Here is a 144,179-nt window from a genome sequence, read left to right as displayed (position 1 = left end):
GCTCATATAGGTTTTGCCGAGCGCCTCAAGGCTACACGGAAAGCCCTAGCATTTACAGCCAGGCCCTCAAAAGACAACTAGACCAAGTCCAGTTACCCGACGGAGTGGTGTTGGTACAATATGTCGATGACATCCTTTTGGCAGCCGACACCACCCCTCTAGCGGTTACCGCCACCATTCAACTCTTGCACTTCCTTGCGGAAAATGGCCACAAGGTCTCCAAGAAGAAGTTGCAATTCTGCCTACCCCAGGTCACTTACCTAGGCCACCTTTTGTCCAAAGTTGGAAGAAAACTCACCCCTGATCGAATCCAAACCATTCTAGATACCCCTGTCCCTAAGACCCAGAAGCAGGTTCGCTCCCTATTAGGCCTCACCTCCTTCTGCCGACAATGGTTACCAAACTTCAGCCTCGTTGTAAAACCACTGCTTTCTCTGCTAAACAAAGACGTCCCTTTCCCACTCCCTTGGACCCCTGAGTGTCAAACTTCCTTCACGGAACTGCGAGATGCCCTTTGCTCAGCCCCTGTCCTAGGTACCCCTGATTACAAAAAGCCCTTCTCCCTTTACACTCACGAAAGGGAGGGGTGCGCTTTATCTGTCCTGACCCAGGCCATCGGCCCTAAGCAACGACCGTGCGCTTACTTCTCTGCCACTCTTGACCCTGTCGCCAGAGCCTTGCCTGCCTGCCTTCGAGCTGTAGCTGCTGCTGCAATCTCTATCCGACAGAGTGAGGGGATTGTACTCTCGAATTCCCTCACGGTACTGGTACCCCATGCAGTCGACACCCTCCTGAACCAAACCAAGACGCAACATCTGACGAGTGCACGACTGACTGGATACGAACTGACCTTGCTTGCCCCCCATATCACCCTGAAAAGATGCACCACACTGAACCCAGCAACTCTGTTACCCTTGCCAGAGAACGATCCCAATGTGCACCCCGTACATGACTGCGTGACTCTTACGGACGAACAGACCAGGAGTAGGGTCGATCTCAGAGACACGGCTTTCCCTGACCCCGACGGGGAGCTGTGGGTGGACGGTTCTTGCATCAAACTCTCCGATGGTACCACTTCCGCTGCCTATGCAGTCACCACGGCTCGAACTGTAGTAGAAACAGCCCGCATCACCCAGCGATCTGCCCAGGCAGCGGAACTGATTGCTTTGACGCGAGCCTGCATCCTGGCAACAGGAACCAAAGCGAACATTTACACCGACAGCCAGTATGCCTTCGGGGTGATTCACCATTTTGGGCTCCTCTGGAGGGAGAGAGGATTCTTGACCTCACACGGCACACCCATTTTGCACGGGGATTTAGTCTCCGCCTTAATCGAAGCTGTCCTCCTCCCCAACAAACTTGCCGTTATCAAATGCCAGGCACACAAGAAAGTGACAGACATTATTGGACAGGGAAATGCACTAGCCGACATCACCGCCCGAACGACAGCTGAAAATAGAACGACAACACGTATGTACGTGACCAGGTCACAAGCAGAAAACTGGACTGACGCCAAGGACACAATTAGAGACATACAAACGGCTAGCACACAACACGAATTGACTGAATGGACACGGGTGGGATTGAAAGACGATGAAGGCTGCTGGCGGACAAAAGACACGAACAGATGGTTGCTACCTGATTCATACTTGATTCCCATATTAACCATGGCAGACTCCCCTGCCCACATAGGATCAGCCCCCATGATCGAACTTGTCTCCAGGGTTTGGCACAATGACAAGATCCCAGATTCCGCCAAACGCCTGGTCCAACAATGCTTAATATGCCTGCAACACAACCCCGGGAAAGGAACTGTAGTACCCCGGGGGGGATTTGGGGTCCCAAACCACCCATTTGAAGTCCTGCAGATGGACTACATCCAGCTAGACAGATGCCAAGGCTTGAAATATGTGCTCGTCGTGGTGTGCGCATTTAGCAAGTGGGTGGAAGCATATCCAACCCGTGACAACACCGCTATGGCCACTGCAAAGGTTCTGTTAAAGGAGTTTTTCCCCCGTTATGGCCTCTGTCGTGTTTTATGGAGTGATAATGGCCCCCACTTCGTAGCCAAAGTTATCCAGCTCATCCTAAATGGGCTGGGTATTGAACAGAAATTCCACGCAGTCTTCCACCCTCAATCTGCTGGGCTTGTCGAACGACACAATGCCACACTAAAGCTTAAACTGGCCAAAATAGTGGCTACCACGGGCCTGAAATGGCCAGACGCCCTCCCATTGGCATTGCTATCGATGCGCTCTACCCCCACCCGACATCACTTAACCCCTTATGAAGTTGTCTTCGGTCGACCCATGAGCGTCTGGTCTGCCCCGAAACCAACTTCCATTCATGACGTTCCGGACGTCCTAATGTCTGATTATCTGTACAAATTGACTGAAACTTTGTCTGTCCTTCATCAGCAGGTGCAGCAGGCCATCCCCGATGCTTCCAGGGGTCCGGGTCACGCCATCCAGCCGGGGGACTTCGTGCTGATCCGAAATTTTCAGCGATCAAAGAGTTTGGAACCCCGGTGGACGGGCCCCTGGCAAGTGCTGATCACCACTCGGACCGCACTTCGAGTGGAGGGGAAGAAACACTGGCTGCACGCTCATCACTGCAAAAAGGTCTCTCCAGCCCTGGCCACGACAGACACCGTCAACACCCAAGAAGAGCTCCTGAACCAGGACCGACCACCGTTGAACTGCTATCCTGATACTGAGACACTTGAACTTTCAAAACATCCTGACCCCACTGTGCCATCTCGAGAAGGGTATTTCCTGCGTCGAAAGGAGGGAGCTTCGGCTAAGTAGGCCACGGACTAGGTTAAAGGATCTCAGAACGGTGACCCAAACTACCAAGGGTTACCTGGAGAGAAGCTAAAACTAAGTCTGTGGTCCTGCCCACTACCGAGCACCTTGAAAACGAAGATGATGGAAGCGCCAGATAAGAAGATGATGGAAGCGCCAAACAAGAAGCCGACGGGGACAGCAGGAAATACCCACTACAGAAATCCGAGAACAGACAGACTCCATAGCTCAAAGACAATTGCACTCTTCATCACAATCCTCTTCTGTTTTCTCCTCATGACCACGCTCTGGATTTTGGAAGAACATGCACCTGCTCACGAAACATTCCTAACCACTGCTCAGCCTACCACCATGAAGGACCATTATCTAATTTCGCTCTCTCCTCAATTAAGAGAGAGGCGAAAGGAGTTTTGGAACAACTCTTTCGTGCAGCTACTTCACCAGCACAATCTTGCCACCAATACCACCAACTGCTGGATCTGTGGGTTGCTACCCCATGCCACTGGACATTCAATACCATTCATCCCTTCACCCTTCTCTGTCCACGGCTCCTGCCTTGCTTGGCTGATCCTCCTGCAAGAAAGCTATACAGGCAATGCCACCTCCAGCAGAACTGCAACACATTCTTCTCACGGGGCCGGGCGAAACAAGACAAAGACACACTTCTGCCCGCTGACCCCCAGCGACTCGATCCAAATGGACATCCCGGCTAAAGAACGAATCGAAATGCAGGTGTTCAACAATCCAACCAGACCCAACTTCTCCTATCTGCGGAAACGAACGGCTGCCACTCTGACTGTGGCCCTGTCGGTCATCAACGTCACAGGCCACATGTGTGTAGAAGGACTTGGGACACAGCTGGTGGGTCGCAGCGCTTGCCGCTTTACCAGAACTTTGGATTCCACGGATCCACCTTCCTTTGTGTCATCCCCAAACATGTATTTCATCTGCGGCACGAAGGCCTATACCTGGCTCCCCAAAGGCTGGGGGGGCACTTGCTACATCTCCTTCGTCCTTCCTCCGACTTATGTAGCCCCAGCGAATCACCACAGGCAAAAACGAGCCAAAGACATTGAACAAGCCGACTCAACAGGGGCGCAGTTCCTCGATGCTATGAAAGGACTCGTCCCCCTCTGGGGCCCGATGGCAAACAGCCGTGCCATCCGACATTTGACTCAGGCAGTCGAGACGACCATGAACATCACAGCGGGCATCTTTGCCAACAACACTGCCGAGCTCCAAGCGGTCCGTTTGGTGGCTCTTCAGAACCGCCTCGTTCTAGATGTGGTTCTGGCGGACCGTGGAGGAGCATGCCGCATAATTGGGTCCAGCTGTTGCACATACATACCGGACAACTCACCCTCAGTGTACAAAGCCATCGAACATCTTCACAGACTCTCTTCGGAAGTTCACCAAGAGCAAGAAGAATGGTCGCTTGGTGGTTGGTTCTGGGACACCGTCAAAAGCTGGGGCTGGAGACTGCTCACCATTATCATGATTCCCGTAGTTGTAATATGTGGCCTGTGCTTGGGAATTCAATGTCTGCCACCTATGTGTTCTTTATGTGCGAGTTGTATTTTTCCCAAAACTGTGGACTTTGGAAGCGAACACATGAGAGCATTGTATGATACCGAAGTTAGGAATTTGATGAAAATTGACATTGAGTAAAGCAAGTTGGCTAGATATGTTGAAAAGGGGGGACTGTTGAAAGTTGGGCTGAGACCGTCAACATTATCGGCGCCCTCTTGCTCTCCTTAAACCTTTTTGTGCGCGTAAAACAGCCGCCATTTTGAACACCATGGTTTCCCTGCTCTCGCCGAGAGCCAGCGCGCCTCTCTCCCCCTCCTAGCTTCGCCGGCATCCCCCGCATACTGACAACCCCCCTGCCTGCACCTGCCGCGAATCATAAAACCCCTCTTCAGCGCTGCTCTGCCCCGGGCCCTCGTCCTGTTCTCAGCGCTACACCTCCCCTCTTCCCATTTATGATCCCCGGCCCTTTGATGCAAACCCCTTTTTCCCGTGTGCCCGTTCGTCCTCCTCGTTCCCAGGCCGACACCCAGCTCTGCCGATACCATTCCTTGCCCCTCCCCGTACAATAGAAAGCTTCCCCCACCAAAGGATCCCCGGGTTGATCAAAGCCCCCACTCCATGAGATCCGATCAAACCCCCCACATTCCGTGAATCGGCGGAATATCCAGCTGCGCGATACTCATCACCTGTTGTGACTAGGGTGGGGACTTCAACTGTAAATGTGTGTGGGAACGGGCCCAAAGGGGAGTTCCGGGAATCTCTTTTCCATACATCAAAGCTTTAACATGAATATGTAATCTGCAATAAAGTCATAAAACAGTGTATAAGAGACCAGGCCTCAGAAATGTAGCTAGAGCACCTCAGAACGATACCTTCTGTCCGTTTCGTTGTGTTCTCCTCCGGAGAGAATAAAAATCTTGTTTCCTGCCTTCCAGTCTCCAGCGCCTGCCTCTTCAATAGTTTAACTTCTTTGTGGGTTCAAAAGGCGACACCGCCGGGCAATACTTAAGGATCGTATATTCTGGTTGGTAGTGCCACCCTTTTTTTTCAACAACCTGATTGGGAGACCCCAGCAATACCTTTCAGTCTCCATGAACAGCAGGGTGTGCAGTGACATTATGTGACATTATGTATATGCATTTGCTCAGCCTACCAACAGTAGATTTCAACGTAGCATGGGCCAACCTAGACAAAGAAGGTCCCTGTAGATTATGCAACTTCAAGCGGGAATCACAGCTTCACCTCCGGTGCTGCTGCCTTGCCCTCAACATAGAAATAGAAAAGTAGGGCCCTATTAAAACCAATATTTCTGATGAAGGACGTTGGTAAATTTGTGGAGGCATCCTTCATATGCTTTTCTTAGTCGGATGCAACTTCCCTATCAAGCTGCAGGATCTTTGTCAAAGCTCTCAGAGATTCTCTTCAACGCCGTGATGGTAGCACCCAATCTTTGCATAGTGTTAAAAAAATGATAACTGACTATTACTCCAAGAAACCCTAAAACACTTAGCTTGACTCAATGGGGGCTCCCTAAATGCAAATCACTTATTCAGACTTCATTTAGCTCCCATATATCACAACAGCACTTACTCGCCGTGTTCGAGTTTACATTAGAACATTATTCGACCCGGACTCATAACTGCTACACGTGATAAATCTATATAGCTCTATTAACCTAACAAGCACAAAGTGCATTTAATTAACTGATTTAATGACTTCACGCACAAGCACTTTTCAATTATAATTACTTGAAAAAGCAGGCGTTTTGATGAAGTGTATTATTGCTTTATTTCTGTATTAGAACACTTGGGGCCAGATGTAGGTAATTCATATTTACCGACTCTTAAATACCGAATTTTACCGATTCGGTATTTAAGAGTCGGTAAATATGAAGGGGGGAGATGTAGGTATTACAGATTCTGTAAATACCGAATCGTTAAGATTCGGTATTTACCGAATCTGTAAATACCGAATCGGTATTGCCCATTGATTCCTATGGGCCTTGAAGCCCATAGGAATCAATGGGCAATACCGATTCTGTAATTACAGAATCGGTAAATACCGAATTTGGCAAGGGTGCAGGGGGTGTCACTTTGACACCCTCTGGCACCCCAAAAATAGGCATGTGCGCCATGTGGCACACAGACATGCCCTAAGGGCATGTCTGTCTGTCACATGGCTAGGTGTGCATGCACACATGTGCATGCACACCTGAATTCGGTATTTTAACACCCAATTGGATTGGGTGGTAAAATACCGAATTTGTAGGGCCTTTGGGACTCAGAAGAGTCCCACCTACATCTGGAAGGTACCGAATCGGTAAAAATACCGATTCGGTATTTTACAGATTCTGTAAATTTACCGATTCGGTAAATTTACCGAATCTGTAAAATCTGGCCCCCTACATCTCAAGATGCCAAATACCGGTCGGAAACGGCCGAATTCGGCCGTTTTCCGACCGGTATTTGCCACCTACATCGGGCCCTTGGAGAGTTCAGGCATTTGCACTTTAAATATTTACAACTAGGATATTTATTGAATTGGTTTTAGGTTCAGAAATCTTCTCTTTTCTTTTTTTAAATTAAGTGTGCACAAGATAAACATCATCATGTAATGGTTTTAATTAACTAATTCATGACTAATAAACATTGACATTGATACTGTACTTATAAGACCCTAGTAAATTTTCATACCTCTGCCTATGGCCTGTAAATTAACTGATACTAGTGAACCTGCAGCATCGATTGTACCACCCACTTAAGTTCCACTTTACAACCTGTCTCTGGCCTGTCATGTCAACTTGGCATTTAAACCCCCCTGCCAAGTCTTGAACATTGCTTTTATAACATATAAGTCACCCCTAAGGTAGGCCCTATGTAGCCCACAGGGCAGGGTGCTGTGTATTTAAAAGTTAGGATATGTAGTTTTCAATTGTACATGTCCTGGTAGTCAAAAACTCCCAAATGTGTTTTTTCACTACTGCAAGGCATACCCCTCCCCTAGGTTAAAATTGGAGATTCCTTGTTGCATATAATAAACTATAACTCCCAATTGGAATGAGTTAGATCTGTCATACTTAGTACCTTTGGAATTGCAATGATAAATCCTCTTCAATGGCAAATTCAAAGTATCATTACAATTTTTTAAATGCCACTTTTAGAAAGGTGACGTTTTTCTGGTATTAGCCCTCTGTGCATGCAGTCTGTCTCTGATACACATCTGGGGAGGGTGACAGCTGAACATTGGGTACACCCCCTAGACAGCCACATATAAAGGGAGTTTAGGAGGCCTGAGAGAATGGGAGGGAGGAGCTGTGCACACTTACACCTGAATAGGCTATGTCCTGTCCCCACACCAAGGGCTGTATACCCCTCTTTAGTGAGTCTTGGGCCAGGGCAGGAAGGGAGGACCTCTGTGCACTTCTAAGCCCTTCTTTGAAGTCTCCCCCACTTCAAAGGCTACACTGCATATAAGAACTGGACTGCAGACCACTTGAGTGCACTTTTGGACCTGGGGATACTCTGCCAGGAAGAAGGGATGTTGTGCTGTTGAAAGACTGTCACTCTGCTGTACTGCTATTAGGCAGTGAGCACAGGTTACTAAAATTCAAAATGTCTAAATTTGGTGATCAGCCATGAGGATAAGATGTGTGTGTACAGTGCCATACAGTGCCTTGGTGTACATTACAAATTAAAGTAAATTCTCCATGATTGGCATTTTCTTTTCAAATTCATGCTCTATAACAGCTGGCTAACTTGGAAAGCTACACTGTGACACAGCTCAATATGTTTTGTCAGGAGAAGGTGTTGCCTGCCAAGAGGCACAGATTCAAAAGGCGTTACGACCATGGGGCAGAGGCCCAACAGACCCCCACAGATGACTAGGAGGAAGAGTTGGATGATGAGCAGCAATTGGAGCAAATCCACAGGAGGGTCTAGCACTGTGACTGGTTGAGAAGGGGGGTAACATACTTCCAGGATTGAAGATCTCTTCCAGGGCAGGGTGCAGTGTGCCTTCCAGGAGTCTGTCCCCAGAGGAGTTGGAGGACAGGAGGGTGGAGAGAAAGCTTAAGATAGAGCTTATCAAACTAATGTTGGAGAAGCAACAAGCTCCGGAAGAAAAGAGGCTGGCCATGGGGGAAAAGGGAATTGCTCATGAGCTAAACCTCTGGCAGCTGGACATAAAAGCTCTGCAGTTGGAGTCAAGCAGTAATGGTGGCAGCATACCTGCAGTGTCTGCTGGAGAAGAGATGTTCTGCATCCCAAAGGATTAGGTACCCGATTATGTGGTGATGATGTCATTGATAAGTGGTTCGCCGCACAAGGGTGCACAAGGTTTCAGAGGAGTACTGGGGGGGTGGCTTGTGGAGATTCATCCCCACAGTGGGTAGGGGCACACTCCTAGCACTCTAGGTAGAGAACCAGACACACTACACTCCCATTAAGGCCTTACTTATCAATAAGCTTGGGTTCAACCCTGAGAGTTATAGACAAATACTATGGGACAGCCACAAACGTCCCACAAAAACCTGGGTGGACTTTCTAAATTATACCAGAAAGGCACTGAAGGGCTGGGTGAAGGTAGAAGATTATTCTAGGCTGTATAATCTGATTCTGTTGGAGCACATGCTTGATATTTGTTTTACAGAGCTGCACCAACATCTGGTTTATAGCAAGCTGACTGCCCATCAAGGCATCTGGGGGGAGTTCCAAACAGGGTGGCCAGTGTTCCCACCAGATAAAGGACATGGGCTATGAAAAGAGAGTTCTCTTAAAGCACCCCAAACAGTTCTCATGGGAAGGGGTCCCATTCCCAACCTAGCCACCAGAAAAAAGATCTTGCGAGATAAGAATCAAAACAAAACTCCCAAGTACTATAAGTGCTATGAGTATGGGCATTACAAGAGGGATTCCAAATATCCTAACAGGGCACAGCCTCCCACTGGAGCCTTAGTGTCCCTGGGTGATGTGGAGATGATGCCTAAAGCCCATAGGCCTTCCAATTTTGCAAAGTATAGGCAGTGGGTCACCATCAATTGGCAAGGAGTTGAGGCTCTGAGGGACAAAGGAGCCAGGATGACTACAGTAAGGAGTCAGCTGGTGGCCCCAGAGCTGATTTTACTCAATACATTGCATCAGTCAATCAATCAATCAAAAGGTTGGTAAAGCGCAACTACTCACCCAAATGGTCTCAAGGCACTGGGGGGCGCAGCTCCTGGAGGTTTACGGAGTTTTGTTAAAGAGCCAGGTCTTGAGGTCCTTCAAGAACTTGGAGAAAGTAGGTGTCTATCGGAGGTGGAGAGAGAGGGTGTTCCATACTTTGGCTGTGAGGTAGGAGAAGGAACAACCTCCTGTTCTGGTCTTCTTAATGTGGAGCACCATTGCAAGGGAGAGCTGCACTGAGCAGAGGGATCTTTTGGGTGCGTGGAACGAGAGACAGTGGTTCATGTAGGCGGGTCTGGTGTGTGGAGGGCTTTGTGAGCGTGGGTGAGGTGCTTGAAGGTGATTCTCTTCTCGATGGGGAGCGAGTATAGTGTCCGCAGGTGTTGGATGATGTGGCAGTGGCATGGTAGGTTGAGGACTAGTCTGGCGGAGACATTCTAGATGTATTGGAGTTTGCGGGTAAGGTTCTTGCTGGTTCCAGCGTAGAGTGCGTTGCCGGAGTCAAATCTTCTGCTGATGAGGGGATGGGTGACGTTTTTCCTGTATTCGAGAGAAATCCAGTTGAAGATCTTTCGTAGTAGTTGGAGGGTGTGGCAACAAGAGAAGGTGACATTTAGAGTTTCGGAGACCAGGATGATTCTGAGATTGCGAGCATGGTCTGTGGGGGAGGGTGGGTTCCCGAGGGCGGGGGACCACCAGGTGTTGTTCCAGGCATCGGGGTGTGCCCATCATGAGTACTTCGGTTTTGTCTGTGTTAACTTGTAGGCAGATGTTCTTCATCCACCTGGCAACTGCTCCCATTCCTTCTTGAAAATTTTGTTTGGAGATATTGGTTTCGTTGGATAGGGAGAGGATGAGTTTCGTGTCATCTGCATACAAAACAATGTTTAGTCCGTGTAATCTGACGATGGATGCGAGCAGGGCCACGTAGACGATGAACAGGGTGGGGCGAAGATCCTTGGAGGACTCAGCAGGTGGTCAGTGAGGGGTTCGATAGGAAGGGACAGAGTCTGACTCGCTGTGTTCTGCCAGAGAGGAATGAGCGGATCCAGTCAAGGGCTTTGTTCTGAATTCCTGCGTCTTGGAGCCTGCGGACTTGGGTGCAGTGTGAGACTGTGTGAAGGCTGCAAAGAGGTCTAGGAGGATGAGGACCACAGTCTCTACTCTGTCCTGGAGGGAGCGAATGTCGTCTTTCGCGGCGAGGAGGGCTGTTTCAGTGCTTTGATTCTTCCTGAAGCCTGATTGGGAGGGGTCGAAATGTTGTTTTCTTCTATCAAGGAGGTGAGTTGACTCTTCACAGCTTTTTCAATGACTTTCGTGGGGCACAGGAGTAAGGAGATTGATCTGACGTTCTTGAGGTCGGTGGAGTCCACCAAGGGTTTCTTCAGGAGGGGGGTGATCTTGGCATATTTCCAGTTGTCAGGAAAGGAGGCGGTCTCAAAGGAGCGGTTGACGATACGTTGGAGCTCGGGCGCCCTTGTGTTTTGTCCTCCTGGCCTTCTTAAGGATTTTACTTTAAAATTGATGGAAGGAATTGCTTTTCATTCTTTTTCTTCCAAACAATGTTTTGTATTGGGAGATTTTAATACGCATAGTGAACATAGTGCAAATCCAGATTCTGTTCATATTCTTGCAGATTTTGCCTCCTTAGGATTGGAAAAGATCAATGTAGGGACCCACCCAGTCTGCTGGGCATATCTTGGATTTTATTGTAACTAACTCACCCTGTATACTATCTGAACCTCCTTGCCTAGTGATCTGGTCGGATCATTCTTTGATTCTTTTTCAGATTACTGGCACTAAGGCAGCCCGCACTCCTATTTAATCCATCCGTAATTCTAGGAGACAATGGTACAAAATCAATCAAGATTCCTTTGCGAAAGAATTTTTGCCCCCCATATTGGGAGAACTTGGAGATATTAACTGAAGGTTAAATGAATTTCATGAGGCTTTAAAATCAGTCACGGTTACCCTTGCGCCTCTAGAACAACAGCATCCAAATACCTAGCGAAGGCACATGGCCCGGTATTCTTCTGAACTACGTAGGGATTAGGCTAATTGTTAAAAATTGGAGCAGTCATTGTTAAAAATGCACAATCTGAAGGAGAAAGAAACCTCAGCACTTTATTACAAGAATATCAAAAAAGCGTACATTATCCTAGATTAAGTCAAGCAGGCAACTCTACCAAAGAATTGTATAAAGTTCTTTACCAACCAAACCGCCTCTATTACTCAGATCTCTCCCTCCCAGGTACTATGTGACGATATCACCAACAATCTTGAAGAAAAAATTAACAAAATATTTTATACATTTCCCAGAGATTATGACGCAGTGGATATTACTACCTCACATTCTACATCCCTCGGGGAGAATGTTACTTGTTTAGAGAGTTGTTTCCCTCTGCAGATATCTGTAGTGGAAGAAATGCTGAAAGCAGTTAAATCAGGGTCTCCCCTTAATATTATGCCAGCTAAGCGCTCTGATTTATTAGCCGCGCAACTAGCCCCCTCCGTTTGTGCTATATTAAATATATCCTTGAGTGAAGGTCAACTTCCAGGTGAATGGAAGTCGGCACAAGTGCTTCCGATTTGCAAGGAGGCGAATGCACCTGCATCGGATTTGGCTAACTATCGTCCATTTTCTCTTCTTCCGCTTATGAGTAAACTCCTGGAAGGATACATTAATACAAAGCTTATGGAGTATGTAGAATTACAAGGCTGCCCAGATTCATCATAGCACTAAATCTACTCTTGAAGGTGTTACGGACTATATCAAACTTTCCCTTGACAAAAATAAAGCTGTGCTATGGGTGCCGTTGTATTTGTTGGCAGTCTTTGACACAGAATCACACCATAAGTTACTCCAAAGATTGAAAGCGATTGGAATCTGCAGACTCGCTCTAAAATATTTTTCTAGTTTTTTAAACCAGCGTACTTAAACCCTTAACCTGGGTCCTTTCCGTTCCTGCATCAAGGAGCTCATGACAGGGCTACCACAGGGCTCCTGTCTTAGCCCTACCCTGTTTAATGTGTATGTGGCCCCTCTTGTAAAGATTATCAGAGATTTTGGGTTCACTCCTTTCTCTTATGCGGACGACATCCAACTTCTTTTATCATTTGATAATAGTACGGCCTCTACCAAAATTCTCTCTTCAGATGGTATGCGAACAATTTCCGGCTGGATGACAATAAACTTTATCCAGATAAATGCAGATAAAACTTAAATTGACTATTTGGCAACGCACAAATATTGTGTTCTTCAGAAAGGTGGCCTCGATCGTTTGGTATAGCCCCAATTCCTAAACCGGTGGCTAAAAACGTGGGTGTCTGTTTGGACCACTCTCTTACTATGAGAGATCAAGTAGTGGCTACCTCTGGTACTTGTTTCCATATGTTGAGTCTTCTACGTAGAGCTTTCCATCTTCTTCCTCTATCTGTGCGAAGGACCCTTATTCAGGCCTTGGTAATTAGTCATCTTGACTATTGCAATGCCCTTCTGGGGGCCGTAAATGAATCCTGACTGAAAAAGGTTCAGGTAGTTCAGAACACTGCAGCCAGTTCGACTCTTAATATGCCCCCAGAACAGCCTCTCTTCCTCTGTTGCGACACCTTTACTGATTACCTATACGCCAAAGAATTAGGTTCAAGATCTGATGTTTTGTACATAAAGAACTCAATGGCAGAGGTCCTAGCTACTTAACTGAAAAACGTAATTGCTATCAGCCGTGCAGACGTCTACACTCATGGGAGAAAAAACCCTTCTTGTTAGCCCCCCGCTTTAGGAAATACAACATGGGGGGAAAGGTTTTTCCTACCGTGCTCCATGTTATTGGAATCTAATACCTTTCCACCTACGAAAGTGCTTGGGTTTCCTCCTTTTCAGTAAACTACTGAAAACAGGACTATTCAGTAATTGATTTTCCTGGACTCGGTTATCTGCACCTTTAGCACGGAGATACCACTTAGGGGGTGATTCTGGCGCTTTACACATTTTTTCATTCATTTATTCATTCATTCACTAGTAGCATTTAATTTGAAGGCACTGGGTAAATGGTATATCACTTTACATGGGACTTAAAAGTAAATGAAATATATCAAACAGGTGTAAACCAACTATACCATGTTTTACAGGCGAGAGCACATGCACTTTTGCAGCACCGGCACTTCAGCACTGGTTAGCAGTGATAAAGTGCTCAGAGACTCAAAGGCAGCAAAATTAGGTCAGTAAAGTGGAGGAAGACAGGCAAAGGTTTGGGGGACAACCACCCTAAGGCTCGTAGGTCTAACAGGACCCCAAGATTTTCTGAGAGAGGGAGGGGCACTCATCACAGGAGGCCAGAATGGTGCATTCCAAAAGTCAAGCTTGCTTCTATCAACGACAATCTCTGTTTTATCTGAGTTTAATTTTAGATGGTTGCTGTTCATCCAGTCACCGATGAACAGCATTGTGTTTTAGAAAACCTCCTTTGATTCAGGGGAGTTGTCATTATTAAAGAGTTGCTTCATATCATCTGTGTAAATATAGACTTTGACGGGGTGTAGACTACGGGGCATATATTCAGATTAAAGAGGTGTGGAGAGAGGGAAGATCCCTGGGGTACTCTACAATGTAGATGAACTTTGTGTGAATTGAAAGGGGTGAGGCGGACAGATTCTGATCGATACTTTAAAAAGCACAAGTAAAGGCCCACACTCCAAAGTGATAGTCCCCACAACTTTATTCAATCTGCTGACCCGTTTTGTCCTGCAAGTCTTTGCCAAAGCCACCAGTACAGTTTAAAGTGCCCCATTTCCTTATAAAAGCAAATTACAAACATGCGCAAACACAGTAAAAAGACTGAAAGAACCTTGCAACATGACTTCACATTACTGATAATATCATATTGCAGTTGCCAATACACTAATAAATTTGAAGTGTTAAAGAACTATACATTCACAAGAGTGGCAAATAAAATAAAACAAGCTAGTAAATTAATATTTACAGTACATAAGTTCCCATGGTTCATACACATTTAAACATCAATGTGTGTCCTGTAGTAGCTCATACATAGGAATGCCTTGTACAGACAGCGTCGTCCCACGCGGTGGCATACAAGAACCATGTCATGGCATACCCACAGGTAGACAGTAAATAAAATCCCCATTCAAGGCATTCATGTAATTTCAAATTTGCTATAAACAGCCTTGTCCGGCCTAGTGGCACAAAAGAAACATATCATTTCAGAACCACGGATAGCTAATACGTAAAACAATAAATAAACAACATAAATCAATCAAAGCATACAGGTTGATACAATCAGACAACAATCAATAATATTTCTTCCGAGTGGCTTATTACTCCACAAGTTGCAGTTCCACAAACAAAAAGGTGTGCATGTAAAAGAAAGAACATGTTAGAGATACCCTTGTGTTGGTTACAGTCCAGTAAATGAAAGAAAGAAAGGAAGAGAAGAAAACAGGACAAAATACTGTTTGTGTAAACTATCTGGATCTCAGAACTAACCATACATAATGTATATCTTTTACCCGAGAGGCCCTTTTAAGGAGGTTGATCCTATAGGGAAATGAATCAATGAAAACCTACCTAAAGGCAACATGAATATTCTCTATGAATATAGTATAATCCCAAATTAAGCTAAAAATCAATCTAAAGAAGAAAAATCTAAAGAAAAAGCCAAAGGACAACACTTTGCAAAAGACTGCATGGGCGATGTATGACCCAAACAGTCTCCGAACCTTAAGAGTAAAAGGAAACCATATCAAGTTGGCACTAAGAAGTGAATGGAAACTAACCAATGTGTACATAACGTTCCTCATCCTGGTTGAGGCCGCCATGGTGTTTGCTGTTCAGTCGAATTATGTATTTTGGTTCCAATTTCATCAGTACATGTTCCTTGTTGCCTCCTATCTATATATTTAAAGTTGTTTCCCTTACCCGATATATACTTACATTTTTGTTGTAAACGCATGCATGGTAAAGGCATATCTGTGGTAAAGACTTGGTGGTAAAGGTAATGCCTTGTAAAAGCGTTATGTGGTAAAGGATGCGTGGTAAATGCATGCGATGCAATGACATACAACTGCACATATTTAGTCTCTGAGTTTCACTCACTGTTCTCTGTGGTGTGGACAAAATGCATTGCCTTGTCCAGCTTTGCTTACATCTGTCATTTGATACCTCTGCAGAACACAACTCTGAATACAAGGCATCAGCAAACTTCAGAACAGGACGCGGTCTGCTGTTCTGTGGCAGCCTTATGTAGATCATATTGTGGGAGCCTTTATCCTGTGCTTGGGCAGACTGGAAACCCCAGAATTTATTTGAAAGCATTTTTTGAGGGTGCAGAGCTGGAAAAAGGAAGAAAGATGGAATTTGTGAATTCAAAAGCAAATGGTGGGCTCTTGAAATAGAAAACAAATTTAATGTAATCCGATGTAGTGTAATAGAAAAATGTAAGTCATTTAAACCCTGTGGTGGTCATCAAGAAACTAGTCCAAGGGTCCTCAAAGTTAACAAAAATCAATGTGTGCAAACCTCCAGCTGAATAAGAAGACCAGGTTGTTGTAGGAGGAAAGTCCAGCATCTAAGGTGAAAAGTGAAGAATCTTACTGAGGCTGGAATTGAGAATACAGTGAACACATTGCGACATTGTTTCAGACTTAGAATTTGAATTATATTTGTGCTTTACACGAAGTATCAAAACAAATATTTCCCTTAGGTATTGGCATTTGATAGACTCAGTGCTTTCCAAACTGTGCGTCGCGACACATTTGTGGGTGTGTCGCGTGAATGCTCTCTTGGGCCGAATGGATTCAGTGATGCAGTGCAGCTGAGTACCCGGAGGAGGAAGGAGAAGTGAAAGGAGAGCGTGCTGCCTTGTTCATTTTGCGACGCAGTGACGAGAAACTGCCTCTGCACCCCATCCCAGGCGCTCGGTAAGGGAAATTTCGAAAATTGTTAAAATATTGTTGGCATCCATCTCTACTTCTCTTTCGCTTCACCCGCTCGCTCTCTCCCATCGTCTCTGTTTCCCTCTTCTCATTCTGTTGTCTAAACAACTGACAAAGTTCATGGAGTGATCGCTGCTGGCCCGAGGCAGTCATTACAAGGGCCATTTGGGCAGCTTGTGGTTCAGGAAGGCACCGAACACCGGGCCTCAGCGGGGGGCAAGATTCAGTGTGTGAAGCGGGGCATACGACCATCAAAGCAGCCCCCCCTTGTGTGCAGTGATAGCTCCACAAAGGACAGCAGGACAGGCGGTGCTGGGGGTGGGGGGACATGCTTTGAAAGTCCAGTGGTGTTTAAATAACAATAGAGGCATTTCAGCTTTTAATTCAAAATGCCCCCCAGTCCCCAGGGGTATTTAGCTACTAATTGGCCAATGTCATTTGTGGCATCTTCCAGGCAAATCTGGTTTAGTTACCAAGAGCACTTTGCAAGCTGGTATTTTCAAACCCTTGCCACTGCAATGCATTTACATTGAGGCTTTTGTAAAGTGCTACAGATCATAACTTTGCAGCCTCAGAGCGCTAATAGAACGATAGAAACAAAATATTCTAGAATGCAAAGTCCCATGTAAAAAAACTTCAACCCATAGTCATGATGGTTTTGCATCGCCCTTGCGTCACGCAAGGTAGCACAAGGGCGACGCAATACCTAAATACCTAAAATGACATTTACCAAACAACACAAGGCCAACTTGCATGGGGGCCCTGCGTGACTTTGGAAATGTGGAGTAACCCAAGGCAGCGCAGGTCGCTGCTTTGCGTTACCCTGCCCTAGGGAGGTATTTCATGGGTGGATGCATGGGTGTTCCTGTGCATCCACCCATGGATTTTGGTGCATTTCCAGATTTACCTTTAGTGGTAGACCTGGGAATTTGTCAAAATGCTGCACCTCCCAGGGGAGATGTAACCAGGAGAAATATGTTTATTTCTCCTTTTTTTTCTTTTTATGTAGAACCACCTGCCCAGTGTGAAAATAGGCTGCTGGAGTCCCTTCTGCGATGTTAGAGAGTTGACAGCAAGTCTTTCACTTCCTGTCATGTCTGCTACCCTCATAATTCCTGATCCATAATTTCAGATGTAAAATGTCTGATTTTCTACATCTATTGATCCTTTAATTTCGGTGACATGAGTATAATATGTGTCGATGTGGAGTATGATACAGGGCTAATCAAGAAAAACTGAAATATAATAGGTACTGAGAACGCCTGAAGTAGCAGGATAAGGTCCATACCCCCTGTCACATCAGTAGAGTATGTTCATTATGTCATGCACAAGTGAGAAACTATTTAGATATCATGCTCTCCAGAGGCGTAACTAAATTTGAAGAGGCCCTCCTGCAAAGTACATGGAGGGTCCCCCTCCACACTCCACCAGAAGATATCAGGCCACGGAACCGTGCACTGTAGAAGGCTGCGGGGGCCTTTGTTATGCCACCGATGCTATTTTTTTTTAAGCCAAGAATGGTTTTATTTTAGCTGTCTCCCGCCTGAAATTGCATTTTTAACAATAGAAGTCAACGGGGAATTTTCACTCTCCCGATTTTTTTTATTCTAAGTCTCCCACGTCTCTGTCCTAAAATGTTGGCATGTATGCTATTATACATATAAATGTGAAGGGCTGACTGAGCGGACCACACTGGGGCAGGGGTCCTGAACCAGTGAACCACAGGGTCCGCAGTCTTAAGTTGAACCCTATCTATAACCATATATAATCTGTACCCTAGCATGCACTTTTAGTTAGCAGGCCAGACTGAGAACCAAAAAGAGCACTGGTAAATATGTTCCAAACAGCCCTGTTTCCATCCATCCATTTTCTGTCTCTCCTTTTTTCCTCTTTCGCTTCTCCCTCTCGCTCTCTCTCTGATCTTTCCCATCCCCTCTTTTTCCCTCTTCTCTCTTTCTGTTTATGCCCACGCTGTGCCTGCTATAATAAAGTGACAGAGGTGTTAGTTAGTAAACTAGTATGGCGCCACTCTCGGAGGTGTAGTTGTACACTTCCCAGATTAGCGCCACATAGCTGCCAAGGTTTCAGATTGTTGTCCATAATTTAAGTGACACCGCTGTCAGTGGATGTACTCACAATGTGGCAGGATATCGCAAAGTCGGGCTTCTGGGCGCCCCACCCTGCCTGTAGTGCATGTACAGGCCTGTCTGCACAGACACAACCACCTTCAAGGTCCTCTATGTTTGTTATTCATATACTTTATATTTCTTTTGTACAAATTGACACATTTGAATGTGTGTACACCACCTCAACCATTTATGTTCTGATACTGTATCCTGCTTTCTCAAAATTGCTTAGAAATGCACAATTTGCCCACTATTTAAAAAAAAAAAAAACGAACGCCCCTTAGGTGGTTAGGATGCGCACGCTGCGCGCGCTCGCGTTACCGTGTCCCTAAAAGAAGATTGCCAAAAAAGGTGTGTCACCAACATGAAAAGTTTGGAAAGCTGTATGATAGAGTGTAAATTGGGTACAAAGTCTCCGTAAACAGACGCGCCCTATATTCCTGTCCTGAGAGCAGTTCCTTCTGATACTATACCTGGACCTGAAGCAAATGTAAATCGCTCCAGAAAATCAAATGTCCCATGACTCTTTGAATTTTGAATTTAAACTTTATTGTTTAGTTAATTAAAACCATAACAATTTGATGTATTTCGCACACACATTATAAAAGTTTATAACTTATCATTTAAAAAGGATTAAAAAACATTTTATAAGAACAGGAATTAATGATTTTTCCAGATTATTAACAGTTGGGGTCTTCGTGTTGTTTAAGATATTTCTCAAATGCTTGCAAGAACTTCACCAGCTTGCAATGCATTTGAGGGGCAGTTATATCCAGGCTTCCAATTATAGCAGATCTACATGTTCGTAGCTTCTTGATCCGAAAACTTTGCTTTAAAAGGTATGAACGTTCCTTAGACAACATCCTACAGTGGCAGATTATGTGTATTAAATCTTCTTTGAGGTTACCACACAATCGACATTTTACAGCTACGTGCTGATTCCAAGCTGGTTCCTCTGCCAAGGTCGGGAATTTGCCAAATCGCAGTAACATCAGCTTTCTTTTAATAAAAATGGAATATGTTGTTTCCAGATACACTGCTGGGGTTAGTGTTTTATAGCCGTTTATCACAGCCCAGGAGTGCGAGCGATGGGAAAAAATCTCTTTGTCCAATACCAATGAATGGAATTTGGCCGCTTTATTTAATGCTTATTTTAGTGCTGCAAATGACAGATTTTTGTCCCATGGGGTTTTTGAACAAGTCACCTCCAAAGCGTGTGTGAGGAATTGATTCGCATTGGATTTTTTGGGGGGATTCAAGCTCTTGCCATAGGTGTGTATTAAGGTTATTATTAGTTGTTTTTTGCTTGATCTGATACCATACTTTGATATATGAGTATAATCTGCCCACAGTTTAATTTTTTATGCCAAATTCTAGTCGCATTTGAGCTGGCGACGCCATCCTGGGTAATCGTAAGACCTTCTTGTAGATTATTGTTGTTAAACTGTTAAGTAGGTCCATATCCTTTCCATGCAATGCCTCACTTGCATAGGACAGTGTTGGAAGAACTTTGTTGGCCATTACAATTATTAAAGGTTTAAGTGATGGACCTTCAAGTTTTTTTGTCAATGTACTTAGTCCGAATATCAGGGCACCCGCTCTTTGCGTCAGATATTTCTTCTGTTCTTTAAAATTAAGCTTATCATCCAGATAGAAACCCCAATACTTGTATGCTGAGACTCTCTCTAATGGTTTTCCTTTTAGCCAGATGTTGCAGTTAGATCCACGGCGATTGGTTATCAACATGGATTTGGTTTTTGAAACATTTAAAACCAACTTATTTGCCAAAAGAAATGTAGAGAGTTCAGTAACTAATCTGGTTAAACCAACTTTCGTTAGGCTCATGAGTACTATATCATCGGCGTAAACCAAGTGGGTCAGCTGTAGGTCTCCTAATTTAGGTGGGTGAGCATTACAATTGTTCAGTTTCCCAGTAAGATCAGAGATGAAAAGATTAAATATATGAGGGGCAAGAACACACCCCTGTTTGAGTCCAATTGATGTAAAGACTTTTCTCGACAACCGTGTGCCATCCCCTATTTTTACTTGCGACCAAGTACTAGAATAAAATAACAGCAAACCCCTTAAAATGTTCTCCGGTATTGCCCATGCTCTCAATTTCGACCACAATAAGTTACGGTCCACACTGTCAAATGCAGCCTGAAGATCAATAAAACACAGGTTAAGGTCCCGTTTGCTGGTAATACACTTCTCCGCGATCATAGTGATGGATAGGATATTTGCTATTGTACCTATCCCCTTCCTGAACCCTGTCTGATTGATGGGTATCAGCTCTTTTTCACTTGACCAAGTGACCAAATAATTTAAGAGAAGGGTTGCAAAATATTTTGCCTCAACGTCCTGCAATGCTATTAGGCGATAGTTATTTGGATTTGATCTTTCACCACCTTTGTAGATTGGCGTAAATATGGATCCTTGGCAGCTTTCGGGTACTCTGTTCCAGTTTTGCTCGTCCAAAAACAGTTGCGCCAGACAGGGTCCCCAAAATTCTGGAGCGTGTTTGTAAGCTGCTTGCGGGATGCCGTTCGGGCCTGGCGCCCCATTGGGTTTAGCTTTTTTGATCAGTTTAGTGATCTCTTCCGCCGTATATTGTTTATTCTGAGGAACAGTGCTGGATACGTTACAGGGTTCACTAGTCATAGGTTGTTCCCCTTGTTCTTCTGCGGGGCACATTTTGTTTTGACTGTTTAGACCAAGAGCGTTACTCTGAATTTTTGTCGAGATATCTGTAAATTTAATTGCAAGAAACGATGCCCACTCCGATTCCTGCACATTTGATATGAGGGAGTTACAGGGTCTTGTTAACTGGTTTATGGTTTGCCAAAATATATTGGTATTCTGGAGTTTTGAACTGAAGATTAATTTGGACCAAAAACTCTCGTTAGTTGACCTTTTATGTTCCCAAACCTTATTTTTATATTCTTTTCTTTGTATACGGAAACTGGCCCATTGACTGGTACCACGGTCAGACAACTTTATCTTCCTTTGATTTTTTTGAAGTTGTCTACGCAGGTCTTGTAGCTCTTTCGGATGTTTTTGCTGTGGTCCATCTATACTGGATTTCATAACTGGCAACTTCATTCTTTGTTTTAGTTTTAACAGAAAATGGGACCATACTTGAATCGCATCCGTTGATGCATTCCCAATCTCACTCAATGTATCCTTCATTATAGTGAACCACTTGTGATCATTGGTGTTGGACCAATTTATGCGTTTCAGGTTAACAGAACTTAGCTGACCTTCTAACATGTATGACGGTTGCAATCTTTCCTTATTGAGGTTGATTATAGTGTGTTGCATTGCATGGTCACTCAACAGGGTAAACTCAATTTGAAAGCTGATCACCAAGGGGATTATTGAAAGACTGACCATTGTAAAGTCCAAGGTGGATTGAGAGTGTGGACCATAATACGTTTTACTGGAGGGCTGATCTTCAGGAAACCTCCCTTTTAATGCACGCAACCCAAGAAACTCCAGTTCAGTCACTAGTTCGATTGCTAGTCGATCCTTCCGTATTCCAAGACCACCTTGCATCTGTTGGGGAACACCCCAATGGATGTTATCAGCTGATAATTTATCGTCCTCTTCAGGTGTTAGGATCAGGTTGGAATTAAAGTCACCAGTGAATATTATATTGGATAGTGGGTCTGAGGATCGAAGGTCAGTAATGACGTTGCACAATATCGCATTCTTTAACTTTTTCTCCTTAATTTTGGGTTGCGTGTAGTAATTAACCAAGATTGTTGGCTTAGAATTCTTTGTGTGTTGATCTGATAGTTTAATTAGCTGAATACTAGGATCTGGTGATTGTAGTTGAACTGAATTAATTTTTAAAGATGAGGACACATATACTGCAAGGCCACCCATGGCACGTCCATGGCTCTTACATTTTTCAGCAACTACGTTATGGTGTATAAACCCCACTAGTGCAATTTCTTCTTGTAGCCAAGTTTCCTGTAGCGCAATTATGTCACAACCGCGCCATTCTTCAAATGGTAGGCCTCCTTCTAATAGTCTTTTTGCACCAGCAATGTTCCAAGATAACACGTGTATGACCTTGTTTGTATCTTGTTTCAGTTTACCTTTACACGGTCAGACCTTCCGTTTTGCATTTAACATTCCAGGGAGCCATTTCCAGTTATCCATGGTGTTTTGTGACTCCCCGTTATGCCGTACTATTTGATCACATGTTTGTAAAGGTTCACTTCTACCCTTTGCGTTGAATAACATTGAGTATACAGATTTTTGTTGGTTTTTATATGCATCATCAATTTTCCTAATAAGTTGAGCTCCGCCCGACCTCTTCAATGGAGGGGGGTAGCGTGGGGAAATTTGGTAGGATATTTGAATGCCCCAAGATTGGAAAATGTCCGCTTTTCCCATAATTGCTTCTGCTGTTTCTGTTGATTTCCAGATTGTCAGGGACTGATCTGTTGATGTATCATTATGGCCTTTAAGAAATTGGACCTGCTCAAGATCCGTTGTTTTGATATCTTTTAGGTCTTCAAATTCAGCTAGAAACTTCAGAATGTTGGACCTATTCAGTATGTCATGGGCCCCCTGTGTCTTATACTCTGGTGCCCATATTATTTTATGCAATTCTATTCCAAGTTCTTGGTTGATTGGCGGTTTCGGAATGCCAGGTTCCGTCTTTACTTGAGCGACTTCTGAGTTCCTTACACAAAATTTTTAACTTTTCTGCGTCGGGGAGTTTAGCTCCATGTTCAATCTTTGGTGCTCACGATATTGTAAATCCTTTCTGGTTGGATTAGCCAGATCTGTTATTGTTTGTGTCGAGGAGTTTGGTATAACCTTTGGACTATACACTGACATTTGGGCAAGGCTGATTAAACAATCTGAGGCAGTATTTTTATCTGCCGATTGATCAATTACCTGTGGTTTAGGTGGTATTAACTTCACTGTACAGATACTAGATTGCAGTCGCCCCTCCTTGTCATCCGTTTCCCCACTTTGATCACTGTCTTCAATAGGCTTGGTCTTGACTTTTACTGCTGGCTCCATGCTCAGATCGCCTGTATTCTTACACTTATTGTCTGGATTTGAAATGATCAGAAGATTAGTGCAGCCCATCTCAGTTTGCAGTGTTTTGATAATGTGTAAGGATTTATTTGCTGTCCCTGTTTGCTGAAGGCTTTTTGAGGCTGTTGTAGACAATGTTTTACCAACTTTAGATGTGTCATAACTTGCTGATGTGACTGGATGGCAGCCGCGGTTGTCAGTATTTTTTGATGTTCCTTGTTCCAGGACAGAAAAAATGGGATATAAGCCATTACCCATTTTTGAAAGTACCTCACTTTTCTTGTTTCGGGCTTTCCTGTTCTTTTTTCCTTTGTCTCTTGGTTAACATTCGTTTTGCGGACTCATTATTACTGGAGTCTTTCTCAGCAGTTGTGTTGGTTCCTTCACCAGTATTGACATTGACCTTGAGCGTAATTGCCTCATTTGTTCTTAACGCAGTTAGGGTTGTTTCGTCGTGCTGTACAATTACTTCGGAATTAGGACTGATCAAACCGTCCAACTTCTGATCTGCGTTGATCTGTCTTTGATTTAATTTTAGAATCTGTTCAAGAATGATAGGAAGAGAGTTCAGTTTATCCAGGACAGGGCCACAGGAGCAAGGGGATTGTAACTGATAAGTATGTGCTTGAGCTCTAATTATTAGGCTGTTCAGATTGTCCAACTTTGTGTTTATCCCAGCAATATTAGACGCCATAATGTTCATTAAGTCGATTTGAATGTCCAACTTGTCAGATTGCATTATCGAAGTTTTAGTGGACGTTTGCAAGGCTTTTAAAAGTGGGGAAACCAGGTTCACAAACGCCATGTCCATTTGTGTTTTAGTCATGGGTTCCTCCTTTAACGGATCATTATAGTTTGTATTCACTACTGGTAGTTGGACCGCCCTGAGACCCGTTGGCCTCAATGAGTGGTCTATGAGGCGCTCACTATCCAGGCGTCTGTTCTCCTTGTCACTCTTAATGTTAATCTCAATTGCTCCTAACCCCACTAACTCCCTATTGCCTGGGAAAAACTCAACAGACTCAACCATATGTTCACCTCTCTCTATCGATAGGCTTGTATTGGGGCTGTGGCAGGCTAACACATCTGGCGCTAATTCCTTCAGGACCGTGCCTTTGTCTTTCAGAGTAACTGTAGATTCTATGAAAGCTGGACTTAGATTGGTGGTTGTTTGCATTTTTGGGGGCTAGAGTTTTATTGAAGATGTCATTGGTTTAACCACTGGGGTAGTGTGTACTAGTGCTACTGTTGTACCTTCACTATATTTCCCCCGAAGACCTGTTGATTTTTCTGTGTTATCAAAAGCCTCCGACTGTTCAATATGTTTGCTGGGCCCACAAGTATCACAAGTGTCACTTGATTGAATACTAAGCCTCCCAGGGGCAGTTATCATTGGTAATGATGAAAAAGCATTGTATGGCATAGCCGCCATGTGCTCCGCCGGGGAAGTCCTTGTTGTTAAAGGAGCAATTTGAGATGATAGGCCCAAGACTCCCTCCGTTGAGGAAAATAATACATCTCCCGGGTCTTTCAGAAACTGAAATCTTAAACATGAAGAGTTTTTATTTTGAATTGACTTCTCAAAGAGAGTTGCAATTGGTGAGATGAGTGGATTCCGTTTTGGACTGTTTGCCTTATTAGCATTCAGTTTCTCCAGTCTTTTCCGTTTGAGAGAACCTCGTGAGGCTGATGTCTTATCCCCTGGTAGTTTTCTCACTTTACCAGACCTCATGGTGTGACTTAAGTATGTCTTTCTTTGTCTTTATCTTTGGTCAGTAAATAAACAGTTGAGCAATACACCTCCCTGTACCTTATTCTCTGATTCGCCTTGCCTTGCCACAGAACTCTTTACACAATCCGCAGGACTACACAGGACTCCGATTATTATCCTGCCTCCACGGCCAGGGGCACCGGCTCCGGCCCCTTCTGACCCCCTTTGGCACAGCAGAGCAAGGAGAGGTGTGGCAGATACGTGGCAGATACGTGTGAGATGCAATGGAGGTGCGAGGAATGAGAGATGAGGCACAAACTTAAACACCTCCACTGATGCTTGAAAATTCGTGGGGCTCTGATAGCAGCACTTTGATGGCAGCGCCAGAAACTAGTGCACTGCACTTCACTGAGGCTCCGTGGCACTCTGCAATGCTGTGGCTCGGGGGAAACAGGGAAAAAACTGCAAACCCCGCATAGAGGAGAGGGAAGCATTGAGGACAGAACTGGCCAGCCAGCAAACAAAGGCGTAAAGCGTAGTCTGATTACACACTTAGCTCTCTCTCTCGGCTCACCGCACGCAGCCTGCTCACCGGGGCTCACTGGAACCGTGCTCACCTGCCTTCTCACTCGGCACAATGCGTGAAGCCACAGGAGTGCAGCGCGGTGCAGCACGGTCTGCTGGGTCAGCTCCGAGACCGCGTGGTTCGCACAACTGCCCTCAGCTCACCTCCGTTCACCAGCAAAATGCAGATGGCAGCTGACTCGTCAGTCTCAACCCAAAACACAGCCGGCTGCTGTCGCTGCCACGGACCCCCACAGGGGCCCCGGAGTACGGAGTCGCAAAGTGCCTCGCAAAGTGCCTCGAAACCGCCTCACTCCTCTCCGCAGCACGCTGACCCGCTGACCCGCTGGCCCAGAGTAACGGCTACAATCTCGATACTCTCGTCTACCGCTCTCGACTGCACTCTAGTGGCCCAAATGTCCCATGACTCGACAAGTTTCCCATGATCATTTTAAAACTCCCAGTTCAAAGAATGTTTATGTTTGGGCATAATTCCAAGAACGCAGAAATTAAATATGTTGCTACCTCTGTGAAACAAGCAGTGGCAAACCCAATAGAAGCAGGACTTTGGCCGCATGTCTGTTGGTTCAATATTCAGTATTGCTAGCATATGAAACAAAAACAAAAGGAAAAACATGCCACCTCTAAATTGTGATGACCATATTCTTGTATTAAGCAGTCCATTACAAAAAAAATACATAATATTGCAAGCATATGCCAGAAAATCAAAAAGGAAATGCCATAAAGATATTGCAAGTCATGTTCCATGTTCCATGATTAATGAGGTGATGAAACTCTGAGGTGACTTTCAATATCCTTACCACGTACTGCAATGGGGTACTTTTTTATGCAGTAATACAGGGTCACACCAATATGTTTTCCACAAGAATTTGTTCAATACAAGTCAGCTTTTTTAAGAAAAAAAGCTGCAGAAGCTGGGGATGTGTAGAAATATTCATAACGATTCCAACTTTCCTATAATTACCTAAGTAGCGCAGAAAATAAACATCTTGCCATAAATATCTCTATTTTGTTTGTTACTATATGCTAGAAAACAAAGTTTGAAGAATGAATATCAACATTTCATGTTTTTTATACACCTGCTTTAACTATGTTCTGTGACCTGACCTGCCTTTCTCCTTGGCTGCTGGCAGCAGGCAATGTGATGTCAGAATTCAACTGTAATAATTTATTACTGTTGAGTTATGTTGTCAACCAATAAATCAATATGCTTTATTTGGTTTCCAACAAAAAAAAACACAAAAGTATAAAGTACAGAGAAATATCTAAACATGCAAAATGTCTTTTCAATCAATAACTCACTCATATTAGCCTTTCACAAAAATTTGGACACAGCTGAGCAAATTTCAAGAGAGTGCAATTGTTGTAACAAAAGAAGAGCAGGTCTGCATTGCATGAATTTGAACCGTTGGAATATCAGCTTTAAAAGTTGTGTCGGGATACCTTATAAAATTTGCCAAAAAAGTAAATTGCAATGTGCATTGTCCACTAACACCATCACACAGATATGGGCACTTAGCAAGAGCTATGATGTAATGTCTTTATAATAAGTGAATGGGTACCTTACAAGTCATGGATTGTATAGAAATAAGAGAAAGTTTTTTCATACATGGTTTGCAGAATCTGATGTGATATATATGGACTACAGTATACCCTACCATACATTTTTAGGATACTTCAAGTTAACAAGGAGTTCTATGACATAAAAAGGCACAAGGCAGCATACGAGAGCCTTTATAAGATAATTGAACTCATATTTAACTTGCATTATCCTTATATTGTATGGTAGGGGGTACCTTATCCCTTATAGGTATATATGATTCTATATTATTCTATACACTTCTAAAGAGGAGCAATATGCTTCTTTCCTATAGTTAAGGCCAGGCTGACCATAAAATCCACTGAGTTTGAAAGACCTGTTCTTGCTTTTACAAGACAAGGGGACCACGTAGCACACGAGAATCAATTTCCACTGTGTGGGATTTCCTTTGAAGACCGGAGGCTACCATTATGCATACAACTTGTAATATGCCACTCTGCAGCCTTTCATTCAACATTAACAATCTAGACCTAGAACACCGTAGTCCATAAGTAAGCCCAGCTTAGAACACTTGTCCTCTTTTAAAGGCTGCTATATTATATAATATTGTGCTGTTAGTAAGTGATTGCAGCTCTGATAGGCTTGAATGTTCATAATGTAATTGGAATTTAACTGTTTTATTGAATATATGAACGTGTAAGTAAAACTCAGAAGTGCTTCTCACTTACAGAAACTTGTTAAAATGTTAGTGAATCGAAACTTTGGAAATCATGTTTTATAGAGTAGTGCTGCCATTATGGTTTTTTGTTTAAATAGAAAAATAGGATATGCGGAAAAGGTTTTGGGCCGTTTGGAATGCAGTAGGGGGAGTAGGCCTCAATGGGTATTTGAATAAGGCGTTCCGGTCCTGTCGGGCCTAGGGGCGCGACCGTGCTGCGCTTGCTGGCAGACTTCCGCTTCCGGCTTGCAGTTAAGCTGAAGCTTCTCGGGCTCATATGAGCGCTGATGATGTAATGCGCAAGTGGATCTTGCGGAATCAGGCACTGGAAACTTGCTGCCAGTGGCAGTTAAGAAAAAACTGGAAAAGGAGCATTTCGATAGTTTTGCCTCAGGAGGAAATGGTATTTATGATATCATAGGCCATTTATAATGCGTGCAGCTACTCCCGGGAGTGTCCCGGCGCAGACATACAGAGGTCGGGTGGGTGACATTAGACTTGCACAAAGTGACAGGTTTTCAGTTTCTTCCTGAACAGTAATGAGGTACTAACAAGCGTAGCTCGATCGGGTGCTAGTTCCATGCTGAGGCACCCAGAAATGTTAGTGATCTGCCTCCAGATCTTTGATGCTGGTACTTTGGGATCACAACTAGGAGCTTGTTGGTAGAGTGTAACTGTCTAGGTTAAAGAAGCTAAATCTAGCTGTAAGGTATTCAGGGAATGTCTGATACAAAGCATAATGTACCAATGTCAGAGCCTTGAATGTAACCCTCTCCCTAATGGGCGATCGGTGAAGTCCCTGCAAATGTGGGCTAATGTATTGTCTTTTGTCCTATTTAGCAGAAGGCAAACCGCTGCCTTCTGGATCAGCTGCAATTTGTCCATAAGATATTGAGGTATGCCCAGATAAAGAGCACTACCATAATCAAGTCTAGATGTGACTAATTCCGGAATTACTGTTTTCCTGGGAGAAAAGGAGAGTTCGAGCAGAAATTTCCTAAGAGAACGCAAAATTCCAAAGCATGTACCCACAAGCTTTTTTACATGAGGACAAAAGTATAGTTTATTATCAAAGTTTATTCCCAGATTTTTTAGTGAGTCCATTTGAGGGCCCGGCGGGGAAATATCATTTGGCCAAATAGTTGGCACAAATTCTGGTGGGAAAGTCCCAAAGAAGAACATTTCTACCTTATCTTCATTACATTTAAGTTGAGCTTTGGCTATCCAGCAGAAAACTGCAGTAAGGCAGATTTTAATTTACATTTAATTTGAGTGCTTTAGTCTTGGATCCCTTACTCCAGGAGAAAAGTCATTGAGTGTGGTCTGCATAACACCTTCGCTCCCAATTCTTCTGCGAGAAATGCTAAGGGTGTAGGGTAAAAGTTGAAACGTGTTGGACTTAGAGCTGAACCTTGGGGAACACCATGTGTCTACTTTAATTGGGGTAGTCGTGCAGGGTGGAATCCAAACTTGCTGGCTTCAGTCTGCTACAAATGATGTTAGCCTGTCCAAAGCATGTCCTGTCACTCCAATATTCTGGAGGCGGCCTAGCAGCAGTATATGGGGCACAGTATCGAAGGCTGGCTGGCAGGTCCAACATGACCAATGCGGCCGCTCCCCTCCATCTAGGGTTCCTTTGATGTATCTCGATACCTTAACCAGTGTAATTTCCGTACTGAAGCGGGCTCTAAAGCCTGACTGGCTAGGATGTAGCAGCTTATTAGCTTCCAGGAAGTTTGGCAGTTGCATATTTACTTGCTTCTTCAAGGATGTATGACGTTACAACGCATACTTTTACTCCGCAGACCATTACAACGCGACTTTTACTCCGCATACCGTTACAACGCATAGCGCCTTGGGGCGCTGGATAGTGGTAAGTATAATTTACTATTCTAACTCCAGTCCCCGTGGACCCTAGGGAAGGTGTTGGATAGTAAATTATACTTATTACCTATCCTAGAGCGCCCCCCAGCGCAATGCGTTGTAATGGTATGCGGAGTAATGGTCGCGTTGTAATGGTAGTGCGGAGTAAAAAATGCGTTGTAACAGGTGTATACCTTCTTCAATAATTTGGAAAGGGCTGACAGCAAGGAAATCGGTCTATAATTGGCCGGGATGGCTGGATCCGCTGGTGACTTTTTAATAAGTTGAAGGATCTTTGCCTGCTTCCAATCATTAGAGACTGAGACTGTACTTTTTGAGGTATTTACAATCCTGTTTACCACTGGATTGATAGTCTCTGCGCCAATGCCAGCAATTTCGGAGGGCATGGATCATTGGGAGAGCCAGATTTGATGGCTTTAAGAGCGCTCATTGTGCAGTCCAACAGAATTAAATCAAAACAAATGTTTGTCCTAGCTGTTGGAATCTTCTTAGCCAGCCATAGCATCTCGGCGTCCCTCTCGGGTAGCCATCCTGTAACTAGGGTAGCTTGAATGCTAACAATCTTGTTGGTGAAAAAGCTTGCTAACATTTCACACCAGACTTTTGAGGCTGCCTTAGTATAAGTGTAAGCCGCTGGGGACATAAAGCTCTTGGCAATAGAAAAGATCTCTTTAGATTTATTTCCTACCTTTCCTATGCGCTCCTCAAAGTAGGCCAGCTTCACTTTGGTTGTAGCTGCATAGTATGCCTTTTGAGCCAGCTGGAAGATCTCTTTGTCTGCTGAATTATAATCCTTCCTACATTTACACTCCAGTGACTTACAATGTTTTACTCTATAATACAGGCAGCTGGAAACCACTGTGTCGCCTGGTCCGGAAAACTGGGGTTCAAATCTTCTACAGCATTTCTAATCCAACTATCATATTTAATGATATCGTCATTCAGAATGCTGGATAATTCCGTGAGATGTTGCTTTAACACCTTTGAGAATTCCTGCAGATCAACTCCATTAAAAGCTTTACCACTGCAGGTCAGCACGTTCGGGAAAGGGTCCTGTATTACTTGTTGTTGCGATGAAAATCTAATTAAAAATCGAGCGGACCAGGACAGTGGTTGTTGATAATTCTTCTGAATTGGCACATTGGAACAAACTTGATCTAGCGTGTGTCCTCCTTGATGTTTCGGTTTCACCACGTACATGCCAAAGTTAAGCATATCCATTGTTCTGAAGGTCAGAGCGTCCGCGCTGTCTATTTCGTCTAAATGTATGTTAAAATCACCTAAAATCATGAAATGTGCATATTAAAGGGCTAAAGGAGCAATTGCTTGTCCAGAGACTTCAGAAAAGCGCCAGCAGGACCCGTTGGCCTGTAGACTAGCACTCCGGCTACTGATTGTTGGTGACATAGAGGGATACAAAAGCCCATGCCTTCTGAGCCCAACAGGTCCTTTGCCCCTGTGTCTTGGAAACCCCAATCTTCCCTAGGGACGATTGCTAATCCTCCTCCCCTGCCTTCTGGTCTGCTTTTTTATATATTTTTACTGTGGCAGAGTAGTATTACTAGGACATTAATACAGATTAGATAGTATTTAAAGGAGTTTCAGTAGACATATATAGATTGGTGTGTTCATGATTAACAGGAGCAAACTGAATTTAAGATATAGAGCCAGATCAATGTAGAAGTGTAGGGAATGTTGGTTGTTTGATGGAAGAAGAGTTTGTCAGTAAAGGTATTCAGCAAGAGATGAAAAATAAAGTGCAGAAATCTGTGGCTAACATCATGCGTAATAAAAAAAGAAAGGATTGGGAATCAGGGAAGAGTTGTATTCCATGTCTGAGGAGGATGATAATTTGGTTGGAAAGTGAGGGAAAAAGTTAAATAAGATCAAACATGTGAAATACATTTATTTGTCAAAAAGAGGGAAAGATGGCCAGAATTCCATCAGGAATAGAGTTGTCCATCGCGGCACACGGAGATCTGGTGTCCTCTGTGGCACACAAAGAAACTGTGTCCTTCATGACACAAAAGATGATGAGAACAGTAGGGCAAATGGGAGCCCAACACCAGAAAATAAAAAAGAGTGGGATGAGTATATATTAGACTTCCAAGACGAAGAGTTAGGCAATGAATTTATGAGGAAGTCTCTTCAGCTGAGGTGTTAATGGATCCACTAGGTGGGGAGATGTTTTCGACCTTCGACATAAGAATTCCCATGAAGTGGTGACTGGTGGCCCATGGAGCATGTGGGTAGGTTTATTAAGGAGAGCATACGTAAACCATTGGACAGAAAGATGAGATGGGTGTTAGCAGCAGAGTGCTCAAGGCCTGTGATTGAGGAGAAAGTGTGCAATACGCCCAATTTGGATCCAGAATTAATCAGTGTCCTATTCAGACTGGGTAGGGATCCAAGAAAAGGGTTAGAACGATCACTTAAGATCTGTTAAGATAAAGTACTAGATGTGATGGGTCCTATGGCTAGCATTAAGGATATAGTGGAAGAGGCCCATATAAATGGCACACCGCTGGATGTTGTGCAGCTCAAGGGTTGGACCCAGGGAGTTGTGGTGTTGTTGGAGAATGTAAATGCAGGTTTGCTGACAGAAAGAAAAAACTCCACACTGATGAAAATAAGCCTCAAGTTGGGGGAAATGGCTCAGAAGGAGCCCAGAGTTGCTGCAAAGGGTTTACTCTTTGACAAAGGGCTTGTAAAAAGTGCAGGCAAATTTGTAGCAACATTCACGGCCCTGGATAAAGCACAGACAAATATGAGGAAGGTGATTGGGGGTGATATTTTTGGAAGGGCTAGTAGAAAGGGACCCTCTGCTAGCCAGGGTACGCAGAGGTCCCAGTATTACACTCAAAGCAGAGAAAGAGTATTTCCGTCCTCTTCTACCTTCTACCCAAGTTGTGGAAAGATCAGGAAGAGGAAGGTTTTTCCATGCCCGGGGTAAAAGTTCAGGAAATCAAACTACTTTTGGTTCTTTCAAAAAAAAAGTAAGTGGTTGTTTGAGAGAGTTCATAAGAGAGTGGGAAAAATTTACTCAGAACCCCTGGATTCTAGAAACAATACACGGTTATGGAATAGAGTTCCTAAGTATACCAATACAGAAAAAGGAGCCAAGAGAGTTGGCGGTAAACAAGGAATTAAGAAAATGAGTGGACTTAGAGACAGAGTCTATGTTGCACAAGGAAGCAGTAGTATGCAAGGACGAAAAAGAAAAGTGCTTTGTTAGCACTACATTTTTGGTCAAAAAGAAAGACAAGGGATGGAAACCAGTGATTAATCTCAGGGAGCTAAACAAGTATTTGGTGTACAGGCACTCATCCAAAATGGAGGGAATCCATTGTCAGAGATTTTTACAATTCCATTGGAGAGACAAATTATACCAATTTCAATGCCCCCATTTTGGGCTTTCGTCTGGACCATGCTGTTTTACGAAAGTCACAAGGGTAGTGATGGCATACATTCGGGAGAGAGGAGTATGACTCATTGTGTGTTTGGACAACATTCTGATGATGTCTCATGATATGGATGACTTAAAGAGCTATTTGACGCAGGTAATGAGCATTTTGGAAGGTTTGGGTTTCATAGTAATCAGAGAGAAGTCCATTTTGGAACCTACCCAGGAATTGGAGTTTTTTTTTTTTGTGGACAACAGGATGTTAATTCTTCACCTTCCCGAAAGGAAGGTGAAGTTATTCAGGATGAAGATTACACTGGTATTGAAAAGTGTGTTTCTATCTAAAAGGGATCTGGCTCAAATGTTAGGATTGTAATCTTCTTCTATGCAGGCAATTTTTCCAGGACCTCTTCATTATCGAACTTTGCAAAGGTTAAAAAGGGAGGCACTGAGGAAAGGTCTTTGGTATGGAGACAGAATAAGTCTAATTTCAGAGGTAAAAGAGGAGTTGTTATGGTGGTTGGAAAATATGAAAGCATAAAATGGTTGTGCCATTTTCGGATGTGTCCCAAGTTTTTTGCTGGAAACAGCTGCAAGCCTAAGAGGCTTGGGAGCTGGATTGGGAGCTCAAGAGACAGAAGAAGTATGGTTACAGGAAAAGAGGAGAAGGCATATACATTGACTAGAGTTAACAGCAGGGTTTTATGCTTTGAATAGTTTCAAAAAGGTTTTGAAGGGACAGACATTATTGATGAAAATGGACAATGTGCCTGCGGTGGCATATATCAACAGGTTACGAGGGAGCACATCTCGTAGGCAGAGAAGGCAAAGGATTTTTTGGAATTGCTGCTCGGAGCACAGCATAACTGTAAGAGCAGATCATTTGCCAGAAGAGATAAATATGTCAGCAAACTTGAATTATAGGCATTTGAGAGATTTCAGCGACTGGCGGTTGGATTGCAGAATTCTTTGCAAGATAATCAACTTATGGGGTGCTTTAGAAGTGGATCTGTTTTCAATCAGGTTTGCCTGACAGTTAGCAACTTATTACAGTTGGATGACGGGACGGGTCGGGAGGCGAGGAGCATTCCTTCAGGTCTGGAAAAGGAATCAAGTTTATGCGTTTCTTCCATTTGTGATCTTGCACAGAGTAATATTGAAAGTGAGGGAAGAGAAATGTCAGATAGTCTTAGTAACACCTTTTTGGGAATCTCAAGTATGGTTTCCTTTTGAGAAATGTAGATGGTCAGGAGCATCCTTTGCTTCAGGAAGGAGTGTTGAACCTTCATGTTTGTAAGGTGTCAGGTGTACTAGAAGTCTGCAGGGACTCTTGAGTAGTGCTGCAGAGCTATTGGAGGTATCATGGGCTCCAGGAACAAGGAGTAGGTATGGAGGAATTTGGAGAATATAGGCATGTTGGTGCATGGAAAGGGATTTGGGCCCTGTGGCGGCTCCTATTGTAGAGGTGATACATTTTTTGGTGGAACAGTTTGATAAAGGCTTAAGATATAGAACTTTAAATTGTTACAGATCGGCGGTTTCTGCAGTCATGTGAAGGTAGATCGAAGATCAGTTGGTAGGAGCATGATGGTTTGTAGGATTTTAAATAGCATGAGGTTGTGAAGACCTCCCTGGGCACGTTACGATGTGCTTTGGGACGTGAATATGGGTTTGAGGCTTTTTTGGAAATGGCCACTAAATAGGTATTTGGGTTGAAAAAAGGGAACAGAGAATTTGGCAACTCATTTTTGCCTGGTTTCACGCAGGAGGTGTTCTGACGTTAAAGGTTGCAGGTAAGTAGTTGGATTTATGGTCCTGAAGGAGTGCATTTTGAAATATGTAAACAGACTAAAATCATGTCAGAATCAGCCTTTTATCCTAGATTTCAAGAGAAGACTAAATTGTGTACAGTGGATTGTCTACATGCATATGAGGACAGGATAATAGAGCACAGGGCTCATGGAGAGAAGCAATTTTTGATTTCATTTTTAACCAAGGCGATGGGTTTGGCAACAATTGCAAGATGGGTGAAAGACATTATGAAGGAATCAGGAATTGATATTGATAAATGTAAACCACACTCTCTGATGGGTGCGATGGCGAGTTAGCATTTGAAAGAGATTCTAAATCGGCCGATTGTTGACATGTAGGAACATTTGCAAAGCAATATTTTTGGTTAGTAAAGTATGTGTCAAATGTGGTCTTGTACGGCTTTCAACATGCATGATGGAAGCCTCCGGTCTTGAAATGAAATGCTGATTCTCCAAATGAAATGCAGAGAATCACGATTTCATTAAAGACACAGAGGGTAACATTATCCCAACCTCTTAGACCTAGCATGTTTAAAAAAATATAGATGGAAAGGTCAAGGAACAAAAATAACAGGGAGTACATATCTGGTATGGAATAAGGAAATAACCAGGAGTACAGAGGAGTGTGACGTTATTGATTTAATTAGAGTAAAATATTAGGGAAAGGAATTAAGAAAGCTTAAATAAAGAAGTGCTAGTTAGGATTTGACCAAAGGCACACTTTGATATTCTCCATAGAGACTTTGTGGAGAAGAAGGAAAGAGGTCAGGAGAAGGCGGATGAAAAAAGGGAAGAAGAGATGTAAAGAGGAAGTTACATGCTGCATTTAAAGAGGAAGAGTGTTGTAAACTGGGGTTTCTTATGGACTACGGTGTTCTAGGTCTTGATTGTTAATGTTGAATGTTCTTTAAAGGTGCTGCAGAGTGGCATATTAAAAGTTGTATGGATAATGCTAGCCTCTGTGTCTTTAATGAAAGCTTGATTCTCTTTGCTTTTCATTTGGAGAACCGCTATCCCCTGCCACAGAGAGCGGCATATAGTGTAAACGGATTCCAAACACTGAAATCTTGTGATAATCCAAGGGAGCTGCAGGGAAATCTGTGCCAAGTGCACATTTGCATACAGATTCCAATAGGAACGCGCAAATTCCAAAAAGCAGCAAAACTACAATTGAGAATAGATTAAAAAATGTGAATGAAGTTTTACTATTTATGACGTACAGTAGCTCCCACCTGCTGATTATGTACTATGCTATTGGTTGAAATCAGTAACATCATTTGTGAGCAGTCAGGGTTCACAGCTGTAATCTCTAGTTTGCTTCATGCTACTCCTGGCACTTCTTTTGCGACCCTTGGCCTCAGAGGTGACACATGTTTTGCCCTCTCTGAGGCCAAGGGTTGCAAAGGAAGTGCCAGGAATAGCAATCCCCGCCTACTCCTAATTGACCTTACTGGCTTAAATTATTGTTTATTGTTGATTTCAATTTGATTTATGTTCATTATAAATTGTGTGAAGCGAAGCATAAAAGTGTTGTTCAAACGTATATCATGTCATGTAATTACGATAATGAAAGATGGCAACGTCTCTAAAAATGTGCATGTCTTTTATTTCATTAATTTATTGAATCACAGGAGTGTTCATTGCACTGCTGCAGGTATTCATTTCTAAAGAACCTGGGGGCATATTACCTAGAAATAGCAATATTTATCGCTAAGCAGGGTTAGCAGGAATAATTTTATCGCCGCGCTACGACGATTTTTATCGCAGAGATACCTTGCTATCATCAAGGTTTATCTCAGAAACGATAAAAATCATTTGAAATGCGTGAATATCACTGGAAATACAGCGATATTCACACATTATCGTGACAATGCTCTTAGCCATGTTATCCACCTCCCATTGGATAACATGGCTAAGAACTGCTCTGGGCAGGTACTAGATTTTTGGAGATATTCGCGCTTAGCGCGAATATTTCCAAAACTACGCCTTTGTAGGTAATAGGAGATAGCGATGTTAGCGACTGTTTTCAGTCGCTAACATCTTGGCACGCCCACTTTCCATGTCATTAGCGATAAACATCGGTGACATGCAAAGCGGGCCCCCAAATGCTCGCTATCGCCTATGAGCTGTCGCTAACTGGTGTTAGCGACAGCTTGGTAATAGGGCGATCAAATTATCGCCGCTTTAGCGGGAAAAAGTCCTGCTAAAGCGGCGATTAGGGGCCCTTGGTAATATGCCCCCTAAAGCTCCAGTCCTGTCTCTACTGGAAGCTATAGAAAGTAAATAGCTTTCATTTACATACTGCTTTGTGGTTGATGGTTACTTATTCACTAGTCATGGGCTGTCCTGATCATCATTTCAACAGTTCCTACTGCCTCATTATGTAGTCCTACAGAGGAGTTCCGGATACTGATGGAGTACTCTTTCCAGGAACAGCACATAGATCTTATCGTCAGTGTTTATTTCACATTCAAATCCCTTGAGGCAGTTCTAAAGTTACATACTGTCGTCAAACATCTATTTTGCCTCTAACCAAGGGGGGGGGAGAATGAAGAACACCAGTTTGGCTGGGAGAGCTTATAATGCTGCAGCATGTGATAGGTATCATTTTGAAACAACATTGGCCGGTGTCCAGTCTGTCTTTGCCAGCGGCAGCCTTACCGCCTTCTCATCCTGCGTGATGCTATAAATCCCAGAGACCAGCACAGAAGGGATTCAGAGACTGCTGTTGACGTCATGATGAGGAGTCTGGTTGCCATCTTGCTCTTTGCCGTCCTCCTTGGGCTCTGGGAGGCCTTTCCAGTAGAGGGCTATGCTGGAGGTGAGTACACAGGCCCTCAGCATCCGACTGCACAATTCATGTGCCAGGTAGAGGTTGTGTCTCTTTCTGGAGATTCACAGCAGAAATAACTGAATAGTCTTGTATTGTGTGAGAAACACACTACCGTGACAGTCAAGGCTGTATAAAATTGATCTGGGTTATGTGTGAGTTTTTAATCATTGTGAAGAGTTTGAGTTGGGAGAGTGTGCATATACTGCAAGTGAGTGTAAAATATATCCATTTGTCTCAGGGGCATTAAGTCCTGTGGTACTGGGGGAAGAGTATCCCAAACTAAGGTATTTGTATGTCGATTAGTTGCCAGATCTCAGGGATCCTCTTCAGATTTTGTAGTGGGGGAAGTGGAGCCACTTCTTTCCTTTATGCCATGTACATGTGTGTTACAACTTAAAGCATTGAAATGGAGGAGCAACACACAGAAGGTGACTCTGTTAGAGTCTTGTGACATTCAGGAACTGAGATCACTCATGCAGGAAATGGAATAGACTCTACTGAAACATATCAGCTGAGACTAAGAGGTTATTCATGCCTAGCTGTTCTACTCCAGGGTTTTTCATTGCATTCTGGGAGTTGTAGTCTTAGTTTTTTATAGGAATGGACAAGACTATAAGTCCCAGAGTTCAAAGGAAAAGCCTGGAGTGGAGCAGATAGTAAAATATTGACTTGGTAAAATTAGAATGTGTGTGAAAGTAAGTTATACTCCCTGTATAAGTAGGATTATCGCTTACTCCATGCCAAGAGGGTCCATGTAAACCAATCCTGTATTTACAGTTAGAAATCAGTGTTGTCAAATGTTTTTGTCCCACTGAAGTGAACCACGACTACCACTCCCAGACTGCATTATGTTGGTAAACACAGACCCAGGACTTGGATAAGTGTCTCCTGATAGTTCCATGTGCAAGGCACAGTGTCAATGTTCAGAAACTGCTGATGAACTTAAAATGAGTAGTTTATCTATAACTCCTAAAAGGCAGCGAGACACAGGGTTCGGGAGGTCAGGGCGGCAAAATGGTATCTCTCTGTTTCAAACAGGCCTGTCAAGTTTTCCAGATCTTTGCCCAAGTCGCCTACCCAGACCTGTACCAAGGGAGCACAAATACTTTCATGAGAGTGGCACTTACTGTGAGAAAATTCCTTCATGACTTGCAAGTTAACAAATGGGGCTACAAGGTGCATGTTACAACAATGCATTGCAAATGTATTTAGTCTGAAAGCCATTCGATGTTGTGGCTGTTCTGAAAAGAATGTCCTGAGAATATTCTTAATGCTTCAGGTTTTGACACATCATTTCTCCCCAGAACCACATCATGTTTCAGAAAGTCCATTAGAAATACTAGATCCAAAGCCTTTTACATGATTGAAAATTGCTGTTGTAATGGGTTGTATGCTGTTACAATGCATACTTTTACAACGGATGCCTGTACAACGCATTTTTTACAACACAACATCCTTTACAATGCATGCCATTACAACGAATTGTCTAAAAACTACCTTTACAACGCATTCCATTACAACACATACTACGTTTACCACGCATACCATTACAACGCATTACATTACATTACATTGCAGGGGGTGCAACAGTAGGGTAAGTGTTGAATAGTGTAGGGGTAAAAATTACTATTCTAACTCCAGGGGGTGCAATAGTAGGGTAAGGTTTGGATAGTGTAAGAGTACTATGCGTTGTAATGGTATGCGTTGTAATGGTATGCGTTATAATGACTGCATTGTAATGACATGCGTTGTAATTGTATGCGTTGTAGTGGTTGCGTTGTAATGGCATGCAATGTAAGGAATGTTGCGTTGTAATGGTAGTGCGTTGTAAAAGTTGCGTTGTAAAGTTTGTTTCCCATTGTAATGCTATGTAATGTCTTGTTTGCCTTATGTTGCAGGTTAGAAAGAGCCTCATAAAATGTGACCTGCCATTGCTAGCTATAATGATGGAACATGATATTGTGAACACAGTGATAGCCAACTGTTTCACACCTGTGCTGTGCTGCCTGCAAGGTGCTCTGTCTAACATGCCCTGATGGGAGTTTTGCAGGTGAAACAAATTGCCCCATCAGAATACGAGGCAGCCAGAGATTGGCCACCGTTCATTCAGTCAGTTCTAATAGGCATGTAAAAACACATCACATGTTTAGTCTCTGAGGTCGACCGTGTAGTTACAGTTGCCCATTCACTGTCTCCTCTGACACACTTCTAGGTGTGGAGGAAAGGTGCTACAGTATCTAGCTTTGATCACATCTGCAGTTTGATACCAATGCAGGAACCAACACTGACATGAGTTGTTAGCACACTGAAGAAGACTTGTCTGCCTTTCTGAGGCAACACACACAGAGCATATTGTGAGAGTGTTTCTACTGTCCTGTGCAGGCTGAAAATCACAGAATTTAAAGGGAAGCATCTTCTGCAGATGCTGAGCTAGGAAGGGGTAAAAAGAAGGGATCTGTGAAGGTGAAAGCAAAGGTGTCATATTTTGCAAGTGGTGGTGTCAGGAAATTGAACTGAAATGAAGGTTGATCCAATTCAGTATTATGTCATTCTAATACATATGATTATTTAAGTGATTTAAACCCTGTTGTGACCAACAATAAACTAGTCTATGAAGGAAGCAGGAACTAATTTTGATCAGTGCTTAATTTGTAAAATATTAAGTGCAGGTGCTCACATTTTGGGGAGGAGGCGACACCCATTTCCACCTCTGGCTCATCCACTTACTCTATTGTCTCCTCAACGCAACCTCTCACAAGCATTTCTACATGCAGCTCTTGGTGACAGGTAGACGTAGTAGCTCAATATTCTATATTAGTGTTTTAACTTATAGACTGCAAATAATAAAAGGATCTCCCCCACAAAAACAGTATCCCACTGAACTATTTATGTTACACGCGCATTGTGATCTGCATGGTGCACATGCTTTGAAGCATAAACCCTCTGCGCTACCTCATGAGTCAAAAGTAAACTTCCTCTAGACAAAGCGCGATTCTCTGTCCATCAGCTCCATTAATCACCAGTTATATTATTTATATTTTTGCCCGAAAATTTCTGGAGGCAAGGAACACTGTAGCAGGTGCTTTTAACTCCATCATATATTTGAGAAAATGGCGCCCCCGCCCCTTGCCCCCAAAGTCAATGCCCAGTGCTGTAGCACTGGTCACTCTACCATAGAGCTGGCCCTGTGCAGGCATGTGTAAGGTGCCTGCTGCAAATATTCACTGAGCCAGGTGCACACCGTGCGGAGAAAAAGAGAGGAATCCCGAACCTGCCACCGTCCTCTGGCTCATCGCAGATGAAAATTGCAGATTCAAGATATTTTCATAAGATACAGGGATACAGTAACATAAGGAAGGGGAACGGAACATCCAAACTCTCTCTTAGGTTACTACCGCCTTCTGTGGTGCAATTTGACAGTCTTGCGGCTCCTTCACACAAAATGGAATATCACATCAGGGAATGAAACAGCTTCCTAAGAATTGTCCAAGGGTGCCTCACTGCCTCTAATTAAATTCCAGCTAGTAGTGAGGTAGTGGTACATATAATTGTGGGCACTGCCTTACAATGCAGTGCCATTTCTTGTTGCATAATTTAATTAACGCTGTGCGGCATAAATTGGCTGTACGGCAGCCTACAAGATGCTCTTTGGCACACAATGTCACACTTTTTGGACAGGGTTAAAACCTCAAAGGACTGTGTTGCTTCAAGCAGCTTGGTGTCAAATCTGTGTGCACCACTGTCCCGCCGCAGCAATGCCCCCACCCCCCAACCACCCCCGGCTTCACATGACGCTGTTGAATGCGGATTCCTTTCCCTTCTGCTCCTCTGGCCCTGGTCCCACGAAGTGCCCACTGGGCGTGTGGGGGAGGGAGTTAGTGTGTCTTCTTCGCCATGCTTGCCCCAGGAAGGACAGATTGCTACAGATAGGCCCAGTCGCCTCCCATGACAAGGGTTGTTTTCACAGGTGCCCCACAAGGCAGCTCCCGCCCCTCATTAACCCATCTCCTTCAAGCTGTGGAAGCCAGCAGCCCTCGCCAGCAGTGCCATATATACAGATGAATATCCTGCTTCATTCTTGAACCTGGCTGCCACTGCACCTGTTGCACTAATGAGCAGTAGCGTGGCCAGTGTGCCATGGACCCTTGTGCGAGGATGGAAATGGGGCCCTGGCTGCCTTTTGAATGATACAATGCAGCAATAAACATGGCCCAGGTAGGCCCTTCAGGCCTCTGTCCTAGTGCCACTGCACTTGTTGCCCCTGCTAAATAGAGTTACGTCTCTGCTCTCCGGACTCTCTGTTCTCAGGTGGGGGTGAACAGAGCCCAACATCAGAAATAGGGATGACCTGGCGGCTGATTGAGGACAGAGGTGGCCCATGACAAGGCCCGGACGGCTATGTGCGAACCTAGTTACCGAGTGGCTATGTGAGACCAGAGTCCGGACTGCAGTCACTGGCATGGGGTGACGCCTCCGCTGGAATGGAGGTCGAAGCCCAGCCTCTAAGCCGGGAGGTTATGAAAGGGCAGAGCCTTGACCTCAAACAACTGCCAGGTGTCTACCACAGCCCGGGCATTAGACGCCTGGCTGTGCGATTATGAAGGAAAAGAGCCCAGGCTCCCTGACAGGGGGCCTGGCGCCTATGAGAGAATAAAGACTGAACTCCTCTAGGCCAGGCGGTTATGCAAAGTGCACGCACACTGTCACTTCTTTTTTCTCACACAAATGAGAATGTCCCCCATTTGTGTGGAAAATTGCCCAAACGATGCAGTTCTAAGATGAGAGATGATCCGCATGCGAAGTGCAAAGCAATATCTGTGAAATTCGGTTTTGCTTTCTTTTTTCCAACCCGGATTGCAGTTTCTCAATATGGCAGATAACATTCACGGTGGGGCCACGCTTCTTTATTCCCTTCAGCATGCCAGAGCTCCGATCAAGGGAGAGGTAGACATTAATGGCATATGACGGGCTCTTTGGGAATCACACTACTCAAAACACAACATTTTAACGAGCTTTATACAGTGAGCATGACCACGTAGTCACCGTGTGATCTCACAGAAAATACTTATGGTACATTTTACGCTCCATTACTTTACACTATTAGCAGTGTGTTCCAAAATCAATACTTACTGGCATAACATTGGTTGCCTTTAATTAATCCGAAGAGTGAGGCCTGCTGCAGCTTCAAGAGTTCCCAGTCTGTACCACTTCTTGCTTTGATCAACTGAGCTGCAGCTACGCACGCAGTATGCTGGGGGGGAGGGTAAACACAGTCTGTATTGGTCCAAGTCAGGACAACTGACTTGACGATTCAGCGCCAACGAGGGACGGGCTAATTTTGTTTTGCAAGCGTGAGTGGTCATTTGTAACGCACTAGCGTTGCACTAGTATGTTTGCGGGACCTGTCACCAGGCTGTTACGCTGCCTGAGGCACAGCCCCACGCAGTTTCTGGTGATGTGTCTGTGCCTCATGACTGTTATATGCTGCTTGCGTGCGCCCCAGCACGCGAGCTTCTGGAATTCAGAATGTTCCGCTCAGCTCCGGTCAGTTGGAGCTGGACTGCCGGTGTGGGCAGTTGGTGGTTGTCAAGCTGTTCTTCTTCTTTGGAAATAAATCCTATTTGAAGACTACGCTGTGTGTGGACCCTTTCATCATTTTATAATAATGACAAAAAGGCAGCCTTGAATATTTAAAAGTTCACGCACAGGTGAGCAATATTAGGGTGTTTATTGTCACGATTATGAAGGTCTAATAGGCAGGTATTCCATAGACCCAGCCTTAAGTAATAAGTGCCGGTGCTAAGCATCGGAAAGCTCCGGCACAAATTAAGCACTGATTTTGATACATTTAAACCGCATTCTCTGAGGAGTGCGACGGGGAGTTGGGATTTGGAAGAGATTCTAAAAGCGGGTGTTTGGTCAAATTCAGGAAAATTTGCAAAGCATCATTTCTGGCCAATAAGCATGTGTCAAATGTGGTGTTGAAGGGCTTTCAACTTGCATAATGGTAGCCTCCTGTCTTGAAATGACATGCTGATTCTCCAAATGTAATGCAAAGAAAATCAAGATTTCATTAAAGACACAGAGGCTAAGATTATCCTGCCCTCCTCGACCCAGTATGTTTTAAAAAAAGAAAAAGATAAGATGGAAAGGAGGAGCAACAGAAATAACAGGGAGTACATATCAGGTTTGGAGTAAGGAAATAACAGGGAGAATCAAAATGAACAAAAATCAATGTGTGCAAAATTAGGAAGAGCAGATTGTGGTATGAAAATCCAGCAACATGAAAGAATGTTACTGAGGCTAAAATTTAGAATACACTGGCTACATTGTTTCAGAGTTTGAAGAAAATTAAATATTACTTCAACTGGAATATCCAAACCAAAACGTTTCAAAGGTATTTGCATTTGATACCATGTCAATTGGGTACAAAGGGCCTCATTTATGAGGCCGTGCGTCACTTTTACGCCGCTGGTGCGTCACTTTTTGTGACGCACCAGTGGCGTACAAAATGCACCTTGTTGCGCCATATTTACAAAGTGACGCATCTAGGTAGATGCGTCACTTTGTAAACCCCATGCGCCACATTATACCTGCGCCAGGTATAATGTATGCAAGGGGGGCGTATTGACGCAAGAAAGGGTCGTAGAAGTGACGCAGTGAAATCTATAAGATTTCACTGCGCCACTTCTAGGACACAAATGCGTCAATTTCTTACGCCTGCCTCACTGCAGGCGTAAGACTGACGCAGGCCCTTTCACATGGGGCTTGTCCCATGTGAGAGGACACATTGCTGGAGTTGCGTCACTTTTGTGACACACTCCAGCAATGCGCCACTTTTGCGCCATACAGATACGTCAGAAATACTGACGTATCTGTAACTCCTTGCGCCATGATGCGTCATACTGTAAATATGACGCATCATTGGTGGGGCACGGAGGGCGCAGTGAAAAGTGACGCATCGCTGTTTTCACGCAGCGATGCGTCACTTTTCATAAATGAGGCCCAAAGTCTCTACAAACAGACCTAGCCATACCTGGGGGAATCTGTTGCAATTAGGGAAATTAACTACGTGTTCCCTATACCCCTGTCCTGAGAGTAGCTTCTTTTGGAACTTGCAATGTGCATGATGAAGGAGGTGATACGTAAATTGCTCTAAAAAAACAAATGCCCAACATCCTGATAAGATGGCTATCACCATTATAAAACAGAATAACATTGGAGTACAGTCTTGTCCCCCCATTTCAAAGAATGTTTCTAGATGGACTAATTCCAAGCACATGGAAAGGACGTACATTGCCACCTCTGTATAACAAGCATTGGAAAAATAAACAGCTTGTCCAATGATTAATTGGTTATTGTTGCAAGCATATGCCACAAAAAAGATATACTACCTAATTGTGATGGCCATATTTATTCTGGAAATAATCAGTCTAAATCAAAAAAGTAAATAAATAATAATAAAGGGTGTCATTATGATTCGGGCAGAATCACTTCCGCCCAACATGAGACTAACTGACACCCTCTTGATGGTCCTAACCACCTCATTAGGACACGACCGAACATTGTTCTGTGGCATTCCTATTTTTCACTATGGGAGCATGCATTCTGGCCATAATGCATGCTCCCAGTGTGAAATGGGAGGTGCAGTTCATCCCTGCACCCCATGGCAGCCACCACAATGTGCCCGCCACCAGGTGCAGGGAACAACAGCCTCTAACCAGAGACCGTGCACCCAAGGGGGCTCTGCTGGGGGCCCCCAAAGTCGAGTTCCGGCATGGAAAGGATGCCAAAACCCGACATAGTAAACTCAATGGCGGAAACGCCGCCTTTGGAATTTCAGGCCAGATTGCAACTAGCCGACGGCCTCTCTGAGCCTGTTAGAAGCCAGCAAGAATGTCCAACAGGTTTAATTTATGACCGCCTCCATCATAATGAGGCAGTCGTATTGTAAACTGATGGGCCCATCATGATGTGGCCGTAAAAGGCTCCGACCTGTGGTTGGAGCTTTTACGACCGCATCATAATTGGCCCCTAAGTGTCTGTAATGTTATTAGCACAGTATTTGTGCGTCTAGCAGGCTGGTGTACTCTGCGCAAGTATTGAAACTGTTTTTACTTCTAATATCCTGAGAATGTATTATAATATAAGAAGGATGATAAAACAATTAAAACCAGCTGTGGCACTGAAGTGCCCTTCTTTTTAGTTAGATGTGCACAAGTGGTCAGACAAAATGGCATGACTCAAAGTTCAAGAGCTACACTGGCTGATGAGGGTTTTCCTATTTGATCTTGTATACCGATGCTTCCGCGCGAGTGCGTTATGGAATAAAGGGAGAGCTTACTGCGTCATTCAAGGTAGAGCGAGGAGTCAGGCAGGGGTGCGTCCTAGCCCCCTTCCTCTTCTCCCTGTACACAAACGGATTAGAAGAGAAAATGCTGAGAGGGGGGCAGGACCTCCCAAGACTAAAACAACGCATGATCCCGGCACTGCTCTACGCGGATGACGCGGTCATCCTGGCACGCACCCCCATAGAACTTCAGAAATCCCTAAATAAATATGCTGATTTCATGGGCGCACTAGACCTGCACATAAATGTGAAAAAAAGTTTGTAATGGTGGCTGGTGGAGGAAGAAAACGAATAAAGAACATTACTCTAAATAACCAAAACATTGAGAGAACCCCACAGTATCCTTATTTGGGCATAATGATCGACGAGAAACTAAATTGGAAAGCAGCTATCGAGTCGAGGAGACTCCTTTTTAAGAGAGCCAATACTGCCCTGATTAGTTTCTCACAAAGGCTTGGAAGGAGATCACCAGTGGAGATGCTACAAATCTATTCTGCAAAATGCCTGGCCATTGCCCTATATGGGGCCGGCGTCTGGGGGCATGTTGACGCTGGATCTCTTCAAATAGCTGAGAACTCTTTTATAAGATTTCTTTTATCGGCTCCATAGTGCTCATCTACATACGCATGCCACATGGAATTGGGAATTCCCTACATAGAGGACCTAATAAAAGTCCAGCCACTGCTACTCTGGAGGCGCATATGGTTATCCGATAAGAACATGCTGACCAAGGCAATTCTAGAGGATTCAATGGCCCTGGATAATGCGCACAGGATAGCCTGGCTTACCTATGTCAAACGATTCTTTACAGATATGGGTCTAGAAAGACTTTATTCCAGACCACAGTCTCTGACAGAGATAAGCAAGAAAGAGCTGAAACAGAGAGCAATGAGTCACCTAGAGTCACTCAGAATTATCCTGCTTGCAAATAAACAATCTGTACAACACGCAAACATGGTACAGCTAACGCCACAAATTCAGCCTTATCTTGCATTGGAAATTAACTCATACGAAAGGATGCTTTTGACCAGGTTTAGGCTCAACCTGTTTCACAGACTAGTAGCTTTCCCGCAAACGAACACTTGGGAATCAAAATTGACTCTATGCCCCTGTGATGTGACCTCTGCACAAACATGTATGCACACGATACTGTTCTGCAAATACCATCTCCCTCACAGGAAAATCTGGCTATTTCCATTACTAAAAGCCTGGGGTTTCAGACAATGTCGTCCGGCCATGATTTCCTTACAGATGCTAGACTCTGAGCGCACCTGTTATCATATATTGAATTTTTTAAAATGTATCATCAGGCACCGAAGGAATCTTTAAAAATCTTTTTTTTGTGATCTATTTTTATGCTGTAAATTTTATACTGTTGCTTTTATGGTTTTATAATGACAAAAACCGAATAAAGAAATTTATATATTTGATCTTGTTCTTATTATTATTATTTTATGGGTGGAAGTAAAATGTAAATTGCCGCTTGTTGGACCTGCGATGGGCAAGCCCAGCACAAAGGGGGCAGCTTGGCTCAAGTGACAAGGCAAGTGAAGGCTGTAGTGTTAAGCCGGCTCTGACCCAATAATAACTCCTTGTACATCCACACCAAAAAGAAGGACACCACACCACTGCTGTAGAAAAATACGATTCCTTTATATAAAAGTTCTTTGTTGTAAATAGGGTTGACTGGGAAAGCACATATACATTTCTTGTGGTCATACAGTTCTGGTAATAAATAGCATTAATAAATAGAATAACTTCAGGAATGAGTATCAGAATAAATATCAGAATAAATATCAGAATAAATATCAGAATAAATATCAGAATAAATATCAGAATAAATATTGGTTCATTTAAATAAACAACCACATGTTTCTTCTGGTATCGCTGCCACCAATTAAATACTTTCGAATCATTACATCTGCAATATGTTTCAAATGGGAAAGATAACTCTTACAGTTTATGCTGTTTTCAATGACCAGGTATACGGCTTCTCTGAGCACAAAATAAGGTTTGGGACTCTTTAATAATCACTCAAGGCGTATGCGCGTATATCTAGAAGGCAAGGAAACACAGTAAATACATCATTTGCACTCGGCGGTCACCGGGATAGGATCTTTGCTTTGCCCGTGAAGTCTATGCGCGCCTACGGGCTTTAGCACCACTTCAGCACAGGCGGCACCAGTTCAAAGTCATTAGACTGACGAACGGGCTGCCGGAGAGGTCACACAACCTTCGCGCACAGTCAAATAAATGCCGGTTCACAGTTCCTTCACAACGCTGCATTCACTATGAGGAAACGAGCCCACCTCACATCGGCTGCAATCAAAATACGATTCAGTTCGGCACAGCACTTCTCTCGTTAGCGACGGGGCTCCACGGACCTCCCTCCAACTGCCGCATACAGGGTGGTTCCCGCCCACAGCTACAGCTCCCGGGTCACTGGGGAGTGGCAGAGACGCTAGTCCCGCCCAACGAAGGCCGGCCTTTCCCCGCCTCGGCGCACCACCTCACCTTCAATCTGCACAGGAAGCGCTCTACGCTGGTGGGGCTCGGAGATGTCCGAGCTCCCCTCTAGAGGCACCTGTCGCGAAAGGGGCACAGCTGACGATCGCGGTCGCGGCAAACTTGCTCTCGCCTCCCGACTCGATAAATCGATCACAGTTCACCACCGGGGGCGGGGAGGCACACGAATCTGGCCACAGTCTTTAGGGGGCAATGAGGTACTCGCTGGGCAGGCGCTGTAGGCACTAGATCACTTCTCACGTAGCTGACTGGAACGCCAGTCAGACACAACGCCAGCAACCCTTTGCTGCTCTACTGCCTGCGCTACCAGCCACCTCAGGGGTCAACAGGGCAGGTGTCAATCTGGTGTCAAGTCTGGAATCTCTTAATCTCCTTCTCTAGTCTGAACAATCTTCATCTTCTTCTAAAATGGCCGCCAGGGACTGGGCCTTATATAGCCAGTGCCCTGGGGTACTGGCACGAGCCAGAAGGTTCTAGAACCCTCTTTGGCTGTGACAATGACAAGGCACTCTTGAGGGGTATTTAGGACACTCACAGCCACCGTACTGGGGTTCTAGAGCAGCCATTTTGTGTACCTGAGGAAAATAAAGGAATTCCTGTCAGAAATGCGCGCCAAACAAAGGGCGCCAAAACCTCAAAAGGCCAGGGTTCAGGAAGGCTCCAATGGGAGTCACTTCACATGAGGAAAAAGGGTGTCCACCATTTTAGGTTCATTTATACAGGTTGACAACCCCAGTTTGTAATGCCACAGGTTTGGGCCAGGCGCCTTGTAAATAGGTGCCACAAACCTTGTGAGCAACTGGGCATCAAGGAACATCTAACCCCATGAGACAACACATAAAAAGTCCTGATAGACAAATAAAAAGCGACAAATTTTGGGAGGTACAGGGGAACAAAAGAAATGATAGTGGTGAGGGGACTCTCAGAAGCAGACGGGTCTAACACCGCTGCAAAGATTAATGGATGAAAATGGCTGACCCACCACCCTTCTTTTTTATGTATATATGAATATCTTTTGATTCAGGAATTTTTTATTACATCAGCCGATGGGAAATCTAAAGCTTTCTCTGGCTCAGAGCCTACAAAAACACATGCACTAATTGTCCAAACTGGAGAGGCTACATATCTAAGCATCTGATAGCAGAATCCAGTTACAGATCCCAGTCATATTTCATAGCTTGTGCTTTAAATAACAGAAAGGGGAGCTGGTAGGGTCAGCCTACAGTGATTGTTTTTTTATATAAATGCAATACCAAATGCACCCATAGGAAATGCACCTTTTTCTGAATGGTCACCCCAGATTCTGCTTTGCTAAGTGCCAGATTACCAAATAGGCTAAGCAGGCCCTTGCCTGTGATCCCCACTAGTTTTAGGGACCCCGCAACAATAGAACACAATAATATTGATTTGATCTTGAAAGAAAATTATAATCAAGCTTTATTAAACATTATATCCAAAGGATAGAAAAAACGGAATCAAATCAAGGAAACAAACACGTTACATTAAATACTCTATAGAGAAATAACTGTATTAATGTAATTTACTCATTAGCAATTTAAAGTAGATCAACCAGACACATAAGATTCACAAAGCATTTGGGGGCATATTTACTAGGAAGTGGCGGAGCATGGAGTTTGCCACCGTGGCTTACCGCCGTTTTGTGACACATCCAAAACGCAGGGTTGCACCATATTTACAAGGATACGGTGCAGCCCAGTGTTCCCCCCTGTGCTGGTGCTAATTTTAGCTGCCTAGCGCTAACGCAGACACCCTTGCACCATAATGCAAGGGCGCCTGCGTTGTAGGGGAATATTTTTATGTGCAGGAAGATGTCCCTTCCTGCACATAAACAATCTGAAATGGCATTTTGAATCTTCTATGTGTGCTGCTTAATGCAGCACACATAGGTGTTGCAAAACATCATTTTTTAAATTGATTGTTTATGTGCATGAAGGGCCACCTTCCTGCACATAAACAATCAATGGCCTTTTGCTGCTTCTATTTGTGCTCCACAACGCAGCACACATAGAAACAGCAAAAAGTAGGAGAAATTAAACATTTCTGTTTTCCCTGGTCTTACTTTTGGTGCTGCCCCATATTTAAGCAACACTTGTAAATATGGAATCAAGCTATCCAGGCTGAAGAGGGCTGAAACCCCGAAACCGGTCTTTGGATGCTTGTTTCCAGTCCAGGGAGGACCTGGCCTAGCAGTTCGGGCTGGACTGTTCCCATGGGGCACAGGGTCTAGACTGATTTGCATATGGCTGGGTTCAAACTGGAAAGGCATGGTGAGCAAAAAAACGATGGATTTGGGCCCAGATCACTGTACTGGGGTGAATGTATGACATTGTTCTGCATTCTGTCCATCACCTGTTGTTTTTGCACTTGTAAATATGGGCCAGCGTGAAAATCAACGTGTGGTGCGGTGGAACGTCCACCACAACACCCATTGCTTGCCCCTTTCACGTTAAGTATAGCGTGAAAGGGAGCCTTATTTACAAAGCAGTATTAAGCCAGGTTAAGTGGCAAAGCGTTACCTTTCTGTGGTGAGTTTGCAAAAAAATCAGGTATAGTGGGTATTAGAAGATAATTTGCGAGGGCCTAGGGACCTCCACAGGGTTTAATGCAGCACTGGTTTTAGAACTCTGTTCCCTATACCCCTACTAACAAAGAGCAGAGTCCCTGTACTACCTCTATCAGTTGGCTTATTCCTATTGCCACGTTTAATTTGACAATATGTCCTAGTATATGGTGTAGAAAGTGCACCCACGACCTGGAAGTTAAATTGCACTTTTGTACATCTGCTACAGTGGCAATGCAAACATGACTACAGGCCTACCCTGTGTAGCATGACTGCTGCAGTGCAAAACCTGCATTGCAAACTGTAACAATGGTCCTTTTAGTAAGCAAAATTGCACCCTTTTAAATATCATATTATTATGTGACCCCTATATAAGCATTGTAACCATCAAGGTAGGTTGCATGGTACTTAAAAGTAGAACATGTAGAAATGAATATTAGCATCTCCCTATCGTGACCAGGTCCAAAAAGCTATTGTCACTGTGACCAGCCTAGCTGTCCTATGTAGAGGAAAACTAGAGTACAGATTTAAATAGTAATCAAGTACCTGAGGAGTGGGACTAGCTAGAAAAATAATTTAAAAATCTATTACAATGGTGAAGTCAGATTTTTAATAAGCAAAAGGATAAGTAGGTGTTAAAAAGTCAGCTTTTCTATTCCTGAAGTTCTTGGAGGCTAATTTGCAGGAGTTCTCCAGAATCTCCCAGCCTGTACTTGACCCGAATAATATGTGAAAGATTATAAAGTTAGGCTCTAGTGGAAATACAAATCACCCAAATGTAAAACCGAACCAATAAGCATGACCAATTAATCATATGTGAGAGTAGTAGATGCCTAAGCCTGTTTCATTCATCAGTATCTTCAAGGTGGACTCAGGAAGGATATAATCATCTCATCAATGTCTTTAATAAAGGCCTGACTAATTGATATGGGTAGGGATATTCACAAAAGTAACTTACATCTGTGAGTAATTTACACATATATGTTACTCTTGTACTTTTTAGTAACTTTACTACATTTGACTGATCACAAAATCAGAGTTTAAAAATACTTAAGAGTGGACTTGCATGATCAACACCTTGTAAAAGTGGGTGGGGCCAATTTTAATAGTGAGTAAATCTAGCACCACACACGGAAAAACAATGATACTGCAACACACTCCCATATAAAATAATGGAAGTATGGACTTAAAATAAAACTCCATAAGAAATAATGTTAAATTAATTTACATTCGTGCTCTTTGTTTAAATAAAGGGCTTGCCTCTTGTTATGACACTTCTAAAAGGAGAAATATAGTGGAAGGGGCTATGCCAAATGACCTTTTGGAAACCTAAGAATAATCTTTCCCCAGAAAGACTATCAGCCTGATTCATGTACGGGCCGTTTTGCGTGTCCCTAATAGCGATTAATAGCGACTCGCTATTGAGGAAACGCAAAACGGCATTCATGTACTTTTCGGGGAAAAAATAGCGACTCGCACGCGGGCGCTAAAGCCGTTAGCGACCGACAAAAAACGCAGAAAAATCGCTATTTCCGGCTACCTGCGATCGGGATAGCGACTCGCAATCCCGATCGCACGGGATAGCGACTCGCAATCCCGATCGCACGGGGTAGCGACTCGCAATCCCGTGGGATCGGGAATGCGAGTCGCTATCTCGCGGGATCTGGAAAACGGGAAGACGCATTACGAGCACCGTGATGACATCACAACCAGGAAGCAGCCAAATCCCACCCCCAAACAACACAGTGACGCTATCAGTCGAGTGTTGAAGACCGAAAGCTGCCGCTAAACTGCCGTTAGCGACTCACAACCCCGCCGAAATAGCGACCGCCATGTCGGAGGAACCCCAGCCAGGCCCCAGCAACAGCGCTGCCCGCAAGCGCAAACTGAAATTCTCCGAACAGGAGCTGGAGAACCTCATCGAAGGGGTGGTGGCCAACCACGACCAGCTGTTTGGTGCCAACTCCCGGAGGGTCCCAGAGCATGAGAAGAGGAGGATCTGGGTTGGGATTGCCTCCAGTGTGAACTCTGTGGGCGTTGCGGACAGGTCTCTGGAGGAACTCAAAAAGCGGTGGTACGACCTCCGAGGCCGTGCCAAGGAGAGGGTTGCGGAGCGCCTTGGTGAGGCATCAGGCACCGGAGGTGGTGGACCGACTGTCCCACCCAACACCCACCTGGAGGACCAGGTAGAGGACACGTTGGAGAGGGAGGCGTGTGTTGGCGTGACCCCTCTGGACTCCTCCCGCCCCTCCCAAGACACCCAAGGTAAGTGGCATGCGACTGCGACCCTGTCCCCTATGACCGCCCCTGACCAAATAGGCTCACTCATTGGCCCTTAGTCATGCCTATGTTGTGCATCAGGAAATGCCCTGAAGCATTGTGGGAGACGTAGTATGTCCACAATGTAGTAGTACCACAATGCGGCCAGAAAGGTTCCAAAGTGCGCAAATACACAGCCACCCAGGGAATGACACCCAGCATGCATGCATGTAACATCTGCACGTCTGACAGTCACATGCACCTAATGAGTATCCACTTACCCTCACAGGTGCGGGAGACAGCAGTGACAGTGAGAGGCTGCTGATCGATGAGGAGGCCCAGGAGGAGGAATCCCTACCTGAGACACAGCCACCAGCCCCTGCAGCAGCGCCAACACCAGCAGCCAGGCCCCCCGCCTCTGCTGCATCAACACCTACAGGCCCACCGGCTGCCAAGGCCAGGCCCCCCGCCTCTGCTGCATCAACACCTACAGGCCCACCGGCTGCCAAGGCCAGGCCCCCCGCCTCTGCTGCATCAACACCTACAGGCCCACCGGCTGCCAAGGCCAGGCCCCCCGCCTCTGCTGCTTCAACACCTGCAGGCCCACCGGCTGCCAAGGCCAGGCCCCCCGCCTCTGCTGCTTCAACACCTGCAGGCCCACCGTCTGCCAGAGCCTGGCACCCCACCAATGTGCCTCCAGTGGCTGCGGCACCTGCAACACCAGCTGCAACAATACCTGCAGCACGGCCAATAAGATCTGGCCCAGCCACATCCGCTACACAGCGGCCCAACAGCAGGCGGGGCAATGGGCATCTCCATGCCTGCCTGAGCGTGGAGCGGCGCATGCTCCGCATACACCAGCGGCAGTCCCAGCAGCAGAGAGCAATCCAGCTCCAGCTCCATAAGATAGGCCGCAATGTGGCTGGAGTCGGGGAGAGGATGGACCGCATGACGGCGGCCATGGACCGCATGACGGCGGCTATGGAAGACAACACTGCAGCGCTGGTGAAGCACCGCAGTGTTGCAAGCAGGCGCCACCACCAGTTGCTGAGCCGGCTGTCCACCTACAGCCGCTCCAATTATGTCTCGGCAAATGCCACCACCCTGCTTGCGCAGCGCTCCCTGACCCAGCAGCACCAACTGGTCCAGTGCTGCGAAGATATTACCCGGGTGCTGGAGCATTTGACCACCGCCGTCACCGCACTGCACGCACCTGTGCTACCGGCAATTGTGGGGGGTGATGATGCTAGTGAGGGTGCCTCCAGTGTCAGCAGCCACTCTGCCACGCAGGCCCCCCCACCTAGGCGCAGCACAAGGGCTACGCCTGCTCCAGCTGCCCAGGAGGAGGAGGAGCCTCCCAGGCGCATGCAAATTGTGCGCCGGAGGCGCCAATGACATTGTGTCAGGGACACAGGCGCAGGCTGAACTTAAGCCTGCCATGGACCGTGTCATGCAGTATGCATGAATACTGCATTTTGTAAATAGTTGTTTCCAAGACCCATTATTTTTTGTGATAATAACAAATACATTTATTTTGGTGCACACATACGCCTTGTGTAATCATTACAGTTTGCATGCAATTGTGATATGTGGGGTGGGGGAAGGGGGTGGGCTAGAAATTGTTAGCTGTGATGTGGTTGCGACGTCTGTGGCCTTCAGCTGGGTTCTCCCCGCGTGCATGGTGCGCATGTGCTGGTGGCCGGTCGTCCCCCTCAGATTCACTGCCTGAGATGTCAACTGGTATCCGGCGCTTGGTTGCAATGTTATGAAGCATTGCACAGACAGCCACAATGCGGCAGCACGCTGCAGGACTGTAATACATGGCCCCACCTGTCTTGTGCAGTATACGGAACCTGCTCTTGAGCAGGCCAAATGTCCTTTCAATACAGTTCCTTGTCCGGATGTGCGCAACATTGTAGCGGCGTTGCTGAGGTGTGGCAGGGTTGAGGTAAGGGGTCAGGAGGTATTCCCGTAGGGCGTAGCCACTGTCACCTGTATGAGAGGAGCAGATGTTGATTGCCTGTGCAGCGCAGTTACTTCATAGCAATGTGACATTGTCGACAAAGTGTACTTACCGAGTAGGTGTCCTTCCCCAAACTCTCCCCTGATCAGTCGTGTGTGGAGTCCGCTGTGCCTGAAGATGAAGGAGTCATGGGTACTCCCTGGGTACTGGGCCACAATGTCAGTGATGATGGTCTTGGCATTGCAGACCATCTGTATGTTGAGGGAGTGGTACGACTTCCTGTTGCGGTACATATACTCCGTGCCAGCTGGTGGGCAGATGGCTACGTGGGTACAGTCTATGCAGCCAAGGACATGGGGAAAATGGGCAACATTATAAAATTGTAGTTTTGTGAGGTCCAAATCCTGTTGGCTCGTGGGAAATGTGATGTGCCGGTGGAGCTGGGTGAGCATGGCGTCAACAAAAGTGTGGAGGCAGCGTGACATGGTGGGCTGGGATATCCCCCCAGCAGCGGCTACTATGCCCTGGAAACTGCCGGATGCCAGGAGGTGCAGGCTGCACAATACCTGCACATGTGTGGGCACAGAATTGTTTCGCCTTGTTGGGTGCTGCATGATGGGGTCGAGTTCTTGTATCAGCCAGGTGATCATTTCCCCATTCAGCCTGTATTTAGCATAAATCTGTTCTCTGGTTTGCCCCAGCAAGGTGACCCGCTGCCGGTAAATCCTTGCCTGCCTCATGCGTCTCCTCCGTGCTGCTCGCTGTAGCCTTCGCCGCCTCACCACCATGTACATCCCAGGCATTGTGGAACGCCTATTGCTGCTGCTGAATGTCCTTATGTGTGATTGGTCAGGCCTGGACCTGTTGGTGATTGGCTAACAGTTTTTCAAAATTTGGTTAATCATGGCTTTTATGGTTACCACCTGCTTTGAGTTGTCCTTAAATTGCGCCGCGCAAATGTGCGATTTAGCGCTTTTTCGCTAATGTATTTCTTTCATGAATGCCGATTGAGACAATATTGCGTTTCGCTATTCAATTCGCAGATTCCGTGGTTGGTCGCTATTTCATTATCGCTAATGCTCGGCTTCCCGGAGTCTGCGACTTTTACAGCGTAATCGCTATTCCGGTCGCTATTATTTTTTAGCGATTTCGCTATTTCGTACTTGAATGCCGATTCCGTGTTTTGCACCCGCAATTGCGTTTTCGCAGCCATTGCGGGCGCTATTTCGCTTCATGAATCAGGCTGTATATTTCTGCACAAGTATGAAATGTATTGATGATCCTGTTTAAAGCCTCTTATTTGTATCCAACATTGTTTGTGTTTTGTAGCCCACCATCTATACCATCTACCCTTTGGAACTATGTTCAGACAGCCCTTCTCCACTAACTACCTTAACCACACCTCCAAATTCCATTACTTCGCCTATCAATCCAACCACTCTCTCATCACAAGCCCGATCAGACTACCCCTGATATCTTTACTCTGCTCTTCCACCGTTATTTCCTCCAATCTTCTCAGTCCTCAATCTTCCAATGGAAACAGAAAACACTTCATATGATTTTCCACCATAAGTATCAAGTTTTTTTTCATACTTACTACTATCATTCTAGTTTTGTCAATGTCTAAATGCCAATGTAGGTGCAGAATCAACATTAAAAACTTGGTCTTCCATCCCCACTACTGTAATTCACAATACCGCCTGTAGGAAAGTACATCTTTTGGCAAGGTTGCCCCCCACTTTTTGCCTGACTTTGATGCATCTTTGATTGAGTGTGCACAGGTTCCTGCTAAAAAATGGACAAGGTGGTCCATCCACTGAAACGCGTCTCAGAGTCTTCTGTTGTAGTAAAAACTGTGATTTATAACTTCAGCGTGTTTCGATATATATGGTATCCATATGCCACAGTTCCCGAAACAAATCTGAGAGACGGCACTCCGGTGGTGCGGAAAGTGTATTCAAAATTTAAGTGGTGCATACAGCAGCCAAACAAATGTCTACGCGTTTCTGCTAAACTAGCCGTGTTCATGACATTTTTCAGCCAGTGCAGTAGACATTTGTGCACTCCATTTACACAGACATAGAAAACACATTTGCCAAGATAATGTGAAAATAAAAATAAGTGTCAGACATCTTTTAATGTGCTTGTTCCTCATTGTTTCCATGCAAATATTAATTGTTTATGGGCAAGAATTGCAGTAAATAGAATTGTACATAGAGAAAATCCAATAATACAAAATAACGGATAATGTTGACGAGAATATATAATTTCCAATATGCTGCTGCCAATTATCGGAATCATGTCTCCTGCAAGCTTTGTTGAACCCATAGAGCAACATAACAACTTTTTCATAGCAAATTTGCCTGATACCATGGTAACGGAAACGTAAAACAAAATAAAATGAATTAAATGCATACTTAGCCAAATGGCTGGTAGGATTATCTCAACCCTTTGGAAACAATAATTCATTCACAAAAATGAATAAAAACAATATATGAGATAAAGCCCCATTGGGCTGAATACACTCAACAATTCATGTTGTAGTGTCCAAGCACTTCAATAAGCCAGAGCAAAGCTTACGATTTCCAACTGCTGTTCATCTTGGATACTAATATACATCCCATTGGGCAAATCACATCAAGATATTTAAGCCAGCATGGGCAAAAATAAACAGTGTAGAATTCATTGTGTATAGAAAATTATCCAAACAATTAAAGATGTTGAAATTACCCATCATAATCAGTAATGTACTCCCCATTGGGCGAAGGATGGCAACCATGTCTAGAGACTAGATAGTATAATACTAGAAATGAAAATACCACAAAAAATAAGTAGTATAAAAACTAAAGATATCTTAGCTCTAGTGCATTTGTGTCATGGTGTTCTTCTTGAACAACCTACAAATGAACAAAACAGGGATGTTAGATACATTGCTGATGAAAAGACTGTGAGTATGTTAAAAACAGATAAAACCTTTTCAAATTCTTGCGAGTGTTCAAAGACTAACCATCAAAAAGCAAAGAGGTTCAAAAGACATTGAGACATTGAGTACATACATTTAGAACAAGAAATGAAGCTCTTTGTCAATGTTCAAACCTATGGGCTCCTTCGTGGACATTATCAGGATGTACCTGCACTGTAGTTGTCAGAGGGCTTTCTCTCTATCCCCTCCCCTGATAGATTTTTCGACCTGGTCTATGACACAATAAGTGAGTACTGTGGGATCACTATTGTGGTACTCCATAAAATGTCTTGTCACCGGAAAGTAGTATCTGAATTATTTGTTGCTCTCAAATGTTGGCGAATGCTTTTGTGGGCTTGTGGCTTAGTGCTCCCTATGCATCTCTTGGAGCAGGGGCATTCCAACAGGTAGACTACAAATTCAGATTTGCAATTTAATGGTTTGGAGACAAATAGCATTTATCCCAAATGTGTTTTTATTTTTGTCACGTTCTTGCCATATTGGCAGGCCTTACATTTGGCACACTTTTTAAATCCTTTACTTGCTTTTAGCCACATATGGCGTGTATCAATGAGGGGAACTGTGATAGGTTATACTTGGTTTTACACTGATATCCCCTCCTATCAATGGGTCCCTTTTTACCAAGTGCCAGTGTTTATTAAGGACTTGCCTGAGTTCTTTATACTTGGTATTGTATGTAGTGAGGAATCTACTAGCATTATCTTGTCTCCTTGTAGATTGACCTTGTTTAAACAGTAAATCCATTCTATTTACTTTACTGACCTTTGCTTTCGCCATTTCTAGTACTGATTGTTGTTGGGAAACATCCTTTACAACGCAACTTTTACCAGGCAGTGCCTTTACGACGCAACTTTTACAACGCATTGCGCTGGGGGGCGCTCTAGGATAGGGAATAAGTTTAATTTACTATCCAACACCTTCCCTAGTATCCACGGGGACTGGAGTTGGAATAGTAAATTAAACTATTCACTATCCAGCACCCCAAAAAGCTATGCGTTGTAAAGGTTTACGTTGTAAAAACTGTGTTGTAAAGGAATGCGTGGTAAAAGCATGCGTTGTAATGTCATACATCCATTGTTGGTACCCTCTATGTCTCAATATAACACAGATCTCTTCTTTTGCTTGCACATACAACTATTTAGACCCACAGATTCTCTTGGCCCTAAGTCGTTCACCATACAGTATGCTGTTCTTAAGAGGAATGGGGTGAGAGCTGTTTGCATGCAATGTAGCGTTTCCATCATAAAAGCGTTTGTTGATTTGACAATATCTTTAGTGCAGTTTGACGAATCTTTACGAAATTTTCAAAACTAAAGGGGCTCTCAGGCCAGCTCCTGTTTTGAAAGTGTCTGGGTGATTCATCAAGCGTAGGCTGATAAAAAAGGATGGTCCCAAAACAAGTTTTCTCTATGGTAATTTCCATAGGAAACTTTAGACAAGGCTACAGCCCGAACTGCTGAACGGAATTACACCAAATTTGGCAAAAAGGTAGCTCTTGGTTTAATCAATCAATCAATCAATCAATCAATCATTGCATTTGTAAAGCGCACTACCTACCTGTGAGAGCCACAAGGCGCTGGGGGGAGGGGAATGCTGCTTCTGCTCGAAAAGCCAGGTCTTGAGGAATCTTCTGAAGGTCAGCAGGTCTCGGGTCTACTGTAGGTGGATAGGGAGGGTGTTCCAGCTCTTAGCAGCGAGGTGGGAGAATGATCTGCCTATCCACCCTTGTGGTTACCCCTCAGTGCAGCCTACAAGAGGCCCATGCAGCCCTCGGAGCCACGTGGCAATCCAGGGGCAAGGGCCTCAATGGAGTTCCTGTGAGAGGGGACTCCCAACTGGGGAGATGCATTTGCAGCACCTCCACGACAGGGCACCGGGAAGCATGTAGGTCGCAGATGAAAACTGGTCACCCAAAGAACATCTGAGGAAGGCATGGAACATGAGTCCTGGCAGCGAGAGCACACAGACTCTGAGAACCCACCCTTGTGGCTGCATGAGCGACTTCGGTCCTGTTGGGAGTTCCTCACCGATGCCTTTGCGTGGCCTACGAGAGGCCCGCACAGTCTACACGGTCCCATGGCAGCCCGGCAGGAAGGCTCTCCAGGAGGCTCCTGTAAGAGGGGGTTCCAGGCAGCAGAGGCAAGTCTGAAGCTGCTCTGCCAGCGGGAACTGGGAAGCATCATCACCCCCAAGAAAGGCCCTCATCTGCCTTGGCACTCCTCAGTATTTGTGGTCCACCGGAACCTGAGATCCCTCAAGAAGATCTCCAAACTGGACTCCACTACTGCTCCAGATGCACCACTATTGGAACTATGTAACTAGACTCCCACACTGTGAGACCAGGCCGGTCTGAACTACATCGCTACGATGGACCAAAGCCTCCTGACCGTGCGGTCCAGGGCTCAACCACTGCCCGGTAGACAGCCTGAATTGACTCTTTAGTGTTATGTTTCATTATGTTGTTTTCCCCATAGGTTGGACTTTTGATTTTTATTTTTCCATTAGAGTTTTGGAGGGATGTAGTGTCCTGCTGGACACGTTCTAGTGTTCCACTTTGTGTTACATCCACATATTTCACCCACGCACCTCAGGCATCACCAGTCAGGTGACCCTGCAAATAAAAGGGGCCAGGTGCACTTGCCCTGGGCCAGTAACAGTACCCTACTACTGTGTTTGTGTGGTTTATCTACGTATATGGGCCTAGTGCCCACCACTTTATATTACTCAATGTAGAGTTTACCACACCCATGGCATTATCAGGAAAATCTATTTGCCCTACAATTCAGAAAGAAGTGGAAAAGATAGCAGATCGCTCTGTGAATCTGGAAGCGCACACTCTAACTCCCACTATGCCATCGGAGGCTTTCCCCGGGGTTTTTATTCTCTCCATAGCATCACATCCTGGTGTAACCACTAACTCCATTTGGTAGGGGTGGGATACAAATCGCCTTCACCCTGTGGATGACTCCTTCACTACAGGGAGTGATGCCCACAACTTTACACATTACCTCTGATACCATAAATTAAGCAAACTTGTATCTTCTATATTCTTATCCAGCACTTCCATTATAAATACCGGAATTTGTCTCAGTATCCACCCTTTCTTTAAGTGGCTGCCAGCATGCTAAGGCAGTAAGCTTTCCCTCTGCTATTGTTGTGGTCAAAGCACAGTTAGCACATGTGTTGAGGCCTCAGGGACTTTGCAAAAAGTATGGCAAGGGAAATTGGACAGTGTACCAAAAAATTATGATTGCTAGAAATAAGGGAGACCAAGGTGGACCTGAGTAGTAGCAGAATCGTTGTTGAGAAGCTCGGAGAGGCACTGTTCGTACATGGAGATACCCCTGGCAGAAAGGACCATATGGGCAGGGTTCCTATATAAACTTTACCAAGTAGACTGTATGATAGTAAATGACCAGTACATTCCAGAGGTAGAAACTAACAGGGGTCAGGCCATGTTCCTGTTTCCCCTGACATCTAGATATCAGCCTATCACACAAAGGGTACAGAGTTAAAGTCTGGAAGGATGGTGATCATAGCAGACCTCTTTGACAAAGGAATCATCACAGGAATGTAAACAAATATATGTTATGGAGAAACAAGAGAAATATTACTATTTGGGACATTGGCTACAACACCTCCTGAACAAAGCAGCAGGGATAGATCTGGGTTTGATAAATTCATCTCCATCCACTTGGACAACAAAGAACTGACTGTTTATATTTACAGGTTGGTCAGCAGCACATAAGACAAACAACAGTGGGGCTACCTGAAAAAGTAATAATACTAGATATGGAAATTTGTTCTGTGGCATGGGTACATAAGTGGAGGGAAGTAACAATATGGAATAAAGCAGTGGCACACAGGGCATCATTATTGGGTAGTACATGACACTAGATAAAATATATAGGATGCTCATGGGAATCCCAGGTGCTTGTTGAAGAGGGTGTGAAGTCACATACTCAACTGGTGGAATTGACCCAAGGTGCAAATGTAGGTGAAATAAGACCTGGTCGGCATAAGCTAATAGAGGCTTCCCAGTTCCAGGAGACACAAGTGCCAGTATTGGTAATTAGGCCTAAGACAAGGGAAGCAAGGAAGGGAGGAGTTGGAAACTACTAGATACCATGGGACAAGACTGGGGAGAAATAACATGCCCCCCAGGCATCAGGCTTTACACCTCTTTCACAACAACGGCACACACAAAGATGAAGGACTCCATGGAAATCAAAATAGGTAGGACTGTGATAAGGGAAGGGTTGGGAAGGATTAGATGAGATGGAAGAACATTGATTAATTTTATATTGAACATATTTGTACAATGACATCCAATATCACTCAGGACAATGGAAAAGTGAGGATTGGTCACTACTCTCGTGACTGCAAAGATGAAGTGAGAAATGAAATGTTGATTCCACTGTACTTGTTACATTGGCGCCAAAATGTACAAATAAAAAAAGTGTTAAAGTATAATGCATTCCACAAATACAATATTGTATTGTACTGTTTTAACATGCGACAGGGGTGTGTCTAGCTGAGTTTGTGACCAGTGTTTGTTGTGATGTACACATCTCTTTAATTACTCTGCTAGTAATTTTTATCAGGGTAGGAAAGGAGTAAGTCATTCTATTCTAAGGAATTCTGAGACTTCTAGAATGATTTTGCTACTGAAAATCTATGTGTGAGGACATTGTGCAGTTCTCCAGTTAAGTTCACAGTTGATGATTTTGTTTGTGGTGGTGATTCTTGATTTGCATCGTCTCATTTGATATGTCGTAAATGTTGTGTTACTTGCAGAGAAGCCTGGCCGGTGCCCTCCTGGATCAGACTACTGCCCGCAGGTCCTTCCTTGGTCCCTGATATGCGTAAAGGACGTAGATTGCGGCGATGGGGTCCAGAAGTGCTGCAGGACGACCTGTATCAAAGCGTGTGTTGACCCTGTGAACTAAGGTACAGTACTAGTGAAAAGCTAGTCTATGAACAGAACATGGATTTAGCACTCAGACCCTCCTACTGGTTGCTGTATAATATAATGTGTTGATGTACACACCGTAGAGATCTGTTTGCAATCTGTAGACCATGCTTGAATTCCGCCCCACTGTGAGCAGGCCAAGGAAGTGCACAGAAGCCCTATTAGAATAAAGCATGCTACAACGCATGCAATTACATCACGTTCCGTAACAACGCGATTGTTACAAAGACCGCGTCATTACAACGCAATGCCATTACTACGCAAGTCATTACATCGACTTGCAGTAGATGGAGCTCTAACATTAGAAATCGTATAATTTTCTATTCCAACTCCAGTCTACGCAACAGTAGAGAAGGTGTTGGAATAGTAAATTATACTATTCCTTATGTAAGAGCACCATCTACTCCAAGTCGTTGTAATGACGCGTAGTAATGGCATTGCTTTGTAACAACTTGGTCATTGTAACGGCCGCGTTGTAAAGGTACCGCTGTCTAATGACCGCTTTGTAAAGGTTGTTTCTCCCCTATTAGGGGCCGCAATTGACTCAAGAGTAGCACAGCCGGACGGGATTATAAGTGTGCAATCTGTCATGGAAATAGGAAGTGGGAGGATGCTAGTTGGCAGGACATGCTCCAGGCTTTAAAATGAATGATGGATGGGCATTTTGTAATATTATTGCAATCAAGCTGGGAAATGGTAACATAGTTAGGATTTCTTTCAGTCTAGAGGATACCCTCTCTGCTATTAATAATCCCGAGTGGAACGGGTATGGCCAGACATGGGTCCCTTTGGAGTTAAACTATAAGCCTGTTAGCCTTGCAGGTAATCTTAAAAACATATTCGGCATGCAGACTTTAAAAAGATTATACGATTGGCTGGAAGCTCAGAGGATTTTAACTCCCTTTCAAGGGGGGTTTTGTGAAAAAGTTAGCACTTCAGATCAGGTTTTTTTTTTATTTTTTTAAAACCTTTATTGAGTTAATCAAAGTATGACAAGCGCAGGCCTACAACCACAGAGGCTGGCCGCAAACACAGGAATCAGATCAGGAGTCATGCACGTATATACGACCGAATAATATCGACAATACAGATACAGCATGTGATTGTATATGCCTCAACGCAGAAGGATATCAAAGGTTTAATTTTAAAGTTATAAAGAAGCAGAAGTGGTTGTACTATCGGTGGCGTCACACCATAACATGAAGTTAAGAAGAGATGGGGGGGAGGTACCCCGCAGTGCAAACAAGTCCAGGTGATGAGCAATATGAACATTGGGCACACTATGCCCGCCGAGGCTGAGGAGGAATAAAAGACAATGTAATAGCAAGCGATTAGCGAGCACACCCTCCCGAAAACCCACCCTCCGGAGACAGTAAGGTATAGGCAAGTATAGACGCCAAACAGAGAAAGAAAAAAGATAAGGAGAGGCAGCCAACCCTACTGTAAGGGAGGAAAAACCCTACCCAAAGAAAGAGGAAAGAAAGAAAGGGGACCATAGAACAAAACAAACTAAAATAACAAACCCCCCCAACACCCGCCACCCTGCACCCCTGTAATGGCTACGGCCTACCCCACTAACAGCGTGCCTGTCGCCCTGGAACACCCCAAAGAAGGGAAATAAAGAAAGCGGAGGAGGAGAAGAACAAACATACTCCCGGCCACCTATACCCCCCGCCATTAGCGACCTCCCCAAAACATATTGTCCATTATTAAAAGCAAGTATTAAGCACCAATATGGGGAGGACCTCAACCAAAACCACCCGACTCCCAGTGAGATACACAGTACAATCCCGGCATAGATCACAAAGCGTAGCTAACCCCAAAAGTCAAAGACAACCATGACAGTTCGGTTCTTCACGATAATCTACGTCGCCAAAGCCAGCAATCTCACAGAAAGCGAAGCGTCCCAGATAGTACAAAGCAGTGGCATCGGATCTAGGGCAGGATACAAGATGAAGTCAGCCCTGACCAGTTTGATTCTTTATGAAAACCCATGCCACCCAAGCCACAGTATTCATGTGGTAATCGAAACGTCCATAGCAGTTCGAAGCAGCTGAATCGGACCGGGGACAGGATACAAGATGGCGGCATCCACAGGACCAACGGGGAAAGATGAAGGAGATAAGCAGACCTCTCCGACGGTCACTAAAGAGCTGTTCTTGGCGATCAAAACGTTCGGCAACGATGTTTCGCCGAGCAGGAGTCATACCGGGAAAGCTAACTACGGTCTTAGGTGCAACATTCACGAGGCCAAAATCATCGACGTGAGCTGAGTCAGGCTGCCGTGTGGGAACCTCAGAACAGTAGGCCAAATCTTCCACTGGAACCACAGAATTCTGATCGTGTGTCGCAGCATCATCGTCCGGTCGCAAGCAGATATTTCTCAGCGTTTCTGACATTCGGTCATACGTGACTGTGAATTGGGAGTGGAGCGCCCCAATGGCGGCCATCACGGACCTCAACGATGGTGCGCCATCTGTCCTCTCCATCTCCCCCCCCCAAAGAGACGAAGCAGGACTCGAGCCCCAGACTCACTTCCGAGGCTCCAGGCACACACGAAGCCGATGGCAACAGCAGGCGCTCCCTCAGCTGGTGATCACGACACCTTCGCCGACCGTGGGGGCCCCCCCTTCAACACCGCCGTCCCCAGCAGGGTCTCCGGGCGAGCGCCCCCCGACCGCGGCGCACGATGCACACCCTGTGTCACGAGACCGAGTCCTCAGTGCCAGCTGGTAACTGGATTGCAGATCGGAGATGCAGAAAAAGATCCGAGTACGGAAGACCGGACGAAACACTGGTTCCACAGCCGCTGTTGATCAATTCCGGCCCGGATGGGCTAGAAATCGAGGTCCCGGCTTCAGCCCTGGAGTAGGCCGAAAATGGAACACGACATAACTCCACCACCCAGTATGTTAGGGAGTCCGGGATTGCACCACCGGTATCAGGCGAGCTTCATACACACGGGAGTCCGGCGTAGGTAAAGGATAAATGACAGGATATGCGAGCTGCCGGCGGAGGTCGACGGAGCCGGGAGCTTAAGCAGCCATCTTAGATCGTAGCGTAGCTCCTCCCTCTCTCAGATCAGGTTTTTAAATTTGCCCTACTATATTGGAAATATGTTCTGCTGGGTAACAAAAAACTTGATGTGGCAAATGTAGACCTGCGTGCTGCATTCAATTTGATACCTAGGGAGAGTCTTTGGAGAGTACTAGCATACATGGGAGTTCCAGGTTGGTTAATTGAATTTGTGAGGGGTTCGACAGGGGTGTGTTCTGGCTCCCACCTTGTTCACCTTATATATAAATTGTGTGGCAGAGGAACTGATCAAGCGTGTTAAAGATTCTCCTACTCTCAACGCGGTTAAAACACTAATACTCCTGTTTGCAGACGATTCATTATTAATCTCAAAGTACCCGATGGGTTTACAAAATCTGCTAAATACATTTTTGGAGTTCTGCGATCACAGAGTTTTGGAATTGAATGCGGCAAAAAACAAATTTATGGTCCTTGGTAAGACTGTTAATAAGAGCTGTTCAGTAATGGCTGGGAAGGACCGTTTGGAAAGGGTCCTTAGTTTTGGCTATTTGGGGGTAACTCTGCCTGACAAATGTATGTGAGTGCACCAAATAAAGAAAGGAGCCCTTATCATATCTCATAGATCTAAGGCCATTATATGTGTTAGAACTGGCTATTTCTGGTAGGCTAAGGCTGACGCCAAAGCCAGGCAGAAACCACCATTCTAGTCAGGGCAAGGGAGTCACACGCCAAGATAACCCCTGCTCACCCCCTTGGTAGCTTGGCACGAGCAGTAAGGCTAAACTCGGAGGCAATGTGTAAAGCATTTGCGCCAGCACACACCAGCAACAACATCCTAGGCACACCACAAAATGAACTCCACACAAGGTTATATAAAAATAACTTCTGTATTGTCAAAACACATCAGATAGAAATCACACATGTACATTGTGCCAACTGGCACGGACAATATTCACAAGGGATTATTTACACCAGGACAGGGCCACATGGTCCACTGTCAGAATCAGCACTTAGTAGAAATAGCACTTCTAGAACTTAGAATAAGTATAGCGCAAAATAACAGTTATAAATCACAACCAGTAACTACTGGTAACAGGTAAGTACCACCTACGCAACCCTAACCACCTTAGGAGAATGTCACGCAGGGGACCAGGACCTCACTAGGTCCACCTAAGAATAAAATACATTTAGGGGTGTAAGCAAAAACACATTTACACATGATGCATAAAAACACATTCAGAGGTGCAAGGAAAGAGAACACATGATGCATAAAAAACATTCAGAGGTGTAAGGAAAGAAAACACATGATGCATAAAAACATTCAGAGGTGTAAGATCAAGGTGCGTAATCATATTAAATGCATTACATTTCCTAGCACCACATCACATTGCGCAAAACTCACAATAGGCAATTACCATCACATAGATAATCACATTGCGCCTAAATAAAATCACATACCAGCCCCCATCTAATAAAGGGACTAAAGAGCCCTGTGTCCAGAATGTCAGGGCAGCGCCAGTCAGGGGTGCGCCACCTGCGCAAAACCTAAACATTGCAGGTGCCCACTACTTGCTGGGCACCTGGGAACATCGCAAGGGCCTAAACGGTGCAGCTGCCCACTAATTGCTGGGCAGCTGGGAATCAAAACTGTGACAGGGTCCTCACTGACCCTAGAACAGAACTGCGCCAACTGTTGGAGCCACACAGGCTCTGAAAACACTCGTGCCCACGTTGGAGCCACACAGGCTCTGACATAACACATGCCCCAAACGTTGGAGCCAAACAGGCTCTGAAACTGTGCCACATTGCGCAGAACGTTGGAGCCACACAGGCTCTGAAACTATGTGTCCCCAGGGCCCTCTAGAAAAGGACAATGGCCCCCTAAATCACGCTGGAGCCTCAGGGGCTCTGAAACAAAATATGCCCTCAGGGAGCCTCTCGGGGCTCTATACTACGTTGGGGCGACCCGCTGCCAACCGGGGCCGCCCTAATTGCACCACCATCGTGGAGCGCACAGGCTCCTAAAATCATCGTGACCCCCAAGGGCCTCTTGTGGCCCTCAAACAACCAGAATGGCCCCTGGAGCCTCTTGGGCTCAAAATCACACTGCGCCCACACGGAGAGAGCACTGGGGGGGGGCGGGCACCGGCAATGTGCCCCGACGACCCCCCTCTGTCACCCACACCGGGCCCCACTCACCCGTGGCCCGCGCAGGGACGTCTCCTCTCTCGGGCTAATTCTCCACGCTGGGGAGCTCCACTTTGCTCCCGGTCGTGCTGCGGCGGCTCTGGGGCTCCGGGGCTCTCCTTTGGTCCCGGGAGCCCTGAGGAGGCAGGCGCCTCTCTCCCTCTTCACGCACCGGATCCCGGGGTCGGCTCCCGGCAGCTTCCGGCTTCCTCTTTCCTGTCCCGGGCCGGCAGCCAATCAGAGCGCGGCCCGGGGAATGATTACACGGGGTGTCCCTCAGTCCCGCCCCCGGCCTGCCTGACTTCCTGGTCGCGGCCGGGCGGCCCCGGGGACAATTTTACCGGGCAATGCCGGGTGGGCACCGGCAGTAAAGATAAGTAAAGCGCTTCTCAGGCGCTAGCAGAAAAATGCAGCGCTCTCCAGCGCTATGGCAGAATGAGGCGCCCCTAAGCGCTATGAGCAAGGAAACAGCGCTCCTAAGCGCTACGGACATTAAAATAAAGCGCTCTCAAGCGCTAAGGGCGAATACAGCGCTCCCAGCGCTAGATGTACCCAGGAGTCCTGAAATAAAAAAAAAAGGAAAGCACTCCCAGGACGCCATCAGAAAGAAAAGTCCTCCAATCTCCCCAGGCAAAGCAGAGGGGTCCCGGAGCAAAGCAAAGTCCCCCAATCAGCCCAGGCAAGGCAGAGGGGTCCTCTAGGCATCCAGGGGATGGGCAGGGCCCAAAGAGGCAAGCCTTTCCCCTGAGCCCAAGCAGCAGCACTCCCCTGGCAGGATTCAAGTCAGAAAGAAGGACATTTTGGAAGGGGACACATCCCCTTTTTATACAGAGAAATCCTTTGTCTAGCAGGGTGCAGGCAGTGTGAGAACCAGCTAGAACTGGTTATAGGGAATTCCTTTCACTGACCAGGCTAGGGACATCAGACACACACCGGGGGATGGAGCCAGCATTGTGTGGGGAAAACCCAGCCTCACTCAGGACCCTCAGACCAGACAGTCAATCCACAAGCAGGCCCAGGCTCACTCCTCCCCTCACATCAGCATGCTAAACACTCCATTCACCACCGGGGCAGACTCTCCCAGACTCTTGGAGCCAGGCTCACCAGCCAGCCTCAGCCAATCACACGCCAGACACAAATTACACAAATATGCCAACTTCTAAAAGTGGCACTTCTACACTAGACACAATCATGCCGCATATACCATTGCGCAGCATTCAATCTCACGAGTTCGCACATACCAAACTCGACCCTGCACTCCCCACACATCAGGAACTACCATGGGCATACATATTCCCCATTCATTCCTATGCGAGGGCAGGTCACTCACCACACATACACAGAGAGCTCACGCACTTTACACTGTACCACAGTGAAAAAGTGCGCAGAGGCCTAAAATCACCAACACCAGGTTCCAGCAACAGGCTAGGGAAAGCAAAAAGTTTCGGAGTGAACCTGCCAGAAAAGGGCCAGGTCCAACACAACCCCCTTCCAGCCTAAACGCAGGGTAGACCAATCACTCCACTGATGGGCTTCCCTGCTTTGGGTGACAAAACACGGACACGGGCCTGCATGGCAGGGACACCCTCCGGTTTTGCGCCACTCTGAACCCACATGGATTTCTCTCAACAAAAGCTCTCTGGCACAACTAGAATACCCCACTGGTACTCTCTAGTTATCCACGGCCAGGACCAGGCCCTAGGCCATCCAAATGTCACAGGTCTTGACCAATCCACAGAGTGGGGGGCAGTAACCCCTGGCACACAATAGCCATTCTCCACTCTCCCTCTCAGTGTAGCTACAACTACCACTGATCCTTCAACCTAGGGACCACACCCTCAGGCTGACCAGAGGTCACGGGCAAGAATGCCCCACCCTACCTCTACTTCTGGGGTTCCGCACCCTCCCAGGGAAGCACCCACCAGAACACAACTCTTCCACCAGATCAGGACCTCTCTCCATCAACTGGTCTACCACCTGGGATCTGGAAACTATTTCACTTCGGAGGTACAAAGCACACAGCACAGTCCCTCTTCAAGCAGGTGGGGGGACACAGCACACAGCACCGTCCCCTTTCCTCTACCTTAGTGGAAACAACAAACTGCGGGTGGGCCCCAGATCACACAGCAAGGGCAGCCCCCTCAGTCTCTTCAGCTGATCCACTTTGGTAGAGATTCCTCTTGACCTGGAAGCTTCCTAATCTCCTAACCTAGGATCTAAACCGTCAGGTTGCACCGGGGTCAGAAGTAAGGACACCATCCCTCTGCACGCCCTTCCAGAGTTCTGCACCCTCCCACCTTGGAGCGGTACCCCTGAAAGCCAAAACCGGTCAGGACACTGATTTCAGATGCCCTTCCCTCCAGGTCAGGCTGAACCTGAACCTGGCCTCCCCCCTCCTCGGGGAACGACCTCCAGAGGCCCCAAAAATGGTCAAGCACTCTGGACGGTCAAATGCCCAGCGAACCAGGACGTCTGCACCCTCCACTTAGGAGCGGTACAGCAAAACACCAGGACCGCCGGAGTTCTGGTTACAGACACTCCCCGTCCTCTAGACACAGGAAGATCCTCCTCAAATGACGTGTAAGTACAGCCTTGGCCCCTGACCTGGCACTCCCTTAGGGAACCCTCCAGGCCCTGAGACAGGGTTTCGGGCCAACGTGGGCCTTACTGCTCGTGCCAAGCTACCAAGGGGGTGAGCAGGGGTTATCTTGGCGTGTGACCCCTTTGCCCTGACTAGAATGGTGGTTTCTGTCTGGCTTTGGCATCAGCCTTAGCCTACCAGAAATAGCCAGTTCTAACAATATGTTTTTCAGAAGAATACATACTCGTGTTACTTTACCCCGGCCTTGGAAGACTATCGAGCAAAGGCTCAAATCGCTGCATTGTATAGAGCAGTAGTCTGGGGTTACAGTGACAGGGTGAGACTTGCAATGATAGAGAAAATATTTGTTAGATCATTGCTCTCTGTACCATTAAGGACCGTCTTAGAGCCACTTTTCTTTGACAAGTGGATGAAAAGAGTATCTGATCTGGTGCATTTAAAGCCACTACTATTCTGGATCCCTATCTGGACTATCCTGAAATTAGCTGAATATAGCGATTGCTTGAGTGATGTAAAGAATATGGACCGTGCCTTGGAGATACCTTGGTTAAGGTTTGTTCACGATTGGTGTAAAAAAATTGGTTTGAACAGAGTGTGGGACTCACCCGAATTCCTGTGCATGGAGGACAAGCAGGCCTTAAAATAAACCTACTGGTCACTGGTATGGCAAAAAATCACTACCAGGGGCACTGCGGGCCATCTTACTGAGAAATACCTGCCACTTAAACCTACACCTGTTTTTGAAAGTTATGTGGACAATATAACACCACCAATGGCCAGGAGCGTGTTTATTACATTTAGAGCACGCTGTTTGCCCCTTCTATCTATCAGCAAAAACTGGAATATTAATTCATCGCTTGACTCATGTCCAGCTTGTGGCATGAATCCTGAGAATCTTAAAAAAATATGATGTTTGTCTGTCCTGAATACCGCGATTTGCGTAGAAAATGGTTGCACCCAATCTGCTTGTCTTTGGAGGTACCACACCTTTGAGAGACGAAATGAATCTTGACGACTGACACATCTGGCCGGTTGCTTTTTCCATGAGCCTGTTTTTGTTCAATGTCTGGATAAAGCGGGAGATGCTTCTGAAATTATTGCAGATTTTTGTATTCTAGTAGATGGGTTGTCCTGTGAGAACCATTTTATACATATATGTATTAGTTAAATTGTGTTATATATAGTAATACCGATGGCCAGCCCATTTTTAAAGCACTTTTTACAACATTATATTTTATAATTTATCATGAATTTGATATATTTCTGAAAGTTGGGATTAGTTTTAATTATTTATCTAGACATGCAAAGATAGGACTATTAATTTTAGTGACTATCTTGATATTTTCCGACAGAAACAGATGTTATGGAACTGCACTGAACTTGGTCTGCTGGGATTAAGTTTTATGATTACATTTTACTGTTTTATGACAGTATATTCATGTATTAAGGATAATGAATGAAGCAAAATTGTTGAATGTACTACATGGATGTTCTGTACCTTTGATGGTTATCTGTCTGAATAAAGGAGCTTTTGATTTCAATTCTGATGGTCTAGTTTCTGACATTTCAATTTTCGAACTTGTAACAACATTACCCTGTGTATTCCTAATAGTAGCCCTGCTGTAGGTTTTGGAAAACACAAATACATTGTACATGTATTGCCCAAATGCACACCTTACCATTCCAAATGAGGTATCAGCAGATGCCCCGCATCAGGTGTGGGCATAGCTGCCAAGTGTTTAGATTGCATATGTGTGACATTTTCAAGTTTTCAGTATACTTATGAGTGGCATTCAACAACCAAATACATGACACTTCCAGTGAGACTTTCTCACAAGCAAACCTAAGCAATGAAGTCCATGGAAAAAGATAAGTATTAGAAATGACACCCTCTTAAGCAAGGAGAAGCTGTACAAATATCTTGAAACTGCTTCAAAACCACTGAAGCGGAAGGTCCTAACTAGAAATGTAATCAAGTATTTAGGTCAGCTGATTGAGTGGCAATGTCCTATACTAGCGCTGATGCGGAGGGTCAGTTCAAAATGCGTTATTCTAATGTCTGATGCATGGCACTTGGAAGGGCTGTGTGGGGCTCTTCTTAGAAGGAATAAAACATATATATTGCTCTACCACATGTACTGTGACTGGAAGACTTACTTCTGGTGTTGGATCAGTCCAATAGCTATGAAAATATATGTACTGCAGCAAAGAGCTACACTACACAAGGCAGGAGAGTAGTAAATCCTCCTGGATTTTTCAGTGTTGGACTGCCCAGTTTTGGACCTTCACTGTGAGTCAGTCTCACTCTTCAAGTTTTACTCAGAGTGCCAATTACTTGTGTCTTCCTTATAAGATAAGGTTTGTGATGTGCAGCTAGTGTAAGATACTCTGGGATGAACACATGGCAACACACGTGTGCATTTGTGCGGACTGCGCGTGTAAGCCTACCAAACCAGTTTCTGCATTCAGGTAGGCTGATGAATGATGCAGCACCCTCAAGTGCCTTGCTTCGACAACTTTCCACCCCACTTAAAAAGTCCTGCATGCAGGAGACACTGATGAGAATAAATTGGACCTGGGGAGCAATGGCGGAGGATGGAATTTCCCTCTGGAATGAGTAGCCACCTGATGCCACTGCAAGAATGGGCTGAAGGAATGGGTCTTTCCACGGGGCTGGCCCTTTTATGAACGTTGCAGAGCAGTAAGAGGAATGGACCGTTTAGGGGACCCTGGAAGGTTGGCCCGAGACTTTTGCGGACTAGTCCTGCAGCTGCGTAATCCCTTTTAGTACAATTGGCCCTGAATCTGCTGACTCACATGTGCCCTGCAAGAAGGCTAACACCATGGAGGCTAGGGAGTATGGCAGAGAGGGTGTTATGTTTGTTTGTTGTGAACGGGCTATGTAAGATGCTCCAACAAGCAGGAGAGAGCACAAAGAGTCAATCAGTGTTGTGCAGGGATTTAGGAAATCCAGCTCCCAAGAGAAAGTGCCTTTTGGAGGCCAGATGCTCTTAGAAAAATCCTACTGGTGGTTGGAGCTGGCCACCAGGAGCAAAAGGAGCAAAAAAATAGTCAATATCATCCCTTCGGGTAGTAAATATCTGCATCTCCCTGGGGGACAAAGCACAAAATGTAGCATGTAACACTTTACTACAAAACCATAAAAATACAAGAGAGGGTCAAACCCCTAGAGGTCGGTACAGCTTTCCTTTTCCATTAAGTGACTGGGGAAGGAACATGTGTATATGGCCCCCTCTTGGAGTATATTCATGCTCCTGGGTGCCGCCCTCTCCCTCGGGATCTGCTCAACAAGTAACCATCGTAGGGACTCATATCTAGGGACAGAAACCACAGGGCTGAGCATGTGCCCCCGATACCCATGTGTTAAAAATGCGGTATATAGTTGGCCGAGGTATGTACCTTGTCCAAGTAGTAACCACCACTCTAATCAGGGCAAGTTGATACACACTGACAGATAACCTGTGTTCACCCTCTGGTAGCTTGGCACAGACCAGCCAGGCATATCTAAAGACGAAATGTGTAAAGTATTTCTGCAAAAACACTCCACACAGGTTCATAACAATAGGGAAAAATTGTATTAATAAATCATGACCAAAACAACCAAGATCCAATTATTAGAAGTCGAGTTATGAATTTTAAAACAATAAACAGAGTTATAGCGCTTAGAAGCAAACAGGGCCAATGGGGGTTATCTGGTTGTGCTGGACTAGGGCAAAATCAATTGTTCAGGCCGACCGCGATGGAATGCAGATAAGTTACAGGACAAATGCAGGCTACGGTAAACAAAGTACCTTATCCTGGTCTCAACAACGAAACTTGTGGCGCAGTAGAGTGATGCATAAAGCGATGTGTCAATGTCGAACCCGCAGTGGTGGCGATGTGTCGGTTTCGTAGATGAAGCACACTGCTGAGATGCGTTGGTTCCGAAGTGCGATGTGCTGGGTTTCTCCACACAGTCAAATCATGCATTGATCTCTCCCAGCTGCTACTGCATCGATGTGCGGTTCTGATGCGTCGGGCTCTCAAGGTGATGTGCTTGCGCCGAGATTAATGTGCCAATTCTGCTTCCGCAACAAGGGTCGATGCACCAGTTCTGCTACACGCAGACTGGAGATGTGTTGATGTCCTTGGTGCAAGTATTTGGGGTCTCTTCCAGTGAACCAGGCACGGGAGCGGGGATAGAGACTTTAATATCCCTAAGTCTCAAGCAACCGGAGGCAAGCAAATAGGCCCTTGAATATCATTTTGGTTGCAAGGCAGAGTACTGCTCTTATCAGCAAAGTCATTGAGCAGCAGGACAGCACAGCAGAAAACAGGCCTGTGGTGTTGGGTACAAATCAGACCTACGTACTCTGCTAAACTCTCGAACACCTTAGTATAGAAGTTGGCACGGACACTGGAAAAGGTAAAAGACAAGTTTATTAGGACCCCATGGGGTGGTGATACATTCCCACAGCACCCTTCGGCAATGTAAGAAGTAGCACACCGAACATCGGTGCGCGACCTCTTTTATATAGTTTAATAGCAATAAAAAGATAGGCGGTTACAAGTTACACATTTTTAGGTACATATAAGGTCATTTTTGGAACACAGCCAGCACGTGGGAGGAGTTCAATGGCACTGGTCAGTTAGTGTGAACATTCCTAAAGAGTGACCAGTTGATGCATAGTGCGCATGTGCGCTTGACCAGTACTAAAAATAGCCTGTTGCCGAGCAGAATAGTGACCATAGGTATCGAGAAAGGACGAAAGGGCACACTGACCACGAGGCAGCGTGTTCATAGGAAACGGAAGTCAGAGGGATTCAAAAATGGCCCCCGTTCGTTTTGGTCAAGTTAACAGAAAAGACCGTGTAGCTGTGCTAAACGCTAACTCAGGAGCTGCCAAAACACGACAGACGGCCCTTTTAGCGTTTAGCAAAAGCTACCTCATAGTGAACGTAGTCAGGATGTTCATCTTCAATGTCAATAGCCATTATTTTCAATACTTCATCACTGATCAGTTTCTCTTGTTTAACAATAGCTCGTTTGGACGGAATACAGGCTGTGATACATACAGAACATAATGTAGGGCCACATTGAATACATAGACAAAGGAAAAATAATACTCCAATAAAAACACAGAGAATCGTTAATAATTTCCAACCCCAAGTACTAAGCAGGGTCCAGAACCAACCAGAAAAGGTCCATGTTCCATTTTCCGGGTGGATCTCAGCAGCTATTTTATGTAATTTTGTAATCGAATCATATACAGAAGGTGAGTTATCTGGTACGTAAACGCAACAACTACTTCCGATGACGCGGCATGCTCCACCCCTATCAGCTAATATTACATCTAGAACCATTCGATTCTGGAGCGCTACAATTCTGGTAATTTGTAATTCCTCAGTAATATTCCCTAAAGCAGAGGCAGTTTCATTAGCGACGGCTTCCACCACCCGTGTAAGCCGCCTTATCTTCCTACTATTCAGTGCAGCTCCTACGAATGAAAATAACCCCAAATTGAAATCTACATATTGCTGTAATGTGGTATCAGTCTGGTCTATTTCATCGAAATCTATTGTTCGCTTGACCCTGTTCAGTATGTAATCATGGTACAGAACGTAATCATTGTGATACATGGGAGGAGCAATAAATACAGGTGGTAATACAAAAGCTATATAACACGTTCCTAACCAACCCAAAGGTAGACGGTGGTATCCCTTATTCCCACAAATGAAATATGTGTTACGTGAAGCTACAAATGCAATTCCAGCTGGTGTATCAAAGGTAAGTGTAATATTACATTCACTGCGGCCTACAGGGATTGTACCTTTATTTCTAATACACAAATCTGCTTTTGTATCTATAACAGTTATTATATGCATACTTGTCACATTTATAAGTCTTTGATTCGTATATACACGAGGTGTAGAAACATTGTCCGGACGATATTCTTCCCATTCGAATTTAGTTCCTTCAGCGTGTGGATAGCCATCTTTATCGTTATAGCATATTTTATTCAACCGAAATAGTAGTCCACCTTTCGTTGGCCATCGCAAAGTAAAAAGAAGAGTGTACCAAGCATGACAAGAACCATTATGAGAAAACGGGAGAGGAATGAGTGGTGTTCCTCCCTTCCGCTGGTGTCCGGGCAACATCCCACATACCCAACAATTGGACGTGTTGGTCATGTTATGAGTATGATGCAGAATCTTAATAAAGCTGTTATTCAAATAAGTCTGCCTATGTCTTTCTTCGTGAAAAGGCAGAGTGAAATGAAAATGTTCAGACGGACTTGGAATGGTGGGCAGCAAATGTTCTCGTACAGGAAACAACAGTTCTATAGTCCAAGCTAATACTGCGATCACCACTACGGTCAGGACAAACAAAACAGCACCAAGAATTCTCCCTCTTCGTGTCGAAGGAGATGCCATAGTTCATAAAACAATACTCTTCACAAGCAACACTAAGCGAAAAAAAACGATGGTTCTGAACCGAGGCTGCCGTTGATTTGTTCTCCGGGATTCAAGACGGGTGTCGCTACACTGGGCAGAACTGATCCCCCCCCCTTGATATTCCCGGCTTCCGTTTCACAAACCTCAGAGCGGTTACCAACCAGTTTCAAAAACACAAAAGGAATCTTATTTCCTGGGTCGTAGATTGTACTTCACTTTATCCGAAACAACGTGGTCCGGGAAGGCTCCCTCCAATTCATCAGGCGTGACAGCTGGGCTCTTTTCTGTATCCAAAATCTTTCTGTAGTCGGATAGCACCACAGGGCTCACCAGATCCGGAGAGACACGTCGGCAGTGCGTTGAATGTATCCACCGCTTCTTGTTAGTGACTCTCACGGCAGTTCGCGTAGCCAGCAGCACTTGCTCAGGGCCATGCCATCTCGGTTCCAAACTGCTGGATCGCTCAAAGACTTTGACCATCACGTGGTCCCCAGGGCGGAGATCGTGAGCCTCACCAATGGAGTTATCAGGGAGCGCCTCTCGAACCTGTTGATGAATAGAAAGCAAATCATTTGTCAATCGTGCCAGATAATCGTTCATCATTATACAGGGCATATCATGTATCAGACGAGGCTTAGGAACCCCCCAAATATTCATAGGCCTTCCAAACACCACTTCGTAGGGTGTGAGGCCAGATCGAGAATGTGGCACTGATCGAATGGACAGCAATGCCAGAGGCAAAGCGTCCGGCCATTTCAGAGATGTAGATGCCACTATCTTTGCTAACTTCAGCTTCAGAGTTGCATTGTATCGTTCTACTAAACCTGCTGATTGCGGATGAAAGACAGCATGGAATCGTTGTTTGATTCCCAATCCTTTCAGGACATATTCCACTACTTTTCCAATGAAATGAGGGCCATTATCACTCCACATAAGTTTACAAACACCGTAGCGCGGGAAGTACTCCTTCAGTAACACCTTAGCTGTTGTCAATGCTGTATTGTCTTTCGTAGGGTAAGCCTCAATCCATTTGCTGAAGGCACACACCACCACTAGAACATACTTGAGATTATTACAGCGCTCCAGCTGGATGTAATCCATTTGTAGTACTTCGAATGGTGCAGTAGGTGGAACAAACCCACCTTTAGGAGTATGAGTCCCTTGTCCAGGATTGTGCTGCAAGCATATCAGACAGGTCTGCACTACTCTCTTAGCCGTACTAGCAATGTCAGCATTTTCCCAAACTCGTGTAAGCAATTTAGTAATTGCGAGAGCTCCAATGTGTGCCAGCCCGTGTGTCATTTGCACCATTGTTTGTAAATAGGCCATGGGTAGTTTCCATCTCTCCATATCTTTACTACGCCAGCAACCCTCATCATCTAATACTCCTTCAGTGGCCCATTTCACAAGTTCTGCCTCTGATGCTGACTTCTGTATATCTAGTATTTCTTCTCTAGCATCATGCCACCGCTCAGCTTGTGACTTCACCACATACATGGGGAATTTATTTTGCAGCATAGCGGTCTCCCTTGCAATGCGGTCTACAAAGGCATTGCCTTGCCCTATTTTGTCCGTCACCTTTTTGTGTGCACTACACTTGACTATTGCAACTTTCTTTGGGCATAACAGTGCATTCAGGAGATCGCGTACCAACTCTCCATGCATGATGTGTACTCCGTGTGAAGTCAGGAATCCTCGTTCCTTCCAAAGTAGGCCAAAATCATGCACTACTCCGAAAGCGTAACGACTATCCGTGTAAATGTTCACACATAGTCCAGCACTTAACTCACATGCCTTCGTTAAGGCTATCAACTCAGCCGCTTGAGCCGATTTTTGGGGTATCCGTGCTGCTTCTACCACAGTCTTAAGTGTCGTGATCGCATAAGCTGCGGAAGTCGTACCATCTGGTAACCTCACGCACGATCCATCAACCCACAGTTCCCCATCTACATCTGGAAATGGCGTATCCTGTAAGTCGATACGACCCTTTGTCTGCTCCTCAGTCAGAAAAACACAATCATGTTGTTCTTCCTTCTGGGTCTCAGCAACAGGATCCGGCAGTAAAGTAGCAGGATTTAGTGTCGCACATCGCTTCAGTGTGATGTGCGGCGCCAACAATGTTAACTCATATCCTGTCAAACGGGCACTGGTTAGATGCTGCGTTCTTGTTTGATTCAGTAACGCATCTACCGCATGGGGAACTAGCACCAACAATTTGTGTGACAAAACTATTCCCTCACTTTGTCGTATCGCAACTGCTGTTGCTGCAACGGCTCGAAAACATCCGGGCAATCCTCGAGCCACAGGGTCGAGTACCGCCGAGAAGTATGCACAAGGCCTCTGTTTGTCTCCGTGTGTCTGCACTAACATTGACAATGCGCACCCATCCTTCTCGTGTACATATAATGTAAAGATCTTCGTGTAATCAGGTGTACCCAACACTGGTGCAGAACAAAGAGCTTGTCTCAATTGCTCAAAAGCATTCTGACATTCATCCGTCCATTCAATGGGAATCGGTGTATCTTTAGACAATAATGCCAACAAAGGTTTAACGACATGTGAAAAACCCAGTATCCATTGCCTACAAAAAGACGTCAAACCTATAAAGGCGCGAACATCCTTCTGAGTGCGAGGGACTGGAGTATCTAGGATTGCTTGAATTCGATCTGGTGTCAATGCACGGCCCTCCTTAGACAAAAGATGACCGAGGTAGGTCACCTTTGGTCTACAATATTGTAGCTTTTTCTTCGAAACTTTATGATTATGTTTGGCCAGGAAGGAAAGCAAAGAAAAGGTACTCTTCTCACATTGTTCTGGCGTGTCTGCAGCTAGTAAAATATCGTCTACATATTGAATGAGAACCACTCCCTCTTGTAAGTCAAAAGAATCAAGCTGTCTTTTTAATGCCTGACTATAAATGCTAGGACTTTCAGTATAGCCTTGAGGAATTCGACAGAATCTGTACGATTTATTATTTAATGTAAAGCCGAATAGATATCGACTGTCAGGATGTACAGGGATCGAAAAGAAGGCATTCCTCAAATCGTGACTGTAAAATTAGTTGCCGTCGATGGGACCAACGTAAGCAACGTGGTGATGTCAGACACCACCGGGTACTGAGGCACTACTATCTTGTTTATTTCCCTCAAATCAATAATGAAACGGTAAACCTTGGCATCTGTATCTCTTTTAAGAATCGGTAAAATGGGGCTATTGCAAACATTGTAGGGGACTTCCTCAACTACTCCTGCCAAAATCAAATCGTTCACAATGTTCATCAAAGCAAGTTCTCCTTCTCTGGAAATCTTATATTGTGGGACACGTGGTAGAGACACTCCCTCCTTTACAGTAATACGTACTGGAGGGATTAACATCTGCCCTACATCCGTATCGGAAGTGGCCCACAACGTTTTCGGTAAGGAGGCCAGAACTTCAGATTCATGGACAAAACACACTCGCTCCAATTCCGGGTAATTCTCATTCAACACAACTCGCACTCCTTCTGGGGCACAGCGAATAGTAGCTCGAAAGTGTTTTAACATATCAAGTCCAATAATATTATCTGGTGTATTTGGAGACAACAAAAAGGGACATGGGGCAGCAAATTTATCAACATGAAATGCAACTGGTTGAGACAATGGGCTAAAAGTAGGTGTTCCATCGAACCCTATTGCTGTAATTACCTCGCCAGACAGGGGAGCCCTTGGAACCAAGTGTTTGGACAAAGCGCTACGAGTAGCTCCTATATCGACCAGAAATTGATCAGTGGAACCCAGAACATGTGCTTCTATGTATGGACCCCTTTGATCAACTGGTACCTCAACCGATTCCACACCCCATCCTACGCAATCCTATGCGTAATGCTCATCCTGTAGTTCAGCAGGACCACCCTCATTTATCTGATATTGATTGCGATTATCAAACGTATTATAATCTGACTGACCACGACCCCTTGCTCCATATCCTCCACGATCATTCGTGCCATAACCTCCTCGATCATTCGTGCCATAACCTCCTCTTGACCCTCCATAATAATTCCTAGACCTTCCACTTCCTCGTCCCCTCAAATTACGCTGCTCTCGAAACACCGGACAGTCTGCAATCCAATGCCCAAACTGTTTGCAGTATGCACATTGATTCACAGAAATGTCAGAACGAGGGGGAGGAGCATTACTATATGATCCTCGCCCTCCTCTACTGTTTCCTCTCGTAGCCTGAACCTGAGCTAACATTACCTTCGTTTTCAATTCCTTCGCCTTCTTTTCACTACTTTCCTTCGCCTCCAATTCCTGTCTTTCATAATATTGAGCCATAGTCAATAAAGAAGCAGGGGTTGCTGTGGTCCATGAACTTTCACTCGCTTTCAATCGTTTCGCAATCTCCGGTAGGAGATTAGCCACGTACTTATCAAGGAATAAATGCCTGCCAGTATCTTCTGTCAATAATTGACCACTGTAATCATGGAACGCTTCCTCGAAGCGAGAGAAAAAAATCGGAAACTGATTCATCCGCTTTCTGCTTACAAGAGGCTAATATAGTCCAATCAATCTTTTTAGCAGGAGCAAGAGTCTTTAGTTTTGTTAGTATGGCCCCTGGAAGGTCTAATATTAATTGACACGGCTTACATGCTGGTTCTCTATTTAAATCAGCCTGAACAAGATCTTTCCAAGTGGCCCCGAGAGTCGTGAGGTCATCAAACCTACGAATCGCTCTCCACATATCAGGGGGCAATATCAACCCGAAAAATAGATCAATATCAACTAACGTCATGATACATGAAGAAATTGCACTTTCAACATTTTCATAAAAAGCCGCAGGGTTTTTACGGGGATCAGGTAAAGCATTCTTAAGCGCCATGACATCTGCTCTATTCCAAGGCGTATAAACCCAATTATATACAAAATACCCTTTCGCGTCTTTGGATCCCTTATCATCATCTGTGCCATCCCCTTTATGAGGGACATATAAAGGCGCAGCTTCTCGCATAGGTCTAACATTAATCGCAGCGATCTTATCTGTTTCAAAGATAGGGCATTCTTTGGATATCCCCGTCACTCCGGACGTAGACGAATTCTTCGACTTTTCCAACTCCCGTAGCCGTGTCGTCTCATTACGCAGTTCAAGCAAACGCTTGAAGAAATCGTCCGCATCTGAAAGAACAAAAAGACCTTTACGAAAATTCTCACGATCCTTGGATATCTCCTTTGGTTCTAACTCGAGAGAATATTTTCTATACCGCTCAACAACTTCATCTCCAAAATGATCTAAAAAATACAGTCGTTCCTTATCAGACCACTGTTCCATTTGTTTAGTAACATCAGAAACAGTAACAGTATTAATATTTAGCTTTCGCGCAATTGAGCGCAATTCCGCAGCTCGTTCCGTATATAACCTGGTACGCTGTGTTCGATCACTATCCTCGTCCGAGTCCTCGTTCGGAGCCGTAGGTACGACGTACGGAGGCGGACAACGATCTAGTAAGGAAAAATCATCTATTTCATTAGTAAGGACCGGATAAAGAGGACGCCTGATAGGAAATTGGCCATTAACCTGTAAATTTCGTTCTCGTCTCTCCATCTCTTTCTTTTCCTGTAATTCCTTCTCCTGTAGCTGTAAAGCTTTGTCATGTGCAGCCTTCCGCTGCACTTTCTCCGCCAAGGCTTCCTCACGCTTCGCTCGTTCACGCACCTCTTTCTCCCACATACGCACACAATCAAACATATCTTGTCTAGACCTTCGCTGAAACAAACACTGTTCTACATACTGTACCTTTCGAAGGTCAAACGACCCATATAGTGGCCACTGTAATTCACGATCAGTCTTAGTATACTTATGCCATAATGTACTATACATTATAGGTGGAATACCGAATTTGATATACATTTCACGATTTGGAGTCCCCTCTGGGGGAGCCGGCTGTTTTTCACTTAATCGATAATTGGTACCATTTTCGGAACAGCACATCCTACGGAGTGTGCTAAAAACAGGCATGTTTCAAAAAGTACCACGAAAACGCGATACTACAAAAATGCCACCTAACACGGTGCACTGTTCAAATCAAATAAATCAGAGAAATATCCCTACATGCCTGCCTATGTGAGGTGCACTTCACATATTCAAATTCAAATTCAAAGATTCAAAACGTTAGCTAACAAATTCAAATTCAAATTCAAAATTCAAAAGGCCACAGTAAGTGTCAGTAGACTACCTCACCGCTCAAAAGCTTACCAACTATTTTCAAACGTCCAACGTCCACCTGCCAAATTCTGTGGTCAAATCAGCCAAAACGGCACATCACGACAATCCAAGATCAGAATCTCAGTCGAAGACCGGCGCCACCTGGAAGGTCAGATCGGAAGGACGGGAAAACCCACCGCGGGTGCCGAGACTCGGGTCACTCAGTGGCAGCGTACGCGTCCATGGCGAGTTTCCTGACCTTCGTCACGACCTCTCCTTCGGGCATCCGAGTCGCCGATGAGTCCCTTCGTGGTCGCCAATTGTGGTGTTGGGTACAAATCAGACCTACGTACTCTGCTAAACTCTCGAACACCTTAGTATAGAAGTTGGCACGGACACTGGAAAAGGTAAAAGACAAGTTTATTAGGACCCCATGGGGTGGTGATACATTCCCACAGCACCCTTCGGCAATGTAAGAAGTAGCACACCGAACATCGGTGCGCGACCTCTTTTATATAGTTTAATAGCAATAAAAAGATAGGCGGTTACAAGTTACACATTTTTAGGTACATATAAGGTCATTTTTGGAACACAGCCAGCACGTGGGAGGAGTTCAATGGCACTGGTCAGTTAGTGTGAACATTCCTAAAGAGTGACCAGTTGATGCATAGTGCGCATGTGCGCTTGACCAGTACTAAAAATAGCCTGTTGCCGAGCAGAATAGTGACCATAGGTATCGAGAAAGGACGAAAGGGCACACTGACCACGAGGCAGCGTGTTCATAGGAAACGGAAGTCAGAGGGATTCAAAAATGGCCCCCGTTCGTTTTGGTCAAGTTAACAGAAAAGACCGTGTAGCTGTGCTAAACGCTAACTCAGGAGCTGCCAAAACACGACAGGCCTTCCAGGTCAGTAGTGCAAAAGTCCTTAGTTGCAGCATAGCAGGTCTTCTGACAGAGTTCAGTTACAGGTCCAGAAGTGTATGATTTGGTCGGGTCAGAGACCAAGTACATATACTGAAATGTGCCTTAGAAGTGGGTCGACTTCACGGAGGGTCTTTAACCGCATGCGCGCTAGCGGTTTTCCCGCTGTGCGCTACGTTTTTTTAAAACCTGCGTTACATAAGAGCTCAGCTCGTCATCAGCGTACGACAGGCGTACCTCATGACGAGCTGAGCTCGTCATCAGCGTCGAAGGGGTTAAAGTGCAAGAAGCCCTTTCTTCAAAGCCCTGGCTCTAGACTAGCTGTAGTGGGGTAAATCAGCTATGTGTGTCTTGACATGACACAACCTATTTAAGTGAAGTGTCAACTACGCCCTCGGATCAGAACGCAGATTCGTACTCAGACACATCTAACCTTCCTGTGTTTATGGCTATCTTGAGGGATACCACAAAGTGAAGCCATCAACCACCTCAGACGTTTATTGGAGACAGGTTGCAGTAAGACATATATTAAAGAACAGAGAAATGTCCACTTTCTAAAAGTAACATTTCTAAAATAGGAATGTTAAATCCCACTTTACCAGTAAATAGAATTGATAATTACCATTCCAAAGATATAAAACATGACACAGCTACTCCTTTCTAATCAGGAATTGCAACTTAAATGTGTGTTGAGGAATTCCCAATGTAGAGGAGTAAGCCTCACAGTAGTGAAAAATGGCTTTAGCTGTTTGTCACTACCCGGACATGCCAAACAAAAAGGACATGTCCTGTCTTTTACTTACACAACACCCTGCCCTATGGCTGTCTAGGTCCTACCTTAGAGGTGACTTATGTGTAGTAAAAGGGGAGTGTAAGGCTTGGCAAAGGGTTTTAAATGCTGACTCAAAGTGGCAGTGAAACTGCAACCACAGGTTCTGCAATGGCAGGCCTGAGACAGGTTTGAAAGGCTACTTGTGTGGGAGTCACAATCAGTCACATTTAATTTACTGGCCCTGTGTATATGGAACACAACTCTGCAAGTGACTTACAGGTAAATTAAATATTTTAATTGTGTATACACCAATGTTGTCATGTTTAGGAGAGAAGGACGTGCACTTTAGCACTGGTCAGCAGTGGTAAAGTGCTGAGTCCTAAGACCAACAAAAAGATTCAGCAAAAACAAGAGGTAAGCAGGCAAAATGTTTGGGGTATGACCATCTTAAAGATAAAATATCTAACATATGTCTGAGGAGATGCGGTGCACTTGCTTTCTTGTTCCCTGCCTGCAGCCAGCGCAGGGCACTGCAATTGCATCTCTCCTGTCTGTGTTCTGGAGATGAGGAAGGGTTGTGGCCACCACTGTAGGAAGGCTGGCTTCAACGGCCCCCAACTGGAAAATACAGTTGCAGGTGTCCCCAGGTGGGGCAGGGAGCTTAAGATAAAAAAAATTAAGCCTTACAAAGCAAGGCAACAAAGTATATAAGATGAGCGTTGCAGAAATAAGACTTCTTTGGGTGGAAGCTTAATAGCAGTATGATGAAGTAATCCCAGAAAGAACTTTGTATCCAAGAGACTGTTGTCTAATAAGAATGATGGGGCTAAATTAGAACAATTGCATAACATTTTGGAGAAATCATATGAGAAAAAGACTGGACTGCAGACCAACTAGTCTGTGCTTTGTTGTGGCAGGCAGGAAATTAGGCACAATCGTTAGGCCCTGCAAACATAATCCCAACCTCATTTGAGTTAACATATTGTCTCATTTGAAAAGGAAGCAATTACTGCAGAGACAGAAAATACTGTCACAAAGTATTATCCATTTTAAGCACTGCCCCTTCCGCTAACATAGCCTTCTGCCCTATAAACTATTGCAGAAAACAAGACAACCATGCTGGCTTATGTCCTCAAAGAAGTCATCTCTCCCTTCCACATTCCCTCCTACCGGTCTTCAGCTAAATGTAACGATTAAAGCGAGGATCATGAGAGGTCTGCCTTGGGCTCCGTCGAGGCCAGGAACCACCTGGTCTATGAGATGCTCAACTAAGTCCCCTTAGGTTTCCAAATTTCAACTATATGTATCAAACAGTCATCAATTTGTCATCACAGATAATTATCAAAATCAATAAGCATTTACTATTTGGTATATGTTCAAAAACACTTCACTTTATGTAGCAATCATTTTTTTCAGCACGATACAATGAGATGTGTGCACCATTGCACAGTCAAAAATGTAAAACAGTGAGCAAAAGTTTAAATCATTGGTCAATAGTCAAAACAACTTAAATAACAAAAACACCCAATGCATTTCGGGTCTGTGTCGACCCTTCGTCAGGGGCAACAACCAATGATACTAAATTCAAATGTTATCACAATGTTTAAACATTCCACCTGATACATGCAAAACTTTTTCTTGTGTTGGGTCCGTCCACTTGGCACTGCAAAGAAATATGTGAGAATAGTCTTATTGGTGGGTGTTATAATTTACAAAGGATCAATGAGGGTATTGCACATGCGGGGTTCCCTGTGTGGTCATGTTAAAAAATAGCTTGCACCCAAAGGAGATGTGATAACCCTCGGAACCTAAAACAGGTAATGCAGACTATGAGTTTAATCACATCTAGGAGGTGTGTGACTCTAACTACACAATATCAGTCGTATAGCCAAATTCCTTTAAATATACGTGAGTGTTCTTGAATTGTCCAATGGTAATCAAAGAGGACATCAGTCATCCCCTATAACATTAAGAAATACCAATAGTCAGCGTCCACTCACTGATACTGTTACTTTCTCCCTACTAAACCATGAACCTCGATCAATGCAGCCGTTTACCAAGTATCATTCATCAATGTACACTAGTTCATCCGCTGATAAATGCTAGCGCAGTTACCTGTGTATGATCGCGTCCTCTATATTGGATGAAGTGCCTCTGCACCCTTGCAAAATGTTAAGAACTCCCGCGTTCTCCGCGCACCCCAATGTTCTTATGACCCGTGCCTGTAAAAGTTAAAGATCCCTGTTATTCGTGCCCATCAACCACACAACACTTCTCATGCTCCTCCAATTAAAGTATCAATGCATGAGTACCTGCGTGTATCACTTCCTCTTCCACAAACAAAACCGCCGTTCTCCGTCTCTTGCTCGCAAAAATACCCACGTTTGTTTGAACAAAATGACACGCCCATCTGTGATCATGTAAACCTTATAAACCCGCCCCAAACCGGCGTTTGACGCACAAAACTTTATTGTGATTTCCGTAGCTTGCACAGACAAGTCCAGAGGCTATGTGTAATGCAATATGATTGCAAAGTACTAGCGAGAAGATGTATTAGGTCATATTTCTCTATTATGAAACTAACGTAAGTGTGCACGCTAATCAGGTCGTTGTTGCCCCAAGATGTAACCGATCTCCAGAATGTATCATGTATGGCCCCTCAGATGCATTTTACTTGCGCTTCGAGTCGATGTTATGCTTTGAGTTCACTCTATCAATGATTTCTCAAAGCAGACCATATGAGACACCGTCCGTACCGCATCAAAACTATGTGATAATGTGTAATACCTCCAATGTATTAAGGTGAGATTTCATGATTTAAATAATGTAAATATGTGAATCCAAACCTCCACTGGCCTCTGTGATGTGATGCACCCAACCCATTAAAACGAAACCTCTGCTTAAGTGCCTCCCCCTTACAGGGAATTTTCCTCATGTGCAAGCCCTGTACATTAGATGACTCTTGTCTACATTGATCACCCCCATTCCTGAGTATCAATTCTTTCAAAGATCATTCAGTAGATTCGATCTATTAAAAACATAACATTTCATACTGGTCATTTAAACCCCCGGGATTCATTGTACCAAGATTTTTTATCCAAGTTGTTTCCCTCCGAGATAACATGTTCTGATAGTCTTTACCTACTGCTTCATCCACTTTTTCTAAAATCGTGAATCTAATTTGAGGGATGGTGTGTGCAGTTTTAACCCAATGTGCCGCCAAACTTCATGTTAAATGTTTGTTATGGATGGAACTCTTGTGCTCTATAATGTGGGTTTTTACTTTTCGCGATGTTCTACCAATGTACAATGTAATTTTTGTGAAACCAGGGGAAGTGAGGGTCCGTCTACATCTACCATTCAGGTTCCTTTTTTAGAGTCAGGCCAGGATGTAAATCTACCCCCAGACAAAACTACCAGCACCTCAAAAGAAAACCAACGAGGGGAAAAACTTAAAAAAAAAAAAAAAACTGGACCACCACAACGCATTGTCAAGAACACAGTCTCATAGTTAACATCTCTGACAGGGTTTTAAACCCAGAGGAAGAACATGTCCTTAACAGTGGAACCTCTTTTGTCCCTACCTATTCTTCTCATGAGTTGGAAACTGAAGTGGCCCTATTTAAATTCATTAGAAAATTACGGATTCAATGGTTCTTTTCAACCATTGAGGGCACAAACACCAGGGACACACCAGAACATTTTCGACCTAAAAGCAAGTTTATGTCCCCCATTTCACATAAAAGCATTGACAATTTCAACCTGCTGATAAAGGGGGTGCCCTTGTAATGATGAACATGACATTTTATACACAAAAAGTGGATGAGCATGTTCAGGACATAGATACATACATCCCATTGGAATCAGATCCCACAAAAGAATTTGGTAATTCTTTGGAAACCATTGTCACCAAAGCTGAATCTGAAGGACTGATCAACTCGAACACTAGGAAATACTTACTCACGTCTAATCCACAGATCCCACATATATACATGCTACCGAAAATTCATAAGCATGTCAGTAATCTACCTTGTCGCCCCATCGTGGCAGGATGTGGGTCGATACATGAACCTATTGGTCGATTCATAGATTTCCACTTACAACCTTTGGTGGAACAGTGGCACACATATGTTAAGGACACAACAGATTGTTTACACAAATTGGAAAGTGTACGACATCTAATCACCAAATCCACTATTTTTTGCACTATTGATGTAGTGGCGTTGTATACGTCCATTGCACACAACGAAGGATCAGAAGCGGTGGAATGGCATTTATTACAATCTGACATGGACAAAGACCTGGGGGTTTTCCTGCTGGAATTACTCCACTTTTCCTTGTACCACAGTTATTTCCAATGGAAAGATCAGTTTTATCTTCAACACACCGGGCCATCCATGGGGTTTCCCGGTGCCCCCTTGTATGCCAATACTTTCATGGCATATTTTGAGGAGACGAACATCTTACATGATCCCATATGGCAGAGCAATACCATTCTTTTAGTAAGGTTTATTGATAACATACTTCTTTTGTGGAAAGGAGACATGCATACATTAACAAGGAGCATCAAAGAACTTAATGACATTCACATACCAGATAGCTCTTGATAAAATTCAATTCCTAGACATCGAGATATACAAAACAACAGATGGTTTTGAAACCACAGTTTGCAGTAAGCTTACTTATGTAAATAATGCTTTACATTACTCAAGTGCTCATCCCAGATCCTTGAAAATTCACCTACCAGTGTCCCAACTAATACGCATCAAGAGAATCACTTCTGATCCAGTGAGAACCACTGAAATAATCGAACACTAATTGGTTCGATATGAAGCACGAGGTTACCCTGAAGACATTTTGGAAAATTACCAACAGGGGAATCTAAACAAAGCTTCACTGATACACACAGACTATAACTCTGCCCTTAAAACTGGCATCCCAGCCCTCATTCATTTCCTTCAGGAAGCTACACACAGATGGAACTTCATTTCCTGTCCACAAAGCAACATTTAAAAACTCTCACCCTGCAAAGATAAGAAACATCGAAAATGACCTCAGATTCAGGGGTGCAGTAAAGACCTGGCTATTCCGTAAAAGGTGAAACCCTACTGCAAAGCAGTCCCAAATCCTGACACCACCACAAAGTTGAGTCAGTCACCTATGAACTGGGATTAAGTATTTGCATCTCTCACTCCTCTTGGCTCCATACCAAGCTTAGGTGTATCTAACAATCCCAAAAACACATTGAAAATTATGCTCATTAGGACTTCACAATTTTGTACTGTGAACTACGTAATTCTACTTAGCCCCTGATTACAAATGCCTTGGAGGAGAGTGTGATATCTTTAGGACATGTTAAGTTAGATACTAAGAGGGGGTCTCAATGTATCTGGTGTGATAAATAGCATCATTTGTGAGTTTTGTCTGAAAATAGGATATAAGGCACAGATTTTAGTGTTCTCTGCACCACAACCTTCATGCTCTGTTATTTATAAGGCACTTATCCCCCAGCCAAGTTTTCCCAGGTACAATATGGCAAGGGAAACATGTTGAAATTTACCTACACAAATTGTTGTGGTTGTGGGGCTTGGGATGTGGATATGTGCTGTATTAGGAGCTATCATACATTTCAAAATTAACTAGGCCAAACATAATCAGTGGCTTTAACCACTTAAGTTCATATAACACACAGTTTTAAGCATGGTACAAAGGTGGGCATACAAACCACAACACTTACAAAATATATCTCAGACGTTTTTGAAGAGTATCATTGATGGTGCTTTTGAAACTATACACAATTCTGAATGACTAACCATTACACCACAGCACACAACATAATCAAGATACCTGCAAGTGCTGTGATTTAAAAAAAGCAACATAACTGATGCCCTTCTGTGCTTTTCAGACTTTTATTGAAAGGGGTTCTAGTATACAACACAGTGTAAACTTAGCATTGCTTGAAGTTAAATATATAAATTTGTGTTCTACATTACACAGGCTACAGGATATGTTATAGTTTTGCAGGATTGGGTTAGCTATTTTATCGATCCCAGAAGAATAAAAAGGTAAGATGCCTTTGTTGGAATTCAAATTCAAATCCATGTCCGGCGGGATTATTAGTTGGTTGAGTGACTGAAGGTTCAAGCCAGGCTCGAGACAGATGTCTTGCTCTGGCTCACCTTGAAGTCTTCTTAGACTCTTAAGACCAAAAAGACCCAAGTTTGCTTGAGGCTTTTCACTGCCACTCACACTCTAACCTCATGCAGCAAGAATTAAAAACAAAGCAGTGACTTGTGATGTAAAACAGGAGAAAGTAATAGCCATCTAGTGTCTGAAATTCACAATGAGAAACCAGAAAAAAGAGTGAAATCCCAACGTCCTTGCTTGGTGTTATCTTTGGTTTAGGAAAGTAGGATCTGCGTTTATGGTTACCCCCACTTTTTGCCTGGTGCTATGCTATTTCTGACTAGTCTGACTCGGATCCTGCGAATCAGGACCCCAGTCTCTCTGCTTTCTCCCCAAAATTGGTATGGTAAGTACTTAGGTACATCCCAGATTGGATACTGGGGTATCCTTATAAGTTCATAGTATATGCTACTAAGGTGCCCAGGGCATAGGTACCCCACGGGCCCCCATGGGGTAAAGCATGCATTATGCCACCCATAAGGGACCACTCAAACTGTAACTACGGCCTGTCATTGCAGCGTGTGTAAGCTGGTGCTAGCACTACTTATGAAAGGTATAGGTTTACCTATATCTAAGGTCACTGCACTTAAAACCTATAAGTCCCCCCTAAAGCAGGTCTTTCCAATCCTGTAGGCAGGGTGCTCGGTTCTAAGTGTGAGGGCGCACCTGCATGACAGGACACCCCAACACCCTACAGAGTGAAACAGCCATATAACATATAGAGGGGCACCACATCATTACGCGATGACCATCTTGAAACCGGCTGTAATGAAACCTATCATGTTTGGTATCAAACATGTTGAAATCATACCCCCACACCGTAAGGGATGATTCCAAGCACTGTAAAGGCCCTCCGTTAAGTCTTCATTCCTCCCTTTACCAGTCTTCTAGACCCAGACAGCACAACATGGTGCTGACGACCAGAGACACGATTCTGCCCTCCTGCTGCTGTGCCAAGCTCGAGCAGGGGAAGGCAGAACAATAGGTATCCTGTCACAAGGGGGTGTGACCACCTGCCAGAAAGGGTTTAGACTATTGGCGCTGGGTGGGAGCACTTGCAGCACCACTCAGTATGCTGGAGGGTCACATTTGGTGCCCTCCTTGCATAGCCCAGTTCAAACCAGCTCAAGGAACCATTGGCTCCCGCTCTGGCGCAAAACTGGACAAAGGACATGGGAGTATCCTCCCCACTGTCTAACCCCTCCCCGGTTGCAGAGAGAAGAGACCCATCAAGAACTTCACCCTTCCTGTAGTTCCTAAAGCAAGGGGTGGGGTGGGAAAAGATTCCACATACCCCTGCACATAGGCAAGCATAAAACTTGGAAGTCGAGTAATGCATGATGCCCAGTGCCAGGACCTGAGGTGACTGTGACATGATGTTGTTTCCAGGGCTTTAAGTGAATTGAAAAAACTTGGGGGTCTCTCAAAAGGGCATGTTCGATGTAATATAGGGCACGGCTTAAAACACAGTAGCTAAAAATCTGTGCTTAGCATAGTGTGCTGTCTGACAGGTATTCTGTTCTGTACTTCTGTTATTGCATCCAGATATATAACACATCACGCCTACAAAAAGCCAGGACTATTGGCCTTGTCATGGTTGTTGGAAACATAAAATAAAAAAGCAAGCAACTATGGCTTCCTTGTAAATAATATTGAAAATGCTTCAGTTAAAAAATGATGAAACTGTGAAAGAACTATAACCCCTTCTTTTTAACTTCTTTCACTGGCTTCTTTACATGAACTGGATTCTGTACATTCCTTCCATCTGGTGAGGTGCAACATTTTTCTTTATGTACTATTAAAACAGAATGTCCTGCCCTAGACCGAGACAGGAGGAGGCCACCAACTGCTTTAAAAGCCGAGACTGGCACACTGTCAATCTGTATGTGAGAATCAGCTGGCAGACAGAATGACAATGGGCGGGGTGGGTCTGCTCTTGTGCCCAGAGGAGTAGTGCAAGGCTGCACCATCAGGGAGCTGAGGCTTCTCACAGGGGAACAGCGCTGCCCCCTTCAAACTCCAAAATTACGGACAAAAGGCATCCATACAAGGGATCATCAATGACAACTCTCATGAGATCCAAATCAAGGACAGTCTGTGAAATTTATGGACACTTGATCACCAGACTTGAAGGTCAGGCAAGCAGGCACCAACTCCAGCCCGGGCAACCCAGCCAATGGCAGCTGAGGGGGGCTGAAGCCACTTTTGCCCAATGGGTGTTGCTCGCCTGGCTGCAGCCCCTAGTGCAATGTGTTCAGCTTAAGCACAGCGGCTGTCGTCTTCCATGGGGGAGCCAGCTCCCAGACCGGAAGGTTAGTTTCCAAAGAGGGACAGGAAGCCTGCTGAAGGCATAGGAAGCTTACTCCAGATAGTGGGAAGGGATGGCTGGACAAAGATTACATCAGGCACGCACCAGAATCATATTACATATAGAATCGGGGAATGTGGTCTATTGTGAGTCTCGTAAATGTGTAAAGATTGTGCCGTTTTACTTTAATGTTCATATATTCAAAATGCCACTTTCGTCAATTTTAGAGCGTGCTAAAACAGAGTGACGCCTCTTGTCATAGGCGTCTTAACTGAAAATCACAATGTAGTGCTTCCCACCAGCCGTGAGAGCATCCCCTGTTGCACAGCTTGTGAATCCTCCTGGCTATCCCAGAGTTCCTCCAAATTTCACTTCAAAAACAATATTTGACTTTTTACGAATTTATTTCATTCATAAGATTTTTCAAAAGTTCGTCTTTCACAAATTGTGTTCTATAAGATTATAATCATTTTCCATCCATTAGTCCAATGCATTTCGGTCATTGTTGACCTTCATCAGGGACAATCAGCTGAAACAAGGTACAATAATGCTAGTGTCAATCAACAGTAAAATAAAATTGTCAAATTGTCGTTTACATATATCTTACCAAAACAAACACTGTGTTGAAAAATCGTGTTCAAACGTGATTACCCCAGTGCATAAGTGGTATATAACGTGAATATCAAAAATAATGCCAACTAGGCACTCACATGTGCTCATGTTCATCAGTTCTTGAATAGCGCGCAACTGAAGAGTAAAACTCAACAGAAAAGTAAAATGACATCGAGCAGCTCACTTTATAAGAACTCTTGAAGCAATGTACTGTTTAAAAGGTGCTCTTAAAGCAGTGTGCTGTTTGAAAAGACCAAACAACGTTAACGCGGTAATTTTGAACTTACATCTCAGACGAAAAAACGCCTTCAGCAGTCTTCCTTTACTCATTCCGAATTTTGCTGGCATTAGCAGGGCATCTGACCAATAGCTTTACCTTTCATAACAGCAGTGTGACCTCAAATAGAATGAAGAGTTCTGATTGGCCCGTACTCCGGTCACATGATCGGAAAACCGGCCAATGAGAGGGCTACAATACACGTTGTTGAATATGACATTTCGGTTTGACAACAATAAAGTTTCTGCATCTCAAGTCATTGAAAAACAATGAGAATTATAGTGGTATTATAGTGGTAGCTTTAAAAAAACAAATAAGAAAAACAATATAGGCTATCTAAAAATTCAAAATCATAGCGTTAATGATAACATGCATAATAAACCACTGGCTAAATGTACGGACATCCATACGTGTAGGCAAGGCTAAAGCAACAGTGTGCTTTTATCATATATCAACTAGAATGTTTGAACCATTCTAGATATCATGTGTGCTTAAAGATAACAAGTAAATTCGGTGCGATCATTGTGCCCGAATGGTTTGTGGGAGTTCAAAAGATACATCCAGTTGTTTTTCCTTTGGAGGAGAAAACGAATATTATTACGTACTTCTGTTTTATTTATTGTTTCCAAAATCAAAAATTGCAGTTGTGACACATTATGTTTTTCTTCTTTGAAATGTGTGGCCACTGTCGATTTGACATTTCCGGTCCTAATGTTTGACTTGTGCTCATTGAGTCTTATTTTTATCTTACGTGTGGTCTTCCCCACATACACTTTTCCGCAGGGGCATTTTAACATGTATATCGCATTTGCTGTATCACAGGTGGCGTTTGCATGTAACTTAATGGTGTGTCCTTTCATCGGATGCGTCACTGTATTCCCCTCATGATATTATTACAGTGCCCACATTGTAGGCACGGTCTTGTTCCTCGAAAACAAGTCTCTTTTGGCCTTTTTTGTTTCAATAATTCCCCTAAATTTTTGCCCCTGGTAAAGGCAAAAATTGGCGGTTGTTCAAAAGCATGTTCAAAGTCAGGTTCCGGGGCGTGGCTTGAGCGGTGATGTGAGCAGACGTGCTCTTGTGGAGCTCCCGCTGCCGCCGGCCTATATATGCTATTATAGCGGATCGCGGAGCACCTGACCTCTCCCCTACGTGCCCTCGAGGGGTGGGCACGCCGTGATCGAGTGTCCGCTGGCTAGTTTGGGGCAGTGGCGTCCTGAGGGAAACTTCCAGCGCGGGCGGACGACACAGCGCGAGCGGAGCCCGCCATCTTGAAACCCTGTGGCGGCAGCTCGCTGATTGCCGAGTGAGTGGTACGGCGAGCGCTGGGCGGCACCTACCCGCTCCCCTGAGCCTCACGGAGGGGTGGACACACCGCGGCTGAGTATTCAACGGCTGACTGCTGTGTGCGGTGCCCTGGGGGTGATTGTACGAGCGGACGGCGCTACCTGGGCGGCGCCCGCCATTTTGGGCTCCCGAAGAGGCGGCTTGCCCCGAGAGCCGGGCGAGCGGTGCAACGGCTGCGGAGTGGCTGATTGTGGAGCGCCCTGGCAGCGGACTGGTGCTGGTGTCTCCCTGTGCCCTTCTTTTGTGCTGCCGGTTGGTGGCTGGCTGCATCGGCGCCGACCTGGCCTTGGCGGAAGATCCCCGGCGGTGGACACGGCGGGAGAGCGGTGGTGAAGTGGTGAGCCCCGGCGGTGTGTGGCGACCGCCATTTTGCTGACGAGGAGAGGCTGCTGTGCACGGCGATTCTGTGGAGGTGGCCCGCGAAGTGTGTGCTGCACGCCCGGTGGCCCCTTCCCCCACCCTTCTGCCATTGCTTATCGCTCGAGGCTGTGTGCACGCAGAGGAGTGACTGACCCCGACCTCCTGGTGGGCCTTCTGGCCAAAAGGGACGATGACGCACTCCAATAAAGGCGCTAGGGCCGACTCGGCGGCGGCCCCTAAAGACAACACCGTGGTGGCCATGTGGGGCAAGGCCGGGGCGCCTGCGGCCGGGGAGGGCCCATCTTGGGCGGCTGCGGAATCCCCGCCCGTCGCTCAGGCATTTATGGCCGCCTTTATGACTGAACTTAAGGCGGAGATAGGATCCCTGCGGTCTGAGGTGCACTCCTGCGTCACCGAGCTTAGGAAGGAGGTTACGGAGCTTGGGGACCGAGTTGACGGCCTAGAGAAAACCATGGACACGTGCACGGAAGATCAGGAACACTTATGGCAGCGCCTGTTAGCCCTTGAGGAACAGAACATCGACCTCCAGATCAAGCAGGAGGATTTGGAAAACAGGAGTCGGCGAAACAACCTCCGTATCCGGGGAGTTTCGCTCGGAGAAGAGGGGGAAGACGTGATGGACTACGTGGCGCAGCTCCTTCACGAGGTCCGGGGGGACGAGGACGTGTCACCCCCCACAGTAGACCGGGCACACCGAGTGGCGGCCCCTGTGGGGAAATCGGGCCTCTTGCCGGACATCCTGACTAGGGTGCACTTTTCTGTGGAGAAAGAGGAGATCTGGAAACGTGCGCGAGACCAGCCTGACCTCCAAACAAGGGCCACAAAATTCAAATCTTCCAAGACTTGGCGCCTAATACGTTGAAGAGAAGACGAGCATTCCGCCCGGTGACGGAAAAGCTGCGTAGCATGAACATTCCCTACCAGTGGGGACACCCCTTCGCGCTCATTTTCCAGTGGGAGGGTAAACGCAAAGCTCTGAGGTACTACACTGAGGCGGCACAGCTTCTCCACATGTAGACATCTCCCCCGGCGAGCCCAACCCGGCCTTCTTCCCGTAAGAGAACGCCGGCTGCACCGGACTGGACCATGGTACAGAGACAGCGGCGCACTCCTTCTGCTGTGGAGCCCACACACAGTCAGGCTAAACAAGACATTATAGCCCACATTCGATCCCTTGAGGGGGATAAGGCTGACTCGGGAGGGATGATCTCCCACGCCCTGACGGCGGACCTGGCGGTACTGTATCCTTCCTGGTGTGCTGACTCCACATCTCACGTTCCGGGCTTATGGGTCGGAATGCTGGGAGTATGTCTATTACGCCCCCGGATCACGGTGGCCGAGGCCCGGGGCAGTGAGAGCCCCATGCCAAACTGTACCTTAGGATCGCCACGCCCCCCCTGAACTGCCCCCTGGGGAGTGACATCCCGGAGAGCGTCCAAACCTGCGGGTGTAGGATGCCCTGTAATGGGGACAGAGAACTCCGGCCCCGTTGGCAGCGATTGTTGGGTTCGAATGTACAGCGCTTCTGGTTGACAGGTTTTTGTCTTCTTCTTTCCTTTCCTTTTCTATCTCCCTCTATTTTCTCTTTCTGTCTATCTCCTCTTCTGCGTGGGACCTGGGGGGGAAGCGCTGGTGGCTGGAGGGAAGGATGGAGAGTGGGCTTGTTGTGGTGTTGGGTTCAATCAGGCCTACATACTCTGCTAAACTCTCGAACACCTTAGTATAGAAGTTGGCACAGACACTGGAAAATGCAAAGGACAAGTTTATTAAGACCCCATGGGGTGGTGGTACATTCCTACAGCACCCTTCGGCAATGCAAGAAATAGCACACCGAACATCGGTGTGCTCCCTCTTTTATACAATTTAATAGCAATAAAAAGATAGGCGTTTACAAGTTTACACATTTTAGGTACATATAAGGTCATTTTTGGAACACAGCCAGCATGTGGGAGGAGTCCAGTAGTACTGGTCAGTTTGGGATAACATTCCTAAAGGATGACCAATTGATGTATAATGCGCATGTGCGCTTGACCAGTACTAAAAATAGCCTGTTGCTGGGCAAAGTAGACGACCATGGGTATCGAGAAAGGACAAAAGGGCATGCTGACCACGAGGCAGCGTGTTCATACAAATGGAAGCCAAAGGATAAAAAATGGCCCCCGTATATTTTAGTCGAGTTAAGAGAAAAGATTGTGTAGCTGAGCTAAACGCTAACTCAGGAACTGCCAAAATACGACAGACGGCCCTTTTAGCGTTTAGCAAAAGCTACCTCATAACTGAAGTGATCAGGGTTTTCATCATCAATATTGATGGCCATTATCTTCATCATTTCATCATTAATTCGTTTCTCTTGCTTAATAATAGCTCGTTTGGACGGAATGCAAGCTGTGATACATACAGAGCATAAGGTAGGACCACATTGAATACATAGACACAGGGAAAACAGTACTCCGATAATAATACATAGAATAGTTAATAACTTCCAACCCCATGTACTAAGTAGAGTCCAGAACCAACTAGAAAAAGTCCATGTTCCATTCTCTGGGTGAATCTCAGCAGCTATTTTATGTAGTTTGGTTATAGCATCATATACAGAAGGTGAATTATCTGGCACGTACACACAGCAACTACTACCGATAATGCGGCATGCACCTCCACGGTCAGCTAGTATCACGTCTAGAACCATCCTATTCTGGAGCGTTACAATTCTAGTAATCTGCAATTCTTCAGTTATGTTTCCTAAAGCAGAGGCAGTTTCATTAGCAACTGCTTCCACAACACGTGTAAGTCGTCTTATCTTTCTACTGTTTAATGCAGCTCCCACAAATGAAAATAATCCTAAATTGAAATCTACATATTGCTGTAAAGAGGTATCGGTCTGGTCTACTCCATCAATATCTAATGTTCTTTTAACCCTATTTAGTACAAAATCATGATACAATACATAATCATTATGATACATAGGTGGAGCAATAAATACAGGCGGTAATACAAAAGATATATAACAAGCTCCTAACCATCCAATTGGAAGACGATGATATCCCTTATTTCCACAAATAAAATATGTATTACGTGATGCTACGAATGCAATTCCATTTGGTGTATCAAATGTAAGCGTGATATTACATTCGCTTCGGCCTACAGGGATTGTACTTTTATTTCGAATACAAAGATCTGCTTTCGTATCAATAACAGTTATCACATGAGAGGTCGATACATTTATGAATCTTTGATTTGTAAAAATACGAGGTATAGATACATTGTCCGGACGGTATTCTTCCCATTCGAATTTAGTTCCTTCAGCTTGTGGATAGCCATCTTTGTCATTGAAGCATATTTTATTTAACCGAAAAAGTAGTCCACCTTTCGTTGGCCATCGTAAAGTGAAAAGAAGAGTGTACCAAGCATTGCAGGAACCATTATGAGAAAACGGGAGAGGAATAAGTGAAGTTCTTCCCCTCTTCTGATGTCCAGGCAACATTCCACATACCCAACAATTGGACATGTTGGTCATGTTATGAGTGTGATGCAAAATCTGAATGAAACTGTTATTCAAATAAGTCTGTCTATGTCTCTCTTCATGATAAGGCAAAGTAAAATGGAAATGCTCAGATGGGCTTGGAGTGGTAGGCAGTAAATGTTCTCGTGCAGGAAACAATTGTTCTATAGTCCAAGCTATTACTGCTATTACCACTATAGTCAAGACAAACAGCACAGCACCAAGAATTCTCCCATTTCGTGTCGGAGGAGGTGCCATAGTTCACGAAACAAATTTCTTCAGAAGCAAAACTAAAAAATAAAAAGGTAGTTCTGGACTGAGGCTGCGTTGGTTTTTTCTCCGAGATTCAAGACGGGTGTCGCTACACTGGACAGAACTGATCCCCCCCCTTGATATTCCCGGCTTCCGTTTCACAAACCTCAAGGAAGGAAAGCAAAGAAAAAGTACTCTCCTCACATTGTTCCTGTGTGTCTGCTGCAAGTAAAATGTCATCCACATACTGAATAAGAGCCACCCCAGCCTGTAATTCAAAAGAATCAAGCTGTCTTTTTAAAGCCTGACTATAAATGCTAGGACTTTCTGTATAACCTTGAGGAACTCGACAGAATCTAAACGATTTGTTATTTAATGTAAAACCAAAAAGATATCGACTGTCAGGATGTACAGGAATCGAGAAAAATGCATTTTTTAAGTCGAGGACTGTAAAAGTAGTTGCCGTCGGTGGAACCAACGTAAGCAACGTGGTGATGTCAGATACCACCGGGTACTGAGGCACTACTATCTTGTTAATTTCCCTCAAATCAATGATAAAACGATAAACCTTAGTATCTGTATCTCTCTTAAGAATCGGAAGAATTGGGCTGTTACAAACATTATAGGGAACTTCCTCAACCACCCCTGCCGTAATCAAACCATTCACAATGTGGATCAATGCAATTTTGCCCTCTCTAGATATTTTGTATTGTGGGACACGTGGCAGAGATACTCCCTCCTTTACGGTAATGTGCACTGGAGGAATAATCATCTGCCCTACGTCAGTATCAGAAGTGGCCCACAACGTCTTTGGCAGGGAGGCTAATACTTCAGATTCTTGGAGAAGACACACTCGCTCAATTTCTGGATAATTTTCATTTAACACGACCCGTACTCCTTCTGGAGCACAACGAATAGTAGCTCGAAAATGTTTTAACATATCGAGCCCCATAATGTTATCTGGTGTGTTTGGGGACAGCAAAAATGGACATGGGGCAGCAAATTTATCAACATAAAATGTAACAGGTTGAGACAGTGGGCTAGAAGTAGGCGTTCCATCGAACCCTATAGCTGTAATTACCTCGCCAGACAGGGGAGCCCTTGGAACCAAGTGTTTGGACAAAGCGCTACGAGTAGCATCTGTATCTACCAGAAACTGATCAGTAGAACCCAAGACATGTGCTTCTATATATGGACCCCTTTGATCAACTGGTACTTCAACCGATTCCACACCCCATCCTACGCAATCCTATGCATGACGCTCGTCGCGTGACTCAGGCGAGTGACCCTCATTTATCTGGTATTGATTTCGTCGATCAAACGTGTTATAATCTGTCTGTCCACGACCCCTCGCTTCACTCCTTCCACGATCATTCGCGCCACCTCTCGATCCCTCATAATTATTCCTAGACCTTCCACTTCCTCGACCACGCTGACTACGCTGTTCTCTCAGCACCGGACAGTCTGAAATCCAGTGTCCAAACTGTTTGCAGTATGCACACTGATCCTCAGAGATGTCAGAACGGGGAGGAGGCGCGTTGTTATACGATCCTCGTCTACCCCTGTCGTTCCCCCTTGTAGCCTGGACCTGAGCCAACATTACCTTCGTCTTCAAATCCTTCACTTTCTTATCACTACTTTCCTTTGCCTCCAATTCCTGTCGTTCATAGTATTGAGCCATAGTCAATAAAGAAGCAGGGGTTGCCGTGGTCCATGAACTTTCACTCGCCTTTAATCGTTTTGCAATCTCCGGTAGGAGATTGGCCACATACTTATCAACAAATAAATGCCTGCCTGTATCTTCTGTTAATGATTGCCCACTGTAATCATGGAACGCTTCCTCAAAGCGAGAAAAGAAATCAGAAACCGATTCATCCGTTTTCTGTTTACAAGAGGCTAACATGGTCCAATCAATTTTCTTAGCGGGAACAAGCGTTTTTAATTTGTTTAGTATAGCCCCTGGGAGTTCTAATATTAATTGGCAAGGCTTACATGCTGGTTCCCTGTCTAAATCAGCTTGAGCTATGTCCTTCCAACTTGCCCCAAGAACCGTTTGGTCATCAAACTTACGAATCGCTCTCCACATATCAGGGGGCAATATCAGCCCAAAAAACAGATCAATATCAACTAGTGTCATAATACACGAAGAAATTGCACTTTCAACACTTTCATAGAAAGCCGCTGGATTTTTACGGGGATCAGGCAAAGCATTCTTAAGCGCCATAACATCTGCTCTATTCCAAGGCGTATAAACCCAATTATATATAAAATAACCCTTCGCGTCTTTGGACGTTTTATCGTCATCTGTGCCATCCCCTTTATGAGGGACATACAAAGGCGCAGCTTCTCGCAAAGGTCTAACATTAATCGCGGCGTTCTTATCTGTTCCAAAGATAGAGCATTCTTTGGATATCTCCGTCGATCCAGACGTAGGTGAACCCGATGTCTTTTCCAACTCCCGTAGCCGCGACGCCTCATTCCGTAGCTGAACCAAACGCTTGAAAAACTCATCCGCATCTGAAAGAATAAAGAGACCTTTACGAAAGTTATCACGACCCTTCGAGATATCCTTAGGTTCTAACTCAGAAGAATACTTTCTAAATCGGTCAACAACCTCATCTCCAAAATGATCTAAGAAATACAATCGCTCCTTATCAGACCACTGTTCCATATGCTTACTAATCTCAGAAACAGTTATAGTATTAACATTTAGTTTTCGTGCAAGCGAACGTAATTCCGCAGTTCGATCCGAAGATAACCTAGTACGCTGTGTATTCTGATCTTCCTCATCCGATTCCTCATTCGGAGCTGTAGGTGCAACATACGGAGGCGGGCAACGATCTAATAACGAAAAATCATCTATTTCATTAGTAAGGACCGGATAAAGAGGACGTCGGATAGGGAATTGCCCATTAATCTGCAAATTACGTTCTCGAGTCTCCCTCTCTTTCTGTTCCTGTAACTCCTTCTCCTGTAGCTGTAAAGCTTTGTCACGCGCAGCCCTTCGCTGCACCTTCTCCGCCAAGGCTTCCTCACGCTTCAATCGTTCACGTACCTCTTTCTCCCACATACGCACACAATCAAACATATCCTGTCTAGACCTACGCTGAAACAAACACTGCTCCACATATTGCACCTTTCGTAAATCAAATGACCCATGTAGTGGCCATTGCAATTCACGATCGGCTTTGGTATACTTATGCCACAATGAACTATACATTATTGGCGGAATACTAAATTTAACATACATCTCTCGATTTGGAGTCCCCTCTGGGAGAGCCAGCTGTGATTTATTTAATCGATAACTGGTACCATTTCCAAGGCAGCACATTCCTCGGAGTGTGCTGAGAACAGGCATGTCAAAAATATCACGAAAAACGTGATACTACATAAAATGGCACTTACTATGCTTTATACACGGTGTGCCGCTCAAACAAAAAGCAAAATCAGAGAAATATCCCTACATGCCTGCCTATGTGAGGTGCACTCCACATATACGTCAAATTCATAGGTCCAAACGTTAGCTAACTCAAACAAATTCAAATTCAAATTCAAAAAGCCACAGTAAGTGTCAGTAGACTACCTTACCAATCATAAGCTTACCAAGTATCTTCAAACGTCCAAAGTCCAACTGCCAAGTTCTTTAATCGAATCAGCCAAACGGCACTACACGACAATCCAAGATCAGAATCTCAGTCGAGGACCGGCGCCACCTGGAAGGTCGGATCAGAAGGAAGGAAGAAACACCGTGGGTGCCAAGACTCGGGTCACTCAAAGGCAGCGATCGCTTCCATGGCGAGTTTCCAATCCTTCGTCACGACCTCTCCTTCGGGCATCCGAGTCGCCGATGAGTCCCTTCGTGGTCGCCAATTGTGGTGTTGGGTTCAATCAGGCCTACATACTCTGCTAAACTCTCGAACACCTTAGTATAGAAGTTGGCACAGACACTGGAAAATGCAAAGGACAAGTTTATTAAGACCCCATGGGGTGGTGGTACATTCCTACAGCACCCTTCGGCAATGCAAGAAGTAGCACACCGAACATCGGTGTGCTCCCTCTTTTATACAATTTAATAGCAATAAAAAGATAGGTGTTTACAAGTTTACACATTTTAGGTACATATAAGGTCATTTTTGGAACACAGCCAGCATGTGGGAGGAGTCCAGTAGTACTGGTCAGTTTGGGATAACATTCCTAAAGGATGACCAATTGATGTATAATGCGCATGTGCGCTTGACCAGTACTAAAAATAGCCTGTTGCTGGGCAAAGTAGACGACCATGGGTATCGAGAAAGGACAAAAGGGCATGCTGACCACGAGGCAGCGTGTTCATACAAATGGAAGCCAAAGGATAAAAAATGGCCCCCGTATATTTTAGTCGAGTTAAGAGAAAAGATTGTGTAGCTGAGCTAAACGCTAACTCAGGAACTGCCGAAATACGACATTGTGCTCGGAGCATGACTCTTGTGTGTGGCTTGGCGACGATGGTCCTGACAGTGACTCCTGATGGCTCCTGATATGACTGGAAGTGTGCATGGCCCCCTGAAGATCCTGTCCCTCAACGTTAAGGGTCTTAACTCTCCCAATAAGCGCAAGCAGGTGTGGCACTATCTTACCCGCCAGAATCCGGACATTATTTTCCTACAGGAGACCCACCTTCTCCATGCCGATACTCCGCGCATGGCACACCCTAAGTACCCTTTGCAATTCTGGGCGGCTACGGACACAAAGACAGCGGGGGTGGCGATACTGTGCAGGGCTGGCATCAGGCGGGGTACGGACAGGCCCTTCAAGAGTGGTGATGGGCGCTTTCTCAGGGTGGGAGTGGAGGTGGGACGGAGACGCCTCACCCTATCTAACATCTATGCTCCCAATCAGGCGCAGGACCGCTACCTTAGGGACCTTTTGAGGTAACATGTGCCACAGAACGGTTCATCGCTGGTGGTAGGAGGAGACCTGAACCTGGTCTGGGACCCAAAGCTTGACAGGAGCGAAGGCTCCTTTAGCGGAACTGGGGCGATGTCCTCTGACTTGCGTAAGCGATTCGGAGACCTGGGGCTCTTCGATTCCTGGCGCTTCTTCTCCCCGGATAAAAGGGAGTACTCTTACTATTCCCATGACCACTGTTCCTACTCTCGCATCGACTTCCTGCTCATATCCCCTGATCTCTCCCGCGACGTTTTGGGGGTGGAGATGTCCGACATCTCGATTTCCGACCACGCTCACGTCGCATTGACCCTACAAGATACGGCGGCCGGCCCCCCCAGAGAGCGGAAGTGGCATTGGATGCAGCGGATGTGGAGAGCATCCGTGACGCCATCATTTCCTACTTCGAACATAATGACATACCGGAGAAGCCCTTCCCGGTGGTATGGGATGCCTTCAAGGCCACGATACTGGGCCACATCACGTCCCTCTCGATCGCCAGGGCGCGAGAGGCGCGAGCCCTGGAAGACAGGTTGACGGAGGAGTTGAGGGAGACGGAGGAGCGTGATCAGAGCGGCTCTACTCAGAAACTGAGGAGGCGCCTGGCCAACCTAAGAGGTCAGCTCCGACTGCTGCGTACCAACAGGGCCGAATCGGCCCTAGTGGCACTGAAACAACGGTATTATGAGGGTGGCGATAAGGTGGGGAGAATGTTAGTGAGGCGGTTGAGAGCCAGAGCCGCTAAGGCCCACATAGCCAATGTGCAATTACCGGACGGGATTAGAGTTGCGGCGGCTGGGGCTAAATGCGACGCCTTCAGAGATTACTACGAATCCCTCTATACAGCAGAGAGGCCCCCCTCGGAGCTAATAGAGGAGGTGGTTGGGAATTATAGCGGCGCAACGCTTCATCCCCACTTTGCCCAGCTCCTCGAAGAGGCGATCACGTAGGAGGAGATAGCGTCAGCAGTGCGGGAGTTGCGCTTAGGGAAAACACCGGGCCCTGATGGCCTTCCACTATCCTTCTATCGCGTTTTTCAGGCGCAGCTGGGCCCCCACCTGCTCCGGCTGTTTAACTCCTTCGCCGATGACCGAGGCCCATCCCTTGACATGGGGATGGCTGAGATCGCCCTGATACTGAAAGCTGGGAAGGACCCGGCGATGTGCTCGTCCTACCGTCCAATTGCCTTACTAAACACTGATTTTAAAATCTACACAAAGATGTTGGCAAAACCCCTGGACCCCCACATGCCAGGCCTGGTCGACCCCGACCAAGTAGGTTTTATTCGAGGAAAGCAAGGGGCAGATAATGTGCGGAAAGTGGCGCATCTCGTTGGCAAGGCCCACCACTGGCGGATCCCGGCTTGTCTCCTCTCTTTGGATGCCGAGAAGGCATTCGACTGCGTCGATTGGTCCTTCCATAGAGCGGTCCTCCATAAGATAGGCCTCGGTCCAAAGATGGTCGCTAGGATCATGGCACCCCACATCGCGCCGCGGGCCAGGATAAGAGTGAACGGGCAACTCACAGACCCATTCGCCATTGGCAGAGGAACCAGGCAAGGGTGCCCGCTCTCGCCTCTCTTATTTGCTTTGGCGATTGAGCCGGTGGCTGATATGATTCATCGGGCCCCAGACATCCATGGTATCCCGCTAGGTGGTCTTGATCATAAACTAGCGCTCTTTGCGGACGACCTCATCCTGACGCTCACGAGACCACGCGAATCCCTTCCGGCACTACATTCCGTGCTTAGCTTATTTGAACGCGTCTCGGGCTTAAAAATCAACCATGACAAGTCTTGGGCGCTCAATCTCACCATACCCCAGACAGAAATCCCCCACCTCGAACAGGCGGCACCCTACCGATGGACGGGTCAGCATATCCGGTACCTTGGCCTACAGCTGACCCCCTCGCTCGAAGGATGGACGCATGTTAACTGGAGAGACTATAGGCGAACGGTGCTAGAGGATCAGCGGAAATGGAAGGCACTTGTGCCATCCTGGCTGGGACGAATAAACGCCATAAAGATGTCCATCCTACCCAAAATCCTATATCTGTTCCAGTGCTTGCCCACCCCCATTCCACTGCACAATATTAGAGCCTTGCAAAGAGACTTAACCAACTTTGTCTGGGGAGGTAAGAGGCCTCGCTTCTCGCAGACACTCCTCCTGGCGCCCTGAGACCGGGGGGGACTGGGGTGCCCCAATCTAGTGGAGTACTATTGGGCGGCCCATCTCCGTTACATAGTAGAGTGGGGTACCACTGAAAGTGAGAAGGGGTGGCTGCACATGGATAGAGCCGTGACTGGACGCACCATATGGGACCTGGCGTGGACCCATGAGGCGGGGTGCTCCCCGAGTGCTTATTTGGCGGTACCGACGAAAAGGGTGCTGGACATCTGGGATCAGGTGGCAGTGTGTCGGGGCCTCACCACCTTTCCCTCGCCACATACCCCGATTGAGGAGAATCCGTGGTTCCCGCCCGCCCCTCCACACTAGCGCTTTTCACAGATGGTCCCAAGGTGACTGCAGGGTTCTCACGGACCTCTTTGACGGGGGCACCCTAAAATCCTTCGCACACTGCAGGGAGGAATTCCGATTGCCACCTGACGCTAAAATGCAGTATATCCAACTACGACACTGGGTAATGGGAGATGAGACCTACCGGGCGGCTACCCGTGCTTTCACCCCATTCGAGAAATTGGCCCGTTATTTCACTGACTCAAAAGGCTTGGTCTCCAAGATCTATCATATTCTCCAGCATCCCCGGGTGCCGCCTTCCCATGCCTACCAGACTCGATGGCAGTCCCTCTCGGGGGCTGACATCACGCCTATGCAATGGTTACGGCTGTGGCCTGACATACCCAAAATCTATCGTAGCGTCCCCCAACAGGAAAAAGCTTATAAAATGATGACTATGTGGTACTATACCCCGCAGCGTCTGCATAATATGTTTCCGGCTTCTTCGCCTGTGTGCTGGAGGTGTTGGTCGGCGACTGGGGACTTTTTACATATCTGGTGGACCTGCCCATCACTAACCCCCTTCTGGAAGGAGGTTCTGAGCCATATCAGAAGGGTCCTGCGGTTCCCTCTGCCTGATGCCACTAGCACTGTTCTACTCGGGGTCAAGCCATTCGGGCTCCTGGCACTTACCCGCAATGACTGGACGATAGCGCTTCAGATGCTGGGGGTCTGCCCTGTTCCCATGATGCACTGGGCCAGGGACAAACTAATTTGCATGTAGCCAGGTTCTGAACTGGGATGGTGCAGTGAGCTAAAAAACGGTGATGGATCAAGCCCTGATCTTTTGACTGAGTAGGAGTGTTCTGCTTAATTCAGATGCTCTGTCCATCACCACCCCCTTTATGAATCGTTTTGGCCACTATAGGAGTGGAAGGGTATGCTCAGACATGAGTCCCTTGCTCACTGCACCATCAGGATTCAAGCAAGCCGGGTCGAAGACGGCTGTAATGCCAGAAACCGGTCCCCGGAAGCTTGTTTCCTTTCCAGTAAAGAATTGGCTTGGTAGTTTGGTCTACCCTGTTCCCATGATGCACTGGGCCAGGGACAGACTAATTTGCATGTAGCCAGGTTCTGAACTGGGATGGTGCAGTGAGCTAAAAAAACGGTGATGGATCAAGCCCTGATCTTTTGACTGGGTACGAGTGTTCTGCTTAATTCAGATGCTCTGTCCATCACCACCCCCTTTATGAATCAGATGCTGGGGGCGGCCAGACAACTCATTGCCCTTTATTGGAAAAGAACGGAAGCGCCACCGCATGGTTTCTGCGCCTCTGGCATGTACTGACCATGGAGCTCCTCACGGCTAGATTACAGGCCCGCGATACGCGCTTTAACAAAGTGTGGCAACCCCTGGTAAAATACCTATGCAAAGTGGAGCACGCGCGTCATATGCCCCCTAGGCTGCGAGCCCTGCGTCTGGTCGAGGATGCCCTACTCCCTCCATAATATGTCCGAGCGATTTGCTGTGCGTGGGCAGGGGAGGGTGGACCCCGCTGACATTGACACTAGTCGATATTCCTTCCTAGGCCCTTGCTATCTCTGTCTCTTACTCGCCTTTCGATATTTCCCCTCCTGCTTTCCCTCCCTTTTTCTGTTCTTACCTACTGATCTCTCCTTCGATATTTCACTGCTGTTTGGACCCGTTTGGTCCTACCAATTTCCTAGTTGTTTTTTGTTCCTAGGTTGCACCTGGCCCTTGGGACTGAGTGATCACGGCCAGTGGCTGTTGCGCCTAAACGCTCCCACAAACAGCGAGGAAACGCGCGGCCGGCCTTTTTTGGGTTGTAGGCACTCGAGTATGCTTGTTAAATGCCTTACCATGCCTTTCTGCTGAGTTTTACAAGCATCCCTTTTAACGTGGCCTGCCCAAGTTGGGTTGTAGGCTTATCGCTGTGTATGTGTCACTGACAAGTTCATCCCACTTTCGGGGCCTTAATAAACAGATTTACAAACAAAGTCAGGTTCTGCTCGTAAAGTGTTCCAATGATTTCGAATGATCTTTTTGAATTTGTAACTCATCGTAGAGTATTTGGACACGATTGGCATCCTTTCACCTTAGATCGTGTTTTCAGTAGATCTTTTCTGGGTATGTGGCTCACTTTCTCTATGGATTGTTTTATGAGATTATTTGGATAACCTCTGTTGCGAAATCTTTCTCCCATGATTTTCAATGTGCTTTCTACCTTGTCCTCGTTTGAGGTAATTCTTTTAGCTCTCATCAACTGAGATGTGGGTAAATGTAATTTTAATGACTCCTGATGAAAACTATGGAAATGGAGGGTATTGTTCCTGTCTGTCTCCTTGCGATACATTTCTGTTTCAATTTTCCCTTTATGCAAGTTGACTCGAACATTCAAAAACGTGATGGAGGTTTTTGATATCTCCCAAGTGAGTTGTATTCTCCCATTTTTAGTATTTAACTCCAACAGTGCCTTCTGCAAAGTTTCTTCAGTGCTGTTCCATAGGATAAAAATGTCATCAATGTAACGTGCTATCATCTTTAAATTGTCTGTCCATGTGGGGTTGCTCAATATTAGTTGTTCTTCATATGCTTTCATGAATAAATTTGCATACACTGGGGCGGCACAGTTGCCCATCGAAGTACCTACCAGTTGTTGATACCATGGGTCATCCATTTTGAAATAGCTATGATAAAGTGTGAAGACTATGAGTTCCATGAGGAACACTTGCATAGGTTGATCATAATCTGTGGATAAAATTGCTTCTTCCATAGCTTCTATTCCAGCTCCATGAGGCATAGCGGTGTATAAAGATTTAACATCAGCGGTGCACAGTAACAGTTGTTCATTGGTTGCTATCTCTAACATATCCAATCTCATCAGGAAATTGGTGGAATCTTTGATATAGGTAGCCATTTTCTGTACCGTGGGTTGCATGTATCTATCTATCAGTTGACCAATGGGTTCATGTATGCTGTCTTTTGTCGAGACAATAGGACGTAATGGTGGGTTGAATAGATCCTTATGCACTTTTGGCAACATATAAAATGTGGGACTTTTTGGATAGGTTTTTGTTAGAAAATTTCTGGTTTTCTCCGCTATTACTCCGTTTTCTTTTGCTCTTCCAACAATTTCTGTCAGTTTGTTTGCATATTCTTGGGTCGGATTACGATTTAGAACAGCATAGGTGTTAGTATCTGCTAAGTGCTCTTTGACTTTTTGTTGATACATAGCCGTGTCCATTATCACAAGGCCTCCGCCTTTATCTGCTTTAGTGCAGATGATGTCTTTGTTGTTGGCAAGTCTCTTTAAAATACTCATATCCTTATTGGTCAAGTTTCTTTTGATCTTTTTTTCAAATTTAATCTTGCTCAAGTCTTTCTTAACCATTGTCTCAAACAAGTCTAGTGTTTTATGGCTTATTGGGGCCATATAGGTACTCCTAGTTCGAAGTCCTTTCAATTGATCTGATTCTGCGATGAATGATTTGTCTGCCACGTGGTCAAAGAAATGGCGTAATCTTAGCTTACGTATCAGTTTAAAAAAACTGATTTCAAGTTCCAATGAATTTGTGTGTGTAGTAGGAACAAAAGAGGTACCTTTCTGTAGCACCATTAGTTCTTGGTCCGTCAATTTGTGCTTAGAAATATTAATAACTAAGTGTTCTTGCCAATTGTCTTCTTCTTTTCTTTCTCTTTGGTCTTGGTTGTGACACTTCTTGTGTTTGGGGGTTCTTTTTCTCCCCCTGGATCGCCTGGTTGGGCCGTGCCTAACTCTAAAAAAGGCTCCTCTGTGGTATCTGGGACTGTGGAAGTGGTCGGTTTGTCTGCTAAATTTATGCCTTCTTGAGTGATAGATGGTTCCTTTGCTTGTGTAGATGGTGATTTTTTTAGGTGGATGGCTCTTGCTGGGTGGTGGTTTATTTGATGCGTCACTTCCAGACGAGGAAGTGTCCGTGTAGGGGGTGTATGGGCGATTTCTCCTTCTTTGAGCGTACACATCCGCCCATTTGTGAGTCTCCCCACAAATAACTCCCATGGCTCCCAATCCAAGCTGTACAGATTGTGCAGTCTTATTTTGAGACTCACTCCTGGAGGTTTGACCCGCCCATGCAAATCCAGCACCAAATCTGACTGAGCACTGCAGAGGCCCATGATTAGTGGGTGGAACTCATTGGCAGGCAACAATAAGGTACTTTCAACTTTTAACCACCATATTACCGGCATTTTTTCTCACAAGGTTTTACCTACATTTCAAATAAGTAATAAGCTTCACAAAGCAAGTATACAGTCTCGGAGAGCTCACACTCTTGCTTATTTGTGAAATCATGATATGATACATCCATTCTTAAACACACTCTTCTGGCAAGAAAGTAAAATGGCAAACTAGCAATTTGAAAACTCCCAGTGCAGTGTGGGTGTAAGGTATTGTTTCAGATATAAAAAAACTAATTTAACTCCATGCGTGCTGCGCATTTTCCCGCTGTGCGCTGACTTTTTAAAAAACCCGTGGTTCATGACGAGCTCAGCTCGTCATGAGCGTACGAGAGGCGTACCTCATGATGAGCTGAGCTCCTCATGAGCGTCGAAGGGGTTAATAAACAAAAAAGCACATGTACAGAAAAGGGAGCGGAGGAAGTAGGTGGAATGTGGTTAACACTGACAATGGGGGGAGGGCGGGAGCAAGGCACACGGACAACGGGTAGCGCTCTGTGATAGGAGCATACCATAAATCTGAGAGCGGCCACAGGCAACCAAGCAGTAGAGCGCTGCCATTCAATGCAAAAAAGAGGGCGCCGGATAAATGATAAATTAATTAAAGTGTAAGGGCTCTTGAAACAGGGGCAGTTGTCACTAAACAGAAAACACACCCAAAGGTGGGACGGGACAAAGGGTAGCTTTTCACCAATTAAAAGAAACAAATGTAGAAAAGGCACAGGAAGCAACAAATGGGAAACGCAGGAGTGGTCTAACCATTCATATGGATTACATGGGCGCTGCCTCTAGGCTTCACCTACTGAAACAGGAATGTTTCATTTTCCTTTTTTAAATGCACCGTTTTCTTTCAACGAAAACGGGCTGCATTTGATTTTTTAAACTGCTTTATTAAAAAAACAATCAAAGACATGGTGGTCTGCTGACCCCAGCAGGCCACTTTCCCTGGGTGTGCTAGCCATTCCTAATGCGTTCACAAATTGCAATTGCCACATGAATGTTAATGAGGCAGGCAATTTGCGACCCCATTAGGAATTGCGAACAGTGTCTGAGACACTATTGTACATTCCTATTAGCTGAGTTGCAAATTGCGAGTCGCAAAACAACGCAATTTGTGACTTGCAAATTGGTAGGGTCGTACATCTGGCCCATTGTGTTTAGTTAAGCAAATTACTTAATGCAAGCCCTAACTAATCTATTAGAAAGACCCAGCTATTGCATGCTGTTCTCATTACACAAAGATTGAATCTCTTTTCATGAAGTCTGCCGCTAGTGTTTTGTTCATTCCAACATATAACATGCATCTGTGCATGAAGAGTTTTACAATGCAATTCTACTGTGTGTCAGTACACCTACAGTGATTTGTGTCACTCACTGTGATCTTGTTTGTTTCCAGATACCTCCATAGCAGCCTGAAACCAGTCTCACATGAAGCTCATGTTCTACTTCTGGCATCAGAAAGATCGTGGTCCCTCGCGTCCTGCTGCTCCACCACTGCAACAACAGAGTCTGCTTCCTTAGTGTGCAGCAATGGCGGTCCAGGGATATTGAGACTGGCTCTGCTTCACTCCCCGCGTGCACTGCTTCATAGAATGGAACTCTGGGGAGATAATGATTCATTTAATATCAAATATTATCCACTGGTTCACTGTATCAAACATATAGCAAACTTCAATGATAATTATTGTGTCTTATGCAAACATTCACTTGTGTTGAAATGTCATAAAATCCATACAATCATTATTATACATTGTTATTCTTAAACATCAAGAAAATTTGACTTTCTAGTGAATCCTTCTTCTATTATCTTCCCTCTAACTTTCTTACATAGTGTAGAATCCTTTACATGATGTTGGTGTCCACAATGGGATATAAAAGGATGAATATTGCAATGCATCATAAATAAAGCTCTTAAAACATGACAACCTGTTTAGCTGTAGTTCATGAAATCCATTACACTTTGATTCGCGTCAATTTCATCATCCTTTGATTAAGTAAAATACTATTCTTACATGTACTGTATGCACTGTAATGTATAACAAACTTGGGTCTTTTGTAGTATCGGATTTTTTAGTACTGTACTAAAGTGGCGAATATTCCACCCAGGTAATCCGCACAAATATTCTAATACTCTGAAGCTCATCCAGCCACACGGTGGAAAGCTGGAGAACTGAACTTTTCAAAACATGGATTAAGCATGAATTAAAAATGATGGGCCTCATTGATGAGTTTTGGCTCTTGGCAGCACAGCAAGTCTTTTTGCAGTGCTGCCCTGTGTCGAAATGAAAGAGCAGAAATGCACCACATCTATGATATACGGCCATTCCTGTCCTTTTCGCCAGCACTGGTGAATAATTTGGTACCTAACGCCAATGCAGCCCTCCTTGCACCATGGTGGAAGCGTGTCTGTGTTTTTGTCAGGATTGTTTTTGTGTAGGAAGGGACACCTTCCTGCACAAAAACAATCCATGGAGGCGTTTTTCTCGTTCTAAGTGTGCAGCAGAATGTAGCACACATGGAAAGAGGGTAAAAAAGGAGAAATTAAAACATTTATCCGCATTATGGCTGTTCTGGAGAGGCGTAAGGTTTTGGCATTGCCCAAGGCTTATGTGATTTTGTCAATCTGGGGCAGCATCAAAATGTCTGAGTGTTGCATGGTAACATCCACCACAACACCCATGGAATGCCTCCTTGACACAAAGTAAGGCAGTGCTGCTGCCTTGCCTTACTCCATATCTATGAGGCCATGCAGGATGGCTGTGTGTTGCCTCATAGATATGATTGAGAGGCCTGTGCTACCGGAGTGTCACTTTTGTTGATGCTCCAGTGGTGCAGGCCTCTTGTAAATTACCAACTATATCAGAAAGATTTGCTAAATGAACAATTTCATGGCATGGCCAACAAGATGGCCGATCGGACGCACTGAGCTGGTGCTCCCGGCCAATAAATATAGAATCCTAAATATTCCTCCTGTCCCAGGTGGATTACCAGACCCCAGGCACTGCCTTCTGCCACAAACAACAAGTGAGGAGGTGATGGGCCTGCAAGAGTCAAGTGATCTCTGCTGCCCAGAAGGCTACGAGGAGGGACGGAAGGGCGCTCATAGGAGATGGAGAGGAGGGGTTCCTGGAGATATGGGAGCAGTTCAAAGGACAGAATTCGCCTTGCAAGTGACCAAGGGAGCTCTGCCAACGTTGGCCATGGAGGGGCACTGCTACAGTCAAAATAAATTTTGGACCTTTAACATTAAATTTTTACATCTCCCATTTTTAAATACCATGCTCCCTACCATAAGGGCTGTAGGACCTAACTAGGGGCCCCGAATTAATACTTAAAAGGAAAATTTAGGCATGCCAAAAGGGGTTTATTTTAACAGTTTGAATTTGCAATTTAAACTGCACAGTCAGACTATAGACGTTAGTCCTTAGTTATGTTTACACTGGTGCTGTGGTCCACTTGGACATTTAAGTTATAGGCACTGGGTAAACCTTTGTACCTCATACTAGAGACTTATTGGTAGGTTAAATATGCCAATCAGGCAAATGTTATCATGATGAAAGGTGGCACAGGCACTTACCTTCTTACTTACTTCAGAGCTGGGACACTTTGTTCCGAAGTAGTTATGAACTTTACAAGTTCCACTATTATTATTATTATTATTACTTTTTATTATTATTGTTATTATTATTATTACCACAGGTTAGTTCCATAGCCATCAGAAATAGTCAAGGCAAAGATCTGAGGTAAGCAATGCAAAAAATAGTAATCTCTAGCATGCCCCCCTCTCCCCAGCAAAAGGCAGAGAAAATTACCTACCCCCATGGGAATTCTCATTGCTAAAACAGAAACACCTGGAAAGACCATCAGCTTGTGCATGGTCAGTGTCAGGTCAATGTTCCAACTTAAAGTTCATACCCTGTAAGAAGCTTGTAAATAAATCTACAACATTGCAAAGTTGGATGGCAGACAAAGAAACCCTGTCAAAACGTTGCCACTGGTGGCTGGTGTTGAAATCGTATTCTACTCTAAAAGAATCAGCCCTGCTAGCTGCACCTAACCACCGGAAGATCAAACAGTCATTTTTGACTCTAAGATTTGGAGAAATACCCACACTAGACCTCATGCCAAAATGGAAGATGTCCGGTCAAAGTGAAGACTGGTCCTGGGCGTCTATGCCACCAGGTGCCCGAATCTCTGCTTCACAGTGTCCGTGTTTGTCCTGCTTTGATTGCTCAATGAAGAATTCTATTAAGGCGGGGGTTCCTTGAACCGGGAATTAGGTCATGCAGGCATGCACTGGTGGAGTCCATGGACCCAAACAACACAATGCTGAACATTAGACTAACTCAGTTATTGATCTGTTTGTAGAAAATGATCAGCTAATAGGATATGCAATGTGTAATCTGGAGGGTGTCCCTGAATGTAGTTCTAAATTGTAATAACTCGGAAACCCCTAATGTTAACCTAGCACGCACAGAAACTGTGAAGGACGGGCTGCTAGGGACTGAAACTAGCAGTTCCCTATTCCGTTAGACTCCGATAACTACTGTATTTATTAGTGTATTTTTAATGATGTGAATTCTTGCATTTTTGTTTTTAATAGTGGGTCTCACAGTCCATCAGGCCCTGTATTTATACTTCCATTAGTCCCGTTTATAGGCATTTTAACTATATATATTAATTTACTCAAGGGACATTTTAGTTATCTGTGTGGAAAGCTTGTTTTTTGGGGGGGGGGGTTAGACATCAGGGTAACGATCGATTCCTGTTTAGTCACCTTTTATCTAACATACATTAGTGTTTGGTATCCCGACTAAAATCTCTAGGAAGGAAAGTTGAAGTAAGCAAAGGGTATGTAGTATGAAGAGTTGAGGATGTACTAGTTGTATGACATACCCGCTTTTTATCTGTTTTACTTTTTATTCGTTATGTATCTTTTAACTGTGTGATTTTGTTTATGGTTTTAATTGACTAATAAACTAATAATAATTGTAGAGAGATGGACCAATTCAATAGTTTAGGATTCACTCCCTGCATTTCCATCAGCTAGCTGAGGGGTCTGTGGTTTGTCTAAAACCGGAGATGAGATGAGTGCCAAAAACGTATGGTCTCAGTTTCTTCAGTGCCCAGAATACTGCAAATGCTTCCAACTCAATTGCACTCCACATTTGTTTTCTATGTAGTGGCTGCCTGGTGATGATGGGTACAGGTTGGTCCCTGTCCACATTATTTAGCTGGGAAAGAACAGCTCCAATACCATACTCAGAAACATATGTCTGCACAAAGAATTCCTTACTTGTCAGGTCCCTTAGCCTCTTCGACGCTGATGACCGAACCGCTCCATCATCAGCTGCTGTGGCGCTGTGCTGATGACGGAGCGGTTCCGTCATGGCCCGCCAGACGCGCCTGCGCGGCGCTGATTTCACGCCTGCGCCGCGCGTTCTATTGAGCGGGCAGGGCCATGACTGAACCGCTCCGTCATCAGCACAGCTCAACCGAGGCTGGTGATGGAGCGGTTCCATCACCAGCGTGTGAGCGCCGCACGGCCCCCCCGCCCCGTTTACGCTGTGGCGGAATAGCCGCCGCAGTGAAGGTGTTAAGAACTGGTGCTGAACTAATGGCTTCCTTCAGGGTGTCAAATGCTTTCCGGCACATCTCTATCCAGATCACCTTTTCTGGATGCTTCTTGGAAGTCAGCTGAGTCAAGGGGCAACAATGTGGCTATATACCTTGACAAATCTACTCTAATACCAGTGAGGTTTAAGAAGGCTCTTATGTGGCTCTGGATCTTGGGAGTCTCTCAAGCCAAAATGGTCTGGATTTTAGACTGGAGAGGCTGTACAAATCCTCTGCAAAATTGGTCCTTTTGTTTGGAGAAAGCTGACCTCTTCTTGACCCCTTTGGTCAGGGCAATCTGCAAATACCCTGACATCAAATCAAAAGTACTGAGTAATTTGGCGGCTTCCAACCTGCCAATGATCTCTTCATTTCTGGGTATGGGATGACAAGTTCTGGGTATGGCAGTTCTGCAAGGCTTAAATCTGGGTTTACACCATGCAAAAGTTGGCCATATCAACAGACACCAACTCCCAACAGAGTTTCCTAATTTTAAATAAATCATCATTTTTTTCATTAAATGTTAGCTGATTTCCTGCAGTGAATGTCATCATCCAAAATCCCAGGATTGATCCCTCATTGACCACTTAGCTCAATTCTAAAGACACTGGCTTTCTAAATCCCTGAATAAGCCTTACAGGTTCACACTATAAGCTGAATGCTCAAGACCTCCCTTGGGTGATAACGCATGTTTTCCAGACTTTCTTCTCTGCTCCTGCTCTGATCTCAGGAAGGGCATCAATCAATCAATCAGCATTTTTACAGCACAGCACTGTTACCCCTAGGAGTATCTGTGCACTGAGGGCGCTATATCTCTGTTGAGGAACCAAGTGTTGAGTCTCTTCCTTAATTCCGGCAGAGAAGGTGCTGTTCGTAGGTATTACGTTGGTCATGGCTTTGCAGAAGTTGGTTTTGGCATTGTAGGGGCCCTCATAGAGCGATAGGATAAGCTGAGTGTTGTCTGTATAGGAGATTATGTTGAGGCCCTGGGATTTGACAATGTCTGTAAGGAGGGTAATGTAGGTGTTGAACAGGGTGGGGGCGAGGGATGGTCTTTGGGTTTTGTGGCAGCGATCAGTGGTGTCTTAGTGCTGTGGTTGGCACAGAATCCTGATTGAGAGACGTTGAGACGGTGGTTTCGTTCCAGGTAATCGATGAGCCTGTCAGTTGATGGCTTTCTCAAGTACTTTGGTCGTGTAGGGGAGAATGGTGATCGGACAATCATTTTTAAAATTGTTGAGGGTGGCGGAGGATTTCTTTAGGAGTGGTCTGATCGCTACCTGTTTCTGTTCGACCGGTATGGGGGCTGTCGAGATGGAGGTGTTGATGATGCTGGTAGATTTTGCGGTGGTAGGGTTGGTTCTGAGGTTGAATAGATGATGGGTCAGTGGGTGCCTAGAGTGTATTGAAGACATGATGGCTGTGGTGGTCTGAGTGGTGAGTGAAGGCCAGTTTGTAATACTTCGGCTGGTGTGTGCAGGGTGGTTGAAGTTGTTGAGGTTGAGTGTGGTGGGTTGGGGATGAAATTGTTGTAGATGGTGGCAATCTTATTATTACAGAGTTTTATATAGCGCGAACTTGACCCGAATCGGGTATCGGAGCACTTCACATAGCACCAGTTTCATTACATGAGGACACATTCATTTTTGTTAGGGACAGGGAGATTAAGTGATTTACCCAGAATCACAGGATGTTCAGCGTCATTGCCGAGACTCGAACCCAGTTCCACAGATTCGAGGTCGACCACCCTTGCCATTAGGCAAACTCTTCTCTTCAAGATCTTGCGGTGGAAGTAGTTTAAGAGGCTGTTGCAGAGTTAATATGCTGCCAGGATCACATCCATCATGTCATTGGTCACTGAATTAGAAGCTGGACCTGTTAATTGTGGTGCTTCGTCACCTGATATTAGTGACCATCCTTCACTTTGAGCTGGGCACAAAGGACCAGGTGTCTCCTCAGTGACACGTTTGTCTCAGCCAAGAACAAAAAGTGCTCATGTGCACTAACTCTAAGTTTGATGATATGGGGGCTGATATACACTATGACTCTCTTGGAGAACTTCTCTTCAGCAATGTCTTCCTGGAGAACATTTCAAAATTAATCATAAAGCCTGTATTTGGCTCAGTCAATTACAGATGGAATGCCCCACCTCATTGCTTCTTCACATGCAGCAACGCAGCCCAAGCTCCAATTTCTTCGGAAGTGGGTTCACTTCTGCTAGAATAGAATGATTCTTCAGAGGAGTATGTACAAATGCCTCCTTCCAACCTCCCCAGATACCACTTGGCTCCACCTCACTTTTTCCATCCTCCTTCTCTTCTGTTACTTTCCATAAGCGGCTGCATCACCTTTTACCCTCTAATTGGGAAAACATTAGAGTGGAAGTCTGGGTCAGTCAGACCATCCAATGTTCTCCTATTGATCTGGAGTCCCGCTTCCCAATCTGCTTCCCTCCCCTTCAATCCCTCTCTTCATATTGAACTCCTCCGGTGATCAGGATGTGCAAAACAACTACTAGAAAACAGCCATCATCCTGCCTCTGCTCACAAAAGTTTCATAAGCTCCATCTTTTTATTCTGCTAAATATTCAAAACCCTAAGGGCAGGCATGTACTTAAAATCCTTTAACATCTTTGTCATCTATCACCACTGGATTTAGAGGATTCACAGTCATCAAGTTAAACTCATGTCCTATGACTAGATGGTCTGCATTGACCTAAAATACGATTTATGTTCCAATACATCCCATTTATCAATAATATCTGAAATTCCAATGGAAACGTTGCCGTTGACAAAACTAGGTATCTCCCCTTCGGTCTCTTCTCAGCCCCTTTGGTGATTCACCAAGCTTCTATGGACCCCTATCTCATTCTTGAGTATGGGTGGCTTCCACCTAAATATCCGCTTGAATGATATTCTTCTGATGGCTTAATACATAGAGACACTTTTCCTCCATCTCACCCTCACACTAAAGCTACTCAATTCTCTAGAAAAAAACTAGTGAATTTTAACTTATACACTTAATGGCCGTCATAATAGGCATGCAACCATGCCTCCTTATTCTCACAAGACACAAGCTTTGGCACATTCTGAAAAAGTTTGCCAAGTCTACTCTATTCCTCATTATCCCTCAAACAGCTAGCATGTCTTGTGTCTGCTTGCTTCTTCTGTTCAAGCAATATTTTTGGGCCCCTGATATCACAGAGCCTTTCAGAGGTGGGAAGCTTTCCACATCCGATCAGTCCTACCTTCTTCTATTCGGATTTCCCTAGACAGGGATTGTCATATGGAACTACAGTGGTGGCTGACAAACATTGAGGCCTGATATCGAGGCCTGATATCGAGGCCTGATATCGAGGCCTGATATCGAGGCCTGATATCGAGGCCATCCTTGATCATCATTGAATCTCATGCAAGCAATTTCGACTGGCACATCAACCCTCAAGGCCTCTCTACCGCTGGCAGTTCTTGGTCTTGCAGGAATCCTTCCTCCACATAAACTCTTGGGAGTTGCTACCTAGCACCTTTGCCACAAAACAAATAAATGGATCCTTCTTTGGAAGGATAGCATCTCAGAAGTGTACTTTGTGAACAAACTGGGAAGGGCCAAGTCGAAAACCCTGCCTCTCTCACCTTAGACCTTTGGAATTTATGCCTAGAAAGGATCTCCCATCAATTCAGTGGTTGCACCAGGATATTCATCTGCTTCATGTTCGATGACCCTCACTTTTTAAGGAGCACCCCAAACTTACACTGGTGTCTACAGCCAAAAACCCATTCACCTTTTTGAGTAACATAGGGTCATATTTATAACAAAATTGTGCAGGTACGCAAGTCACCTTGCTGCGCTGCGTAATAGTAAGTGATTGAGAAAGGGCAGCAATGCACTGTACTTAACATTATACGGCGCATTCCTGTCTGACAATGTGCTGCCTTGCGCCAACTCAGACACCCTTGTACCATGGTGCAAGGGTGCCTGTATTGTAAGCAGGATTATTTTTGTGCAGAAAGGGATATCTTCCTGCACAAAAACAATCCTGGGAAGCATTTTAATCTTTTGCTGTGTGCTCAGGTTGCAGCACACATACAAAGAGGAAGTAACAAGGATAAATAAAGATATTTCTCCTTGTTACCCCTCCCCTGGTGCATTCCCAGGTTTACAAGTGTTGATAAATGTGGAAATGGGTCTAAATCCATTGGTGGATGGGTGGGAACATAATATGCACCATATTTTTTAGTCCGGGCCATTCTGTATTTGAAGCTTACATCCCCATCTATCTTGATCTCATGATACAATACTGCTTTTACATGAGGGGTTTGTAGCGCCTCAACAACATCTTTAAGCTTACATTCATAATACTCTCTTGTAATGACAGTAAAGGAGACCCTGTGTCTGCCATAACTGCTAACACCCTTCCTCTGGTGCTAATGTCACACATAGGTGTCCTAAATACTCATCTACGATAATACTGTCAAAACTCTTTTTTTAAATATCATCTCTGAGTTTATGACAATTGTCCTTTGAGTTTTTCACATAGCTAACTAGAGGTACCTTCTGTAAGAAATTGGATTATTTTTTGGGGTGGGCGACTGCCCGTGTCAAGGAACAATTACAAGTCTTGTCAAGTTGGAGCTACAAAGTCACTAAATTAACCTGTATGTGAGCCCCCTGGAAGCTATGGCACAGAACAGACAAGCTGAACATAAGGCAATGTGTAAAGTTTTTATGTGGTACCAAACCAGTAATAAAGTCAAAATGCCAATCACAAAAAAATGCAGTAGAATACCATTTAATAAACACCATGGAACCAAAGAACAAAAATCTACTAATGGGAACTGGGGATATGATTTATAAAGTTGCAGGTAGAAATAGTGCCAGTGGTAGTTAATGGTCATGGTAGACCAAGACCAATGCCAACTGCGATGGAGCCAAGTGGGCAGAGGAGTTGGCCTAACGGCTAGGGCGCTCGACCTCGGACCTGGGGATCTGGGTTCGAGTCTCGGTAACGACGCCAAAAACCTCCTGTGATTCTGGGCAAATCACTTAATCTCCCGTGCCTAAAAATGAATGCGTGTCCTCATGTAACGTAACTGGTGCTATGTAAAGCGCTCTGATACCTGATTCAGTTCGGGTCTAGTTCGCGCTATATAAAACTCTGCAAAAAAAAAAAAAGTGGATTTGTCACGGTGAAAGGCAAAATGTTTCTAAGTCCCACTAGTATGGGGGAATCGTTTTCAAATGTTTCAAAGTTTCTTCTGGTGCTCAAACAATCTGAGGAGTACATCTGAGGCCAACAGCTGATCCGGGAGAGGTTGAGTTGGCACTAGTCAGCTGGGGTACTTTCAGAAAAAGGTTTCTTGCAGCGTGTTGTTTCTCTGTAGCCACACAAGACTTAGGCAACTAACCCTTGGAGTCCACTACTTTGTCCTTGGTACTAGAGGTAGCATCTTCTGTCCTTCAGGGTTCTTCTCAGGTCACAAACAGCTGGTCCAGTTCTACCAGTTTGGTTATTCTGAAACCTGGTTAATCTCCTCAGCTATGCACCTCCTACAACCCAAGGTATTGGTGGCAGGTTTAGCTGGGGTTAATCATACTTTACCCACACAGACCAAAACTGCTTTATCCTGGAGAGACAATATTATGAATACAGCTCGAATGCACTCAATTAAACTCAATAAAACATAATCAACAAGTTATCAAAAAGTTCATAGCATAAAGTGTGCACGTAGTGGGTGTCTCTGCCAGCCACCTAATTCAAATTGAAAGAGAAAACCTTGGATGTGTATCCAAGACTACTAAGTGCACTACTACACGTCACATGAATTTGAAACAGTAAATATATGGAATATTAAAATTAACACAGTTCTTGATACAATGATTCTGCAATGTCTCAATATGTCCACACTTCCAAACAAGTGAACAAACTTGAAGAGATGTTCAATTTTTTTTATTTGCAAAGATCACTGATGAAGTCAAGTATAATTGAAGAAAATTCCACACGCTTAATTTCAGCAAAACGGTCAAAATTATAATTGCTCCAAATGCATTTCAGGCTGTTCACTAGCCCTTCGTCAGGGGAACCTGAAACATTGCTTCAAATATACAGCAGAGGGGACGGAGTCTAATAACCAATTATAACAGCGAAAGCTGCACATTTGAAAACCAAAACACTGAGTACTTCAATAAAAACCACGAGATACGAATAAGGTCCCAAAACAGAACCCCTTGAGGGTTGGAATTATCACCTCAACTACTAAACAACAATATTAAGAAGACTAGCCTTGAGAAAGTCGTGGGTTACATTCCCCTAACGACGAAACACGTGTTGACTGTGACGTCTCCTGAAATAAAACAACACCAAAGAATACCTTGACTAAAAAGTATCTAATTATTTAAGAATGCATTTTTGTTGTATGGTGAAACACATGTATATCATTTGACTTATCAAACGTGTGCTAAGGAGTTTACAGCTTTGTGTGGCCCTAGCCTATTTTAGAAGAGGGAGTGTGGTTCTCTTCTCCTTTTAGCACCGTCCTAACAATTATTCGTTGAGAATAACATAGGTGGACTTTCCTTTGTGGCGCCAATACCTAAAACAAATACCACCAACTGCGACCAAAGAACCTGAAACATTAGCATGTTTACATAACTTCAATCAAAACTCCTACAAATTCAGCAAATACTCAATATGTGACGCAGGCTTAATGAGAGCAGATCAAATGTACATAGTCCATAACAAACATAATAATCAAAACAATACCATTACAAGAGAGTTCACATCCTGTATCCTGTAAAGGTTATGCAACATTAATGTGCCTACTGCAGGAAAATTAGCAATGAGTCCCATTTCAGAATCAAATGCTGAATGCGAATATTCATCAATACAACGTGCCGAACTGTGTTGATAAACATGCAACAAAGCGTGACCACCACCTGTAGTGAAGGCAGGGCCCTGCGTGCACACTTTGCTATGTTAGCATAAGCTTTTTTTTTTTTTTTTATTGAATAGAGCAACAGGAAGGTCAAGGTACAAAACATGATATACTTTAGAATTCAAAAATCACGAATTTCCAATAAGTTTCTCAAATAACAAACAAGAGATAAGAAGTTCAAGAAGTTAAAAACGATATACGAAGATAAAAGGAAGGTTCATCGAGATAGAAAAAGTCAGCCCACTACAGCGGTAACATTTTCCTGGACATTAAGTACAAGATATGCAATTTATAAAGTGCATCAGCGAAAACGTGCAAAACTGCAATAAAGTGCTAGTGCAAAAGTGCAAAAGTGCAAAAGTGCCGAAAGTACAAAAAAGTACTATCTTGAAAAGTGCAAAGTGCAATCTAATATAGAAAAAGGTGCAATAAGTGTAAATGTCCTGGAAATCGAATAGAAGGCTTTAAAAGAAGAGTCATCTCCTCACAAGTTACTTCTCGATTCATCCTCCCTTAATTACTTCTAAAGTCTCAAAATATTTCCAGTTCCTCTCGAATCTCCCAACAGCTCCCACTCTACCCGCATATGCCTTTTCAAAAAAACATGTTCTCCTCATTTTGTTGAACCATTTTAGGTGTGATGTAATCTCGTTGGACTTCCAGTTTTGAAGAATTAAGGAGCGAGCGACTGCACAAGATATAAATATAAATACCTCTTCTGCTTTATTAAACCTTTTCCTATCTTTGCATATACCGAACAGGGCTACTTCTGCTGTTGGTAGAAGAGATTTCCCAATAGCCTGTTCGATATCGGCAAATATTCCCTTCCAGAAAGTTTCTAACTGGTGGCAAGAGAAAAAAATGTGATGCCATCCTCCCTGGCTACTAGCCAAACATCTGAAACATTTATTCTCAGCTCCGGGAAACATCCTTTCCAAAGCCTCCGGTGTATAGTATGCTAACCAACGGGACAGAAAACACATCCTTTTATAGTTGGCAGCTCGCAATGATCTATTCCCCAACTCACAAATGACCTCCCAACCCTTTGTAGAGAAGTTACATTTTGTGGCGAGATTTATTTTCTCAAGATGGTTGTCTACTAAAACATTTTGATTTAAGCAATGAAGCATTTTATACCAGTATCCGATACCTTCCCTCATTTCGTCATACAGAGCTGTTAGTATGGTATTAGGGGGATTAAACAGGCCACTTATCTCTTTTCTAATAAAGTTAAAGATCTGCATATATTCAAAAAAAGTCGGATGTAATGAACCATTTATTCTAGCGGCTACCTCCTGCCAGCTAATTGTCCTGTTTTGGATTACAAAATCTCTTAACTCTTGAAGGTCCTGGTTAAAGGAAAATTCTATTTGTTTACGGACATAGAAGAAGCGCACTCTCTTCTGAAGGAGATTTCTTTAGGAGCTAGGCCGGAAAAGGGGAAATTCTAACTTAGGCCCGCTTTAGCTTTGATGTTTTTTTTTTTTTTTTTTTTTTTTCCTTAGCATGAATAGTGTGTAAAATCTGTATGGGGCGGTAACAGATCTATGGGTCACTCAGGGTGTAACAAAAGGACACCCAGATCAGAAGAGGTGGGAGGAATGTGGCCAGCGTGGCAGGGAGGGGGACCTCCACATTCCTGGGGAGGGTGGGGGGGGGGGGTAAATGCAGCAAAAAGGAATATGAGCAATGGGTATTTTACTAGTCTTAGTTTTCTTAATAGGTACGCAGCAGTGATACAATTTTCTTCCAGATGAAAAGTAATACTTGTAATATCCTGTCAATCAATGCAAATGGAATGTTAAACAAACAGAAGTATGGGGCGTTGCTGAAATGGATAATTTTTATTCGACCTCAGGTGGTCTTCTTTCAGGAGACTCACTTGAAGTCCAATAGCCCGAAGTTGTTTATTCCTAATTACTTTTCTAAGGTATTTTTCTCATCAGCAGGGGTGGCCCAGCGAGGGGTTGATATTTACTTCTCAAGGGATCTTGCCTGGGAGTTCCTTCAGGTTCACAGAGATGATAAGGGCAGGTGGATTTGGGTGGTGGCCAAATTGCAAAATAAAATTATAAACTTTGTCAACTATTATGGCCCCATCCACGATGATATTTCCGGTCTGTCAGAAATTTTTGAATCTTTGAGGGGCGTCCCAGGACAGATAATACTAGGAGGAGATTTTAATTTTATTCAAGACTTGACAAAAGATACTTCTAACAAGAAAAAGAAACAGCTAAAGCCCAAAACAAAATGTTTTTGGAAGCACTCTTACATGAATATTAATTGAGGGATCCATGGCGATATAGAAATGCTGAAATTGAATCTTTTACATGCTATTCCCACCGGTTTCGGACCGCATCCAGAATAGACTTTTTTTTAATATCTAGATCTTTTTTGATCTTAAGAGCTGCGATTGGATGCAATCCATTTTTGGACCATGCTAGAATTGAATTAGAAATAGAATTGGGAGGAGTGGATGAAAAGTGCCCCAGGTGGCAGCTGGATCGCACCCTCCTACAGAACCAGGAATGGGTTTCACAATTCAGAGATTGGATTACACAATACTTTGTAATAAACGATAATACAGCTGAACCCTTCTCTGTTTGGGGCGGATTCAAAGCATCAGCACGCGCCCAGATTATTGCATATACTAGCGCTAAGGCAAACGAAAGAAAGTCAAAAATAGCTAAGCTTCAATCAGACGTAGAGAGGGAATATGCATTGCAGCTCCAACATAACTCAAGTAAACTAGAGCAGGCTAAAACTCTTCTACGGGATTTTTTTGTAGCGGAAGAGATTAACAGCTCGAAAGCCTTCCAACAAAAGGTCTATGAAGACAGCCAGTTGGTGGGGAAATTATTAGCTAACTCTACCAGAAAAAAGCAGGAGTCATCACTAATAGTGAAAATTTGCGATCCTCAAGCCGGGCTGGAGGAGGAGGGTAGAGACAAAATCTCAAAAATCTTCCTGGATCATTTTGAAAAAATTTACTCAACGGAATATCAGGTAGAGGACGTAATGATCCAGGACTATTTTTTAGATATTCAAATCCCCAAAATTTCTGAAAGTCGAGTAAATCAAATTAGTCTGGAAATAAATACCCCTGAAATACAAAATTGTATAAAGGCAACCTCAGGGGGAAAAGCTTCCGGCCATGACGGATTCCCAATAGAATTTTATAAGGTCTTTTTTAGAGAATTAGCAACTCCTTTGAAAAAGTTATATAATCATGTTAGGTTAGGCGGGTTTGTTCCTGCTGAGTTTAAGGAATCTACAATCATATGTTTTCTTAAAAAAGATAAAAATCAGTACGATGTTAATTCATACAGGCCGATTAGCCTACTAAATTCGGATTACAAAATCCTTATGAAAATATGGGCTGAAAGATTTGTCATTCATCAGGACCAGTCTGGGTTTATTGCAGGGCGTTACATGGCAGCAAACACCGAGTTTCTAATCCAGGCATTGGACTATTTTAATATTAATTTGACCCCAGCCTGTATTCTGATGATGGACGCTGAAAAAGCGTTTCATCTAGTGAATTGGGCTGCATTATTTTATTCTCTCGGTCAATTTGGTTTTCCAGCCTCAATTATTAAGCTGCTTTATAACATCAATGAGGGAGCATCGGCCCAAGTAATAATCAATATGAAACAGGCTGGTAAGATCAAGATAAACAGGGGCACAAGACAGGGCTGCCCGTTGTCCCCGCTGCTTTTTACTTTCTTCATCGAACCTTTAGTAATTAAGATTAGGGACAACGTGGCTATCCAGCCCCCTTTAGTCGGCATGTCTAAATTAAAGCTGTTTGCCGACAATATTATTTTATATTTATCACCCATAAAAGAAAATATTGAAAATTTGATGAGAGAGTTCGATAATTATGAAAAGATAGGGGGTTATAAAGTAAATAAAAAAAAACAGAGGTTCTTGCTTTAAACACTGATCCTCATTTTCTCCCTGTTGATCTGCAGGCCCAAGCTGCAAGAAGCGACCCAATAAGATATCTGGGTATATATGTGACCACCGAATATGATATGCTCTATTCTATGAATTATATCAGAATGAAGAACAAAATTCGGAACCTTTTAGATCACTGGCTTCTTTTTCCTTTATCGATTATAGGTAGGGTCTCATTGATCAAGATGTCGGTGCTGCCTTTGCTTATTTTTTTGTTCAGTAACGAGCCCATAAAAATTAATTTAAAATGTTTTAAAGAACTCGAAACAATGCTGAGAGGCTTTATATGGGGTAACAAAACTTCAAGAGTTAAACTTCCAGTATTACAACTTCCAGCTGAACAAGGAGGCTTAGCCCTACCCCACCTAAGGACCTATTATGAAGCCGCATTTTTTAATATATTGGCAGGATTACTGAAGAATAATCAAACAAGAGATAATTTCTTTCTAACAAGAATGTTACAAGAAGTAGGCTCCCAAATTCCAGTTTTTTTAAAAATCGCAAAGCTCCCAAAGAGGTCAAGATATAAAACATTAAGAGAATATGCCTCAAGAATGTCGCTTCTTTTTCGAAAACATGGTACTGATAATTCTCACTATCTAAGTTTAAAAGAATGTACTCAAATAGGCCTTCCACTAAACCTGAATTGTATTAAATCTTGGGAACTTTGCGGCTTCCGAGATGTTAGCATAAGCTTATTAGATGTTTAAACTCAATTTTGCCACTTTGCAGCTTTTGCCCTCGACATCTGTTATTGTAAATTAGACTGCTTTACTTTTCTTCACATGAGAAAAACTTGTTTCGACATCTCTAGCCTTACACTATGATCTCTGTCTGTACAGTGTGTGCAGAAGCCTCCAAGGTTAACAAAACAATGTAAGCTGTTGTTCGGGCTGATCGGCCACCACTCTAGACACAACATGCACAAAGTGCAACTTACTGAAATACTAGCGCCTTTAATATTACACTGCATGTATGATTGGCACACTTGGAGAAAATCAGTTTCCAGAGAGAGAGAGCTTTTGCAGATCCTGATGTGATTCATCTCTACTATTGGAGGTATGGGGTTCCCCATTCAAGCCTAAGAGACCTTCTATTATTATATGAAACCTAGTTCCTAGCTAGGGAGGGTGGTACACAAGACACTGTAGGTCCTGCTTCCACTATAATTATAATATGATTTCTCCTTTATTGTTTTATGCAATTGTAACAATGCTGATCGTATTATTTTTAACCCTGGGCGGGCGGCTACGCTCCGTGCACGGAGTGTGCGTAGTGCCGGCTTCTACGCATTTTGCGTAGCAGGCGTAGAATCCGGCACTACGCACACTCCGCAGACAGAGCGTAGCTGGCCGCCACCCGCCTCCCTCCCGCCCTCCCTAAATACTTTAAATTAATAGTGTAAAAGAGTTAAAAGGCACTTACCTTGCCCGCCGCTGCCTGCCGCGTCCCCGGGGCTCGCTATCTTCATTGCTTCCATCTTTTGTATCGAATGCGCATGCGTGAGCGGCCGCGCATGCGCATTTCTCACGAGAAATGCGCATGCGCGGTCGCCCGCGCATGCGCATTAGTACACAAGACGGCAGCCATGAAGATAGCGAGCCCCGGGGACGCGGCGGGCAGCGGCGGGCAAGGTAAGTGCCTTTTAATTCTTTTCCACTTTTAATTTAAAGTATTTAGGGAGGGCGGGAGGGAGGCCTGCGGTGCGTAGTGGGGCTACGCGGAGTGCGGAGGTGGGCGTAGTTTCTCGCCCACTTCACGTAGCTCCGCGAAGCCCCACTACGCCCACTACGCCCAGGGTTAATTATTTTTAATCATATGCCTGCTTATGTTAGCATAAATACTGCATCTTAGAGCACGTTGTTAAAATAAACATTTTAGACTTTCTGTGTCTCTATTTACTCACGTTGTGGACTGGCATTAGAATAAAACGAAAAAGTGCTCTTGATTCCCACCATTCCTGAGTGTATCCTAAGTCGCATGTTCTGGGTTGTCTAATCATTGGTATCTTTCCTATAGGACGAAGAGCTAATGAGACACTGATGCTAGTCAGGTAGGGGGATTCTAGATACTGAGGTGAGCTTTTTGGTCCACCACAATTCACTGAGGTCCTGGGTCTTTGTGCACAGTTCTGAGTATGAGCAGAATCCCTGCAACGTGGCGCACCTAACGATGTGGTCTTATATTTGAAACTCTCGAGTAGTGCTTATAACAGTCCACGACACCCTCATTACTGTTTCCGGTTGACAGTGGTGACGGATTAACCTAAGTTACATAGGTTTTTTTCAAGCTTGATAATTTAAAGGTTTAAAGGTTTTTACTTTGAATTCTACCCATTAGTGCTACATTTCATTTCCATTGTCTTTTCTCTACTGTGTCCTCATGGCTGACGTTGAAATATCCCAACATAGTCAGATGGCAGTCCGCAATCATTTCCAGACGTATGCCGTACCCTTAGAAGGCATGGCTGTGCTTTTTGTGGTGAGTGCTGATGCCGCATACCCATTTGAGCTTTTCTACTCGTAGGTTACCTTTCCTGCAGTAAATGCGGATACCAATAAGTTTCATCTTTACACTCCCACTGCCGTGCCTATATAGTATACTCCGTATAGGACACAGGAGATTCCGATTTTGGCTTGGCAGCATCGAGTTTGCTTTAATGGCGCCCTTCCCCACTCAGTAACGGCGGTTCGGTTAGGTCCTTTGTCCATTCCCGAAGGCAGACTCACCCCTCAGCTAAACCTGGAGCACGGAGCGGGGGGGGGGGGCGTGAGATTTAACGCTTCCCCTCGCCTGCTTGTACCAGCCTGCAGCCTTCAGAGACCACCTGGGAGGGGTGCGGTAGTTTGTTGCTGTGAAACCTGCCTGATTCGGCCTGATTTTGAGCCCCTGACCGAACCCCGTGCACCCACAGGACCGGGTGCTGCCGGCGAGCCTCCAGTCTCCAGGTGAGCTTTTGAGCGGAGCGGAGCTTGGAGCTGGAGCCCAGAAGAGGTTCGGCTCTCCTTCATCCTGCGGCCCATAGAATCTACCCGGTTGCTCGGCCGCCCAGCTGCTTCTAGTGAAAATCTGCAGCCTGCAACAAACAAGAGCCGCTTGAGCGGTCCGTTTCCAGTCGTCCCTTGCCGCAAAATACCCCCTCGGTCCCACCCTCTGCCCCATTTGAGCTACTGCAACCGCCTCTGCGTGGTGCGAGGGGTGATCCGAGAGTGACCGGACTGTGAGGCAAGGAGTGGTAGAAAGAGTGGTAGAGAGAGGGACCACGGGCTGCTGTCCCTGCCGGTAAACAACCTTTACAACGCAACTTTTACATCGCAGAGCCTTTACAATGCAACCATTACAACGCAAACTATTACAACGCATTGCTCTGGGGGGCGCTCTAGGATAGGGAATAGGTTAATTTACTAATCAATAACCTTCCCTAGTGTCCACGGGGACTGGAGTTGGAATAGTAAATTAAACTATTCACTATCCAGCACCCCAAAGCACTATGCGTTGTAATGGACTGCGTTGTAAAACTTGCGTTGTAAAGGCATGCGATGTAAAAGCATGCGTTGTAATGTCATACATCCCTCTATGCCACCATCGCCCCCATCGCCACGGCTACCACTGAGACCAGAGAGGAGCGATCAGTGAGTTAAACCCGCGATTGCTGGCGGGTGGGCGCCTTCTTGCAGTTGGTTCCCATTTCGGGGGCGCCACCGCCGACGAAGCTGGTTAACGACGGTTCTTTCCTCTGGAGCACCGACGCTCCTATAGGGGGCCTCGGTTGGTTGCAAGGGCCCAGATAGGACATCTGGGCTTCTGACCCCACACGGCGGCACACAAGAAGGCGCACAGGAGGAGTAAAAGGGATAAAAGGAGGGGAGAGCTTGTGCCAAATAACTTGTGTCAAATAACTTGCGGCTCTTGCCTACGTCCCCGGGCCAGCCGCCCGATCTACGAAGATAACCAAATTGAGAAATGAGAACGGGAAGAGTTAGACATACCCCAACTCAGAAACCCAAAAGTGAAAAGCAAAACAAAAGGAAAAAACAAGGTGCAAAATCAGAAGGCTGTCACACAAAGCAAAAAAGCCCCCTAGTATCACCTATAATAACAATGTTCAGGAATACAGAGGAAGGCACCAAAAGGAAGCCTGTCCCGAGCGAGAGACTACTATTCCTTAAAGATCCTGGAGCAGCTATTTATTCTACATCAGCGGAGATCCCAGGCCTCATGACTCCTCTAGCACCCCAGACACTTTCTCCGTCATGGATCAGAAAAAACAAGGCGCAAAACAAACAGACGCTAAATTTAAACAGTACATTCAAACAATGGCACTTGTATAAACCAACCCAAAGTGAGGAAAACTCCGGTCTGAACCAGGTAAATATGGCGGTGTTGACTAATTGTACAAGCATAAGTATGACACACAACGAGGACAGACTCCAGAGCAACGACCTCCCCTGAGTGGACTGGAAAAAAAATGAGGGTATCATACTCAACATCAACGAAGAAAACCTAGAACAAATGCATCAAATGAACCAAACAGCAGGTTCGCAAAACTTCAACCAAAGAGCGCTAAGCTACAAGGAAAAATCCTATTCCCCAACAACAATCTTTAAAACATCGCAAGGAGACCTTGCATCTTCCACCCCGAAGCCAGCAACAAACAATGCAAGAACAGCAAGGCTTCAGATATCCGACCAGGTCCACCAGCCGGCCCAAGACGTCCAAGAAGGCATGGTCAATGTCTGGCCGGCAGAAAGACTGTCAACAGCCACTAAAGATACCATGCAATTATCGGTCTCTGAAACGTTTGCCCAAATGGGCAGCGAGTGCAATGTCAACCCGGAAAATAACACGGCTCGACAAGACCCCAATGAAACACTAATAACAACCCCTTTAGGGAGACCGACGACAATAGCTACCAGGTTAGTCGAGATCAAGACCCAAAACTGCACCGGAAACCAAAACCGCAGCACCAACCAGGAGAGAAAGCTACTAATCAAAGTGCTTGCTCGGAGATATCTAAATCCTTATTCAATACACTACAGACAACAATAATGGCGTTTAATATGCAAAGTGATAAAATGGACATTCAAATAGACCTTATGAACATTATTGCATCACAAATTGCAGGGATTAATAGCAAACTGGACAATATGAACAACCCGATCTCAAGAGCCCAGGCAAAATATTCAGTCCAGTGTGCATGCAGCCCAATAATTGACAAACTAAGTCTTTTGCCTACTCTCCTTGAACAGATAATACTAATTAACAAAACTACCTTAGGATGGAAAGAAAATAAAGAAGACCCAACAAAAGTTAAAATAGAAACCAACCATGCTCACTCAAGCTCAGAACCGTGCAAAAATGATGAAATAAATGCCCAGGTTAAAATAAGTAAAAAAGACCAAAAGCCATCACGTAAACAAAGAAAACGTGACAGGAAATCACGCAATAAAACGCCCCTGCCTACAGGGCAGCTATCAAAAAAGATTTACCCAATGTTCTGCTTACCAAAGACAGGCAAAACAACATTAGACTCGGTCACTTCTACAGACGACCTCCTGACTAGTATCATTACCCCTGAATCCGAAGACACGGATAAACCATCAGAAAGAAAAGGTGACAACAAACACGGGTCAAAGAAAATGGCTTCCAGAGGTGGGAATGTAATCGGAAACCAACAAACAACGAAGATAAAGGACCTTAAAGATTTACAGAACAAAAGTGATCAACGCACTGATTCCATCAAAGGAGACCCGATAAGCCATGAGCAACTAGGTCCTACGGCCAGCAATCTAACAGCTCACAATGTCTCTGCAGATAAAACATTGGGAAATAAACCGGTAAATAATCAAACACAACCTAAAAATAAAAATGGACCATTGTTCAAAAGGAATTAGTGAGAATGGAGGGAGAGAGTCAGCAAAGGCCCACGACAAACAAGAATACCCAAACCTGGGGACGCTAAAGTGCGGAGACTGCACAATAGAAGGCCTGAAAATGGTCATCTCTAAAGCCCAAGTATACGGTTTTGGTGAAACCTATCCAATGGTGGAAAATCAAAGGCATCCTCAATTGAACCACGAAGGTGAATCCACCCAAAGGAACATGGTCCAGGATGTAGAAACTACCCCCAATTCAGGAGGCTGGTCGGACGATACCCAAGTCTTACCCTCCGCGGTGGGAGATAAAAACCAATACGTAAACATAAAAGTGGAAATAAAAGACGACAAAAAGCAAATCAAAGTTGGAAACAATGCAAAAAACCCAATGCTCCAGCTAGATCGTTGCAATGCTCCATCGAAACGGCAATTTTTGCTAACACCAGAATATGATTCAAAAGGGCATCATGATATACTGAATAGAGGGAATATACTGAAATTAACAGCAAACATCCCTGCCTTAAAATATTTGACCACAGCAAACCGGAATGCAAAAAAAATAATAAGGAGCAAACATTGACAACCTGTCTGACTGAAGAAGACGCTCAGCACATTATGAATTCGAAGGCTCAATTTGAAGCTTGGGGAATTATATTGGTAAATCCAGAGACACCACGCTATCCAGGCCCTCTAATTAGTAATCTGAATCCCAACAAAATCAAAGGACAAAGGCAAAAAGAAATGAAGCCGCACATGCAAACAATCCTCAAAGGTGCACTAGGTAACGACCTTCCAATAGCACAGAAAAGAGAGCCACAGAAAGATCAGGTATACGGAATGGACTAGGCAAAGGACAGCTGGAGCTGGCTGCCAGGAGTACTAAATTCAAACTCACGCCATTGACCCACGGAAAAGAATCTAGCACTTCAAGACCTGAGCAATATACAAATGCGCTCATGGAACATCGCCGGAGCAGGAAACGTGGGCTCTGGAAGATCTCCCCCTGATAAACTACATTCATTACACAGTTCCAGCCATCAAAACCAAAACTTTTGGTCGGCCAAAAGGGGGCCTGGCAGTTTACATATCTACAGAGCTAAAAATTGACACCGAACAGATGGCCTCAGTAGGACCTAACATCCAATTGATCAAATTAACATCTAGGTCTGCGAGCAGAACAAAAACGGCCCTGTTGATAAACACATATGCACATCCTTTGCCCAGGAAAAAACCGGCCCACAACAAACAACTAATTGCAACCATTACAAATATTAGGAGCACCTTTCCCCTATGGGATTTGATACTCACCGGGGACTTTATTTCCAACTTAATCCACACCCCGGATGAGGACGAATCTCTCGAATCGGACAACATATTTTGGAGGGTCCCACAACAATACCAGCCAACGAGGTCAAAAATGGATTACAAGGGCCAAGGGTTGGTAAACGCCCTAGAGTTTCTTGGGTTAAGAGTATTAAATGGTAGAACTCCAGACGATTTCCCACCCAAACATACATTTCATGGAGGGAAAACTAGATCAAGACTGGACTACGCAGCCATCTCAGTATCTTTGATGCCATTCCTCTCCCATTTCTCGATAGAGTTTACAACCAAGAGCGACCACTCATATCAGCTGATACATTTCAGCTTAAAAATCATAAAACACGAGGCAAACGACACAGTTGATGGAAACATACACACGGATGACCTAAAACGTCTAAAATGGACAAATGACACAATGGAAATACTACAGTTAAAAATAAAAAAGAAGATAATAGCAAGCGAAGAAGAGGCACAGACTAAAATTCAAGCTTGGGAAAACTTCACGGCGGACCTAACTTCACTAATGTCAACTGGACAAAAACACACAAATAATCATGGCCAAATAAAAGACTCAAAATAAAAATAACATCGGCAGGGCAGAGAGCCTTGAAATGCAAACTCAAAAAATCCATAAGGAGGCTAAAAAGAACAGTACCGGACACAGTGGCTTGGGACAGGGTAAGGGAGATAAGGAAACGCTATAAAAAAGAGCTCTGTGAAGAAAAAAGAAAGAATAATGACAACTTTTGGGCTGAACTCCTTTGCAGCTCTAAGAAATCCAACTCAAAACAGTTTTGGGCAATCATAAATAAACTGCAGGGACAAGTGAACGTATTATCGTCAAACGTACAAGAATCCGAGTGGGTGAAATTATTAACCACGAGGTTCATAGAAACATCAACTCAAGAAACACCTGTAGAAAACCCCATAGCTCCAGCTGAGGGAGAAGACAAGTCCAAAGGGGTCACTAAAACCACCAGTCAAAAAGTCACCAAAGCTCCTCACACGAAAGAGCAATCAGACGGTGGCACAAATCCAACTTAGGATAGTGCTTCTCTGATATCCGCGACAAGTTATTCACTCCTTTCAAATGAAGAAGTCAGACGCATAATCAAGAAAGGCAGAAACGACGGTGCACCCGGACCCGACGGAATCCCTCAAGCAATTTTTACACACGACACATCGTTTTGGGGAAATCCCCTCTTTAATCTATACCAGGAAATAGAGCACTTAAATAACATACCAGTAAATTGGCAAGGTTCAATCCTGACCCCCATATTTAAGGGAGGAGAATGATCAAACCCAGCACATTACAGGTTGATTTAGCCCTGCTGGATGTAGAGGCCAAGTACTACGCGACTCTGGAGCTAGAAGAGCTAAAGGAATGGTCGGATAATTTCAATCTTATCCCGCCAAACCAGACAGGCTTCAGGAAAGGGCTAGGGACTACAACAAACATCTTACCTCTATCACTAATTGCAAGCAAGTGTAAGCAGAGGAAACAACATCTTTACCTTTGTTTTATAGACCTAAAAGCAGCATTTGATAGTGTCGATCGTCACCTCCTGTGGAAAAAGCTGCGCGCATCGGATATTCCTGAAAGGCTATTAAAAGGCATATTGCTATTTTACTCGAACACGTGGTTAAGAATTAAGATAGGTGATGGCTCCAGACTCTCAAGGAAACTGACAACCTCCATAGGCCTCAAACAAGGGTGTGTTCTGGCCCCTCACCTATTTAATTTGTTCCTCTCTGACCTCTCTCAAAGGCTTGACTGTACTAACTACCATCCACTGAAACTTGGCAAACTAATTCTTTCCCATCTCTCATACGCCGATGACGTGGTGTTACTGAGCCAAACAAAGATCGGCCTCCAAAGAAGTTTGAACAAATTGTCAGCTTACATTTCTGAAAACAATCTTGAAATAAACATATTCAAGACCAAAACAATGGTGATTGGGAGACAAAAGAGAATCAAACTGACTATCTGGCTCAATGGCAACCAACTAGAGGAGGTAAAAAAAGTACCTAGGACTCTACATTGACAATTCAAGAAACCTCACGGAGCAAAAAAGGTTTATGACTCAGAGAACAAGTGCCCTCACAATTGCCTTCAGCTTATTGGCCAAAAAGTTGCAGGGCCCTTCATATAAACCCCTGCTCGCTGTAATGAAGGCTAAAATTCCGCCAACTTTAACATATGCCTGCGCTGCCTTCCATGGTGAAGACAGGGAGGCCCTAAATCAATTAATGGTTTCCATCTACAAAAATGTTTTCCAGGGACAAAGGTCGGCCTCCCCAGCCCTGGTTCGCCTGGAATTCGGCATAATAAATTAAGACATTGGCAGAATGTACACGACAGTGAAAACTTGGTATCGCTTGAAACTAAATGTAGCCACATCAGCAATCAACGAAGCACTTTGGTCCGAAGTAAGCGAGGACAAATCCTCTCTTTTTAACAAATACCTATGTAAATCACTTTCAACTACATGTACAACAGAATTATGGAATAAAAACCTGCCGTACCAATCTTTTAAACAAGCTATAAGTAAAGTTTCAAAAATCCATTCATCTCAATTGGACAAAAATATCTTTAGAGCAAGGTCTCATGCGTGGATGGTGATAAACAACTATAAGGCTCTTGCACCGGCGTCATATTTGAGCGAAACATTTTCAATTAATGTAAAAAAGCAGCTTATGGCTCTACGCTTAGGGTCACTACCATCCTTGGCGGACCAGCCTGCTTGGGTGCACACAGGCCCTAAATCATGTCGGCTGTGCAATTTTCATAAAGAAGACTTTATCCATGTAATGTGCATATGCAAGAACTTGCACAACGAACGTGCTACCCTCCTAAAACAGAGCTTTAATAAAAGAGGAATCAGGTCCTGTAGAGCGGCAATAATTGCGTGCCTAAACCCCTCAGACCCACCGTTGAACGGTAGACTGATACAATTCCTCAAAGCATTCACTCAGTCATGCTATTTGGGTCGGATCCTCGGCAACTGAGGAAAATGGACAATTCCACTGCACTGAATTTTAGCTATTTATGTATTTTAGAAGTTTAAAGATTAGATTAAATGAATGTATTGTTTAATTATTCTTTTAATTAGTCTTTATAACATTGGTCCTTTCCTTTTTCCTACTCTCCTGTCTTAAATTGTTATGGTTTTAATTGACAATAAACATTTACTTACTTACAGTAGTGCGGGAAGCATTGCGTCCATTTCTGAAGGTGACAGCAACTGACACATTTGTCGCTTTTGAGACTGCTTACACTTGAGTGGGTCCCCCTGACAGACTTTATGAAAAAGTCCTTTTAATTGAAGGTGACATACAGCGTAAAATAAAAGGGATTTTGGGGGGAAAATCTGACCTCTACCTACGACATTTTGTTGGCGTAGGCAGACAGGCCCCCACCCTTTTTCTGGCCACTCCGAGAGGGGAGGAGGTAATCCTCAGTCGTTTGGCACACACTGTGCCGAAGGAGCAGGTGCTGAATTTTGCAGAAGAGTGGGCTAAGGTGCTTGCACCAGCGTTGTACCGTACTCAATGTGGATGGGACACATTTTCCCCCAGACAGGAGATACCATTGCGGTCTATGCCACAGCCTCAACCCCAATATCCCATGTGACGTGAAGCGAAAGCTCCCGTGGCAGAAATCCTTGAACAATTGGAACATCAAGGTGTAATTGAAACGTGTGTGTCTCCGATGAATAATCCTCTTTTTTACTGTGACTAAGCCTGATGGCTCGTACCGTTTGGTATTGGATTACCGGCACTTAAACTCTCATTGTCGGACCTTCGTGGTACAGAATACTCACAGTTCAGCCCTTGTGGATAGTCTTGTGCGTAAACGGTTTAAGACCACACTTGACATATCCAATGGCCTTTTTAGCCATAACCTGTCCCCTATTAGTAGTCAATGGACAGCTTTCACATGTGGCGGCAAACAAAAACAGATCTGAAGATTAGCTATGGGCTACAAGAACAGCCCGGGCGTCTTTCCCGCTCGCATAGTCTCTCTTTTAGAGAGGCTCGACCCTGATGCATGCTCGTATGTGGATGATATTGATCTCACAGACAACGAATTATGGCCGCATCTGTGTCACATTGACCGCATCATTTGTATGTTTGTGGACTTTGGTTACAAGTTTACACATTGCAGAGTATACAGTGTTGTTCCTGGGTTATGAGCTCAACAATGAAGGTCGTGGTTTGGCACCTCACTTCTTGGAGGAATTTGCACAATTGCACCCTCCTTCAACTCTGAAAAAATTACAATCTTTACTGGGTTTTCTGAATTTCGGGCGTACTTACATTCCCGAATATGCCCAGCGTATCATGCCTCTTTATGCCTTGGTACAACCTACTTTCACCAAATCTTGCTGGCTGCCTTAACATTCTGCAATATTGCGATCTTTGCAGTCTGATCTTTTTGAATCTAAATACTTACTGACTCGTGACAACCACACCAACCTGGTCATAAGAATTGTGCCTGGGTCGGTGGGTTTCAGGTACTTGACTTTTAATGAGGGTGACACAGTCCCTATTGCTTACAAGTCACACTTGTACACTTCGGCTGAAATGCGATTTTCTTCTGTGGAAAAAGTTTTGACTGCAATGCAGATTGCGATTCTTAAGGAATGAGCACTGTCGCAGAAGAAACGCATGTTGGTTGTTACACTGTATCCTGCCTTGGAGGCAGTGAAGAAAGCCAGTGTCCCAAATTCAAAAGCTTTACATCCACGCTGGATACAATGAGCCACATCCTTGACGTCTCCGGATGTCACGTTTGACTTTCATTCCTCTTTGCAAACTAAGGAGCACTGGTAGGATGAATTCGTTCATCCGGCTCCTCTGACCATGAGCCCGCTTGAGGATTTCCAATGTATCATCTACACTGATGGATCGGCGCATCCGGCGACGGATTCATAGCATTATTATTTAGCAGCCTGCACAATAGTGGTAGGTGCAATGGTGAACGGAGAGTTCAAGTCTGATGTCGTGCAGATTCAGGCTCTGGTGCTTGTACTTGAGTACGCTGATCCTTGTGTGACTACTCTTATAGTAAGTGACTCTTACTACTGTGTACAGTCTTACAATGAAAATTTCTTTTTTTGGACTTAAAATGAATATCGTGATTCCAAAGGTAGCACGATCAAACCCAAAATACAATAGGTTTGAGTGGCAGATCTTAAAGAACGCCTGCTGCTCGTCTTTGTAATTCATACTCTTGGTCACCAACGCGTGGGGGTACACGCTGTTGGAAATAGTCTTGCTGATGAAGCAGCCAAGACAGCAGTTGCGACATATGTAGTAGCAGTAGTTACTCGTTCCACAAGTAAGATTGATGATGACATCTTGGCCGCCATTGCTGCAACAGAGAAGGGAGGTAATTACCCTAGAGGCTTCCCTCCTAAATACTTTTATCTTTTAAGTCCTGATAAAGTACCCTATGTGAGAATATACGACGTTGGTGACAGGTTGATTTGCAACGCGGACCGCAGGCAGACTTTGATAACAGCTGCTCCACAAGAGCATAGCCTCGGTTCATGACGGCTACTGTATCTCTCTTACAACAGCATTACTGGTGGCGTGGATTGTACAAACAGACGTGTGATTATGTCCTTCATTGTGACATATACCAGCAGATTAAACCTTCTACTGCTGCACTCTCGCCCCAGACACCGTCGTACATATCTAATAAACCACTTGGGTGTGTGTGTTTAGATCACTGCGGTCCTTTCGCCTCAGATACCGCGTATAAGTACATCTTAGTTGCAGTGGATTCATGCACACGCTTTATTTGGGTCTCGCCACAAAGGAGTTCTGATGCCCCAACTGTCATCATTGATTTGCGTGTCTTTGTGGGAATTTTTGCATGTGGTACCTTTCATTCAGATCAGGGTCCGGCGTTCGTCTCTAAGGCGTACAAGGATGCCATGGTTTTATTGGGGGTCCAAGTCAAATTTTCGTCTCCATACAGGCCTGAGGGCAATAGTGTTGTGGAGCAGATGAACTGTGACTTAAAGCAATCCTTGACAGCTAGGGTTTTAGGTACTGGCAGGAACTGGCTGGCTGATTTCTATAGCGTTCAACGTGCACTTAATGAGAAGGTCTCTGGGTGGGCGGACTCCATACAAAATGCTCTTTGGCATCAAAATGTTTGTTCCGGACCTTGAGGGTCTGGACCTGGCGGCCTCTGCCGCACCCTTTGACGTAGATGACCATTCTGCTGTACAGAATCTACAAAAGACCAGAGACAGTCTTGCAAAGGAACACTTGACCTCCACATCTGATGCTGCTCTCCAGATTCCGGTAGTTGGCTGGCTACCCCGAATCGGTGGCCTGGTCCGTGAGAAGGTGGAGAACAAGAAGGAGTTTGGCCCCTTATATTGTGCACCAGTTCCTGTGCTTGGTTTGCAGGGTACAAGAACAGTCATTTTATCTCCACTTCCTGGTCGCAAGGAAAACTGGTACATCTCCATTGACAATGTCAAATTACAGCGAGTGGCCGATTCGTCTTAGTATGACTCCAGCGGTCTCTTGTCCAGCAATGCTGAGAAATTTTGTTTTGGCTCCGGTGATTACCAACAGGCCTGACATTGCCATCGAGATGTCTGCAGTTGTCAATCCTTTATTGAATTTCCGGCTTGTTATCCCCTTGATGATATTGACAATGCAATACTCATCTCACAGATGTGTCTGTGCCTGAAGTACAACTGCTGCTTTTGATCAATCCCGCCTTTCATTTGACACTGACTCTGTACATCAAAGTCCCAATCAAAAGTTTCGATTTTTGCTGTTTGGTTTAAAAAACATTTTTTGATACCCCCTTGGAGTTACATTTGGCTGGTGCTTTTTTCAATTTTTTTATTCATGTCAATTGAATTTGTAGTCATGTTTTTTCGTCTTGTAAATGGACATTATGTTAAAGAAAGAACTTCAATTAGATTAATTGATGGAACTTTGGCACCCCACTCCTCATCTCACATAATGAAAAGGGACCAGACTTTTGTTAACATCACAGCTTGGCCTGGGATTGTATGGGATGCTGTTAAATTTCAAATCCACGGCCCAACAGAGGTTATAAATGTTCCCAATGGGGGGTGTTGTAAAACAAAACATAGGCTCTGATGATTGGGATGTCCAAGCCATTGAGGCTCTATTTTCTGATTTGAAATATTATGCTGCTTTTGATGCTGAGGATTTGTACTTAGACCCAGCTAATTGTGCCAACTTATTTTGCTGCCAACACTATGGCAATCATTTTCTGCATAAAGCCAATACATTTAGAAATGTGGTAAATTATACACAGTGTGAACACTGTCCTGCTCCCGTTTGAAGGCAGCTCAAAGACTCATTTGGAAAAAGTTTTCTTATTTTACTAATTTTTATCAATCATATCCAGATTCATTTTATTTTAAGATGACTGCTAAGTCATCTTCCACAGTTAGACTCACCCACACTAAATTATTGTATTCGAAATCCTATGAGCCGTGGAAAGATACTATTGATCTTAAATCTGATTAGGGTTCTAAAAGTTGGCAAGTACAGGGCACTGAAGCTTGCATCATGCATGCCTCATCCTGAACTATATGTTGTTTTTGACCTCAACTATTTCGCAAACCACTTGCTTTGGATTGGCTACGTCTAAAAAATGTAATGCTCCTTCACCTCTTTTAATATTTCCAGCTTAGATTGACAAGGTTGGTTATTATGGCAAAAAAGTTCTGATTCATGCCAACATTATTTTCTGGGTCTGGCCCCTGGCGATACACAGGTTAGGGTGGATTCCAGTTTTGAAAGTGCCCATTTTGTTACTACATATTCAGTAGGCAAATTATGTCAGAACTGGCTCTAACATTCCACTTTAGCGTCAGTTAAGCTCCATTTGTCCAAATTGACTACCGATATTGATTTAAATGATTTTGTTAAAGGCCCTGCAAAAGGCAGGTCAAAAAGATGGGTATATGCTGTTTACAAAGATGTTTGGAAACTGTCTCAAATTGAAGCTGCCTCTAGGTTGAGGGCTTTTGATCAAGCTAATTTAGAAAAAGTGCTTGCAGTTGTTGACAATAGC

The 144,179-nt window shown here is 44.7% G+C and overlaps 1 long non-coding RNA gene across 1 annotated transcript; it reads left to right on the top strand.

Annotated features, from left to right (window-relative positions):
• The first annotated feature begins 37,985 nt into the window (after positions 1–37,985).
• On the top strand, positions 37,986–114,194 carry LOC144762032 (uncharacterized). Its single transcript, XR_013596011.1, has 3 exons — positions 37,986–38,107; positions 63,579–63,731; positions 113,783–114,194. It is a non-coding gene; the product is annotated as an uncharacterized LOC144762032 (long non-coding RNA).
• Positions 114,195–144,179: the final 29,985 nt, after the last annotated feature.

This window comes from Lissotriton helveticus, chromosome 6 (genome assembly GCF_964261635.1).
Source record: "Lissotriton helveticus chromosome 6, aLisHel1.1, whole genome shotgun sequence".
Taxonomy (NCBI): domain Eukaryota; kingdom Metazoa; phylum Chordata; class Amphibia; order Caudata; family Salamandridae; genus Lissotriton; species Lissotriton helveticus.
This window is presented reverse-complemented; position numbering and strand designations above follow the sequence as displayed.